We start from the raw sequence: 123,305 nt of genomic DNA on the forward strand, positions 1-123,305 counted from the left end.
AGAGGAGTCAGATTACTCTTACTACACATCAGAAGAAGAAAATCACAATAAATACGAATATCCAGATGAACCTCAAACAAAAAATGTTGAGAAAGCTACTATCAAAGGCAGGCCAAGGAATTCCAACACAGAGAAAGTTAAACTTGACAACAATACATTTGATGACAGCGGACCTAAGCAGGGTGTCTTTGTTCAGGCATCCAACGCGCGCAAGTCGCGAAACAAGCGCCAAAACAACTTCACAAGCACATGGCGCAAGAACCAAGACGTTTTGCTTGAAGAGAGAGGGCATGGATTCCGTGCTACTAAACTCAAGCTCAAGAACGGTGGATACGGAAATAGAATAGACTTTTCTAAAATTTCTTCGAAGAAGTTTGAATAAATGAATGAAATTAAAATCTTAAATTTTTTTGGTAAATTATGTTTAACGGCCACTAAACGGTCGAACAAAAAAAATATAAAAATGGGCGAAAATCCCAACAAAGTCGAAACAATGGAATTCATACAAGCAGTGTCTGAACTAAGGCCGCCAAGTGTTGATCACGATTTTAAGTATCTTGATGAACTTTTCGAATTGTTAGCAACATTACCATCAGACTTATCTGAAATATCAGAGAATGATTATAAAAAGTTAATTAAAATGGCACAGAGTGAAGCTTTGTAGTAAATATATATTTTTAAAATTATAAAAATTGTATTATTTATTTGTTTTTTTAATCCAAATTTGTGTCTTAAAGATGTTATTGTTGTCCAATATCTAAACAGTATACCAATGATCCTGATTAAATCCACATATTATTTTGCTGAAAAAAATATCACATAAAATAACTGATAATCAACTTCATGTAAATTCTAAAATGCTTTACTAACCGTAAGCTTTGGTCAATAGAAAAGAATTATGATGAAATTTTAGTTATTTCCTCAGTTACAACAAGTTTGAAGTGTTGTATTGTTGTAAGATCATATAAATGTAAACTATTCAAAATGCCATTAACTCCGAAGTTGCTGTTTGTTTTTTTCTTTTATCTTGCTCTTCAAGTAAAGCCTTTATATATTCAAATCCCCGAATTTTCTTCAGAGGTTTTTTACGAAAAAACGCAGGAACTTCATTTTATTCAAAATTCTTCATCAATCAAGCCAAATATCAAAATCATTGAATCAACAAATTTATATGATCCTCCATTAGGGATGAAAGAGGTTTGTAAATTTTCATCCCGAATTCCACCTTTTTCAATTTTTAAATCCAAATTTAATTCCAATAATTCAACAGTTTATGTTGATCAATCATTACAAGGGAGTAGCACCATTGCAGTTTCTATTGAAAGAAATGGTTATTCAGTTTCTTTTACAAATCAACAATCAAATTATTTAATTCTTTCAAATACCACAACATCCGTAGAAAACTATGAAATTCAATCTTTAGATAATACGGACTTGATTTTTCTTAATAACATTGAAGGGATATTTCATGTTTTTTCGCAAAAAGAATCATATGTCCCAAAATCAATATGTCCTCGAGACATCAAAATCACATTTCCATTAAAGCCACTTATAGTATTATTTTTCTTTCTCTTCTTTCTTCGATATATCCAAATTTATTTTTCAAATTATTCGTTCAAACCGATTGAAGGCTTTTGGATCTTTGACAATGACTTAAATCGTATTTATGGGGAGCCATTACAACCCGATCCAATTCTCAACAAATACATTGGACATGTTCTTAAGCAAACCAAAATCACTAAAGAGCCATCATCGAATTTTGTTCGACTTCGTCGATTCCAACAATATTATGAATTCCAACGAACTACTGCATTTCCTCTTGGGAATTATATCTTAGCAGTTAAATGGTTTGAAACACTTCCACCATATCCAAATCATGAAGTTCCATTTAGTTGTGAATTTGAATCACAATCGAAACACATTCAAATTATTAACAATCCGAAAATTACATTTGGAGCATTCCGTGAGATTACACCAGTCCATATATCATTTGTCTTACAAGATAATGTTAAATATGTTGTACAATTACCAGCGACAGTATTACCACCATTTCAACCATTAGGAAGAGTTGTTACAGTAATAGAATCTGTGTTATATAACTTGATTAAATTACTTAAGAAAAACCCTTATGTTCATACTAATTTATTTGAAATGGTTGATATTTGTGGAAGATTAACTAACTGTAAAAGAATATTTTTCTTTTTAGGTACAAATCAATTATTATATCAATTTAATAATGAAAATGTCGAACATTTTGATATGAAATTCATTAATAATATCCCATCGAAAGTTGATATTAAAAATGGTTTTGTTTATCATGAAAACTTCTTAGAAGATGGTGATACATGTTTTATTAATGTTATTGAAACGGATGCATTTAAAATTACATCAATCTTCCAATGTGATTATCAAAGAGAACGAAGTGATGATTACTTTGAAACTCATGGTTTCCCTATAGTTAATGCATGTTGTGTATTCTTATATCAATTAGCTACTCGAAAAGAAGCGTGTTTACAATTCTCACGTTTTATTAATATATTTTCGAATAATGAAACATTTCATTCATATTTCGAAATTTTATTACCATCGAATAATATAAATTTGTTTTATTCTAAAGCAATAAAAAGTAAGCCAAATACATTCAAAGAATTATTATCATTATTTAAATCTGTTGATAAACAATTAGCTAAATCTATTAAAGAAATCATTAATGAAAAAACAAAAGTTTCTCGACGTGTTATATCATCACAAAATGAAGTTGGATTTAATCAATATTATTCATTAACAACAACAATTAAAGAAGATTCAAATCAATTAATTATTATATGTTTAATAGAAATTATTACAATATTCATTGAAAAAGAAATTGAATATGAAAACACATTACAAGATTTACAATTAGCTATTGAAACAATGGAAGTTAAGAAGTTCTTTATCTTTAATAAAAAGCCTATTTTAGAAAATGATGAATTATATGACGAATTAAATGTTGAAGCATCATCTTCATTAGAATTAGAACAATTAGTTAATAAAAAAGATTTAGAGAAATTCAAAGAATTAATCGAAAAAGGAGGAAAACAAACAATTCGATTAAATCGTTTTGATGGGGCACAAATTTGGTATTATATTGCATGTGATGATAAACAAGGATATTTATTTAATGTCCATGAAATAGCAGATCCTAAATATCGAATTAATACTATTGATGAAGGATTACAACCTGCAGTATCATCGAACGTAATCTTTTGGGATGTAAATCCTTATACTGAAGCAGTCTCAAGTATATTTAATCAACCAACTATTTGGGATTCTTTATCTGTTGATCAAGATTGGAAGTTTAATCGAATTGTCGACTTTGTACATCAAGATGAACAAGAATTCTTTAATGAGAATTATTATCGATTATTACATGGCGACTTAGATAAATGGAATGGGGAATTACGATTATTACGTTTTAGTGGACAATATGAATGGCATCGAATTTCGATCTCATGGAATAATAACTTGAAAATTTTACATTGTTTAGCAGTGAATATTCATCAACAAAAAGAAGCTGAAAACAAATTAATCGAATCACAAACTTTAAGAGATTTATTGTTCTCGAGTGGTAAATTAGCGTTATGGACATTTAGTAATGATAATAATGATATTGAACCAATGCATAAATTCGATTATAGATCTACAACTGTGGTTAATATGAATTGGAAATTCATCGACTTATATATACATAACGATTATCGAAACTTATTAAAGGAAAGAATTAAAAGAGCTTTTAAGAATGATGAAGCTATCGAAATGGATTTACCTTTAACTCTTGATGATGAAATTTGGGTTTCAATACGTGGGAAAGTTAGAACTAAGTCTCAATTAATTGTTGGTGTATGTATTGATATAACTGAATTAAGAAATGCTTATAATGAATTAGAAATTGAAAAGAAAAGAGCTGAAGAAGCTAATCGCCAGAAAACAGTCTTTTTAGCTAATATGTCGCACGAAATTAGAACTCCAATGAATGGAATTTTTGGTATGTTAGATGTCTTAGCTTTACAAGAATTAACGAATGAGCAACGAATTTTGGTTGATTCTATACGTTCTTCATCATTCCAATTAATGAAATTATTAGATGATACATTAAATATGTCGAAAATTGAACAAGGCCAATTTGAATATAATCCGACTATATTTAACTTAACCAAATTATTTGAGCCTATTTGTATAGCTACATCATCACGTGCTCGTCTAAATCATTTGAAATTTAATTTAATCATTGACAAACATTTTCCAATATTAATATATGGCGATTCACAATTTTTTGTCCAAATTATTAATAACCTTTTATCGAATTCATTAAAGTTTACACGTGAAGGATCAATCACAGTAATTCTTTCATGGGTTGAAGAAGAAGATGGGAAAGAATTATTAGAACTTATTGTCGAAGACACAGGAATAGGAATTGGGAAAGAACAATTACAAGTCATTTTTAAGCGATTTTCACAAGCGAATGAATCAGTCGCACGATTTTTCGGAGGCACAGGATTAGGGTTATCATTAGTACAAGACATCTTACATTACATTGGCGGAAACATTAATTTGGAAAGCGAATTAGGTAAAGGAACAAAGTTCACAGTGCATATGCCATATGAATCTATTTACGTGTATTTCTCGCCAATGTTTACTGATGGGAATCGGCATTTAATATTAACATGTATTTATGACCCGATCATTAAGAAGCAACTTGATGAATGGATTCCATATCATAAATATGAGATAAAATCGTTTGTGGAATCCGATGAAATACTTCAATACTCGAGGTTAGAGAAATGTGTTATAAACGCAATTTTAGTCGAAGGGAATAGTAATAAATGGCCTTCCTTCGCTAAGGCTGCTTCCGAAATCTCCGGATATAAGCCGCCAATTATATCGATGTGTGAAGCAGGCGAAACGTCGTACTTCAACTTGACGATTGCGAAACCTGTGCAAATGATTCATTTGATGAACTTGTTGGACGGATTTAGATATCACTTAAAGAACTCAATGCCTTCGTCAAATAGTGACTCAATGAATGATAACGATGGAATAGCAAACGTTTTGGTGGTGGAAGACAACAAGAATAACCAGTTCGTGATGAAGAAGATTTTGGAATCTTTGAAATGTAAACACAAAATTGCCGAAAACGGTTTGGAGGCTATCAAAAAGTTGGAGACTGACACTTTTGACTTGGTGTTCATGGATTGTCAAATGCCAGTGCTTGATGGAATAGAGGCAACAAAGAGAATTAGAAGATCAAATAAAATTTACGCATCCGTACCAATCATAGCATTGACAGCAAGCGCAATAGAAGGTGATGAACAAACTTGTAGAGAGGCTGGAATGGACGGATACATCGCAAAGCCAGTGAGAATTCAACAAATTCATAATATTGTGAAGCAATTTGCAACACGTGGATAAATTGTTGTTTTTGATAAGTAAAGGGTTATTTTATTAAACAAACAAATATTTTTTTTCTGTGAAATTAAAAAATTTTAATCAAGTATTTTTTCATTTATTTGAAGTCTTTTTTCGATTATTACGTCTGAAAATATGTATATGATAACAATTAAACAATTAAAAATCGAAAAATTTTAAGTAAAATTAATAATATTATTTATAGAAAAATTTGTGGATATTTCAACTTATCATATTTTTTTTAATATTTATTCAAAATTAATTATACGGTAATATTCAAACATTAATTTCTTGCTGATATTTCATATTTACAATCAATTCATTTTGCTGATTATTATAATTTGATTAAAATAATCTTTCTATGATAATAGTAATTATCACTTCAAAAAATCTTAACATTAAAGAATCATAATAAATAATAAAATCATGGAAGATTTTATAGTGAGTGGCTAGGTGGTTATTGGTTGAATTAAAAAATTCCAGGAAAATTTCTGACATAAATTGAATGTTTTATGATACAAATATGCCAGTTGTAAAAAAATAAATCATATAATTTTTCAAAAGACTTCAGTTCACATGAAAAAATACAACTCAGAATCAGGAAAGTTTCTACCTGAAGAGGATGAAATCATTAAAAAAGCAATGTCTAATAAAGATGAAAGTTTTACGCATTGGAATGAAATACAGAAACTTTTACCTAATAGAACCACAAAACAAATATCAGAAAAATGGAGAAAGGTGCTTAATCCAAACATCAATAAAAACCCATGGACAAAAGAAGAAGATGATAAATTACGAAATTTCGTCCATAAAAATGGGGATACAAAATGGAATCTGATTGGGGAAAGTTTAGGTCGCACAGGAAAACAATGTCGTGAAAGATGGGTTTCAAACCTTCGACCAAACATTAAAAATGATCCATGGACACCAGAAGAAGAAAATCTACTGGCGGATTGTGTTAAAGAAATGGGTACAAGTTGGAGTAAGATAGTAAAATTTTTCCCTCATCGTTCAGAAAATAATATTAAAAATAGATGGTACTCTAATTTGAGGAAAAGAAACAAAAAAGTTGAAAAAGTGGGTTTGTCCAGTAATGGTTCTGCAACAAATGACGATGTTACTGAATTTTATTTTTCATGTAATGACCCATTCAACCAGAGTTTTAACATCATGGATGAAAATTTCTGGATTTGACGATATCTGACTGATCTCAAATTTTATATCCAAGTAAATGGCATTTGTCAATTAACGTTCTTTGTGCTCTTTTTAACAGTTACTCACCCAACATACAATAATTAAAATTAAAATCATATATTATTGATATTTTGTCATATTTGAATAGATATTTATCATATAGGAAGTGAAGTTATACCATGTTCATCAAAATGATACCCATCAAGTGAGGACAAATATACACAGCAATAATGATTAGCTATTCTTATTTCATAAGTCATATAATTTTGATTGTTCATATAATTCTGCTAATGATGAAATAGTATAAAATTAATCACATTCATGCAAATAGAAAATTTCACATATAGAGTAATTGAGAAATAAATACTTATATTTAACAAAAATAAATGATATTTGTTATTGGAACTTTTCGAAATTTATGTTTTAATATTGAATAATTTTTTTATCGTTTATTCGACGATAGAGTATTTAAGTCACTTTTCCTAACACTTTAGAACGTTAAAGAGATGTTTCCTCAAGTTCCAACAAGTCCTTATGAATCAGATCCCACCAAACAATCAATTTTAGATTTCATGACTCTTAAAAGTTATGATTTTAAAATGAAAGAAGAAGAAATATCAAAAATTTTCTCATCAAATGAAAACGTTTCAGCAAAAGCTATTTCTTCATTTTTTGGTAGTGTTAATCGAGCTCTTAGACAACATTGCATTCAACAGATTGAACAAATAATTAGTTTAAAACGATTAGGTTTTGTCTTTGCTATTCTATCATGTTGGAAAATATATCTTGATACTCTTTGCGAATTATCTGAACAGATTACCTTGTGTTTCAAAGAAAATGTTAAAAAAACCAAAACTTCTTTAGCACTTGATTCAATTATCGAACATTTACGTTCTAGTGTGATTCGTATAGGTCTTAGAAATTGGAAGCGTTATATATTAGCACAACGAAACATAGGTGCTGAGCTTGATTCCAGTATTTTATTACTTCTTGAAAATCCTGAATTTTATTCGTTTAGTAATGTTAATGTTCCTAATTTTATTCATACATTATTTTCTATGTTTCCAAATACAATTTCACCTGAAGAAGACTGGATGTTTTTTAATACCACCAAATTAATATCCACGTATTTATGGTTTTTTTCCAAGCATAAATACCTATATCCAATTGAGGAGAAGCAACACATTAAAGAATGTTCAATAATCGCCGATTCATTATATACCTACATCAAATATTCACCCAAATGTTACCATCGTTCCAAACAATATTTGAAGTCCTTTTTCAGTGTATTTCACTTAAACGATTTTACAACCATTCAATTTCCATACAATTATTCAGTTTTTGATAACCCCGAATATATTCGTATTATGGAAATGATAAGTATATGTGATCAAGAATATTATTTATCTTCTATCATTCCAGAACAAATCAAATATATGTTAACCTTTAAAACCACATCATTAACAACTAACTTTGATAAAACTATGGAAATATTAGAAACAATATTTTTACCAATGTTTGAAAAAGGAATTAATATTATTGAAAAGAATCCAAAACTTGTACATGCATTTGCAGATTCATTTGCTAATGCAATTTTTAGACTAAGTTTCTTATCAGATCCAACATTATTATTTTTAGAAGATAAACAAGAACATATCCAATGCATATGGAAATTATCATGTCAAATTCCACAATGTGTAACATCATTATCATATGCGTTTATATCATTCCATAAGCCATTATTAGAGAAAGCAGTCAAAGCTAAAGATGAAGAACAATTACAAATGTTAGTCGCGAAAATCAATTGGTTAGTTGATGGAGTATTCCAACATCATCCTACAATGGTATTAGCACGTAGTACATTATTCATTCCACATCAACGAGATACTGAATTAATAAGTCGAGCACGAGTATTAATTGAACAAGCACAAATTCCGGCAAGACAAAGTTATAGTATTGCCGAGTTATTTGATATAGTACCATTTGTTAAAAACAAACAATTGTTATTAGATGAAATATCACATTTTATAAAGAACCAATTATTATCACAAATATCTCCGTCAGTGGAATTGGAAAAGTCATTAATTGATTCATTAGGGCAATATACAGAAGCAGAATTTATTACTCCGTTACAATCAACATTAAAGGAATTCTCTCAAAGATATGATGACTTTAATGTTATTTCTACTGAACATAATTTCGGTAATATTCGGTTCGCCGTTTTATCGAATTTAAAATGGAAACAAATCGTTAAAAGAGGAATTTTGGAATGTTTCGATGATTTCTCTAAAGAAAGAACATATTTCGAAAACGAATATAAAAAACTAAAGCCACGAAATAAGTTAATATGGTGCGATTCTTCATCAGTTGTAGAATGTCGTGCTAAATATGATGGGAAATCACTTTTGTTTTTGTTTAATGGTATCCAATACGCAATAGTTAACTTTATGTCATATAAGAAAAATACGGCGCTTTCCGATTTAATAAAAAATATTCCAGTCGATGAATTAGAAGAACAATTACAAACATTAGTCGAATATAAATTAATCGAAAAAGATCCAAAATCAAGAAAGAAATATCGACTCGCAAAATATTTGCCTTCGAGTTTACATAGGAATTTCGCAAGGAAATATACATCGGCAGAAAATATTGCGCTGAATCAAATGTTGGAAACTGATCGAAGGAAAACAGTGAACTGTATAATAGTAAGAAACATTAAAAAAAGTGGGAAAAATGGTATGTCAATGAATGAAATTATTGATAGTGTGCAAAATGAGGCATTAAATCATTTCTCAGTAACAGCGGAATTTATTAGAGAACAAATGAACGAGTTGGAAGTAACAAAATATATAAAATTAAAGGAAGAAACTGGTAATGGGTTTGTATTTATACCATAAATTAATTTGTTTGAAAAAATTGTGAATAAAAAATCACAGTAAAAAAAATCTGTTTTGAATAAATTTATCTTTTCTTTTTATTTCGATGAAGAAGAAGAAATTGAAATGATTTGTAATTTGGGGTGGTTTGACAGACGGTTTTGGATTAAGGAGGTCTGTTTGGATATTTGAATGTTGGAAACTTTGTGGCTCTTTTTCATCCTTCTGTTAACAACAGGCGCCCTAATCCTCCAGTTGCTAATTTTAAACTCATTGGTTGATTTTGAAATTGATCATGTTAACCCACTTGATTTATGCTCAACACTTGAAAAGAGAATTTCACCCATTCTTATCATCCACGCAGTATCGTCATTCTTCTGTATTCTTTGTATCAAAATTTCATGGCCAGTTCTTTTGATAAATGCTGGAATCGCTGCAGCAATATTTTTCATTAAAAGGAAGAAGTCAAGGATTTTTGAGCCAATGACAATCGTTCGTGACTTGAAGCAAATCAAAGGAAGGCACATCATCTTTGTTGTTGGATGCTGCTTATCATTTATATACTCTTTTGTTCAGATGCTTCTTTCTGCATTTAGCAAGTAAAAATGTGTACCAAATCTTTAATGTTTTTATTTACCAACATTTTTTTCTCTAAAAAAGAATCAAAATTGGAGAACGCCTATCCGATAAATGGTGTGCCCCAAAAGCGGTTATAGCTTTTTCAAAGGAAACTTAAAAAATGAGCATCTCAGAAGAAGAACTTGCGAAGCAAGCAGAACAACTCGAGGAAGCTCTAAAAGAGGCAAGAGCACAAGTTGAAAGCCTTAAAAAAGAGAAACAAAACCAAACAGAAAAAATCCGAAATTTAAAGGAAGTTGTTCGATCCAATGAGAAAACTATAAAAGACATCAAGAAAATGGTGAAGTCCATTCGTGCAAGTTGTAAGAGAGTACAGAAATCCAATTCAAAACTTAAAAAGCAGAATAATGAAGATCAATCAGGAGATGGAAGAATAGATGCATCAAAGTACAATGAAATGCGTCAGACACTTGAAAAATTCAAGTTCGAGCAAGCTAAAGTTAATGATAAGGAAGATAAGCTTGTCCTTGAAGCAATGACCAGATACAAACGCAAGATAAAGCAACTTAAAGCAAACTTCGAAACTCTCGAAGAAAGAAAAGATGACAACGATGAATCCACTGAAAATACTGGAAAACAGGTACGTCATAACAATGAAATGCGGAAACTCTTTGTAGACATTCCAATGTCACCCAGTCTCCAGCTTGTGATCCGAAAGCAAACTCCAGAAGAAAATGACTAAATAAAAAGTTCATATCAATTTTTGAAATTTTCTAATTTCAAGTGTGTTGTTTACTATAAAGAATGAATTTATGTTTATTTAAATAATGTTAAAAAATAATTTTTATTTTGATTTTATACATTATATAAAACCGATGTTAGTTTTGGAAATAGAAATTATACAATTCGATCTATTGTCACTCAGATCCTTATTTGCTAAGAGCACTTTACCTGAATAAATAGTTATTTAGACTTTCTTCTGATGCTTCGTTCATAAAATTACTTCTTGTTTTTGTGTCGTGATAATTAAAAATGAACGAGCTGATGTAGATCACTCTTTTTTATGGCTGCTTCATGTCAAGATGATTTGGCGGTAACTGATTTAGAAGTTTTTCATATGTTATAGGACCAACAAGAATACTCCTGCTGGGAATTTAAGAACAAACATAGTAATAGTAGAATTTAATATGTTAATATTAAAGCATATCTCTTTGGCTAGAGTGGTGTAATACATTGTATGAACCAGAACATATTAAAATGTATATGTTCACAGCTTAAAATTGCAACAATATAAATATATGATGGGAAAACTTTTCCAATATTAAGCCACGTTCCATTGAACTTGGCACATTTGATAATATGATTATTAAAGTTGAATGGGCAACTATTCACCACAATGTTCAGGCAAGAACCTTGATACCAATTAAGAAATCTTGCAACACACTTTGAAATTTGTTAACTTTAAACAAAATCCAGATCCCATAGTGTACGCTTTTTTGAGGGCTGGGCTTTCAGGCAGTCCTCTTTCAGCTAAATACTAAATAAAATACTTTAAATCAAAGGTAATTTTGTTTTATTTAAATCTTAAAGTACAACAGTAAACAAAGCTAACTTTTTATTCATGATGGAAAACTATTAAAAGTTTATATATTCATATCAATTGTGATTTTTTTTTTTTTTGGAATTATTATTTGTTTGTTGAAATATCTAAATATTAATAACCAATAAAATCAATACATATTATATTCAATTATTTTATAGTTTCTTGTTATTTAAAAATTTTGCTCGAATAAAACCATTAAAGGTAATTAAAAATATGATACCATTTAATTATGAATCAAGTCATTTGTGAATCAACATGTCGCTTTTGTCAAAAACATTTAAAATCCATATTTGCATTTATCATTAGTCATTCAGCTCAATGAAACCTATAATATTATTTTGTAAGTTTTCCAATGCTGCTAATTCTTGAGAATGCTAATTAATTATGATAAATATCAAATTTTTTTCATTTGAGATTTAGTTGCAACAGGTCAAAAACAAAAAATTTGACACATCCAAAAGATACGTTAATTTGAAAAAGACGTTTGGATATTTTGAGTGGTTTATTAGAGCCGAACGTTTATTCTCCTTTGATTTGTTTGATTTCTGCTTCGAGTTGAGCGATCTTTGCCTTTTGTTCCTCTATTGTCTTGTTTAATGACATAAGTTGTTGCTTGAGTGCTTCAACATCTTCTTGTGGAGCAGCCTCAACCTTGAAATCGGAAACTACATCTGAGAGCTTAAAGTTCTCGAGATTTACAAGTTTGGGCTTAACCTCAGCACCGTTCTTCCAGTCGTCGAACTCAGCTGATGGTTCTGGGCCGACTGTATCTGGGTAGATATCTTCTTGGAAGCATTCTGCATTACGACGTGGAACAATCATTGGTACATGGAGGAGTGCCTTTGAGTTGGTGATGACATAGAATGGCATGATTTCGCAGATGGATGTGTTGCAGCAATACTTAGGTTGACATGCAACGCAACGAATGGCTTCTTGCATTTGTGTTCCGGAGAGTGGCATGATTGGATGTTTGAGGTCATCATCACGAAGTTCATAGTACTTAGCAGCAGTATCACCACGACCAAATGTGAAGACAACACCATTGTCATAATCAATGAATGGGAAGAGAATACCTGCGTTGTAGTCAACATCTTCTTCTTGGAGTGGTTTCTCTGGGTTACGTTCATCACGAAGAGCGATTTGACGAGCAGCACGTGATGAGAAACCAGTTGTGAAGATATAGTGGAGCTTGTCATAGAAGACAGCATGGGAAGATTTGATGTTTTGGTGTCCTGGAACTGCAACAATTTCGTTACCAGCCCTCATATCGTAGATGTGGATCTTCTTATCTTTGGCTGGGGCAACAAGACGATTACCATCTTGAGACCAGGCGATATCAAGGAAGTTCTGGTTGTTAGTAGCACCTTTAATTGTGGTGACGCATTGGGCCTTGTTGATATCCCAAAGTTTGATGGAGTTTTCCATACCAAAGGAAGCCATAGCTCCATTGACAAGTGGGTTAAATGTGATACGTGCAGCCTTACGACCATGGCCAGTCAAGGTGGCTAATTGTTGGTTGTGATTTGGCTTGACTTTACCATCGCTTTCTTCAATCTTCCAGAGGCGGATGGTGGAATCTTCAGAAGCAGAAGCAACGATGTTGTCAGCAAATGGATTGAAGGCAACATCAATAACTGGTGCCTTGTGACCTTCGAAGAGTGGGCAAGTGTTTCCAATTTTGCCCTTTCCACCTACTTTAAGAATACCAAGTGCGCCGCCACCATTGGTTTGCCATGGGATTGCAATGTAGCGAGCGTTGACAGCAAGCATGTTGGAGTCAACTTGCGCGCTGTGTACAAGGACGTCGCCGTAGCTGTCTACTGGTCTGGATGGCTCACCATAAACATGACGGAAGAGTGATGCTCTGGTCATATAAAAAAATGCTGTAAAATAATTAGCTCAAAAAGTTATTCTCAGAAAAGCAAAAAAGGATGAACATTTCTGTTAAACGAAGTATACAAATTTGAATTGATTAGTTAAAAAAATTGAAAGAAGTGATCACTTCTTGAAAGAACGTTCTTAGTCCTTCATAGTCACTTTTTTAACTTTTAATAATAAATATCGAGCCATTACAGGTATTAAATCTTAAATAACATTTATTAAATTCATATCCAATATTTTTTACATTTGATTTTATTTTTTGAATGAAAAATATTTAAAAAGTAAAACAAAATTTGTATTTTGGTTATGGATGCAAAACCGCCACGTAAGTGTCAAAAAAATTGAATCAATTCAATTTGCTCTCAATTTTTCTGATATCAGAAAACTTGCTAACAAAAAGTGGTCAGGATATAAACACCACTTTTTGTAAATATGATGTGTGTATGGTGTATCAACTTCTCCATTTAAAGAAAATCAAAATAATAATAAAAAAATAACATGTGAATATTTTTAAAAAGAAGGAAGTGATGCCTCATATAAATTTCGAATTTTTTTTTGTGATTTGAAAATTCATTTTTTGGATTCTTTTTTCTTTATGCAAATAATAATTAGAATATAGAGACTTTATAAGTTACAGAATTACTTTTCATTTAATGCTTCTTGGAGGATAGAATCCGGATCCTTAAGTTCAAGAACAGGAATCATTCCGTCAGTTGTTCCAGAAATATCATCAGGTTTCGTGTAGACAGGGTTTTCCTGTTCATCATAATAAGATCCGCACTTAAACATATCATCAACCCAAACTCCTTCAAGTCTCCTTTGAGTTTTTTTGATGTGTAGAACGCCAGGGCCATTACGTTTATCATCCTTGTAGATCCCAGTGAATACATCTCCATTGACTTTTGTCATTTCGCCTTTTCCATTTCTCATGTCATTAAACCATTCACCTGAATATGTATCGTCATTAGCATAAAACATTGTACCTTGTCCCGACTTTTTCCCTTTTACGTATTCTCCCTGATATGTATTTCCATCTTTGTCGTATTGAGTTCCTGATCCCCATTTTTTACCTCTACGCCATTCCCCAGAGTAAAGAAGCCACCTACCTTCAAGCTCACAGTTGGTTTCATTGGACCAAAGGTAATAGTCTCCTTGACCTTCGTATTGGTCATCGACAAATTCCCCTTCATAAATTCCTTCTGCAGTACAATGAGTTCCATGACCATGGCGAAGGTTGTCTTGCCATTCCCCAATATATTCGGTTCCATCATCAAGAACAATTAACTGACGCATGCCATTTTTGTTAGCTAATGTATCTATCCTTTGAGATTTTGTTTGAGGTCTGGCACTAGAATTTCTTGAATTTCCAAATCTTTGTAAAGCATACTTTTTGCTAGATAAATGACATGATGGGTTTGGCTTTCTTTTTTTGATTCGCTCTTGAATAACTTTTGGAGATACACCATCAAATTGATTGATATATGCTTGCATATTTGATGATGTCCCAGAGAGAATTTCTTTTTCATTGTTGGTTGTTGTGCTCATTTATTGTACGTTATTTCATTGAGAAATGTTATATGAAAAATGACAATTTCAGCACTCATTTGCGTTTCATCATTTTTCCAGGCTATTTTCATTAACTTAATTACATTTTTTGTTTGCACTGATAAAAGATAGGAATTTACAAAAAATAACCAATTATGATGTAAAGTAAAATTTTATGAATTTTAAAATTGTATTACTCATGTTATTTAAACAATCAAATTATTTTTTAAATTTACAAAAAACCACATAAAATTTATTAATAAGAATGAAAATTCAACATTTTTGAAGACATTGGAGAATAGCATGAATATCCTTTTGGTAAAGTTGGGCTTTCTAAACAAAAATTAGGAAATGCTTGGGGTAGTGGACGAAGCTTTCCATGGCTATTTTGAAATATTTCAATGTTCTGATCAAATAATTGTTTTTGTTTTGAAAGTTCTCCGTTTTTTTGGAACGTTGGGTCAAGCATTTTTGTGTATCCACCCTCACAGTATTCTTTGTGCTCTTCATAAAATTGTTGATATCCTCCATCAAGAACATAAACAAAAGGGTAAAACAAATTAGGATGTTCATTCATATCACGATCTATTTCCCGAAATATTTGTGCCAAAGAAGGACCGCGGTATGAAGAAAATTCACAATGAAATATAATCACAGAATTTGGAATTATCTCATCAAAAAATAAACTATAAAAATCTAATGGCGAGTTAATGTTAACTGATCCTTTGATGTGACCACCAGCGCATTCATAAGAAAATCTGTTATCAAGGATAAATAATTGTTCATAATATTTGTCATAGACACCATCCAAAAGATCACAAAGAGTATCGCCTGTGATTCGCAGAATTGGTTCTTTAGGAGGAAGAGTTGGAACAAAATGTTGAATCTTTGAACTTGTGTAGCCAAATGAAACATCATCGTCTAAAATCATATCGCATGTTGGATCGATAATTATATCATCTAACTGTGGAAGTGGAAATGAGCTTTGACCAAAAGTATCTCCACTTTCCATTTTTACGTACGTTTATTCCATTTTTAAACGCACAGATTTTTTCATAAAGAGTCTTATGGTCAATTTTCTTAAAAATTAACCAAATTTATGCTTGTCTGAAACAAACTGTGTTAAAGAGAATTTTATGAACATTTAAATGCTTTGGTTATAAATAACTAAAACTTTTTCTTTATTCTTATCAAAGTTTCCATACAACAATATTTTTTTATTTATAAAAAATACATTATAGGCTTTCTTAGAAAAAAGGAATATTCCTTATATTGATATAAAATATTGCAAACATCTCAAAAATCTCAATTTGTTTATTGAAAATAAAAAATTATTTATGACGATTTACTAAAATGAAGCTTCTTAATGATAATTATACATGAAATTAATACATTTACTGAAACAATAATAATTATCGTTATTTGTTATCAATAGATAAATCAAGTGCACTTTATTTATTTTCGAAAAAAAAAAAGGATTTTATATATATATTTAATATATATTATTTAGTTAATATATATATATATATATAGTTAATTTTCGGATAAATCATGTTATGCTACTAACGCAGGAACAAATTCGCAAAAAAAAAATAATTCGAGGTAAACTTAATTTATTAATCATTTAAAACGCTAAAAAATTAACATTTTTTTTTTCTATTTTATTCTATATTTGTTTTCATTAAATTTAATTTATTCTGAAGATTCTGAACTTGATGATTCATATTCTGATTCTGATGAATTAGAATAACTTGATGAAGAACTTGATTTGCTTGAAGAACTTTGTGAATCACTTGATTTGCTTGAAGAACTTTGTGAATCACTTGATTTGCTTGAAGAACTTTGTGAATCACTTGAGTGCTTTAGTGAGTTATATGAGTGACTTTGTGAATCGCTTGAGTGTTTTAGTGAGTTACTTGAATAACTTTGTGAATCGCTTGAATGATCGAGTGAATTATTTGAATGGCTCTGTGAATCGCTTGAATGATCCAGTGAATCATTTGAATAACTCTGTGAATAATTTGAATGGCTATGCGAATACTTTGAATGAATTTGAATGTGGTTTGAATAACTCTGTGAATAGTTTGAATAGCTTTGCGGATGATTTGAATAGCTCTGAGAATAATTTGAATTATTAAGCGAATAGTTCATTGAATAATTTGAATAAGCAGGTGAGTAACTTGGGTAACCCGATGGATAATTTAATACATAATTAGCTTGATTCAATGAAGAATCTGAGTAATAAGAATTTTCATTATATTCGTCATAATCTAAAGTTAATCTTTCATTTTCATTAAATTTCATGGAGTCACTCATTTCATCATTTGATGAATCGAAAAATATGAATCTTTCTTGTGACTTTAGAGGCTCTGGTAATCTTTGTACATCCTTTAAGAATGAACTGCTTAAAAAATCATATGAAGCATTGCTATTACTGTTATTATTTTTAATGATTTTCTTCCTTGGAGTTTTCTTTTTTACACTTTTCACTTGTCTTATAATCTTTGGCTTCTTCTTATTTCTTATTTGCCTTTTAATTATTGGCTTCTTCTTGGTGTTTTGTTTTTGTTTTATTGGTTGACTTAAATCATTTGAATTTTGATTTGTTATTGGCCTTAACATTTCATTTAATCTTTCTCTTTTCTTTAATATCATCAATTCTTGCTCTCGTGATAACGTTACTCTTGACCCAATTGTCTTCATCAAATAATTAAATATTCGCGTTGCATATTTATCTGGTGGTATAGTACTAATTTGATCATCTGTATACATTATGGATTTAAATGTATGTTCCGCTTTCTTTCGTGAGTTAAAAGTTTGTAAAAAATCAACAAAACCTATAAAATATATTTGGGAAAGAGGTTCATTTTTGAGATTAGTTGCACGAAGTCCTCCACAAAATGAAAGTAATTTATTTCTATCTGTGATTGAATTTGTTAATATAGAAAACGATTCATTATCGGTTTCACTTTCATTTTCAATTTCGTTTGGTGTAAATATATTTAATATTTCGATCTTTTCGCCCGGTGATGGATTTAATACAGGTGACCGTGGACTAAATCTATGTATACCTATAAGAAGTGAATAATCAACAAGTCCACATGATGATAGAAAGTTTGTGTCATCTAAAAATTGAGTTCGAAGTAAAGACCAATCATGTGGACCAATTGCAAGATATTGCCTTCCAGAAAATTCTGTGTCTTTCATAGTAACTCCAGGTTTGCCTTTTTTGTCTGGTGGCACTGAGCGGCCTACTGTTGAACCTTTAAGCTCAAATTTGTAATACAAACGATAACTTGTTGGAAAAACATTATTCAGGACAATAAAGTGAACAGTGCCATTTGTTGGAGTTTTGATGCGATAAACTCCATAAAATTGACTGATAAGAGTATCGGGATGTGTTGTAACATATTGAAAATATTTTGGCAAAATATCAAAAAGAACTGTAAGCTCTTCTTCTGTAATGGCAGTGAGGAGATAGCGACCATCCCATGAGGAAAAAACTATAGGATGATTTTGATTAATGGATTCTATTTCTAAGGGCATTTTTTTTATTGTCAGAGATGAAAGAAAATCTTCATTGGTTATACCAAAAAATTTACGGAGGTGTATAAAAACGAATGGGCAATAGGATTTGAATTGGTATTTTCCAGAATTATCTGATGAACAATGTTTCCCTTTACGCGGCATTTCAATTCTCATGAATTCACTGAAATGTGAATCTTGAATTTCGGGAGTAGGTTTTGATGAAATACGATTAATGTGAACTTTAATACTTTGTAACAGTCCATAAACACGATCGTAATTTTTAGATGTTATTTCCATTGTGCGTCCAACGGTAGGAAGTTGATTGTTGCTCTTGGTCATTGTAGATTTTTGGGCTTTTAGTTTGAATTCAAATGACCAACGTTTTTGAGTGTACGTTAATGGTCATTTTAGCACTTTTATTTCTGGGAAAAATGAACATAAATTCATTTTGTGACATTTCTAATGTAATATTTTCCAAAAGATTTATTAATAATGTAAGAATATGATGTGTTCTGAATGTCTTTTTTTAAGTATATTTGAAATTTTACATGATATCATAATTTTTTCTAAAACAAATAGTTCTGGTTCATAAAATATGTGATATCATGTTTTGATTCAAATTTGAATTGCAATCGTTATCATTCCGATTTTATGTATCGTTTTTCTGGTACATTGAAAGCTTTCAATCGATCAGTAAACAATTTGTAAAAACCGGTTTTCGGCTATATCATTTTTTTATCTAAATGTGTTTCAGAAATAGAATCATAAAACAAATATAGCCATTTTCACATATATTCCAATATAATTTGATGTAAGTATTATATGAAATTTGATTAGATAAATAATTTTTTCATGAATTTTGATTGCTCACATTTCGTTAAAAAATTGGGTTAAAGCACCATCATATGGAAGATTAGTCATCACATTTCCCGTACTATAATATTAAAATTAAAGAATTTCATAAGATAGACCTTTATTCAAGAAATAAGAAAATTATTAATTCATATCTCAATAAATAAGATCTGATTCAAAAATCTGTTTTGTGAAAATATTGTAAATTAGTTTAACTAATTAACGAAAAAATTTTGACTCTGGAAAATCCATATTGATTTCTATAGAGAACTAGTCTAGACAAGCTTTAATAATGACTTTTTGTATATTTTACGTACTGTTGTTAAGGTCTTAACAATTTGAATACCAAAGATTTTAGGCCTTTCAATCCAACGGCTATAAACTTTTTCCGTGGAAATCCACTTTTTGTGCTTTGCATAGCGGTTTGAATACGTTATAACCTATCGTAAATGTAAACAGAAGACAGAAATTTATTGTTTCATTTACTTACATTGCAAAACCCAGATTGTTACACCCAATATGCTCAATAGCTTATATTCATTTCAATATAAATTTTTTGAGAAAAATAAATCAAATCTGATGCATCTTCCATTACAATGAGAAATGTGCTTCAGGAAGCATTTACTTCATCAGGGTACTCATTTCTTCAATTTTTGATCAAAAACTAACTTTTTGTTATTTCTATCGCCTATAAAACATTTTACATTTTCAAGAAATCAGAAATTATTAGTGAACCAAAAATCGTAAAATTATTCGATTTCAATTTCACCAAAAAAATTTGTAAACTATCTGTTTTACATAGTGTGCAATATTCAGAAAATAGTTCAGATAAAAAATTAGTGATTTAACAGAAGGTTCCATATAAAAAATATTTTTCGTTCATTGCATTTGTGAAAAGTGACATCTGCCCTCTTTTTTGTAATGTTATGAAAAAATTCAATACCGTTCATTACGGTTTTTACAATAAATTTTTGTCGTGATGTCGATCAAGGGTAAAGTCGTATTCGTTGGAGATTCAGGCGTTGGTAAAACCAGTGTAATCAATAATTTTAGCAAAAACGAGGTGGCACCCGACCCAACAATTGGGTCAAACACTATATCATGTAGTTATGAATTAGATGATACAGTGGTATGTTTTTCTGTATGGGACACTGCTGGACAAGATGATTTTCGTACCCTTGTTCCATTCTATGCTAAAGGAGCTCAAGTTGTTATCCTATGCTATGATGTCACATCAAAAGATTCATTCAATAATCTTCCTGAATGGATCAATTTTCTCAAGGACAAGAGCGGTGTTGATAATATTTTTTTAGTCGAAAACAAAATTGATCTTCAGCGCGAAGTATCATTACAAGAAGCTCAAGAATTCGCCGAAGACAAAGGGATGAAGTTTTTCCAAACATCAGCTAAGACTAGTGAAGGTATAAATTCCCTTTTCCAAGCGATTGCAAGAGAAGTTAACAATGGTAATGACGCACCAGAACAAGAAACAACGCAAACAGTCAAATTCACGCCAGCGCAACCGAAAAAGAAGAAGAAGTTCCAGTGCTGATTAAACTTATTTTGATAATAAATCCGATATATCTTTGGTATAACCAATTTGACAAATTTCGCATAACCAATTCCTAAATTTTTTTTTGGCTACTTGAGGAAATTTTAAAGGAGCTTAAATAATATATCATTTAAATTAAAGATGTTTTTGATGTGCAATATTAAAATTGATTTTTCAAAATTCAAAACCATTAGATAAAAATATTGTATGTAAGTTGGTAGCAAACACCTTGTAAAATTATTCTTGGGTCTTCAATGATTAATATTCCTATACAAAACTAAAATTTATAAACAAGTTATTTTTCATTAAAATTCACAATCCAGAAATCTGGTAAGAAATTCTTTTTACAATTTCTTTGTGTCATTACGTGTTAATAAGAATATAACTTTATTTAAGATTCAGAAGTTTTAACAACAAGACTTCTCTTCAACATCAACTGTTGGCTTAATGGTTACTTCTGCTTTGTTTTCAGCTGTTACAGTTGATTGATGGATTTGTTCGGCAATTGTATAAAACAGTACATCTACGTTTTGACCAGATTTTGCTGAAGTCAAAAAGTACTTTAGTTTACGTTCTTCTGCGTATTCGATAACTTCATCAAGTGGTACTTCATATTGAAGGTCAATTTTGTTTGCAACAAGATACGTTGTGTGTACGCTGCAGTTTTCGGCTAGGAACTCAATCCATTTATCAATATTTGAGAACGATTGTCGATTCGTGATATCAAAAACAATAATAGCAATTTGAGCACCTTTGACAAACATAGGAACAAGACAACGGTAATCTTCTTGCCCAGCAGTATCCCATGCATTAAATGTTACAGGTGTTCCGTTGTAATCAACGGTGCATGATATTGAACTTGATGCAATCGTTGTTTCGATCGGATCGGTTTTGTTTGTGTACTTGTAAATGATGCTTGTTTTGCCTACACTTGCATCACCCACAAAAACAACCTTCCCTTGGACGTAAGACATTTTTGCAGGCGGTTTATTTAACGTTCAACATAAAGGCAAAATCTACAAAAAGCGGTTAAATTCAGGGTGCCACAAAAGCCAACAAAAGTTCTTTTCAACCATCAAAAGTGACAAAACATCTCAAAAAGTGGTATCGGGGGAACGATAATGAACTATGAAATTCACATTTGCCACTTTTGGTGATTAGAAATTTCATTCAGAAAATACTGGTGGTTCGATAGAAATTTAGCATCACATTTCATGGTAATTATTAAATCCAATTTTTTGAAAAATTCTATGTTTATTTTTCGATTACTCCAGTATCTCCATGCGCTTTGCATATATACTATATATTATATAATACAAATATGTTAAAGAAATATGGCTCCTATCATTTTCGAAAAAAACATCTAATTTTTTTTTTTTTTTTTTGCCCAAAATAAAAAACTCTATTTATAAGTTTAAAATAATTTTTTATTAATTTAGAGAAAAAGTGAAATTAATTTTGTTTACACTACTCTGAAATGGATTTAATTCAGATAAATTTCATCTTCTCTTATTTTCATTTACGACAAAAATAAACATTAAAACAATATATGAATCAACATTTTTATTATATTTCATCATTACCTCAATCTAAACGTCGAGAATCTTCTTTTCTCTCCATTTTCTACTCTCAGTAGGAATTGTATTGGGGAATTCCTTTGCGTCAGCAATTGTTCTAGTTCCGATATAATATGTTGATGTCTATTATCGACATTTCTTTTGCATATATTAATTGACGACGTAATTTTAAAGTTCGCGTTATAGAACAAAGTTTCCAAGTTGTTCATGTCCTTATTCGCCTTCGGATATCTGAGGATCATCTTAAACACTTGTATCAACTTCCTCCAATTACGCGAAGGTAAAATATTTGCAACTGCTTTCAACATTTCGACGTCATCGATAATTTGAGCCAAAACTTTTGGATGATATATAATTATATCTCTAATGACTCTAAACACCGAAGTTTGGACTTTTATATCTTCGCTTTTCATTAACTTCAAAAGTTCATTAATAAATGTCTTATAACCTTTCAAGAATAACGCAGACGACTTATGGAACATAATCTTCTTCATACTTCGAATGATTATAATTTTCCCGGAGTTTTCTTTCTCGATAATTAATGCGGAAAATGTAACTGATTCAAGTTGTGAGATTTCACTTTCATAATTGTTAATCGGATGCGTGATTAATATCGTGTGACAAAAGGTAAAAACAGAATAAAATAATCGATATAAACTATCATTGATTGATCCCATGTTAATTAAATTCGAGACAAATAATAATATCCAACTTAAGTCATTAGCGGGTGAGTTAGGACTTACTTTGGTATGCATTAAGTTCTCGAGAAATCGAATGTATTCAGTGTTATCTGCAATGAGATCTAAGAACCCATTAAATTGAGTGAATTGCTCTAAAAATAATACGCGTAATGTTTGGCTTTCAATGATTTTATTTGTGATCTTTAAGAAGATACGTGGTGATCTTTTAGATAAGTTATTTAAATAGACAAAAATTGGAGGTGAAAATGATTGTATTACATCAGACACATGTTTAATACCTGATGATAAAATAGAACATAAAATATCACATGCAAACGCATCATCTTTAATGGAATTAAAGATTTGCGAAATACGTGCATAATGATAACCTAAAAATGACTCTGTTGGCTCAGTCAATAAATGTAAATATTTGGTGAAGAATGCATAGCCTTTCTTATCACCAAATATTGGATCGCCATATAAATCCTTTAAATGTGAACAGATATGAAAACTCATAAATATGTTTTGAATGGTAGATAAAAAGCCGGAATGTTCACCATATGTTAATGAATCAATATTATAATATGGAACAATATCTTTCCGTGAATCAGTGAATTCAGCAATTATTAAATAAGCCCGATATAATAATTGTAAATCACTAATGATCGATTCAACAAAAGAATTCCCTTGGGCGAAAACCGCTCGTAAAGCACAGAAAATAAAATAACGTACTTCAAACGAACTCGTGCTTTCATAAGTGTCAATTAGCATTTGAATGTGCGGTTTTGTCGACGATAGGCTGGAGATTGACTCGGGAATTTCACTGAAGTGGCAAATCGAAAGACCTTTAAATAACTTGTTGTAGGAGAAAGGATCTTCACAGCCAAACTCAATACAGCTAACTGCAATGGAGCGACACGTTTCTTGAAAAGCAGGAAATTCAATTTTTTCATGTGAATCTGGTTGAATAAATTTGGAATAGGATTCCCAGAGCTTGCTAATTGGCTCCTTAAGTTTGGACTCATCAAATGAGAGAGAAACAGGAAATTGTTTTATTTGTACGGGTTCTTTAACAATTTGGATGGGTGTTGGTGGCTCTTCAATGGTCGCGTGGATGTTAAGAATTGGTTCCATATCAATGGAATGAAGAGGTATTGTGATTTGTTTTGATGTAATTTCATACCATTTTCGCATGGCATATGCATACTCTTCATACGTTTTGAAGGACTGGGCCACTGGCTTTTGTAAAATTAATTTGCTGTTCCATGGAACTTCTGGTTGAAAGTGATATTTAATTGGAATCTTTTCATTGCGAGGTCCTCCAGCAGGAAAATATTCTTCTTTTATAGGAATCCCTGATATGATAGAAGAACATAATGAAAGATAATTTGCAGGATAAAGAGGCGTGTTTACAACTGAAAATGTTTTGGCTGCAAGTCTGTTCTGTGGGGTATAAGGTGTTTTTTCTTGAATTGTAGGAACATGACATTCAGCAAGCCTTTGAAATGAAAATCCAACAGGAACTGGAAGAATATATGATGCTTTTAAATCATTAAACTGAAAGTAATAATCCCAAATCGCACGTTTATACTCTTGAATTGTATTGAAGTTAGAAGGATCTGGAATTGGTCGTTTATTTTCTCCCTGGGTTTTTATGTCTTTATCCAAAAGATTATAAAATTTGGAATAGACATCACCATTTGGTGCAACGTACATAGGAACAGAATCTGTGAATTCGGCTGGTGTTTCTTCTGGAATATTCACCTTGTACGTCGTCCCAAAAGCTGTTGGAATCTCCATATTTTTTTATCAACTTTTTTTGGCACGATAGGGTAAACCACACAATTTTATTTTCTGAGTCAACATTGTTTTTGCAAAAATGTTTTAGATTATATTGGTTTATATAAACATTTTATTTGTAGTAACATAACAAAGGCGCTGAATTAAGCCCAGAAAGAACGTGACCTTAAGCCCAAAAGCAAAAATAAATAAAAACTTCTTTGAACTTAATTAAATGAGTTTGTTTGGTTTGCTATATATAAATGGAAAGAAACAAACTCTAATTAAGTAAAAAGCGTTTTTATTTATTTCTGTAGTTTTGTGCCATATTTTGGACTTAATCCGGCGTCTTAAATAATTATAATTAATATTGTTCTTGTTGATCTATAGCTTGCCAATTTTTAGGATATATTGTGACAAATTTCTCTGGAACATTTTGAATATTATCATCTCCAAAATCAAGTGTGTATCCTCTTTCTTCATCTGGTGGTTTCTCGTTGGGCTGTAGTTTTACAGTTGCTTTGTAAAACACTGTTGACCATTGTTCGTCTGTTTTATAAAGTGAAAGAACTAAGCTATTCTTTGCATGCTCCCATCTCTTTATTGGTTTTTGTGGGATCACAGTCGTTAGTGGAGTCCAATCTTCATCTTTTAGTTGGATTGCTTTGATTCCATTATCAATATCTGTTGGATCATAGGCTACACATGTTTCGCCATCATTACTAAGGATAACCATTAAAATGTATGAGTTGTTGTACCGTGCACATATGTATTTTCCTGGATTCTTTTTATTTTTGTAAGCATAACATCCACAATAAGGAGGATTCATAGACATTGTCTTGATTTTCGATTTGAAAAAGTCATTAAGGAGATCTGTAACTTCGTCTTTTGATGGAAGATTTGGTCCTGAAGAATTATCTTCAATTGGATTTTGAGCTAACAAAGTGTTAATATATTTTATAAACTGTGGAACAATGCAAAAAGCTTCATGGTATTCTTGAGTTATGGCGGTGTTTAAACTATGAATATCTTCAATAATGTGTTTTTTTTGGTTAATATCTCTTGTTGATTGAAGTTTCTTTTCTTTAGCTGCGATGGACTTAATAGAGTTATTTAAATTTTCGATACATAGACTAATTTCTTGATTTTTCTTGAGAAAATCAATTCCAACCTTCATTAATCGAGCATTCAATAGTTTATTTTCTTTTTTTCTGTAACAGTAACGTCTTTTTCTAATTAGCACTTTTTGATAAATTATCAAAATATTAAATGTGGATATAGAGAAAAAAGTTCTTTACTTCTTCTCCATAATATTACTAGTTTTTTTTTGATTTTATATGGGTGATAAATCAAATAATTTACTGGAATAAAAACCAATTAGTTTTTTCTAAATTTGTATAACATAACATGATGATCATGAATTCATCACAATCATAATAAACTATTCAAAAGCTGGATTTCTGGAGATCCCCCAAGCTAATCCGTTAGTAACGTAAATATGAGTCATATAAAAGGATATCATATTCATAAAAAATTTATAACATTGTTAAAATTTTAAATTACACATTATGTATAAAATATGCGAAAAAAATCAGAGATTCTATTATTAAGTTTTGAAATCAAATTCGTTCAGAAATCAACAAAGAAACCACCCTAACACACCTTTAGAATAGAAATTCAGAGACCGTTTATCTGGTGAACTCCTCCAAGGCTTGATCGCATATAATGCCTAGAAAAACCCAGAAACAAAAAATCAACAAATCTACAAAAAGGGAAAGTTTAAGTTTTGGTGATCAAGAACTTCTTAAAAAATTCCTTATTCCACTTGAACAAATTGTATTTAATTTATCAGAAGAAAATCTTGAATCATCAGTTCAACAAACAATGGAGTTATTTGATTCAAGCTACCCATATTCATTTAACCTTATTATAAGTAAATTAGTTTATTTTTCGTTTTGTTCAAAACAGGAAGTAAATGATGTTTATTTAAAGTACCTAAAAAATATACAAACACAAGAAGAAAAATTAAAAAAGAACAATTCAAACATCGTTAAATGTTTTGTTGATTATATCTCTAAGATCAAATCACATGAAGCTTATTATTTTATTGAGAAAATGATTGATGAAGATTTAATTGATGAAGAAGTCACAAAAAATATTGAATCAAAATATTTTGCACATCATCAAAATGATAAAGTTTTTTACTCTCCTAAACGACGATATTATTGGAATCATTTCCATGAAAACACAATTGATCAATCATTAAAAAATGCAAGAGATGTTAAAAAGAATGATTGGGAACTTCATAAGAAATTAATTAATGAAGGAATGAATGAAAATGAAATCTCAAAAATAATACGAAATGATGATATCGAAAAACTTCAAGAAATAGTATCACAAAATGATTTCGATTTCAATCAAAGAATAGAGCCATCATTATATGAAAAGAATTCATATATTAATGAGAATAGTGTTACACTTATTGATTATGCAGCATTTTTTGGATCAGTTAAATGTTTTAAATTCTTGTTGTTAAATAATTGTAATATCGAAAGTTCAGGTAAATATGCAATTGCTGGTGGAAACTTAGAGATAATTCATTTGTGTGAACAAAATCATTCATCATTTAAAGATGCATATGTAACTGCAATTGCATTTCATCGAAATGATATCTTTAAATATATATATGAAAATGAAATCGAAAAAATTAATAAACCGAAATCTCAAAATTTCCCAAATCATATTTATTATAGATCATATTCTCCTACATTTTTTGGTATATATTCGTCTGAAAATCATAACTTTGGTGATGATCAAATATTAAAATATTTAATATATTTATGTATTGTCTATTCGAATTATGAAATTTTATCATTTTTCGAAGAAAAAGATAATCTTAAAATTGATGATTTCCTTTTTTCAATATGTGCTTCGACTGGGAATTTATATCTTTTTAAATATTTTCTTCAAATTAATGAAGTTCCTAAAGAAATTTTATCTGGAGCTTTTGAATCGGAAAATATCGAACTTATTAAGTATGTTATTGACTTAGAAGGAATTGATATTAATGCTAAATCTGATATTTTTTTGTTTAGTTTAGAGTATATTCCTATGATTTTGGAATGTATATATATAATATTTGGAGATTATTTTGATCTTTTTCACCTGCAATTGTAAATGCAGCAGAAAAAGGTTATATTGATATTGTCAAAATGCTTCTCGAAAAAGAAGAAGTTAATGTTAATGTTAGAGGCATTTATTTTTATTTTTTGGAAATTGTTTTTATCATTTTGGGAAATTTAAAGTAAATTTTTGGATTTTGTTTAAATAATTTGAAACAGCTCTTATGAAAGCATCTGAAAAAGGAAACACTGAAATAGTTAAATTACTTCTTAAACAAAAAGATATTGAAATTAATGCTTTTAATAATATTTTATTTCATATCAAATTTATTTTAATAATTTCGAGGTGATTCATAATGACATTTGAAACAGCTTTTATTTTAGCATCTAAAAATAGTCATTTAGATATAGTAAAATTATTTATGAAGCAAAATGAAATTGATATTGGAACTCCAAATATTTTTTCCTTTAATTTAATATTCGTTTTAATAATTTTATATTTCGAAATAATATTTGGTAATCATTCATATTATTTAATACAGCACTTATTTTGGAAGCAAGATTTGGACACACAAATATAGTTAAAATGTTACTTAAAGAAAAAGATATAAAAATTAATGCTAAAAATATAATTTTTCTTTATTTAAAGTTTATTTTGCTGATTAAAAGTTCCTAAAAAATATTTGGAAATTATTTCAATTATATAAAACAGCACTTATGTATGCAGCTAAAAAAGGTCATACTGATATAGTTAAAATACTTCTTAAGCAAAAGAAAATTAAAGTTAATATGCAAAATGTTTATTCTTTTTACATAAAGTTCATTTTAATAATCTCGATATGTTTCAGAATAATATTCGGAAATTATTCAAATTATTTGAAACAGCACTTATTTTGGCTGCTAAAAATGGTCATACAGAAATAGTTAAGTTACTTCTTGATCAAGAAAATATCGAAACAACTTTCATAAATATTTTTTCGTTTTGCAAAAAATTTGTTTGAACAATTTAAAATTTATAATTAATATTTGGAAATTATTCAAATTATTTCAAACAGCTCTTATGCTCGCTTCGAAATATGGCTACAAAGAAATTGTAGATTTACTTAGTGAAAAATCTTCAAAAAATTCAACTTAATAACAAAATATTAAAATGGTTAACCAATTTTTTTCAGTATTTATAAAACCTAAAAAACCTTACTCTTTTCATATTTTAAATATTAAAACACCTTTTTCATAGATTATGTAATTGTATATAAAATTGATTATTTCGAGGATAATGTAATACATTTCATTAAGTTTCCTTGACTATAATATAATACTTGTGTAAAATTATATTTATTCTATTTATTGGTAAAAACACTTTTATTTAAAGAATGAAAACCGTTAACGAACACAATTACAATAATTCTATAATTTACTTGAACGTCTTATGGCATTTTATAATCATAAACTACAAAACTGAATGAATGACTTGCTACCAATTATATCATCATTTATAATGTTTATATTGGGCCTTGCAGGGATTCTCATTACAAGACTGATTAAACACATTAATTGGTTTTATTCAATGTCATTTGTATCTGGATCATTTTTTGGATTGACACTACTTCACTTTATTCCAGAAGCAGTGTTTTTTTTCAGAAATCAAAAGTACCCTATTTATTCATTTATTATTATAGGCATTTTTGCGTTTTTTTCACTTCTTGAATCTAAAAAGCCAAAAGAAAAATCATCAATAATATATATGGATATTAGCGAGATGATAAATCAACACTATGAATTAGTACCATCCATTTTGATGCGAGTTTTAATTTCAATTTTTCTTTTTCTTCATTCTATTATCATTGGAATTGGAATCACACTCAATTTTGCAACTAGCACACTTAACGCACAAATAATTATTGCTACAATTCTTGAAAGACTTTGTGATTCTTTTACATTTGCTGCATTTATTGGAAACAACAAAATAAATAAAGTTTTTTATTGGATTTTAATGAGCCTTTATTGTTTGTCGACACCTGCTGCCATTATCGGATTTAATTATTCTAACACACATATAAAAATCAACGATAATCAGGATATAATAGGGGCCTTAGCTTCAGTTTCTGCAGGCGCGTATATTTTTGTTGGTGTTCTCTTCTGGAGGAAATGTTTTCTCGATCCATTTGAATTTAAGAAAAAAGAATACATAGTAATCTCATTAATCTTTGCCTTCGGAATTATCATACATACACTAACATCAATCCCAAGCAAAAGTTAAAAAGATTTATTTTAGCAACAATCAAAAACGATCAAACTAAATTGAATATATGTTCAAAAAGTTTTATCACGACGTTTTTACATTCAAATTATAACCAAATCAATGTTCGTTACAATAAAATACAACCGCAATTATTTTGGAGCCAAGAACCCATTCAAAAATTTAAAAGCAAAACACCAAAAATTGGTCTGGCTAAAAATACAATTATCTCAATAATTTAATAATATAATCAATAAATATTAATATATGATATTTTAAATAATATGAGATACATTATTTATCAGTTCGCTGTGATAATTTTATGAATACATTGATATTTTTCGATTTTGTCAATCTGACAAACAAAGTAATGATTCTTGTTTTCTTTTTAGCTTGTTCAGGCTTTGCTTTAGATATTTCAAGTGTACTTCCTTACCTGAATTTCAACGCCACAATTAGTGACTATATTGAAAACGAGACAATGATTCCAATGGTAATTAATATTATTAAATCTTTAGCAAGTGATTACATAAATATTATACCAAACTTATTTTCAAATGAAACACGAAATATGTTATCACTCATTTCAAATTTATTAACTTACCCACAAATAAATCTTGCAGAAATGATTGGTTTTCCAATACAAGGACTTCTATACGATGCTGTTTCATCAATTACAACAGAAATTTTTACAGGCTACTTTGGCAATTATGTGAATGATCTCTTAAACTATGTTAATAATAATTTTGAATCATTTAATTTTGCCAACTTTGTTGAATTTGCTTTTGGTTGCCCTGTGCCTCTTGAAAATTTGGTCAACTTATTCAATTTATTAACTAAACCAAATTATACATTGAAGCAATTTAATGAATATTTGAATATTTCAACATATTTCGAACAAATTGCCTATAAAATGTCCACCTTTTCTGCTGAATCCCACATAAACATCCATACATTATTAAGCATTTTAACTTCAGGCTATATCCCACAATTAATAACAAAATTTGCAAGTCCATATGTTGAAGCCATTGAACATCGAATTAATCTTTTCCAAGCTGAACTTGAATTCTATCATCTTACAATTGAAAATGTATCAGATATCATTTATTCTGAATTTTTATCGATTCAATCAATGCTTACATTCTACAAAGATATAATTAGCACATTAACCACACGACTCCCAACTAACATCCAATCCATTTTCCAAATTCTTCTTCCGATCCTAACAGACTCGTTCAATTTCACCGAATACTTTACAACAACATATAATATACCAAAACAAATTCTTTATGTTGTTTTAGGGCAAATTGTTAATATAGACACAACGATTGATAGCATTGTTCAAATAGTTTCAATGATTAAAGGGAATTTAACAATATATACCAATTTTCAAGCACTTGTTAATGGATTTACGAATTTAATTAATGGATTAAACAATAAGGACACAGTTGTTTACCAATTAATTCGTGATTTCTTAAACGAAACAAACATTATGAATGCTCAATCATTTGATAAAATATTTAATATGCTTCCATTTATGACTCTAAGTCTTATTGATATGTTTTTTAATTATCTAAAAACAATTGTTAATTATTATAATAATGATTTACCATTCCGTGAATTTTTGGATTATTTAAAGATTAGTGATACTGAATATAAAGAGATAAACATAGAAGCAATTGATTCTTTATTAACAGGCACATTCCAATCAATCATTAGTAATTATATTGATTTAGATAAACTGAATAATATTTTAGATCAAATTTTTTATTTAGCTAATTATTATATCAGTGTAATAAATGAAAACATTGGAGAAGAAACTAATCATAAGATGAAAGACTTTTTGAATTTAATAATTGAAATTATACCAAAACTTAAGACAGATAGTTATAAAATTGTTAATTTGTTTGATGATATTTATCCAGATTCATCACGAATTTTATCAATATATAAAGAAATTGGACTTAAAATTAATGATGGATCAAGTTTAAAACAAATTGCTGAAGTTGTTGATAAAAACTTTTGGGATCTTAGTACATCATTACAAAATTTAGTTACTTCATTCGATGATACAAATGCACAAATAACACTGACTAATTTATATAAATTATTTGAAGTATCTGAAGAAAGTCATTATGAATTTAGTGTATATAAAATTCAACAAACATTAACTTTAATTGGTAATATAATTTCACAATTAATTTCGAATCAAATGATAACTATTAATGAATTTCCATTATTTAATAGTATAACACCACAACTTACATCGTTTTCAACACAATTTGTAACAACAATGAGTTCATCACCAAATGATTTCATTAAAACCATAACTGCTGGAGCAATTAATTTGGAAACTTTATATGAAAAATTAGTAATTTTATATAATAAAATTATAACAAATAATGAAATAGGTATTAATGATATCATTAAATTAATAAATGAAGAAATAATACTACCAGAATATCGACATTACTTTAATATACAAATTGGATTATTACAAGGTAAATTAACATTAAATGATATAATTCGAATGAACACAACAAACTTTACAGCAGAACAATTTGAAAATTTAGTTCATTCATTTGCTAGTGAAGAAGAAAATTTAATACCAGAATTTATCCCGGAAGAAGATAAACAAAATGCATTATATGCATTAGGTAATATGACTGGTGAAATTAATTTAGTTGAAATCTTAGGATTACAATCAATGACAAGTTTTATCGGATCAATATCAACATTAGTTACAGCAATGATTAATGATGATATTACAATGATCTTTAATTTAAACACAACAAATGTTCAATCATTTGTAAGTTATTTCTTAAGTTCATTATCAAACTTTAATATTGGAAGAGCATTTTCATCAATTGGAATTCAAGTTAATTTTAGTAACATTGAATGTTTAATTAAATTATTAACTAATGAAACATATCCAATCATTAAATTTAATAATGATATAGGTGATTTAGAAACATATTATCAACCAATCATACAATTAGCTAAAGAATTTACTGCGGATACACCAATTAATAAAGATTTAATATTACCAATAATATTATCAGGTTATTTGACAGAAGTAATTAATGAATTTATAGATCCTTATGTAATACCTATACAACAAATATTCCAAATAATATCAAATGTATTTAACTTTGATGAAGTTCCAGTTTATTTAAGAATCCAAAAAATCCAAAATAATGTTGTTGAATTATTACGATTTTTAGTTACAATGTTACCACCAGAACTTACAGATACTATAAATTATGTAATTGATTTTCTAGCAGATGATTTAAATGTTTTAACATTATTAGAAAGTTATAATATAACACGTAATATTACACAACCAATATTTTATATATTATGTTCATGTTTTGAAACTACTATCGATGGAATTATTGAAATAGCTTCTAATTATGGATTAGTTAATATGACAATATATCAACAAATTAAACAAGGAATATTATTAGGTATATTAATATTACCAAGTAGTTCATTAACAGATTTGACAAATCTTATATTAACAGAATTTAATGTTACTATTAATTCGAAAGATATATTAGATAATATATTTTCATTTATATTAGAAAATAATCAAATAATATCAATCATTGATAGTTTAACTGGTTTTATTACACAATTAAAACAAATATATGAAACTAATGTACCATTTTCAGAGATATTTTATATAAATATTTCACAATTTTTACCGATTGATATTGATTTATCACAAATAAATATTGAACAATATTTACCAATTTTACAACAAATGATTAAAAGTTTTCCATTCCAAGAAATATTACGATTTATAGGAATTGATACTTCATTTAATTCCTTATTAAAGTTATTATATAATTTAGGTTATATGATATCACCAATAATACCACAAGATAAAATTAATCAATTTTATCATAATATTAACTTATTAAATAATGAAACAACTACAATTAGTAATGTATTAGATTGGATAACTAATGATGGATCACGATTATTAGATATATTAATACAAATAATAGCTGATTATTTAACAAATAAATCATTTAAAGATATAATTACAAATATTGATAAACGATTTTGGAATGCAACAAATACAATTGAAACTATAATATATCATAATCCTACAATACCACAACTTATATCATCATTTAATACAGCTGATAATCCATATGAATTTAATATAAACAAAATCATAAATCCATTTAACTCAATTATCAATTATTTGACTGAATTTTATTCACAAAGTTCTACAAATTATATCATCCAAAACTTACCAAACTCAGAAAACATTGTCCAATTTATATATAATTTACCAAAAGTATTTTCGATGACTATTGATGATGGAATTAATTATATAACTAATAATAAATTAAAAGGTAATATTGAAGCAATACGTATTACGTCATATAAAATTCGAAATAATGAAGGAGTCGGAATTACTGAATTAGCAAACATATTACGTGGCGTAATATTATATCGACCAACTGATAAAATACAAACAATTAAATCAGTATATGAAATACCTAAACTTGAATTAGCGACACCTGATACAACGACTTTACTTACAATATATAATAGTAATAATGATAACAAAGTACCGATTGTTGTTAATGATTTAATAATTCGACCTTCGACAACTATAAATACAATAAATTTACAAATTATTAATACACTTTCAATTGAATCGAATTCATTAATTAGTCCATATGATGTAACTAATGATTATATTAATATTAATAATAATATGATAAATATTACAACTACTTATTCATCAACAATTAATTTGGGTAATTCTAATGTTAATAATATACCAAAAATATTTAAAGTAATTATAAATGTAAATAATTTTAATGATGATCAAATCGTTAATGAATTTAATGGTGGTAAATTATTAGTGAATAGTAATAATAATCAAATTAATGTAAATCAATGGATTAATAACTCAGTTTTGGATATTATAAAACAAAATAATTCAAAGAGTGAATTTAATATTGTGACAAAAGATAATAAAATTTATATAACTTCAAGTTTGACACCGGAAATAATCGATGAAATTGTTGATGAAAGTGAAGGACTAAGTGATGGAGCTATCGCTGGAATTGTAATCGCTGTCGTGGTAGTGGTAATTGTTATCATTGTCGGAATTGTATGCGGCGTAAAGAGAAGTGGAAAGAATAAAGTCGACTCAATGTCTTCGATATCTTCACTAAGCGAAGAAGAAATCAATGGTGAAGACGAAGACGAAATGTGATGTAAAATAGTGTGAAATGGAACTTAATAAAATCGATTTGCAATATATGAAATTTCATATTTATAATGTGCAGAAAATGAATTTAATTTTAATTTAGAGCATTAAATTGCACAAATTTATGCTATAAGTCAAAATGATATCAAGCGCAAAGTTAATTTTGCACAACAAGAATGCACAGCAATAAGAAATTTTTAAATTAAACTCATTGAGATATAGATATAATATTATAAAAAAGATAAGAGTATAATAGAAAAATATCGGGAGTGAGAAAGTTAGTTATTGTGTTAATTTCAAGAAAACGAGTGATCCTACATAGTTTGAAATGCTTTGATCAACATATAGATGATGTTTTAATCCAAAATAAAATAACAACGTAATCCTTTTTTCCTCGGTTTGCTTGGTTTTAGGATCCATATCTCTCAATATTCTAACATTGGCAGAAAATGCTTCAGTGATCCCTATGTTCACGTTTGCTGATGTTTGAATGTGTTACTGCAAATTCTTCACTTCATCTAATTAAAAACATGTTTATTAATAAACATACATTAATTCATAAAACAATCGGAACACTAACTCGTTTTTTGCTTCTGAAATGTCGCAACAACGCATTTGGGTTCCTGCTAAAGTTGAACGATCACTCATTAAAGAATACACAATTATAAAACAATTTCCTTACTTACAAAACATATTATAAAAATGACCAACACATCCAGTGTCAATAATATTAAGTTTTGTAACACCACCGTAAACTGACTTATTATTTGTATTTATAATGGTTTTTTATTGTACAAAATCTTAAAAAATCGATCTTCTACAAGACAAATTATCACCAAGGATTCGCTTCCACCGTTTAATGTGAGCATGGCATGCCATGCATTTTTTGCATTTATGTCTTCTTTTGACTCTGTTCAAATATTAAATAAACAACATACCATATGAAAGTTATAAACATCTAATTATCCAGAATATCGATTTAATAATTTCTCATAAAAATCAAGAATATAATAGTTCATGGCATTTTAAGTTTATAAAAAATAAATTTAGAAAAATGTCAAGCTTTACATGGTTTTTATAAGACACTGTCAACCAACTTTTCCTCTTATAGATTTCTTTTTAATTTTAATTGTATTTAATACATTTCGGATTTTATCATATAAGGATAGTAGACAAATTTTTATGAAGATATAATAATTTTTTTAAAATTTCCTTTTAATTTAGTCACTTTCTATTTAAATTCATGTACGATACAATACACAAACGGTCATCTAAGCAAAGACTGGACGTACCAAATAACATCTAAACCAGTATATACAAGTATTGTTGAAAAAATGTTTATAACATTTTTATCTTCTGTTTAACATTGTGATTCTTTTTTGTGAGTATCGCTCCTCGTGGCGGAACGAATCTTGATGGATTTATAACCGCAAAATGAATTCAAAAAGTTTTTTTTCTTCTTTGGCTAGAGCCTCCAATAATGAATAAATTGTTTCTAGAATTATTATATTTATAGAACAAATAAATTATAGAAAATTGCAAAGACAGATTTTTGAATTTTTGCTCTGCATTTTGAAATTTTGAAGATTGCTCATAAAAAAATAAGATCACAAAATTTGGGTAAGGTAATTCTATTGAATATGATATACTTATTTATATTTCTTTAAATTTAGTTCAGTGAAAAATGAAAAAAATTGGTTTTCTGATTTGAAACGACCGTTTATTTGGTTGACAGCGTCAGAAAATCTTGTTTTTATAAAACCTACTTCTGAAACACTTAAATTCTTGAATCCTTAATAAATATTACCATGTTTCATTCAAAAAAATGATTTTTAAACTTTTTATTATGGAAATATATCTTTATTTTTTAATTCTGTTTTGTGACGTTGTTTTAATCCTTTTTTTCACTGGGACTTTTTTATTAAGTTCGCCTCAATCTGCTCATATTACCACAATTTCCATTCAAAAAGTTGCATCACATGACTCACAAAAATTTCATAATGGTGTCACCATTTATCTCAAAAAGTTGAATGGCTTAAATTCAATTTTTTTTAGGTTTTAGTTAACCAAATGGAAGGGAACATCATCCCGCTGAAGTGTTCATCAATGCAATATGAATGGGGTAAAAAGGGAAGTGAATCACTTGTATTCCAATTGCTGAAAGGTGAAGATAATGCAACTTTATCAGAATCTTTACCATATGCAGAACTTTGGATGGGAAATCATCCAAAAGCCCCTTCAAGGACACAAGAGGGGAAAACAATATCAGAAATTGAAGGGTGTAGTGAACTTCCTTTTCTTTTCAAAGTTCTTAGTATCAAAAAACCATTGTCTATCCAGGTTCATCCAAACAAAGAAACATCTACAAGGCTTCATGATGAAGATCCAGAGAATTATCCTGACGCCAACCACAAACCAGAAATGGGATATTTTGTATCAAAAACAAAGTTATTATATGGCTTTCGCCCATATAATGAGATAGTAGATTTTTTCAATCGTGTTCCAGAATTTCATGACCTTATTGAACCATCTATTCTCCAACAATTCATAGACAATCCTTCACCGAATACATTGAAAGAAGTTTTATTCAGATTCTTCCACAAAAAGAGCGGCAACATGCCAACTATGATACATCACTTTCTTGAAAATCTTGAAAAGTATAATCTTGATCAAGAAATAGTTGATACCATAAAATCAATTTCTTTTCATTTTCCAGTTGATATCGGCATATTTACACCTCTCATTATGAACATTGTCGTTGGCGAACCCGGTACTGCTCTTTTTATTCCCACTGGTGTTATTCATTCATACATCTATGGTGATCTTATTGAAGTAATGTCACTTAGTGACAACGTTATTCGTGCTGCAATGACACCTAAACACATAGACGTTGACGTCCTCCTCAGCGTCCTTAACTTCGAACCTACTCCGATTCATTGGGTGGAACCGTTTTGCACCACCCCAAATTCCCAACTTTTCTTTCCTCCGTTGGAGCCAAGCGACTTCATTCTTGGGTCACATAAACTTGGGGCAGGAGAAGCACAGAACTTACCAGAACTATTAAATGAGTCGATATTGTTGGTTTTAAATGGAACATGTAGAATTAGTGGAAACGAATATGTTGCTGGATCAGTACTTCTTGGACTAAAGAATGCAAAAGTTTGTATTGAAGCACTCACTGATTGTCATGTCCTGATCTGTACACATACGAAGGTGAAATAATTTGTACAATCACAAATTAATAGGACAATATTTGACTTCTGTTTTGATGATAAAATCAAAATTAATAGTAAAACTGTCTCCTAATTTTTCTTATTCGGGAATCACATTATATTCATCATTTTTGTAAAACAAATTGCTTTAAAAAAAAAAAAAAAAACTGGTTCAAATAATTCGGCATTAATAAACTTGTCAATTTTGACATGTCTACAAAAATCCTTCTCAATTTTCAATACTTTATAATGCCGAATTATTTGAACCAGTTTAATAATAAATTGATAATGTTGTTTTTGAAACGAATATATAATTTATGAGTAAACGAAAGCCTTGCAAGGCTACTTCACTGTAACACAAATAATTTTCAGAAATCTATAAGTTCTTTGAATTTGTTCGAAACAGGACATTTGAATGATAGAAATCACTAGTGTTTTGTGTAAAAGTGGAAATGATCGTTTTTTCCACAATTCAAAAGCTTTGAAATGGCATTTTTTGAAAACATCTATTTTTTATCATGACAGCCAAAAATGTTATTGGTATTGACCTTGGAAACTCAAACATTACTGGCTTTGTTCTCCCCAATGAAGAAATCATTCTTAAGCATATTACTGTTACTTCTCAATCTACTATAAAAACAAATGCCTGGGTATCTTTCAATACCCATCCTTTTATTGGTAATGCTGCTTATCTTAATCAAGAAAGTTACCAAAAAACAACTTTTTATAATCTCAATAAATTAATTTCACTAAAATATGCAAGCAAAGAAAGGGAAAAAATTTCACAAGATGTTCCATTTGAACTTGTTGAGGTTGATGGAAAAACAGGTATTAAAATAAATAACGGAATTTATCAACCTCTCATATTTCGTCCAGAACAATGTATTTCATTTTTGATTAATGGTTTTTTATCATTCTGTGAGGACTACAAAGAAATGCAAACACCGGTATTTTGCTTTTCTGTATTGCCATGGTGGGATATTTATCAAAGGCAATCACTTTTTGACATTGCATCAATCTCGAAAATAAGCTTAGTTAGTTTAGTCAACACTACCACATGTGCCGCAATCAAATATGCATATGATAATGAAAAAAATTTAAAAACAAACCCTGGAAAAGTTGTTTTCATTGACATTGGTGATACATCTATGAATGTTGGTGTAATAGAATATACGAATTCATCAGGAAAGTTATTAATACGTGTTTTAAGTTCTGTTTGTGATTTACGGTTTGGCGGATCCGTGTTGACAGAACTTATCCAAAAAGAATTTAAGAATAAGATTCAAGAGATGTCAGTTCTTAAACATGAAAATATTAAATTCACACCTTATTCTGATATACGCATCTACAAGGCAGCTTTAGAATCCAAAAGGAATTACTTTTCATCACCACAGTTTAAAGTTGATTTTTATTGTTTTCAAAATACATATGAATTAAATGAAAGTGGTAGTGATTTTGATAAAGTTGTTAAACCCATTGCAAATAAAATTACTGAACCAATTAAAATAGCACTTCAAAAAGCGAACACTAATGAAAATGATGTTGATAATTTTGTTATGATAGGTTCAGGAATTCGTGTTAAAGAATTTACAAACAAAATCAAAAGTTATTTAGCAGCTACTAATAACTCTGATAAATTAAAAGGTAATTATTCTCAATGTGATGATTATATTGCAAAAGGTACAACTTATGCAGCAGAAATTCTTTCTTCAAATATTCGGTTAAGTAAACGATTTGAAATCAAAGAAAAATATCAAAGATTTCGATCTGATATTGAAAATAATGAAGATATTACAATTATAGCTAAATATAATGGTAAAGAGGAAATATTATTTAAAGAAGGAGATGAAATTCCTTCAAAGAAAGAAATTATATATGAAGGAAAATCTGTTTTTGTGGAACTTATGATGAATAAAAAATGCATTGGAGTCATTCAAGCAGAAGGTGATTCGAAGAAAATCGAAATAAAACTTAATATATCACAAATGATTGAAGTCAATCAAACAAATGGAATTAATTATACACCTTATTATGGATTTAGTAAGGCAAAAATTCATGAATTCATTTCAATGGAAGACAAAATGGAAAAATATTATGAATGCATAAATAATTGTGAAGAAATTGCAAAAAAGCTTTCAACACAAGAGAAAATTAATATTATAAATAATGAAAAGTTTATGACTAATTATGAAAGAATGTTAATCCAAAAAAATAAAAATTATATTAAAAAATTTGAAGAATCCGAAAATAAAGTTAAAATTTTGGGTAAAATAAATGATTATTATTCATGCATATTGAATATAGAGAAAGAAATTGATCATATACATCAAAGAATAGAAGAAAGGAAAAATGTATTTGAATATTTAGAACAAAATGTAAATGATTTTATTGGAAATATAAATGAAATTGAATGTTTATTATGTGAAAAAATTACACCCGAAATGTCCAAAAAGTATAATGAATTTTCTGCAAAATATAAACCTTTACTGAAATGGTATTATAAAAAGAGTAATAGAGGAGAACCATTTTCAGATGAAAAAGAAAATTTATCAGATGATATAAAAAGTATTTTGATTGAAGCTAAGGAGCTTCTGGGAAAATTGAAAAAAGAAACACAAAGAATTAAAAGTGATGAAGAAAAGAAAGAGAAAAGAAAAGAAATCGAAATAGAAGAAAAAATAAGTAAAGCGGAAGATGAAATAAAAAAGAATGTAAAACTAATGGGAATAGAATTAGGGAAAACAATGGAAGAAATGAAAACGGAAATAGATCAAACAAATGTAAAATTGTTTAAAACAAAAGGAGAAATTAAAACAGAGTTAGATAAAGCAACAGCAAAAATAGGTCAAACGAAAGGAGAAATGGATAAAGCAACAGGAGAAATGAAATCAGAATTAGTTAAAGTAACAACAAAAATAAATCAAATGAAAGCAGAAATGGATAAAGCAACAGGAGAAATAAATAAAGTGAAGAGAGAAATAGAACAAACGAAAGGAGAAATGAAATCAGAGTTAGATAAAGCAACAGCAAAAATAAATCAAGCAAAAGGAGAAATGGACAAAGCAACAGGAGAAATTAACAAAGTGAAAAGAGAAATAACCAAAGAAACAAATTTAATGAAAGAAACAATAACCAAACTCCAAAATGATGTGAAAACAGACATAAATAATGAAAAGAAATCAATGAAAGAAACAATAACCAAACTCCAAAACGATGTGAAAACAGACATAAATAATGAAAAAATAGCAATGAAAAAGGCCGTCGAACAAGCAATGAAAGAAGTTAATGCATACAGAGGAAATGGAGCAACAACTGAAGAATTAAACAACATGAAAGAAAAATTGGTTCATTTAGAAGAAGAAACGGCTCATTTAAAAAAAGAATTGGATAAAACAAAAAGGAAACTGAATGAAAATATTAATAACACTGGAGTCTTGACAATTATACTGTTTTCGATAACACTATGCTCAAATATTTTCTTATTGTATCTATTAAAACCAAATTTCCTTCAAAAAAAATAAATAGCAACACTTCGAACCATAATAAACACTAAAAAATGTTTAAATTTTTTTAGGAATATTTATCTTAACTCAATCTTTTGATATTTCAGATTTTATTTATAAAATTATTTCGCAATGAAATTTACCTCATTTTAATTGTCTGTATCTGTACAATCAAATGCTCTTTTTCATTCTCTAGTTCCTGATCAGGATTGTTCTGCACCAATTCGTGGATATATTCGATTAACTTATCTGCATTTGCACGAAGTATCTTCAAAACTGTTTCCGGTTTATGTTCATATACAACAAATAGCTTAAACACATGAAAAGCTTCCAACGAAATGTTGTGGTATGATGACGACATCAGTTTCATGATTTTGATGAGATTTTGCTCATTTGATAAATATGCATTTCTGAAGCTTTCATACTCAGAAATGATCTCCCCAATGAGCTTAAGGCTTTGGCGGCACGCTGCGTAATTTGTCTCATCAAGAGAGTTGTGAAGTCGATCAATTATATTTTGTGAATTGTTCTGTAAAAAATCTTTGGCTTGCGGCGCTTTTAATATAAGTTCCCGGAAAGTTGCAAATGAATCAGCTGAAACATCAAAATGTGAAACTGAAAAAAATGAAAATAATGTATCTAAGCTTTCCTTAGTTAGAAGTTGGGATGCAAGGACTTTATGCTTAACACATAAGCGAAGCATTTCGCCTGCACAAACAGCAAGTTCTGGATGTCGATAAAAGTCAATTAAAATTTGCAATGTTTTCGGATTTTTTTGAATCCAGTCAACAAGAGGATATTCAGATCCTGTTTGTTGCGTGATTGACCCAGTAAATATGATTGTGAATTGTTTTCTTTCTTCAACAGGTAATAATATCATACATTTTAATCCCAACGTTATAAATTTTGTGTGTGTAATTTCAACCACAAGCTGTAATGCGCGTGCGCTGGCTTCATCACCTTCCATCTTTTTATAGAGTATTTCAGTCATTCTTGAAAAATTTTTGTTGATAATTTTCAAAAGCTCAGTATTTCTTACTTCTGTTTGCTGCTGAGTTCGAAATTCTTTTAATGCTGTAATTGCTTTCGAGACAATCACAGAAGGACGCATTTTCCTGAACAAATTCATGATTTAAGGTTAAAGACCGTTAATCAAGACACTTTTTGTAATCAATGAACAAATCTTTACCAAACACGAAGCTATGAAATGATTGTGAAAAGGAACATTGCTTTAGCAATCATGCATAATCATGTTTTTGTTGTAGTTCTGATATTGATTGAAATATCATGAAAAAATTTTGGAATTTTATAATCTCAAAAAACAATCAGGAAATTAGCCCAGTGTTTGTAAGTAACTAAGGATGGGCATTTTTATGATTGAAATGTGTAATGATTAATTTGGCAATAGATATTTGATTTTTCATTTAATATAATGAAACAAACATTATCAAAATGGTAGAAATTGGTTATGGTAGGGAAAGCAAAAGTTAAGAAAGTGTTAGCTGGAATAAAATAATTTTTTGCCAAGTCGAGGTTGTTTATTGTAAAAAATGCCACATTGTGTCAGATTGGAGAACAAGTTGAGCAGCACAAGCCGTCGTCGTAGGGCGATAGTGCAAAATGTTCCAGGATGGTGAGTACAATTTAAAGGGGTTCTAAAGAAGAGATCGAAGGCCTTCTACGTAACCCCTTTGTTATTTTCGCGCATTGAAGGTCTATTCCTGAGATGATAAAATAGCACACTTTGCACATCGTATCGGTTTTTTGTATGCACTCTCGATTTAAGACGATCAGTTTCAACAGAAATTGTTGTTTTAAAAAATACGATAAGTGTTCAACTTTCTTTTTAGCTTTTTTCATTATATGCGCGAACGTTGTCTTACGTTAACACTCAATGATAAAAACCGGTAAATATTTGTGAATTCTTATTGATTGCTCTAAACCGCAAATGCATTGGTTGTACTTCTTTATCACTTTCTTGACTAGGATTTCATGTATTGACTGATGATCCTGAAATATTTGTATATATAATGAAGTTTTTATTTGATATTTTTAAAGCCATTACTTCAAAATGTTGAATCAAATCAGTATGATGAATTGAGGAACACCATCCAGTTAGCTTATCATGTCTGGAACATCTTCGTTCAATTTTGAGAGGATTACATTTGTTTCAATTGTCCACTATCACAATCTTTTTTTTTGTAATGATATTTGGTCGCAATCAATTCAAAAATTTATGCATAAATTTTGGGGCGGCTTTCGTTGTTTTGTTTAAATGACCGTTTAAAAATTCAGAAAAAATTTCATTTGCTTCAAATTATATTGAAAAAGTTTGTCAAAGGAAACATTAACAAAAGTAGTCATCCACTATGCAACAAGAATGTGTATGCATTACAAAACTTAAATCTTCAACTATTACCTATAACGTGGATGCAATTACAGACAAAACAGTTGAAGAACTAAATAAAATGTTAATTAGTTCGGGTCAAAAAACAGAATCAGAGATCTTGTCGATTTCAACTCCAGAGTATCGAATGGGTCTTCCGATGAGTGCCAAACCTCTTGAATTATTCCCACAACTTGTGAAAGATAAGAAGCCTAAGAAGTACGAACATCCTGATTACTTTATTGCAATAGCAGACAAAACGGAAAAAGATAAAGTCTTCTATTATGTGGACGCAATTGTTCAAGAAGGGAGCGAAGTGCCTTATTGGGAACTCCAAATAATTCCACAAGATTTTGCAAATAAAACTGTTTCGGATTTACTCGAATACATGAGTCAAAACTTCCCATATGATCATGATCAAGGAAGTGAATCATTATTATGTGATGGGAAAACAATTACCAATGGTTCTGCTCAAGATATTCTTGAAGATATGAAAAAGCATAGATATGCATTTAAATGCACTTTATCAGATTCAGCCATTAAGAAGTTGGGTCTGCGCAGCCAAATTGTTCAAGAAGTCATTTCAACAGAAAAAACATACATTGAAGGATTAAATGAACTGATTACATTTTGGAAGCCCAACTTAATTTCAGAGAAGATTTTAAACGAGGAAGAAGCCCTCTTTGTTTTCCGTGACTTTTCCAACATTGTTCCATGCCATGCAAATTTCCTAGCAGAAATAGAAAAAAGAGGCGATTCCATTACTGCAACTCTTTCTGATGTATTTTTAGACTTCAGTGCTTTCTTCAAAGTCTCCAATCTTTACATTTCCAATTATGCAAATATCATTCAAATTATCCAACAAAAATGCAAAGATAACTCTGTCAATGAGAAACTTAAAAAGCTTCAATTTTCAACGCCAAGTAATTCCAATCGTGATATTTTTTCATATCTTATCACGCCAGTTCAAAGGATGCCTCGTTACATCCTTTTCATTCGTGAGCTTATCAAGCACACGCCAGATGGTCATCCAGACAAGCGTATGCTAGAATATGCAGCAGATCAAGTTCAACAAGTTACTCAACAAATTGATGAGTCCACCCAAAAATCCGAAAGTATGGCAAAGTTAGTATCCATACGTAATAACCTTACCAACAAATACGATCTCATTATTCCAACTCGAATTTATATTCGAGAAGCCAAAGTTAACGTTCTCAAGCCCGTTAACGGTCCCGGAATTTTTTATATGTTCAATGATATTCTTTTCTTAACAACAATTGAACGTAAAGGTGAAACATATATCTTTGATAAGAAAATCGAAGAGTTTCGATATTGGGATGGGATGCCAACTAATGATTGTATTACATTTATCTCTAAGCCAGTCTCTAAATCATTCTTTTCATCATCTAAGAAACAAGAAATTACAATATCATTTACAGATATGGGTGAGAAATCAGTGTTCTTAAGTAATGTTGAACAATATCAAATTAAAACACTAGAAAACAAAAATGCTAATGAAATATTCTTATTCCAAAATAATGCAATTAAGAATCCATTCCCTTCTGTATATCTAAATGATTTTGTGATATGTAATCAAGTTGCTTATTCTTATGGTGGTAAAGTTAACGGTGCTCCTTCTTCCATTACAAGTATTTATAAGATATCAATGGGTACTTCTGCTAATATTAATAATGGGGCACCCGGAGAACGTTTCGGTCATACGTTAACGGTCGTGGATAACAAAATTTATTTGTTCGGTGGATCAAATGGCAGTGAATATTTCAATGATTTATGGTCGTTCGATACAACAACGAATAATAACCGTTGGGAAAAGGAAAACTGTGAAGACCCTCCTGAAGCTAGAGTAGGTCATACAGCTGTTTATTATGATGGGAAACTATTTGTATTTGGTGGACGTAATAAGAAAAAAGGAGTACTTAATGATGTAGCTGTATATACATTTTCAAATGAAAGATGGACTACACTTACGTTACCACAGACACCTAAAGGCAGATATTATCATTCTGCATCAGTATTTAGTTCAATAATGATTATCTTTGGTGGCAAAGAAAGAGGTCTTTTAAATGATATTGCATTATTTGATCTATCAAAGCTTATGTGGCTTCCATCGCCAAAAGTTAACTTCGTTGACAAGAGCAAGACTGAGCTTACACCAAGATATGGCCATCGAGCGATATTTGTAGGTGGCTGGGTAATAATATTAGGCGGGCAAACCAACAAATCATCCACTCCAGTGCATCCAATAGCATTAAATGTATGTAACTATTGGAAATCCAAGTTTTCCGAACCAATTGATGTATATCATTTCATCACAGGTGGTAACGATCCATCATCGTTGTTCCACTTCGGATATGCACATGAGTCAGGTTCGCATTTCCTTGTGTACGGCGGCCGTGACATAGAGACAAAGATTGGCACATGCTCATTATTCATTGTCGTGCCACCAGAGATCATCACATCTCAAATCAGCGAAGAGTTTGAGAAGACAACGTCGCGCAAGGCAAAGACTGAAGCGCTCTCCACAATGATAAAGGAAATGCCAACAGTGTCAACGCAAGAAGCTCCGAACAAACCAGTCGCGCCCGCGCTCGCTAAGGCCATGGGCAAGAACTTGCGAAACACAAAGACAATGGGCTCGATCGGACCTGCACGAAAAGAACCAATGCAACAAGCGAAGCCCAGTGAACAAGAGCAAGAGAAGGAAAAGGAGAAGGAGCAGCCGCAGACAATGCAACTCAAGCCAGCAGCTGCTACTACTACTACTACTACTACTTCTCCGCCTGCATCGAATCAGCCAAAGGTAATCGCGCCACCTCCAAAGCCTGTCTTCTCACGAGCTTCGCCAGCGACGCAGGGACTGCCAAAGGCTGTGCTGGCAAAGACACAGCTACCGCAAAAGACAGAGCCAGCGCAGGCACCACAGCTAAAGAAGACAACACCAGCACCAGTAGTGCAAGCAAAGACAACAGCGCCACCTGCAAAGCCAACACCAGCGCCAGCAGTACAGCCAAAGCCAGTGCCAGCAGCACAGCTACAGAAGACAACAGCGCCAGCTGCAAAGCCAGCACCAGTAGTGCAAGCAAAAACAACAGCGCCAGCTGCAAAGCCAGCGCCAGCAGTACAGCCAAAGCCAGTGCCAACAATGCAAGCAAAGACACCAGCGCCAGCAGCACAGCCAAAGCCTGCTCCAGCACCAGCGCCAGCGGCATCAGCGCAGCCAGCAGAGTACGACGAGGACGCTTTCATCAAGGAGCTCAATCTTGACGTCTCGCGCGTGCTTGCTTTCCAGAAGAAGATACTCTCGCGCAACCTCAAGAAGCTGTACGACTTGGTACTTGCGAACGCAGATCTTGAGCGCCGTGTTAGCGAGTCCAAGGCGGCGAGCGACGGCGCTGATGTTGCGCTCCCCGACGTTTTTATTAAGGTGAAGGACAAGCGCACGAACAAGTGCCTGATATACAGCACAGCGGAGGTGAAAACGTTTGCAGAACTCGAGGGTCAGGTGACGAAAGCACTCAGAAGGAAGCCGCGGCTGGCAGCGGGAAGTACGACAGTGACTGCGAGTAACTACAACACAATTGTCGGCGGTAACACAGAATTCCATATCACATTTAATGCATTCTAAACAGTAATTTTTGATTCTGATAACTCGTGAAATGTCTTAAGATTTAAGTGCGAATCGTTTGCATTTTTGTGGTTCACAAGCCAAAGGCAGATTGCGGTGGCTGTGACGGGATTTGCTGAAGGATGTGTTGCTTGTGTCCATCAAAGGCGTGTGCTGCTGCTTGGTGATTAATTCAGCTTTGTATAGAACCCATTTGGCATATTATAATATTTTTTATATCATTAATCCTTCATCTATAGCACAAGAAAGTAATAACAACTAAACTATTATAATTTCAGGTTGTGTATCTATTGCCATCATTATTGTCATAACACTTGTTATTCTCAACCATATCAACCATATCAAATATTGAAGTTGATCCATTTGCAAATGGTTTTAAAGAAGAAAATTTTAAAACAAATATGGCAAAAGAAACATTTACTCAATAAAAACTATTTTATAATTTTTTTTCATTTCAAAAATATATAAATCCACAAATTGAAAAACATTTACTTAAGACAGCTCATCAAAAACTCAATGTTCTTTGTTGGTCTTGACACAAACTTAACGTACTCTGTCAGGTGGGGGTCCGATACATAAAAAGTGACAAATTCTTTCTCTCCTTTGTCGTTTTCTGTGATTATCCACAAATAATCATCTTCTGTGGTACAAACGACACCTTCTTTGTCTTCTACTAACACTCCATCACCTTGTAAGAATGGGGTTTCATTCATTGATGAAATTAATGGATTTGATATTATTTCAAGTTGACTCGTTACAAATTTCAACCCATCACATCTAATGTCATAGCTCCTTCTTAAAAGGTGCATCTTTTCTTTTTGGAATGGAACAATTTCACCATTAATTTCGGCAAATGCTTCGCCATCAATAAATCCGATAATGGTTGCATATCCATCCTGAGAAACGCACAAGTCGCCTGGCAAACAATCAGCTGCCTTTGAGCAAGAGATACTTACATCATAACTTTTCTCTTTAACGGTTCTCTTTACTCCAGGCATAACCGTTGTCAAAACCGTCAACTCATTTAACGGCGCCAAAACGGGCTCGCTATCGAACTCCTCCGATAAGAAAACCGCCGAATCGCCCACAAACGATAGGACGACACCTTTTTTATCGTTATATAAAACAGTGTCATAACAATACACATTATTTTTTGAGATAATTTCCAATATATCTTTTTGACTAAAGAATTGGTAACCATTAAAAAGTGTTTTTCCGATTAAAAGAGGTCCGAATTTAGCCATTATTTCGACAGGCATATTTAAGTTGGCATAAAAAGGAGCATCGATTAGTTGCGCTGGATAAAGAACGTTTTGTATTTCGATCATTTTCACGTTTCTCTTTGTTTTAGTTAGTTTATACTTTGTAAATATTTCGAATATATTTAATTCATCTGATAAAACATGATTCGGGTCATCCCTTAAAGCTAATGAATTATTAGCAACACCGAGTACTTCGTATTCTTTACCTGCTTTATCGACAACGACTTCGCCCGTATCTAATCCGAATGCTTGAAGCGCGTCGCCGCCATCGGGCATAACTTTGCTTTCGCATTTGACTCCAATGTAATTTTTCCGTGTCAAAAATGTCAAACTTGTTTCTCGTATTTGTTTTATTGTTTTGTCTTTTTCAAACAAAACAATACATTTAGAAGAGTCCTTTCCGATATATATACATTCATCTTTTTTCTCATATAATAATAAATCACCAGGTAAATGATTAGAGACAAATGAAAATAATGGAGATCGAGTAAGCTTGATGTTGCCCCATGTAATCTCGCGTTCATTTGTCGTAGTTTGGATTATACCCATCGCTAACATTCCTGGATGTAATAATGGCGGAGAATTCACTAAGACTATGGAATGAAAACATCCACAGCGAACAAAAACTGCTTTCCCTTCAATAAGATTCGATTTCGTAGGTATTAACTTGTCACTAGTCTCATCACAAAGTAAGCGGCCATCTTCATCAGAAGCACCACATGAATAAACTGAGCCATCAGATGATATAAAGATGGTGTGCGCATCCCCCATGTCGATTTCTGTGATCTTAACATTACGTAAAGCTTCAACTACTTTGAATTCGTTAAGTTTCTGAATAGTTCCATGACCTGTACGACCTGATCCACCTGCGCCATACGTCATTGTTAACCCATCAGTCGTTATAATCGCTGCGTGGTCATTGTATGCAAAGACACGGAGAACATGGACGCCGTTTAAACTTTTGATGGGTGTAAATTCATCATCAGTTTTGACAATACTACCAATTCCATATGCTACGCCATCAACAGTGACTGCAAGTGCAAAGCCTGAGCCACCCGCGACGTCATAGGCTGGTGACGGTAATACATATTTGGTGGTCTCTCCATCATCTCGGATTTTATAAACAATGCCTTTGTTGTCGATGGCATAACTACATGAAACACTAGATGAAACATAGATCCCGGGATTATCTAATATGATTTTTCGTGGTTTACCATTGATACATCGGGAATTAGTAATGTAAACATCTCCATTTTGAGCTAAAAAAGTGGTGCACTTGTCCCCACAATGTGCCCAAGAAAGTGGTATATCTGCAAAGTTATCAATTATAGTTGGATGAATATCATCTTTCCTTTTTGATAAGCCGAATTGAAAATCACTGTTGTCACCCCATCCAATGGCTGTTCCATTATTATATATTACGACATTATGCCTCCATCCAACAGCTAGACATTTAATGTCATTAAAATTCATATCTACGGGTGGTAATGGTTTTTTAGAATTATCATTTCTCCCGAGCCTATAAGAAGAATTTGCACCTGCTGATAGAAGCATAAAAAAATGGCAAAACCGCGATATGGGGTGGCCTGTATAAATGTTCGGACAAAGTTTATCAGTTTTCATTCCCCAAAAAATAAAGTAATCGAATTTAGAAAAAAACGTTAAATTATCAGCACTTTTCGATAATCACATGGATCAATATGAAAATGAATCAGAATCAGAAATTGAATTTGAAGATGATTTTATTGATGACTCTTATTCAGATAGCTTCCAATTTGGTAGCTTAGAAGAGAATGACTTAGAAGATAATGCTTATGACAAAACAATACCAAAGAAAAAAATTATAGGGCCCCCTCTGAACTTAACAAATCAGCCAAAGACAGAAACAAATCAACTATACTCAGTGTTATTTCACATTTTAAATGATTGTCAGATGTTAATTTCAAGAAATAGGTCCTCTCTTCCATTTTCAATTTCTGCTGAAATTGAAAACTTAAAAGATTCAAATATTTATTTCAGCGATGGTAAGATTAAGCATAAAAAGTTTAATGATGATATGGATTGTAGCAATCTCAAAAAAGCATCTGATGTTCAATCACTTCTTAAGTACATCAATTTCGTTTATGATATAGTTCAAAAATCACTTCCTCCTATTGTTCAATCAGCCAGCAAACTTCTTAAAGATCCATTAGTACGTCAACATAAAACACTTGCTAAAATCAAGCAACGAATCAATGAACTCCAAAAAGAAAACAAAGAACTATCTGTTCAAACACGACATACAGCAAATCGTCTTGTTCAAATGTCATCTCCCGATTCACCCAAAACCACTAGTTATAGCACAGGTAAATCTGATGTTATGGTACAACAACAACGCCTTAAACACGCATTAGCGCGCGTCGACAGCCTAAAAGAACAAAACGAATCAACCGCCGCATCAAATTCAGAACTAAAGGATCAACTTTTGATAGAAACCGAAAGAAAACGTTCGGGAAATTCATCGCCAAAAATCCCTCAAAATATTGCACTTTTGCAAAAGAAAATTGCTGAAATTACAGCAAATTTGGATCAAGGCGAAGAAGAAAATGAAACAGCAATGGCACAAAGAAGAGTTTCCCTTTCAAGGATGAATAAATCAACAAAAAAATTAATGGAAGAAATTAACATATTGGAAGAAAAGTTGGCAGAAACTGAAAATAAAATTAGAATAATGACACAAGGAAAAGCTGTAAAGGAGAAAAAAGTAGTTCAGCAACAGCAACAAATAAAACAAACAAAAGGATCAAAGATTCCCGTTCAAAGGCATTCACCAATTAAATAAATTTATTTTATTTTAAAAAATAAAAATTGTATTTGTTTTAATCGTTTTAGTAGTCAAATATCCGTATCGTCCAAAAAATGAGTTTGCAAAGGTTAGTCATTGCATTTGTAAATTGATGATTTCATCAAAGATGACACCAAAGAGGAGCTATTGGAATTCGTGGGCTTGGAAGGCTTTTTAGAATTGCTGATGATAATAATGGCGATAAATCAATCGATCTTCACAACGAAAAACTAAAATTACTGAGCGGAATTGGTGCTTGATATAACTGAAATTAACGAACTTTCATTTATACTGATTCGTTGGTAGAAATGGAAAATTTCGTCTGACGAACTTCTTTATTATTTTGTTCCAATGGTGCTACTCGAATCGGGTGGGTAAAGGAAGCTTTTAGCTCTCTTGATAAGAATGGAAATTGTTGAAAATCTCAAACTTCTCCATCTCGATCAACAACTAAAATCACGTCAAGAGGCTGGGAGTTCTCATGCAGAAGTTATTTTCGACAATCTTGTTAAACGTTTGATAAATATGGTAATAAGGAAATAATGTTGCAAGAATTCCTTGATTACTATCATGAAATCATTCCAAACATTGACCACGATAAAACATTTGTTATGTTAATCAAAAATGGGGGCTTGACTAAAAAAAAATTAATACTAATTATAGATAATTTATTCCGGATATTTTTCTCCTCTTTTTTCAAGAGCTGTTTTCATGTATTCACGCAATGCATATATTGTTGGAAGATTAATTTTTGTTACGTCAAGTGATATTTCAGTTGTGCCAGGATCTATCTCTGGTTGCATTTCATCAATTATTTTGAGCATTTCAGTTTGATCATCAAGAGTCATCATCTCTGATGCAGCAATGAATAGCTGAATTTCTTTGTCTGTTAACACTGGCATGTTCTGTCTCATTGTATGAGCTGCTCCAAGTGAAGATGCATATTGTTTAACTTTGGCTGGTGGTTGTCCCATTAAATCATAAACACGTGAACGGAGACGATATACTTCGCTGCGCCATGTAGGAAGTGATAAAACGTCAATTTCCCTTCGGAATTTTGAGAATAAGTGTCTGCATTCACTTGCAATTGTTACAGTATATTGCTGTTGTTCATAATATTCAGCATTTTCCCACACTGCCTCGATGTCGTCTGTCCATTCACGAACTGTTTTGTATTGATTTTTTTTAAGTTTTGATATAACATCTGGTAAAATAGGGAGATTTATATATGGATCATCAAGCTGCAACCTCTCCTTAAATATTTGTGTCATTGGGTGCTTCATTAATCTATTCATAATATCCAACGCAATTTTTCTTGCTTTTTCATCCATTGATAAAATTAAACGGTTTCTTCATGTTTGCGAGAAAATTTCATTTCTATCTCAACTTGGAGAATTCTCCAATTAAACTAATCTGGCATATTAAACATTCATGACTTCACAAGGCATTTGTTAATCAGGCAAATTTGAACCTTTAAAATTGATATCAATTTATTTTAGAGATAAAAAATAACTAAATAAATACAGCGAATGCGACACGCTTGTATACTGTAATCAAAACTATGTAATGTGTTTGAGAAAAATATATATAAAATTAAATTTCAAGAAATAAAATTTCATTTATTTAATGTAAATTTAGCGAAGACGACGAGCTTCACGTTCGGTTTCAAGGAGAGAAAGAATATCGCCTTTCCTAACTGGTCCTTTGACATTACGAATAAGTGAACGTTGGGTATCATCAAGGAACTCAACTTTAACTTGTGTAACACCACCACGGCTACCTGTACGGCCAATAATTTCCTTGACAACAGCTAATTTGACTTGGACTTCTTCCATTTGGAGAAAAGGAAGACCAAGCACAACCGTAATCCATTGAATTTTTCTGTCGGCAAAACTCACTCAAAATATTTTTCACCAATATACAATAATGTATTTTTTTCATGTTCTATTTCGAGATTAAAGATTACGTTAAGAATGTTGTTAATTATATGAATACATTAGGTGTGAGAAAATATTGATTTGAAATTTAAAAAATTGAAAATTGTTGTTGAAACATCCACAGCTTATTTACATATTATTATACGAAATATTCTTGAAGGAAAAATTCGATTTAAACTTCAAATCTCTCGTAGTAGCATTCGAAAACAAATTGAAGAAAATCATAAATCGCCGATTCTACTTGTTATTTTCAAAAATAATGATTTTTGAAATTTCATTCGCAATTTCTATAAACATGAATTTTTTCATAAAAAATTGGTAGTTTAGAAAACTTTTAAACAAAATATGTTTATATTTTAACTTTTGAAAATATTTACAACATCTCAAGATAACAGCAAAAGAAAATGATTTTTGACCATGTTCTATTGACTGTCATTTTCATTTCTACTTTCACGTTTCAATCTATTTTAATGGTAGTATATAATCAAAACAAAAAATAAAAGCAATTTTGATGTTTACCAAGTAAAAACTTTTTAGATCATGTGGAAACAACCTAATTCTTGTAAATGAAGATTCGATATTAGGATTCTTTATATATTCATTTCAAAAAATCATTGAAATCAGTTTCATACAATAATAACAATACCAACAGTCACACCAACTCCAATATAAATTTGTGTTTTGTCGTGATTTTTTGATATGCTGTTTTCAGGATGATAAAAATAAGATGCATAATATTCTGAATATATATTATACGATATATAATCATAAAATAGAATTGATGTTTGGATATGTGTATATATTGATTTAATTTTTGTAAGAATAAATGAATTTAAATAAGAACTATAAATAATTAATGATTATGTAAATAAACCCAATAATAAAATATCCGCAAAAAATAAAAATATTGATATTAAAAACAAATCTTATTGTTTAGTTTTAAATAATAAAATATCATTATTTTGTATTTCTTTAAATTTTTTCTTTCTACCATATTATTTCTCAAAAATTTCATTAAATTATATAATTAACACAACATGCAGTTAAAAATCGACAATTTTTAATAGATAAAATATTATTCTTAATTTTTACGAGATTGTAGCTCGATACCAAATTCACTATATAGTTTTGTAGTACTAAAATCATATCCACTTCTTATATTGAAAGTTATGTATCTATATAATAATCATCAAATGTTCCCAATGTACTTGTTTCTGACTTTTTATCTCTAAGTTTTTTATTTAAATTATATAAAGCAATAGAAAATATAAATTGAAATATTGATAAAAATCCGAAGAAAATTGGAATTGCAAATTCATGAAATGAGTTTACATAAATTTTATACAAGAAAGCAAAAATGAACCCAATCAAAGTACCAATTTGTGCAATTCCAAATATAGTTCCATATGAATTACACCCAAAAAAATCAAAAATTATTGCAGGAAGCTGACTTGCTCCTACACCATATGAAACACTTACTAAAATCATTTCTGTATATACCACATTTTCCCCCATCCCAGAACGGAAAAAAGTTGTCCCGAGTGATGGAAATATACCTAATATGCACCATATAATACAAAATACTTTTATTCTATTGAAACCATAAGCTTTTAGGATGTCGATAAAAATTGAGAATATTAGCGAAGATATAAAAGAAGTTATAAAAAAATGTAAACTCCATCGAAAAATTTTTATAATTGCACCATATCCCAAAAACATGATCACAACTATATCAAGGTATATATAAGAAATAAATGCTTGAGATGAACAAATAAACATTCCGAATGTAAAGATATAAAAACTTCCTTTTTTTAATAAGGAAAAAATGGATTTATATTCATATTGAGAAGATTCTGTTTGATGAGATTCATCTAAATTTTTATAGGCAAGCCATGATAAAAACGGTAATATCAAGGTTACCAAGCAAACTGTTGACCCAATAACTTTAAGACTAAAATTACAACACCCATATTGTAAATAAACACAACTATCATATTTCGAAGCAGCATAATAAATATTATAAAAAATAATATATGAAAGTGGAAGTGAACCAGAAATAAAAGATATACTAGTTCTTTGGATTTGCATAGGAGATTTTGAAAGAATTATTTTATTACACGCAGTTAGAATAGCTGAACAACCAAAAGCCATTGTAAGTGATGATATAATCAACATTATTATGGACGTTCTTATGAAATAAATAAATATGCTTGGAATAATTATTAAAAAAATTGAAATAAAAATTGTTGTTGTTGAACCAAATTTATCAATGAATATACCTTGAGGTAATACAAAAAATAATAAAGAAAATATTCCAAAATATGTTAAGAAAGCAGTTCTTGAAGAAGAATAAAGATATATATAGTCATAAATAAAATTGGAGTGTGCAGCTATACCCCATGATACAATTGAAATTAATGTTAGAGATATTATTACAAATATCCATTTAGATATTAATGTTATGGTAAACATCATTAAATATGATGATAAGATTTTTTTAATTGAATATATCGTACACATTTACAATGCAATACAGAAAATCATCATTTGTTTTTATATTTAATTTTGTGATTTTTTTTTTCGTTTTTCTATTGAAACAATATTTATTTAATCAATAAAAAAGTTTTTATAATCAAGAATAGTTATTATTTTTCCTTAGAAAAAAAACATGAAACTTTATCAAAAACTTTAACTAATATTTTTATTATACATCATTAAAACATAAGAAATCTAAAAAATATTTTAAAGATGGTTTCCTCCTAAAAATTAAATGTTTTTGAAAAGTTTGCCTTATCATTTCAAACATTTAAATGAAGATGTTTTATCCAAGAAGCTTCCATTCATTTTCATTTCCTTTTTTTTTAATGTTAACCGTCATGCCATCCAATTTTGAATGCAATTTTCAGAGGCACACGGTCATGAAATATATTTAAATATCTTGAAAAAAGTGCCGATATTTAACAGAAGTCAGAAGCAATGAGTCTTTCAATCGATGAAGCGATTGAAAAGATGAGAAAAATATATAATGAATTAAAAATTCATTCCATTTTAAATTCATCTAGTATTCTTCCAAACGTAGAAAAACAAATCCATGAATGTCAAGTTCAAATTCTATACCTTTCGAGAATAGCCACTGTTCTTCCATTCGCATGTTCCAGGAAAGCACAGAGGTTTTGCACATTTCGAAGAAATGAAATATTACAGGCTATAGGTCAACCTTTAGACGAAATATTTTTTCATTTCAATACAACTGATTCCCAAGCAATTTCCAGTCATATATCTTATGTATTTAATCATCCCGAAGGTTTTGCAAACAAGCTAAAGGAATATTTGCAAACCAAGAAGCATAACATATATGCTTTTTCGTCAGTAACATTTCCATCCTTCTTTTGTAACTTTTCATCCTTTGAGTTTTGTTGCAATGCAGGGTCTATGCTTCTAGAATTTATGCGAATTTGCAATAATAGTTCATATATATATCAATTAGTAGAACCATTTCTTCTTTCCCAATATTCTTATTTCGATGCCTTTTGGTATGATTTTAGCAAGCGTGTCACTGATTTAATCACCTTAACACAAATTCAAGTATTTAAATTTCTAGCCGAAACTGTTCAGAGCACATTAGGACTCATTGGCCTTCCATTCCGAAGTGTTATTCTTTCCATATCACAACTTAAACCCATATCCACATCTACCACATTTTTATTTCGAGTATTAATCTATAAGCCATCTAAATTATTTCTACGTCATTCACCATTTTTCACCAATTTCCGACCCAAAGATACTGTCATTAACATTATAAAACGGTTTAGTCGTGAGCCATTAACTGAGACTATTCATATTATTAATTCTTTTAATGGCGCACGTGAAACTCCTATTGATACCATACCAAATCTAATTGATGATGCACATATGGTACATTTGCCATTACTTGTTTCCGATTATGATGCCATTGAATATTCCAAAATTGTTTTCTCTCCGAATTCATTAAAAAAGATGTTTGTAGATTATACGAAAGATGATAACGAACGTAAGAAAACGATTTTCTCACCGTTTCAAATCGAATTCTTTGCTAATCGATCATATTTAGCTAAATCACCGGATAATAACACAATACCCAAAATCTCTGTAGACTTTGTGTTAAGTCTCTTTAAAGAAGATCAAATCAAAGCACTTGAATCTGAATGGCAAGCATCATCATATCATTTCCCATATTCCAATTACAAATCCAAAGAATCCGAACTTTATTCATTATATAAATCATGTGTTGAAATGAACCAAAAAATTGACGACTTAAATCAAGCTATAGGTTTAACATGTCAATTAAAGTTAATGAAGAGTTATAAGTCATCACTTGAGCGACATAACTTTTTAATAATTTCATACTTCTTAAAGAAGTTCGAGACAAGTCAAAACAACATCATTAAAGGTGCTAAATATGTACGAGATGAACTTCGAAATTTATTAACGATTAAAGGTAATAATTCATATCTAATGATTCCTTATATGATACATGTCTTAAACCAATTTAATTGTAACTTATCCATTTGGATAAAGCCCGAAATTACAGATCGTTACTATGAATTAATCGAAAATAAAATGTCGACAAAATACGTCGAATCTTTATCGTTCGTGATGAACGCAAATTACGTTCCATTGTTGTCGAATTTGGTGTTCGACGCTGACTTAAGACTTGGAGATAGAATGACATTACTTTTGGAGTACTTGAGAATGAGTAAGCTGTTCTTGGAAAACGTGAATTGGGAAAAAACAGCTTCGAATCGTTTCGAGTTCCATAGCTTCTTGTTGGTGGCGTCGCAAAATGGTCTGTTGCTGGAAACAATTTTGATGTTGGAAAATTTGGTATTCCAAAATTTGTTGTTCACAAAGAACTTCGATTGTCAAATTAGAGAAATGTGGTGCGTGTTGGTGCAGTCTTTATGGCATACAATTGAGGATGACGCTGAGTTGATGAAAATGTGCGGATCAATTCGAGTGAGATGAGAAAAAATTCTCAAACATTTGTTTGATAAAATTCATTTATTATGTTCGAAATTTAGTTTTACGTTTTGCGTGAAACTTTCGATAATTCTGTGATTTGTACGTTAGTCATCATTCAAAATTCTTATCGTAAATGTTAAAAAATTCGTTTTTTCGAGTAATTTGTTATTACTTTAGAATAAAGTATGAGCAATAAATTAATGGTTGTTAACGCATTAATTTAATAATATAAGTATAAAATATTCTTTTGAAATCTTTAAATATATTTTCTTTTTTTTTTGAAGAAGATTAAAATTGTTCAAGAAATTTCTTTACTAAAAAAAAATAAAAATTGTATGTTTCCTTGTACATTGAATTTAAAAGGATCTCAATAATCTAAATACTAATCATCGATGTTTGATAAAAAACTATTGATCTTTAATGGATTTTTGTAAAAACCTAAATCTTAATGTTTTTATTCTGAATAAGTGTTTTTAGTTTCATAAACTTCACGCTGTTAATTGAAGTTTTTCTTCCTTCATTTTGTGAACGTTTAAATTAATGGAGCTTCTCGTTGGAGCAAAGTATCGCTTAAAAAAGAGAATTGGTTTTGGAAGTTTTGGCGAGATATATTCTGGTGAAAACATTACAACACACGAAGAAGTTGCCATTAAACTCGAATCTAAAAATACTAAACCACAACAATTAGGAATTGAAGCCAAGATATATACAATTCTTGCAGGTGGTGTAGGCATTCCATCCATAAAGTGGTATGGAACCGAAGGTGACTACAATGTATTAGTTATGGAGTTACTTGGTACATCACTTGAAGATTTATTTATACAATGTCGAAGAAAGTTTTCACTTAAAACAGTTCTTATGATTGCTGACCAAATGCTAGCTCGTATTCAATACTTTCATCAAAAGGGTCTTATTCATCGTGACATCAAACCAGATAATTTTATGATTGGTCTTAATAACAAATCAAACGAAATTTTTATTATCGATTATGGCCTTTCAAAAAAGTTTAGAGACCCAAGAACACACCAACATATTCCATATAAAGAAGGTAAATCATTAACAGGAACGGCCAGATACTCATCCATCAACACACATATGGGAATTGAACAAAGTAGACGCGATGATCTTGAGTCCGTTGCATATGTATTGATTTATCTTTTAAAAGGTATTCTTCCGTGGCAAGGAATTCGGCCCGAAGACAAAAAGCAGCGATTTGAAATGATAATGGAAAAGAAGTTATCAGTTCCAATCGATGTATTATGTTCTGATCTTCCATCGGAATTTGTAGTCTTTCTATCTGAGGTTAAGAAACTTGATTTTCAAGAAGAGCCTAATTATAATTCATATCGACAAATGTTTCGTTTGTTATTTATTAGAGAAGGATTTACTTATGATTACCAATATGATTGGGAAATTAGAAGAAGAGTTTTAGCAAATGTTCCAAGTAATTTCGGAAGTAATAATATAAAAAAAGATGTTGATAACAAAATTGATCAAGGTTCGAATAATCAAATACAAGCATTGCCACCAATAAAAAAATCTCCAAAGAAAAAGAAAAAAATTCAACAAGGATTAGGAATACAAGCTCACGTACCAATCGTAAATGGACCAAAAAAATTATCTAGAATAAATCCTCAAATGAGAACATTTGATAGATTATATACAAAAAGATATGAAAGGTTATCAGGGAACATAACAAGATGGAAGTCTTCAAAATAAGAAATTCATTTAATTGTAAAGTTTTCAATATTATAAACGGTCATGAAAAGTGAAACAGTCAATAATTTAACATAACAGTCAAATTGCAATGGGCGGGTTCCTGAGTTCCAACAACGAAACTTCAGATCAAAAAGAATCAAGCGTACAAACAAGTGCGCCTTTGCCTACATCTAGTACACCAATAGCTCTTTTATATTCTTATATTGGAACGGGTTTTCATGGATTACAATATTGCGAAGATCATCTTGCAATTGAAAATTTCCTTTTTGACGCATTAATTCGTGCACACCTTTTGCCAGCTGATGCAGCTACCAATAGAGGTTCCTCTCATTGGAATGAAGCATCTAGAACCGATTCTGGTGTTCATGCCGCTGCTCAAGTTGTGTCTTTTAATGTTTTCAATCCAAAAGGAAATAAGATTAAAAACCTTCCTAACTTGATTAATTCAAATATGGCCCAAAATTCGCCAATACATGTATGGGCAGTAATATCATGTAATAGAACATTTAATGCACAAAAGTTTGCCGATGCTCGAAATTACCTTTACTTAATGCCATTCAGCGCTCTTCATGAACAAACTGATGAACATTTAGAAATGCTCAGAAAAGATTGCTTACCTCTTTTCGAAGGAACTAAGAACTTCCACAATTATACAAAGCGAGTTACACCACAGTCAAGGACTGCTCTCAGAACCATATTAGAATTTTCAGTTTCAGATCCATTTCCAATCAATGGGGAAATGTTTATACTTTGGAAAATATATGGGAAGAGTTTTATGATGAACCAAATTCGCAAGATGCTTGCAACAGTTTTATCATATTCACATCAATTAATCACACTTGATCAACTTAAGATTACATTTACAGAAGAAAGATGGGCACTCCCAAAAATACCTGGTGATGGCTTGCTTCTTGATAAGGTTGAATACACGGCAATCAGGGACAAGCTCGGGAGCATGAGGGACCACGAGATGAAGGATCCGGAATTCAATACGTATCGTCCGGTAATTGAAAAGTGGAAAACGACCGTTTTGTATCCGCACATCGCAGAACAAATGACATCAAACGAAATATTCGACAAATGGGTCAAATATGTTCTTTTCCAATTCCCACCTTTGCCTCAATCTGATCCAAGGGCTCAGCATCATAGATAAATTAAAATATTTTGTTTATATCAATTTTACAATTTAAAGAAAAAATTATCATAAATTGTGCAAACACTTAATTTATTGTTTAAAGATTCATAATATTTCTCTTAATTGAAATGACATTATTTCAGTAATTAATAAATTACACAAGCTTGTGTTACACAAATTCGTATCGTTAGATTCGGTTAGTTAGTTATCCGAATGGTAAAAAGTAAAACATTTATTATTCCAAATTCAGTCACTTTAATTATGGATAATTCATTTGCTTGTCTTAATAATTTAATTACAATTTTAATTGGAGGAAATGTTAATTATTCTTCCACCAACACTAATATTCACACAAAGTAATACATATACCAAAATAAAAAGCTAAAACAAAAAGAACAAAATATAGATGCTTATGAAGAAAATATAATTAGTACTATCACTAGCATTAGTGAAATAGATAATACTTTTTCAGTAGGAATCAATAAATCAAATATTTAAGAAAGTCCATTTGCAGAAGGTTTCAAATATGGAAAATTCATAAATCACATATATAATAAATATTTTCGTCAATCCAATAATTTTTTCATTTATAAATTTATAAGAATTAAAAATGACGTACAATGTATAAGATTTAAACAAAAACATGATTAAAACACTCCCATTCATAAAACCAAAGCACTTTAGCAAAATTACATTTGAAATAACTTTTTGTGAGTACGATAGAAACTATCGGAGAGTTTTCGACGGTTATAAATGATGCTGAAAAGTGGCAGTCCACACTATGCTCAGTCCTGTTACACCATCACTTCCAAACACATCATATATAGATAAGTTTCTTTCTGCTGTCAAGTCACATCTTAGTTCCGTCAAAAAAGCGAAAAATGATATAAAGAAAATGTTTTCATCAGTTCTTCTAGTTTATTCAAAAGATGCTCCTGAATTTCTCCAACCCCTTTATCAAAAACTTAAAGAGTTCGGTAATACTATTGTTCAAGCATTTCAAGAATTTGATTCAAGTGTCTCACCACTAATTCAAGCTACAAATGAAATTATCCAACAAAGAGAAGAGCTAGAAAAAGCACTAAGCGCATACAGAAAGGAAATTATAAATGTAAGAGCAGAGGAAACACCAGAAAACATTAAAAAAGAAGGAGATGCACTCCAGAATTTCATACAAAAATTGGTTAAATTTAACACTGATTCCAATGCTCTTGTGCCCTGTTTTAAGAGCTTCTATATTGCAGCCTGTGCACAACTCGAAAGCAATTTATCGAGATTAAAATTCTTTTTCCAGAACGAAGCAGAGAAACGCTATGAGAGTTCTGCTGAAGAAAAAGAAATCGGGAAACTAATTGAAGAGTTAAATGACGAAATAACGAGCAAAGTTACCGAAAATCAGCAAAATGAGCCTGCTGAAAATGATAAAAAAAATGAAAGTATTGAAAAGACCGAAAATATTGAAGAAGAGGATCATAAAGAAGATGAAAAAAATGTGGAACAAAAAGAGTAGAACAACTTAATGATAAAATTTATATGGAATAATTCCGTTTTTTTGTGACATTTTTTCCATTGAATTTTGCGCGGCTTTTTAACGTGCGATTGTAAACGGTTTTTCTGTTAGTTTCCATGAGTCAGAAAGAAGACAACGATTCCACAAAGATTAAAGATGATATTTTATCTGACTTCGAATCTTCTAGTTCTTCAGATGGAAAAAAGAAAAAAACAGCTGAAAAGGAAAAAAATGATTCAAATCTGAATGAAAAAAAAGAAAATAAAAATGAAGAAATAGCTAAAACAAAGAATAACAGCTCTGACTCTAGTGATAACAACCAAGCTGAATTAGAAAATTCAATATTTAGTGATAATGAAGATCACAAACCTAAAGAGAAAGAAGACACTAGCAAAGAAGAAACAAAAATCGAAAAGCCTGAAGAAAAAGAACCAGATAAAATAGAAATTCAACCTTTAATTATAAACAAAACAGATTCAATTAACAAAGAAAAAACAACTAATTCAAGTAGGAAAAAAGGGTCAGAGCCCGCCACGCCTAAAGAAAAAGAACCTTCCAAAAGCAGTAGCTCAAGCCCAAGTTCTAAATCATCAAACAAATCCAATGGAAACAAAGACTATACAATAGAGAAATCGAAAAACGACAAAATTGAATTAATACGAATACCCAAACAAGACAACAGTTCTGATTCACGTCAACTTAATCGCATCAAATCTCCATCAAGCAACAAAACCAGTCCAATTCACAAGAACAGACAAAAAGAATCTCCAAGCAAATCATCACCTCGCAACATAAGAACGTCAAATTCCAAGCGAAAAGAGCTAACTCCTCCATTATCGCCATCATCGACTTCATCATCTGCGTCATATTCCTCATCCGAAAGTATCTACGAATACACTAAGAAAGAACTTGAAGATGCACTTTCGTTAATGCTTAAGCGGAAGAGTCTTCCACCATATGAAATGCGTCCGTCACTAATAAACTATGCGCGTAAGCTTAGTACGCAAAAACTTTTAGAAGAAGAATATGACGAAGCGTCTGAACTTGATATGGCCATTGACATCCTTTATTCGAGTATCCAACATGACAACAATGAAAGCGACATGCAAAATGCATCAAACATATTACAGCAACGCCTTGATAATGCTAAATCACGCGAGAAGCAATTACGCGAAAAATGGGACGAAGTCATACAACAGAACATGGAAGAAGCCGACGAAAAAATCGACGAGTTAAAAAAGCGTCACAAAGAAGAAATCGAAGAGTTCGAGAAAGAATGGTCTAAGCCAGAAGTAATGAATCGATTTAACAAGCCATCATCGGAACTTTTGCAAATTCGAAAGCAACAAAAGTCTTTAGCTTTGATTCATGATTTTACTCGTGCTAAACAAATGAAAATCGAAGCTGAAGCTTTAGAAAGAAAAGAAACTTCGATTGCAACAAAAAAATTTAGGGAGTCAATGAAAAGTTCATTTGAACAATTACTTGAAACACAAAAGAATGAACTTTCTTGTTTGATGATGAGCATTGAAAACCAAAGAGCGATTTTGGAGACATATAAAAATAGCGAATTGGAAACGGCAGCTGCAACTGTGAAACAAATCGAGGCGAAATTGAATCAGTCGAAATCAGCTAAAAAACCTGTCGTGTTCGTCCCAAGAGTGCAACAAAGATCGCAAGTATCACAATCACAGAATGCGGCTGTGACTGGTGTCATATCACAGAGAACGAGATCGAGATTGGCGAAATATAGAAAGTCTTCGGATAAGGTAAGACTAACATTGCCTAATCAGGACATAAAGGCAATTATGAATTCGGTGTCATCTTCGAGAAAAAGAAAGAATTAAGTGAAAAAAATAGTAAAATGTAAAATAAAGTTTTAGTTTTATGTTTTATTTAAAAAATGTTTTGTTTCATAAATCAAGGGAAGAAATAGTAAATAAAGATAAATGATGATCCAAACACTAAAAATATCAATGAAGAAACAACAATTTGAAGTATTACAATTTCCTTTACATAAAAATGAAAGAAAAAAATATGCAAAACATATAAAGACGTCGTGAAAAACTATCTACTTTGATAAGAATGTCATTCATAGAAGCTTTTTTTCAACCTATAAAAAAGTATATATACATACTAAGTTTAATGAATAAATGCTAAATAATATCATTGTATTACACTCTAATTGCTTGGTACATCAGTAAAAAATAAATATTCTGTATTTTTGGTAATAAAATCTCATGGTACAAAATTATAACATATTATTTTCCAAGCAGTTCTTCTTAGTTGTATTAAAGTATCCATTTTTCACTTTATTTCATAATTTTTTCTGGAATTTAAAAAATAACAAAAAATACTTCAATTAGTTACATTCTTATTGTTTATTTTCTTCTACGGTAGAAAAAGATTCCTGCAGCTAAAGCAGCTGCTCCAATTAATGCACCAGCGATCAACATGTCAGTCAACGTTTCTTTTGTTTCTTTAGTCTCTTGTTTTGTTTCTTTGATATTATTTGGATTTTCTTTTTCTTTTTCTGCTTCTTTTTCCTTTTCCATATTTTCTCTTTCTTTTATTTGATTTATGAAGTTAGTTGGATCTATTCCTATTGATTCCAATATTTGCGCACCTTTATCGATATCTCTTTCTACTCCAATTCCCATTAAATAACAATGTCCAAGTGATTCAATTGATTTCACATTATGATATTCCAAAGCTGACTTTTCAAAGTATTTAAATGCTAATTTTGGATCAGCATTAAAACCTTTTTGATCAGCTAAATGTAACATTCCTAAGTAATGATAAGCAATTGTTATTCCATGTTGTGCAAGAAATAGTAATAAATTCTCAGAAACTTTATAAGCTGTGCCATCCTCAAACTCAGTTAATAAAACAGAAACAACAAGCATAGACTCTAAGTCAGAATGTTCAAGTATTAATCGACAACGCCAATAAAAATGTGCATCGCGATCATGCGCCAAATGTTGAGCAAGAAGAATTTGGGAAGGACGATGTGAACGCCACGCAGAATATAATAAAAACCTTTCATATATTTCGGGCTTTTCTGGTGCAGAAAGAGCAAGTAAAAAAGATGAATTTAGATCCATATCACCACCTATTATCAATATTGGCCATTTGCTTTTCACATGTAATTGAATTGTGACTTTCTTTCCACTTACTTGGATATCATATTCTTGTGGAGTTTCATAGAATGTTCCTGAGATCCAATTCGATTCAGATGATATTTTATCTCCTTCAATTTTTACCTCATCTGGAATACGCCCTATTTCATCGTCTTTGGGTGATATGGAGAATTCATATTCTGATTCATATTTTATGGTAATTAAATCATCATCTTGTGTCCATGTATATCCATTATATCCTAAAGTCGTGTGGAATATAGAAGGAGAAACGACTTCTGGATTTTCATTTTCATGGAATTTTTTGTAAATATATTGAAAATATTCATCAGGAATTGGTGTCTTTTGGAAAACTTCAAATTTCTTCTCTTGTGATACATAACATTGGGAATGTGAAAGATATGCTATTATTTCACGATAGTCCATTGGCTCTTGAGCAACATTTAGCAAAGACTTTTTCATTAAATAAACGTACAATAAAAATATGAAAAGATATGAAAACGAAAGAAAAACACAAAATAACAAGTTTAATCCTGATACAGAGCTTCAAAATCTGAAAAGAATCATCCAGAATGAAAAAAAGTTTTATCAAAAATCAAAATTAATGGAAGAAGAAAGACATCAAAAAGCAATGTCTTCCATTAAAGTAGAACATATGAAACGAATGCTTGAATCAAAAGAACTAGAAGCAACTTATATTCAAAAACTTAATGAAATTAGAACTGATTTTTCAAGAAAGAAACTAAATATTAAAAGAAAACAAAAACAAGAAGAACTAATTTACAAGACATTTCAAGAATTTTCATACAATAAAAACTATTCAGAAATAGAAATCAAATCATACATTGAAGAAGTCACCAAAGAGCTCTTCAAACTGATGAATTACGATTAAGAATTCAAACGAAAACGGTTTGACCCAAAAAATCTGTCAGCGGTTGTTCTGTTAACAGCTACAGTCAATAATTTTTTGAATAACTGTTCAACAATCGGTTCAAAACCCGATCGAACTGAATGAAAACTGCCATAGCCAATAAAAACCACCATTTTTCATTCAATTATCCATTTTCAATGACAAAAATTTTTGCGTTGGTTCAATTTTTGAGAGGACTGCCTTCCCTTTTTTTTTGGATTTTCATTAATAAAACCGCCAATTATTTTCCAAATGCTTGCTGTGGTTTTGCTGCTTACACACACATTTTCTCTCCCAGGCACGATTACAATAACAGCAACAGTTAATAAGTCTTTTGCTGCCGGTAAAGGAGGAACATATCTTGAATGGACAAATCTTTCAGGTACAAATACTTATTATAAACTTTTTCAAAAAAGTCAGGATGAAAATGGAGAATGGACAGAATGGAAGCAAATTAGTACTTATCAAGAAGGTACTGAAGTAAGAGTATTGAATGTTTATCCAAGTCAAGTTGATGGTTTTAATGGCGATAAATCTTCAAATTGTGGATCATACAATACATACAATGTTAATTTCAAATTTGATATCGATGGTACCACAAAAACATTACCAAAATCAGCTTCATTAAAAGTTTGGATGGAAGGTGGTAATATCAATGGTGGTTCTCACATTGAAGCTGCTGGGAGAGATCAAAAGACAGGCAAGCAATTAATTTACGTAACACTTATGTCAATTAATGATTTTGAGTACAATGCTGCACATAATCCTAACTTTATATACGATTATGATGTGACATTCTTTGGTACATGGGATGCTAATGCAGGTTACAACATTAAGAAAGAAACCGCAAAAGGTCTTCTTCTTGATTACATCAAAAAAGGATATGGTGTTATTGCAGGCCATGATTCCATTTGTTATATTTTCCGTGTTAATGGGGAAAGTCGTAGTCTTAATACGATCCGTGAGTACTTTGGCATTAAAGCAAGTACGGAAGATGTTTATGGCTCTGATGGAAAGAAGATTAGTTATGGATGGATATATTCCACCACTGTATCTATTCAACGAAAAGGTTTACTTACCAACTATCCATATGAAATTGGAGACATTGGAACGACACTTACAATTCCACAAGCACACACCACTGATAATGCATGTACTGGTGATGTTTGGCTTTCATTTAATACAAATGGTCTCTCAGAAGATCGGTATGGAAACAAGCATAACTTTTATTTAACTACAAAGAACAACACAGCCTTTTTGCAAACAGGTCATAGTAATTGTGAGTCATCATCAGATGAACGAAAGATCATTGCCAACACAATTTATTATTTGAAGCAACGCACGTTCGATAACTTTGCATCAGATCATTCATCACAAGATTTCGCAGCACCAACAATTCGACTTGTTTATCTTCAAGATGAATATTGTGTACAATTAGAACCATTAGATAAAGGATCAAAGTATAAATTCATGGTACAAGCAATTCGCCGAACAGATGAATCACTTTATGCACAATCAGATGAAGCACAAGTTACAGTCACCACAGATATCAAAGAGATTCGTTATGCTGTAATGAAGAAAACTGATGAACCGACAATTGCTGATTTAGTTAATACCACAACAGAATCCAAAGTATATTTAACACATGATGAAATTATGGGCAATAACTATTTCTACGCCGCTGCTATAGATGGCGCTGGTAACATAGGAACAATAGAAGGCGTCGAAATTAAAATTCCAACAGAATCACCTTCAAAGTCACCATCACCTTCGATGTCACCAACTGAAACACCTTCTCGATCACCACTCCCAACACCAACACCATTACCTCCAACAACACCTCCTCCAACACCAGAGGCAACGCCAATGGCATCGCCAACGCGTTCGCCGTCAAGATCATTCCCTCCTTATTTGTCTTCTGATCAATACTCGGAATGGTTAAGGCAACAACAAGAAGATGAAGATCGTAAGAGAATGACATATTACATCGCTGGCGGTGTGGCTATAGGTGTTGTAGCAATTGTCATCGCTGCAGTGGCTGTATTCTTGAAGTTCGGGTCACATCCGAAAATCGCTGAAATCGGAGAAGGATATAACGCACACGTCGAAAAGGATTCGACTGTTAACTATGATAACCCGCTCTATAATGAGGCTGCTGATGACCCATTCGCAGATGACTTCACGGTACAACGTGAATAAACCCTTCGTGCTCGCTACATCGATATTAAAATGGTTTATTTGAAACAGTTTTTGATTTAATTTCATTATGAAAATTTGTGGAAATTCACATTTACACTTTTGAGTATTTGGAAGGCAACAAATAAAAAAATATTAAATTTTCATCCAAAATCTGTAAATAATTGTTTTTATTTTTATACTTTCTTCAATTACATAAATTATAATCTTCTAAATTGTTAAATATCATTCGAAAATTAGCTTTTTTTGGTGAAAAGACATTAAAATTGCACTTTTTTTGACATAATTTTTCAAAAATTTACATTATTCTCAGTTTTGACAAAGTCTGTTTGATATTTTATAAAAGAAATTTGTATTGTAAATTTTTATTCTATATATAAAATATTTTAATACCCTCATATTTAAATTAAAGACATCTTAATTTCACTTCCATTATCGCTATCAGTGCTTTCTATTGTTCTTCTTCTAAAAATTCTTTTAAGGCAATTGTTCCTATTTTCTTTCTTAATTTGTTTATGATTTCTTATCATTTCATCGAAATTTATACCATTAAAAGCATTTTCCAAAACATTTGATCTTACATCGAAAGGCACTGCAGACCAAACATTGTTAAACGATTTACACAATAAACCCTTTAGTTCCTTTTCCTTCAAATTAAACATCACATTATTTTCTTCTTTTTTTATATATTTTTGGATTTTTTGTATAATGAAATCAATTGTTTCATTTTCTTTTTCATTTTTTTCATAAATTTTTGATCCATCTTTAATGATATTATCAAAAATTGCCGAAATTCTTTTCGACGTTGTATAAATATTATCGAACCATTCCTTAATGAATGAAGAAATCATTCCTAAAATTCCACTTCCTGCGATTATAGTTATTAAAGAAATGATGACTTCTAATGCAGTATTAAGTTCACAACTTTCTGCTACATTTGAATTACTTTGTTGAATCGAATTAAATTCAGTTGAATCATAACATCTATTTTCAGATGTATTACCTTGGCAAGTTTTAGGTACATTTGATAAACATTTTATAGCTAAATTACCAAACGCTTTATCGCCAATTATTATTGATTCATTTTTAGATGTTTCTTTATCAAAATAAATTTTTGTGAATCCTTTACATTGTAAAAATGCATTTCTTCCAATGTATGAAATGTTTTTAGGTAATTCTAATATTTGCGTAAAGCCAATACAATAAGCAAATGCTGAATCGCCAATATATGTTAAAGAATCGGGTAAAGTTAATTTATTATTTAAACATTTACAATCGAAAAATGCAAAATCGCCAATATAAGTTAAAGTGTTTGGTAAGTTTAATGTGCCTTTTAATGATGTACAACTAAAGAACGCATTATTACCAATTTCTTTAAGTATTTTAGTATGGATTTCAAGTTGGCCATTAAATCCATTACATTCAGAGAATGCAAATGCTCCAATATATTCAACATTACTTCCGATAATTAATGAACCACTTCATTTGCATTATGCATATTGATTAATAATTTTAACATTATTAGGTATAACTAAAGGACCTGCAAATTTACAATTAGAAAATGCATATGCGCCAATTTCAATAAGTGAATTAGGTAATACTAATGATCCACTTAATGAAGAACAACCTAAAAATGCATATGATGAAATTATTTGTAATTTTGTATTATTACTAAAATCTAAAATCCCATTTAACCCATTACAATTAGCAAATGCATTTGATCCAATTGAAACAAGTTGTTTTGGTATAAATAATGATCCTGTAATCTTATTACATCCTGAAAATGATTCTCTTCCAATACTAATAATTCTTTCAGGTAATCGTGAAGATAATTCAAATGTATCCATTTTCCAAAATGCTTCATCATCAATTATTAAATTTTTTCCATTAATTCCAGGATCTAAAAATTCTAATGACATAAAATTAGGACATTGTTCAATAAAATGTGAACTAATTCTCGTTACTGTTGAAGCTATTTTAATATATTTTAATGATGAAGACCTTTTAATTGAATATGATGGAATTGTCGAGACATAAAATGTGAAACTTTGATCACATGAATCTTGAAATGCACGTGATGCCATTGATAATACATTCGAACAATCGAATTCTAATGAAGGACATTTATAAAATGCTAAAGATTTGATATTTAATATAAATGAATATTGATCAATTACAATATTATATAATAATGGACAATTATTAAATGAATATTGTTGAAAAGTAATATTTGAATTATAAAAATAAATTGTTTCAAGTGAACTAAAATCTATAAAAGAATTTTCGAAATTAAATGTTGAATTAGAAAATGTAATTGTAGAAAGTTTCGGACAATTACTTATTAAGAAATCAATATCATTGTTTTTGGTTCCAAAAATAGTTAATGTTTCTAAACTTTTACAATTGTTAATGAAATTTTTTTGATAATATAAAGAACATCCAATATAAATTGTTTTAAGATTATCGCAACTAGAAAACACATCGCTATAAATTTCCCTATTTGCATTTGAAGAAATTGTAACACTTTCTAATGATTGACATTGATAAAATGCAAATGAATTAATAGTTTTTGTTTCATATAAATATAAATTTTTTATATTTATGCAACCGGAAAATGCTTCAAGACCTATATATGTAGCTGTGATTTCAGCATTAGAAAAAATCAAACTTTTACATTGATAAAAGCATTTATCAGAGAATTTCACTTTAGTTTTTATATTAAAATTAACATCAATGATATTTGTATTTGCGAAACATTCAGGTCCAATATACAAAGAATCAGATTCAAAAGTAATATTACAATTTAAAGCAGAATTTTCAAATGCATTATTATCGATAATATTAATATTCTTTCCAAAATAAACAAAAGAAATATTTAATCCTCTAAAACAATAAATACCAATATGTGTGAGGCTATCAGGAAAACATATATCATACATTAAATTTGTTTGAACAAAAGCTGCAGTATCAATAACTTTTAATTTTGAATTATCTAAAAATTCAAGTGTTGTTATTAAAGATCCTCTAAATGCATATGATCCAATAGTTTCGACTGATGAAGGAATTATTAAGTTACCAGAAATAGCAGTATATTGAAAAGAGAATGAATCAAATGTTTGAATTTTCGAATCTTCAGGAAATATAATTGCTGAAATTTGTAAACTTTCAAAAGAATGATAACCTATAGATAGTAATGATGAAGGGAAAACAATCTCATTGATTAATTTAGTATTTAAAAATGCACATGATTCAATTCAAGAATCTTTAGGAAATGTTATTGATGAAATATTTGTGTTAGCAAATGAATAACTTCCAATTGAAATTAATGAAGAAGGAAAATTAATTTCAAATTCACTTGTAAAAATAGAATTATGAAATGCATAAAGATTAATATATTCTAATTGTGAATTTGGTTGAAATTTGATTGATGGAATTCTTGTTTCTTGAAATGCGCCTGATTCAATCTCAAATAATTTATTAGGAAAAACAATTGGATTAGTAAAATTAACATTCTCAAAAGCATAACTTCCAATTATTAAAGATACTGAATCTGAATCAGAAAATGTATTTGAATTAATTAATGTATTACGAAAGCAAGAACTTCCAATTATCCTTAAATTTGAAGGGAAATTAATTTCTCCAGTTAATAATGTGTCAACAAATGCATCATCCCCTAATTTCAAATCTAAATATTTATTTGTTGAATTCTTAAATAAAATAGATGTAATTGATTTATTACAAAAACAATAATCACCAACAGTTTGTAATGAAGAAGGAAATTTAATTTCATTACATAATTTAGTATTATAAAATGCATATTTCCCTATTTTTAAAGTCGAATCATTTGTTTCATTTTCAAATGAAATTGATGTAATGCTTGTACTATAAAAACTATAATCACCAATATTTATTGATGAAGGAAATATAATTTCATCACATAATAATGTATTAACAAACGCATGATCATTTATTTGAATATTATTGTTGTTTGTTGAAGTTTCGAATGAAACTGATGTAATTGTTGTATTATAAAATGAATAACTTCCGATAATTATTGGAGAAGAAAATGCGATTTTATCAGTTAATAATGTATTAGAAAATGCATATTCTTGAATTTCTAAAGTTGTATTATTCAGTGAATTTTTAAATGTAATTGTCTTTAATGAAAAAATAACTAAAACTATAACTTCCAATAGTTTGTAATGTTAAAGGAAATATAATTTGTTCGCCAATTTGTGCATATCTAAATGCATTTTTTCCAATGATTTTTAAATGAGAATTATCTGGAAATGTTATTGATGGAATTTGAGAATACATAAAACACATTTCTCCAATTTCTTCTAACGATGTTGGAAATATAATTGGTTTAGAAAATTGGATTGATGAAAATGATGTACCAATTGTTTTAAGTTTAGAATCTATTGGAAATGTAATTGATGTAATTTTTGTATTAATAAAACATTGAGAATCAAAATCTTCTAATGAAGAAGGAATTGTTAGATCACCTGTAAGTAATTTACAATCATAAAAACAACCCTCAGCAAGAATATTTACATTACTCCCCAATTTAAGAGAAGAAATTCCTTGGCCTTGAAAATACCAATGACCAATAAAAGTAACAGTGTCTGGAATAGTAAGAGAACCTGTCAGATAACCAGAATGATTTCCATGTAGAACTAGAAGCTCAACAGGATATTCTTTGTTTTCATGTTGTATTGTTGACGGAATAACCAAATTTTCCAAATCTTTTAAAATATTTGTAAGAATTAGTTCATTTGTTTCTAAATTGAAACTATATTCATAAAGGCCATCCTTTGTAACGAAAATTCCCGTTGTGTTTTCTTCTACTTCAAGAGAAAACAAGAAAAGGATTAAGAGACACCGCATGAGAGGACACCTCCCACTTTTTGATATCATCGATTTTGTAAACCATTCTAAAAGTACAAAATCCAACACAAAATTGGAACATTCAAAAAGACAATCAAATGATGTAATACATACAAACAAAACGCAAATTAGTGATAAGTAACTTATTGTTTACTCATTCCTTGAATACTTGTTGTATTTGCTCGAATATCGTCTTGCCCATCTCGTTGTTACTTGCCTTAATTTCCAGCACGAATCCTTCCTGTTCTCTTCTCAACAAAGCTATCACTTGGTACTCAGCTTTCTCTGTTGTAGAGAACAAAGCGATCACTTTCTTACCATCGATTTCCTTCTTAATTAACGTTCCCTTTACGACGTATTGAATCTTTGTTATCGTACCTCTAATTTCAATGTTATCGTCGAACTTATATTCATTTATTTTCTGACATTTATCCAACGCTTCATCTAAGTCACTTTCCTTCGCTTGCATCAAGAAGAACGAAGGCATTAACTTGATTCTTCCATGTAACATTTCTCCAGCACCACCAGTTGGTAATATACTTAATTTGACAACTTTCGGCGCTTGAATTACATCACATTTATAAAATAGAACTTGTTTTCCGACAGAGTTTGGATTAATTTCAGATCGTGAACATTGTGGTGCTGAATCATCCAAAACGAATTCTAATGCAGAAATTGGTATTGGCGAAGAATTTGTTGTGATTATAGTTATTTCTAATCCGCCTTTATGAGGTTTAATGTCACTAATAGCTATCGATAAACCTTGTGACATACCGAGTTGTCTAAAGTATGAAGTATAATCAACGCCAGTAGCTAATAATGCGCCAGTTGATGTATTTGCAGCTAAGTTTCGAGGTGATTGTCGTTGTAATAATTCTTCTTGTTGATAAGGCTTAAGTTCTGGTAATCTTTCATTAGGTCGTAATGGATCAGTAATACTAATCTTTGATAATGCTGATTGTTGAACATTAGTTGAAGTAGTTGAAGAAGTTTTATTAGTTTCTCCTTCAACTGGTAATAATTCAACAGAACTACTATCAACTTTCGGTATAAGTCTTCTCTTCTTTGATGATGATAATTCTACTTCTCCTTTACCATCTAGAACAACGACATTTGGTTTGTTTTGTTGTGAACGTTTCGGATCAACTTTACGTAACATAAACATCGTTGGATCAGGGGCATTTAGACCTTGATTCATGTCACTTAATTCATCAATGAAATCAAATGTTGTTGAGTTATTTGCTTCTAATGTTACTATTGGTGTTGTTAAATCTAATGAATTAGGAATTGGTACTTTAGTTTGTGCTGTTGGTGCTACTGCTTTAAGTGGTATTGAATACAATGATTTAATTGCTTCTTGATCTGGATTAACTTGGAAGATACTAACTAATGCTAAAAGCATTGATGCTCTTTCTTGTACTTCAGTGTAACGTGATGCTGCATATAACGGAAGTTTTTCTTTTAATAATTCACCATTAGCTTCAAACATTTGTTTATCTTCTGTCTTTGTATAGAGTTTAAATGCATTTTGAATACATGCGGCTTGTGCTGATGCTGAAAGATTAATAATCTTTGGGCCTAATAATAACTCAAATGCTTCTTGTAATTGTTCTTCAGTAGAACTATATTCGCCTAATATAAATGCAGCTGTTTCTATGAAGTCAGCATCACTTGAATTAGGTTCACGTAATACATCAAGCATTTCTTCAACAAGTAAATTACGTACTGATTCAACTCTAAGTCCCATTGTTAATATTTGTTGCGCTAATTCTTTGGACATGATTCCCATCCCATGGATTTCTAATAAGATATTAACATACCATTCAAAGTCTGGAACACGTTCATAATCATTATATGAACACATAGAGATAATTCGTGAGACTAATGTGTCTCGAACATATCCGGGTGGTCGATTTTCGATTTGTTCGAGTAATTTTAATACATAATCACCAATGTTCTTACGATTACAAATAGAATGTAATAAATCAACTGTTAAAAAGACACATGTCGAATCTTCGCTTTCTAAACAACTCGTGATAATTTCGCCATTAGCAGCAATGACCTTTTGATCAATCTTCATTAAACTTGTCATAGATTTAAGACCTAAATAACGTAAGTTCGGATCTGTGTTTTGGATAAATTCTTCGGCACGTGTTGCTGCAACACGGATTAAATGTGGACTCTTAAGTGGACCATCGCAAATAAGTCGAATAACTTCCAATATGACTGATGCTGATGCTGCGGTTTCTAAGATTTCAGCTACTGGTTGAACTAAACGTTGGGCTAATTTAATGGCTGTTTCGGGTTCAAGTGATGCTAAAATCATTGTGAATATGCTTAATGTGCGAATTAATATCCATGGTGAGCCGGCATTTGTTAATAATTTATATAAGGTTGGGACAAAATTAACAAAGTTCTTGGGGTTGTGGATACATAATTCAGTCATTAATGCTAAAACTGCCTGTTGAAGACCAACATCACCTTCTTCAAGTTTGGATTTGACATTTAACGTGGCAAATCCGGCTCGAAGTGCATCAGGATACTTAAGACAGATTTGATAAAAGCTGGTTATGGCCATTTGAGCAATCTCTGGACGTGTATGATTAAAACATGCTGCAATATCAGATACAACAGTGGCTGCAAGCTCTGGCGTGGTGATTTGTGGAATAAGTGTAAGAGCAAGAATCTTGTTAAGGGGTTCAGATGAACTAAGATCATTTTTGATGTTATTGATGGACATCATAATTGCTGGTGTTTCTGGTTCCCAAAGTGAAGAAGCTGCAGTGTAAGCCATGGTTTTAATTGAGATGTCGTCATTAGGCATGAGATTTGAAATATGGAAATCAAGCCATGACATATCTACACCTTGCATTTGAAGGAATAACATTTCTTGAAGCATATCAGCCTTCTGCATTGGTGTACCTGATTGGAAGACTTCACGTGCGTTGCTAAGACAATTTGATACGAATTCATTATAAGTATTATCGTGTTTGCTTTGGTTAAAGTCATCAAGGAATGCTTGAAGTGAGCCGCCGCCAGTTATTCTTTTAACAACATGCTTTGTTGAGTTAACAACTGCCTGCATAAGGAATGTGTCAAATGACAGCCCCAAGTTATCACATCACCATTATAAACAATTCAAAAATTGGAGTTGTCCAACACAGTTCCCAAAAACGATAAGTCAATTCTGTAGAATTCCCATCGTTTTTACCTGAAAATTTATCATCGTTATATTGAAATAGTGCACTATTGAATTGAATGTTTTTTTATAAGAAATAAACGTCTTCAGCAACTTTTTATGCTATTTACATTGCCAACTTTTTGATAAGTTTATGCCATCAACTTTTTGTATTTCATATCAGGCGCTTTTTCTCTTGCAACAATTTGATGTGTTTCTTATGAGTGAATATCACATTTATAATTTGATAATTATCTTCAAGAACTAATGGCAGCTTCATAATTTTTACTCAGTTAACCCAAAGCACATCATTCACAATTTAGCAAATCTGTTCAAAATCTATTATAGAGGTTTCCCCATTCTCCAAACATATTGTTAACATTCTTCCATTTGGTGACCATGAAACATTTACAATCTGTGATAATGCTTCATACATGATTGCCTTATTTTCATCGTCAAATTTCCATACCTCCAAACTCATTCCAGTTGCGCATGCAAAATATTTTCCGATTGAATCTGCAGCTAATGTATATATTGGTGATCCTTGATCTTCTAATGAAGAAATATGTTTATTCTTTATGTTCGTCATCTTTAACATTCCTTCTGTTCCACTTGTTATTATAACCTCAGGTATTTTAGTTAATGATATTGAACATATAGCACCATTATGTAATGTATCATTAAAAACAATACTTCCTGCATTATCAAAACATATAACTAATCCACTTGAATCTCCCACGAAACATGAAGCATTACGTTGGTCAACTACAAGTTCAGTAATTTTTCCTTGTGATGAAAACTTAGTAATTGGATCATCAGTTTCTGACAAAAATAGAACATTATTTCCTGCGCCAACGAGAGCTGTTTCATTTGTAAGCCATAAGCAACGAATAAGAGAATTACCGAGACTCCATTTGTGAGAAATCGCTCCGTTCTGAAAAATGAAAACAGTACCTGTGGAGATTCCGACTAATAGCTTAGTGCCATCTGGTGAGAAATGAAGAGACACAATTGGGCCTGTTCCTTCTTCAAGTAAAAATGTTGATGTGGCCCTATCGGCGGGAGTGAAGTAGATGAGTGTTCCACAAAAAGTGCCGATCGCAAGGGTGGAATCGTCTGGCGCCCATTCGACCGATGTAATATCAATTGGGACTTCTGGTTGGCCTTGTTCGTTTTCAATTGTCGTGAAGTAATTAATGGCGCATGTTTGATTGTCAAGTGTCTCAACTTCCCATACTACAACAGTTCCATCAGATGATCCAGTGGCAAGATATCTAGAATCTTTGGACCATGATGAGCATAAGATAGAACTGGAATGCCCATCAAGAACAAGAGATGATTGTGAATTGAGATAAAATACATTGGGATCAGATTGATCATTTGACAAAACTTTCATTCTACGTGATGAAGAACAAATTTCATCAACTAATTCAGCACTTTGGCGAAGACTGGCGCGAAGAAGATTTAACTGATGTGCAAATTGAGTGTTTGGTTCTGATAAAGCTGCATCAGCTGCCGCCTCCATTTGAGAATACATAATCCCTTTTTGAATAAGATAAACAAGAGATCCTGGTTGAACTTTTCTTTGTGATATGGGATTGAGTGAAATTTTGGATTCGCAACCAAAAGCAAAAGCAGAGTGGTCAAATCCTAATTCTTGGAGATAATGTTGAATAAGTAAATTAATTTCGTCGCTGCAAATTGACATAATTTTCTTTTGACTTTTGTTCCAAACGGACCCTCTGAAATCTGTGAACTCAAAAAGAGTACGTTTAATATTTGGATGTCAATTTTTTCACAGTACAGTGAATTCAAGATTTTGTTAATTTTTGTAATAACAATATATTTTTATTAAAAATCATGGTATTATTGTTCTTCAAGTTTGAACTCATCACTTTCTTCAAGTATAATTTCTTTGATTTTAACTATAAGATCATTTGAATTGAGAGATTTTTCTTGAGTATTTATGTATTTTAAAATTTGATTGAAAGTATTTATGTACGCATTGCGTATTTTATAAGAAGATATCAATTGGATTTTTAGTAATTTTTCGACTTCAATTGATTCATTATACTTTTCTACCAAAGACTTTACTTGATATTCGTGGTTAAGCTCTTCTAGTGTGTTGGTTTTTATGGTACTTACCTTTATAAAATGCTGGGCTCTCTCCCAATCTTCTGTGCTCATTTTCCTTGTTTTTTATATCACATTTCATAGTAAAATGGATTCATTAACAATTAGTAAATGCTCATTAATTTTAAACCAAATGGAATCTAAGCCACTGTTCAAATGTATCTCATCAACAGAAAAAAATTCAGAAGAATTTCAAAGGATTTATAGTAACTTCATTAATAATCACTATCAATGTATGGAAACTTGGTCTAATGAGATATGCAATTTTTTTCAAACTATTATCGATGATAAAAACTCAGATATTTTTTTAAAAAATTCTGCGATTTATATCAAAGATTGGTTCATTCGAAAAACTCAATCTCATGCCCTCCTATCGCCTGAAGAGTGGTCATCAAGATTTAATAAATTGCATGGAACTTTATCTGATTTAATCCAAAAGGCTCCTGCTGGAATCAATATTGGAAAACCGCCAGAAGATATTGAAACTATTACAACTTTTTCAGATACACGCATTGAAAAAATGAAGAATCTTATTGAAAACAAACTTGAAGATAAAGACAGAACATGTTTAATTAAACTCATAGCGACTCTCGAACCTAATACAGATATCAATGGTGACACAGTATCGTTTGATGTTAATTCGTTTAAGCCAAATACTCTACTAGCAATCAATGAATTTCTAAAGAAATTCGAAGATATAAAGTTATTTTAATGTTTTTGTTAATAAATCATATATTCTTTGGAATTTTCTTATTTTGGATTTGTTTCTTTATAAAAACAAACGAGAAATAACGGTTTTCTCTTTAATATCATTCCAGGACGCACATAAATTATTTTAATAAACATGTTCAATATCCATTCATTCAATAGATTAATTAATTAAAATCTTTTCAAAAATATATGTGAAGATGAGAATTCTCTTTCTTGAAAAAAAAGCAATATAAACAATTTTTTACTTACAAATTTCTAATTTGATTATAAACAGTATTATGAAAATGTATTTGATCATTCAATATTTCATAATTATCAGCTGTTTCTCTCACCACAAATGATCTTGCGAATCCCACAAACACATTTCTTATATCATTAAACACACCAGTCAAAACTATGCTAAACAAAGAATCCACAATTTTCTGTTTTGAAAAAGAAAGTGGAATTACATTATTCCATTGTATTATATAACTTGAAGCCTCGACAATTCCAGCCGAAAAAACAACGTTTTGTGCATGAATAATATTTGATGGCGAAGACCAATATCTATTTTCGAATCTTAAGTTCATTAAATCAGAAGCAAATTGTTGGTAATATGAAAGAGGATCATCAATGCTCATTGCTATATCGCTAGTAATAGCAAAAATTGAGTTATCTGAATACATTCCCTTTAAACTGTCAATGGACGTTTGAGATCTTTGTAAAAATTCAACCATAAATGGATCGTCGATTGCTATGGGATTAAATTGTTGCTGAATTTGTGCTAATTGTGGTGATTGCTCAACTTCTTGTGGTTGCTCTGGTTCAGTTCCTTGATTTGGTTGGGGTGGTGCAAAACCAGTAAAAGTGACAACGATATGTTGTTCTGCTTCGAGAACTTTTGTGTCCTGATTTGGTTTTAACACAGAGCCTTTGATGCTTAGATGATCAATGCTAGGGAAGTATCTACGAAGTTGATCAAAGGCTTCGAGTGTTGTAATATCATTATTATCAAGATTGATCGAGCGTATAACATAATGATTTTGGATACAATAAAGTGAAAAGTTGAAAAGAAGAAATTGCAGAACAGTACTGTTGTCATAATCGAGAATCATACCAACCTCTTGTGATACAAGTTTGGTGAAGACATCTAAATTTGGTTTGGACAAATCAAGGTTAAAGGAATGCAAACCATTCCGAAGAACAACGTGATCAACAAAAAGAGATTCATAGTTAGATTCAATAAAATTGTCAAAATTATTTGCAATGTAAGAATAACTTCGTTCATCGGCACGAGAAAAAATCATTTCAGTTGAAAAATACTGGAATGGACCATAAGAAAAAATCTGTAGAATATCATCTTCTTCTAAACGATGAAGTGCAAAATGAAATTGGTTAGAATTTAAATTATCGCCTTTTTCATCTTTTTTATTTAATGTACTTTTGTCACCTTCGAAAACTCTGTTAAAAACAAATTTGATACAGTCATTTTTAGACTTTGGATCAGTCCTTTTAAGTGGACCGATAGCAACTAATGAATGAATTACCTTTGTTCCCTGTTTTTGTTTTGGCTTTTTTTGTTTGTTCAATTGGTTTGGATTGGTTTGCCCGATATAAAAAGGATTTTGGTACATTCGTTAGTGGAAGTCTTGGTATTCTTTGACCGTTAATTTTCGAAATTACAATCCTTTTTGACGGTTTACAAGGTTTTCAGCTAACACTTTTTAATAAGAAAATAAACGGTTTCTGTGTTCCTCCATTTTTTGTGTTTAAATTATTAAAGTTATAATTTGTTGTTTTTATTACATTTACAAAAGAAATGCAATCGAAAAGGTATCCTCGAAATTCTAGCTTTTTACATTAATATTTTCATTTTAGTTATATAAATGAAAAATTGAAACATATTATAGAATGAAATAATCAAACAGAAATATCAAAAATAATACGAAATGATAAAACAGAATTCAGAAGAATCACATCTGAAGTCAATGAACAATTTGATGTTTAGAATTAGAAGAACTTTTCAAGCAGGGGTAATAAAATTAATGATATGGTATAAAATGAACCGCAATAAGATAATATAAAAATCGAATCAAAGTTTTAAAATTAATGTTAAAAATAGACGTTGCTGTATTTTGATTTCACTAAATCACGAATTCATGTTACTCATATAAAAATGTATTGTTCAACGAAAAATTTTAAATAAATCAACAAGTTTTCGAGTGATAAAATTTTTCCTAAATCTTTATTTTCGCTCATAATTTATTAGCAATAATGATATTTATGTATTTCATATTATTATACAAGTAATATTTTTATAGATAACTAAAGACAAAATTAAATTTTTTTAATTATCGGAGCGATAATACATACTGAATATCTGTCATTTGACAGTAGTTAGGTACTCAATTATTCATCAGAAATTTGAACAGTTGTGTCAAAAAATTTTAATGTTGTTTCTTTTTGCAGTTTGTGCCTTCTCAGCAATAGAACAAACTCGTAAAGAGGAGGTAAAAAAAATTCTTGACAACTATTGTCAAAAGTATCGAAATTTTGAACACAAAAAGTCCTGTCAAAATTCATTATCTAATTTTGTGATGAATGAACAAGAAGAGGCTGAATGCAGTTGTTCACTGGTGTCATGTGTAGAAGCATGTAATTACCTTGGTAAACTCTGGACTCAAGAACCTTGGTAAATAAGAGCAAATGAAATAAACAATTCTTTGCAAAATTTTTTTTATGGTAAAAAAATATTAATGGCATTTAAGAATACATTTCTTTGATTTTGCCATGAAAGTTTCCGTAAAATTTCCGTTCTCATATGAAAATTAAATGTGAAACACTGAATTTTTATTTTGTTAAGTAAATTTCTCAATATCATTCACAAAGATACACTCATTCAAAAGTTTTTTGTTCATTATATTGATCAACTTATTTATATTAAAATTAATATTAAGCTTCTTCTTTATTTATAAATTTATTCACGCCTAAACTCAATTCTTCATATTTGAAGAAAATTGTTTTTATTTTTATATTATAACCATTTGATTTTAGAATCTTTAGTTGCTCTACATAGCTTCGGAAATCTTAAATCAGGGAAATAATAATGAACAGTATTATCATTCACCGCAAAAGTCTTTTGGGACCTTTCTATTAATTTGTCTACATCCATACCATAGTGTTGATGCAAGAAATAAACTCTATCAAGTGGACCATGAAATGATCCACAAAGCTCTATATCTTGTGGATACTTTTCTTCAGGACATGCAGGCAAATTAGTGAAATCACCATTATATATTCTCCGCAAATCTTCATCGCCGAATGAATGCCCCAAAAAGTTAAATGATGTTGCTTCAACAATACTAATGTTTAATCTATGTAAGAATTCATTATGACAAACATCTTCGGCTACTTTACAATGAAATATAACATCTTCATAAAGCGGAAGCATTAATTCGACAGCTTTCCTAGAATAAAGATATCCAGCACCACCTTGAAGAAACCCTTTGGTTGAAGGCCTCTTAACACAAGAGCCTAAAATCACTGGTTCTGTAAGTGGATCATATTTCATCTCGAGTGATTCATAGTATGATTCTATATGTTTTACATTAATAGCATTATCATCAGCACCTCTATGAAGCCATCTATAATCTGTTTCGTATAAAAAATATGAAAGCGCAAAGTACGTCTTACGAAAAATATCAATGCTTTTAAAATCATATTCTCCATATTTCCTAATTCTAGATGTTATGTCACCATAATATTGGGGAACTTTAAGATTTAATATATCTTCTTGGCTTTCTTGTGTTGTTTTATTGACATCTCTCCAATCAATATATATCGCTTTATAACCAGACAATTGATTTAAATCATTTCCAAAGAATTTTGACATAGCTAAAGGTCTATTACTCTTTGCCATTGATACAATTATAAACAACATCTTATTTGTTTCATTACTGTGGATTTTAGATAATATTTTTATACCATTGATATTGATTCCTTCAAATAAATGATCTGCCCTCGATGGAAAAACGAAATAGAATACAGAAAACAAAATTAATAACACGAAATAAATCATATTTGGTGATAAATTTTTTTCTGTTTTTGTTGAAGCGGGCCTCGGAGTGGCAATAATTTTCACTTTTTCAAAGGGGTTGAAGGTGGTAATCAAAATTTCAAAGGGGTTTGAACTGATGGCACTTTTGTCCGTATTTTGAAGCAATCGTTTTCGCTATGATCAAAAAGTGAAAATTGAGATAAAAAACAATTATGCTGGAAAAATGGGTTTTAACGGTTAATAATTGCGTGTTGATTCCTTAAGCTATTAATGTTAAAAAATTGATTTGTTAAGTTTTATTAAATATTTGATTTATTAGGTGGAATGTGTGGATGGATTGTTCCAAACAAAACTAATGCGCTTTTGATACTATTCTTTTATTGCTCTTTTTGTTTTTAATATGTTCTGCTATTTCATTCAGTCCATCTGTTTCATCACTTTGGTCGTCATCATTGAACATTTTTTGGTTTTTCTTCAGCACTTCATTCAATACATGTTACATTTTTCGTCGAATTCGACGAATTCGTCATCTAAATTCTGTTTTTGTTCATTATTTGCTGTACAATTTCACGTGGATCATTTAAATCATGTACACCTTCATCATATCTATTATCCAATTTGATATCACTATCATCGAAAGTTTGCGTTTCATCTGTTTTATTATTTCCATATCTTAAGTTCTCATCTGGGAGGCAAAAGGGCGCCAAATCAACTTTTTGTGAGAAAAAATTCAAATTTAAAATAACGGTTTCATAGCGAAACGATTATCTCAAATTTTTGCCAAAACCCATCAAATCGGTTAAACATCTGAAATTTCAATACAACAAAATCATGTTGTTTCTTTTCGCTATTTGTATCAACTCAGCAGCTAATAACCGTGAACGCATTGAAGAGGTTATGAATGATCTTAGAGGTTTTTGCAATCATTTCATAGATGGAAGAAGAGAATGTGTTGAATCAATACAAAGTTTTAAGATAAACGATCTTAACGAGCCCGAATGTGGATGCTCTAAGAAGCACTCCTGTGTAGAGGCATGCAAATACCTTGCTAAGCTCTGGGCTGAAGAACCTTGGTAAAAAATAATAATTAATCGAATTAAACAATTCGTCGCTCAATTCTTCCTTGTGTTTCAAAAAAACATGCAAAGTTGTCAATGTAATAGATACCAAATAAAAAACGCCACCATCATTTCTTCATGCAAAAGCATAAGAAAGTATTGAAAAACGGTTTGAAGAAAATCATAAACGTTATACCCTGTAGATAATCGATAAAATTCATTTTTTATTGAAAAATGAGTTAACTCATACTTCATGAAGTATTTACTTATCCCTAGGCTATATTAATGTATTTTATATATAAAAATTTGATTAATTTATTTCAAATAAAATTAAATTAGAATGAATATCTAAGCAATTGAGAATATTGTATATAATAACATGGGTCTTGTAAATGAAGGAAACAAGACATTTGATGAAAGGGTAAAATGGCGGGAAAAAATGTATTTTTCTTCGATTTACATGCACGATAGGTGTCAAATATATAACGTCTTCCGAATGTAAAGCATTCAAATAACGGTCATTACAACTTTTTCAGTGAAAATCGACTTTTTAATAATATTTAGGACGAATTTGAATAGTTCGGGTAAAAGAACGGTCGAAAATTATACGTTAAAATCATAAAAAATCATTGAAGCTTTGGGAGACTGGGGTGCCCCATTACATAACAATAATGAAGCGAAAATCAGCACCAAAATGCACAAGCGTTTGGCGCATCATATTATTTACGCTAAGTCTCTTAATCTTTTTGTGTATTTTTTCTTTCTTACATCCAGATGTTGCTTGTATTTCTATTCTAAATATAATCGATTTGCTAAAACGAAAGTATACTTTCCAAATTTATGGTGTAGGTAGTGCCAACTATAAATTAGGAATGTTGGTACAAAGTTTTCTTGTTGTTCTTATTGGTGTTTTTGGTGCAATTCATGAAATCATAGAAATTTTCAAAAGAAGCACAATGATTTATATTACGAACAACATGGGACGCTCTATTGTCCACTTTCTGACAGCACTTTTGATTCCTGGATTCAAAGGTATCTTAGGAATTATTTCGTGCTTGATTGAAATATTATTTTCTCTTGTTTGTTATATAGCTGCAACAGTTGAATCATGGAACCCAATTGATGAAGAATCTGAGTAGAATAATTTCAAATTTATTTTTTGAAATTTCTTTACTCTATTTAATGAATTTATGGATTCTTCACGTGAACCTAAGACAGATGCTTTAAGTGTCCAATTTATACATTTTTTGCGGCTTCAAAGTTTTTTCATTTTAATTAAAAATTTAATTTATAACAAATTAAAATGATGAAAATAATTTTGGTTTTTCTTATTGAAGTAAGGCACAAGAAAAATATTTCTCGATTTAATAAATAGTTTTATTGGATGAACATCATTATTATACATGACCGTTTATTTGACGATAGATCCCCCTCAAAATTTCAGTGATTTACATTCTAAACTGAATGAAGAACCTTGTTCTTCTTTCTGCCTTATCAAGTATATCCAATCTTACAATTATGGGCAAAATGTCACATCCATTTTCGCCTCATCCTGTTTTTGTTGGGATGCAAAATGGAATCAGAAATACTTTAACATTTCGGAATTTCCATTTATATAATAATTATGCTCCTCTTGTTAAGGGTTACTTTTCTTCTCTTATTCTAAAGGATTCAGTGTTTCAAAATTCTCCTCAACCACTTTCTGGTATTACAACATCAAAAACGCTAACAATCGACAAAAAAAAGATAAACGAAACAACGGCAGAATTTTCTAATGAAACACTTATCATTACCAATTGTCTTTTTGAAGACTGCCGATGTGAAGATTCAAATGGTGGAGCCATCAATGGCCAAAAAAGCATTGTTCAAATTGCCAATACCACATTTCAATATTGTACATCTGAAAAAGGTGGCGCAATTTATCTTACTGGTTCTAAAGTTACGTTCGATAATGTCAATTTTACAACCAACTTAGCTATGGCTACATGTGGTGCAGCTTACTTCCATGACTGTGACGTCGACATTACTCGCGGCTTTTCCGTTTCCAATAGTGCCATCGAAGGCAACGGCTGTTTTTCATTTGAGTCATCCACGGTTAACATCAAAATGCATCACTTCATCCGCAACAACGCCAACGCGGCATGCGGCTGTGTCTTTTCACAAAACAGTAATATGATGATTAACGATAGTTACTTCATACATAATCATGGCGCAAGTCGTTCTGGTGCGATCGAAATATTTTATACGCAAAACGTAATAATCCATAACTGTACATTCATTAGTAACGAAATCACTAACGGCGATTCAACAAACGTCGTAATCGAAGGTGATTCAAATGTTACATTTAGTAATTGTACATTTGACGCACAGTTCCAAACTGTGGTCGAATATTATTCATTCGGAACGCAGACTGTTCAGAAAAAGGATATAATCATCGATTTGAACCCACCAAACCCTTTTTATATGATTGTGGATGTGATCGATGACGTATTATTCCAAGAAGTAATACTAAGTCACAAAAAATCAGACGCTTTCACAATACTAATGCTGGTTTCGGTTCCAATTTTTGTTGTGGCCGCGTTCGCACTTCTTCATTTTACAAAGTGAATATTATTTGACTTAAGGATGTTGAAATTTATTTGCAGAAATTCTAAGTAAAATAAATTTAAAAAAATATTTAAATGTTTTTGATTTAAAATTTCTTAATTACATTTTGATATGTTTGGCATAACTCATTTTATATTTAACAATTTTTTTTTTGTGCACATTCATTTAATAAGTTAATGTTAGCTGATTCAATTAGGCTCGTTAACTGGTTTATGAATTTTGGCTCAAATTACTTCCTTTCACTTCTTTACAGTAAAGCTATGATTTTTAAAATAACCTCATGAGAAATGTTATGTGAAAATAAGACATGTTATGTGAAAGGAAATGCTCTTTTTGGTTTTTTTCAGACACATCTTCGGAACGTTTGTTTCCGAACAAGAAGAAGCTAGCTTCAAAGAATGGATGAAAGAAAACTCCTACTGTTTTACTGGCGAAGATTATATGAAAAGGCTTGGAATCTTCATCACAAATAAACGCGTAGTCAATGATTTCAATCAAAACCATCCATTTAAACTTTCACTTAATAAGTTTGCTGCTTTCACAAATTCAGAGTACCAAAGTCTTCTCCAAACTACATATCCTACTAAAATTCCACAACAAACAGAAACAGAAAAGCGCAATGCCTATGTTCCTGATTCTCTTGATTGGCGTGATTTTAATATCATTAATTCAATCAAAGATTTAGGAGCTGAGTGTGGAGCATCATGGGCATTTACCGCAGTGACAGCACAGGAGTCTGCCTGGGCCAAGAAGCATGGGGAACTTTATAATCTCTCTGCCTCCAATCTCATTGATTGTTGTATTTATGCCTCTGGTTGTAATGGCGGTAATCCATATGATGCATTTCAATATACCAACGACTATCAAAACGGCCAATTTATGTCAGAAGAAGATTATCCGTACACTGGTAGCCAAGGCGCGTGTCGTTATGATTCAACAAAAGCGATCACATCTTCACGAAGTTACATCATTGTCAACTTGAACGACGAACAAGACATGGTTTCGAAGTGTGCAGAGTACGGCGTAATGTGCGCATCCATTGACGCGTCTTCGTTTTCTTTCCAGCTTTACAAGGGCGGAATCTTCGAAGACAGCAGATGTTCCACGTGGAAAACGAATCTCGCCGTGTGCGTCGTTGGATACGGCGTTGAAGGCGATGTGCCGTATTGGATAATAAGGAACTCGTGGGGAATGTCGTGGGGCGAGGACGGATATATGAAACTAAAAAGGAATGAAAAATCGATGTGCGGCATTGCGTCAATGACTTTTGTTCCTATTGCTGAATAATAATAATAGTAAACAGTTTTAGTGTATGAAATTAGATGTTTAAAATATATTTTTGTTTAGAATATTGATATAAGCAGTATAAGTAAATATAAATATAAAATATAAGAAGTGCTTCTTTTTATTAAAGAAAAAAATATTTTGTTATATGATTATGGAAAGAGTATAAAAAATGTTATAAAAATCTTGTTTTTTCGAGTTATTATAAAAATCTCTTATCTTAATAATATTTATTTGATTAATTTGTTGTTTCAAAATATTATCTGGATATTATTTAAATTATATGATGCAGAACTTATATTTTTGCATCTAAATATGGAATAGTCAAAAATTACTACGTTATGTTTTCGTACATTATTCTTTATGTACATTTAAAATTTCGATGTTTTGCTTCAATATATTCCATTGTCATAATTGGGGATACTGCGCAGTTATTTGATATTGTGGTAAAATGTATTTCGTGGCAAAAATAAACAATATTTTATACATTATATCTCAAAAGAAGAAATAGAAAATGAGAATTTTTTCGAGTATTTCAAGCATAACATTAAAGAACTCCAAAGAAATAATTTCGAACTTCATAAAAAATTAATTAAAGAAGGAGTTAATCATAATAAAATTACCGAAATAATTCGAAGTGATAATATAGAAAATATCATCGCAAACAAATTTTGATTATAATCAATGTTACATTAATCAATGATTATGCAGCATTTTTTAATTCAGTTAAATGTTTTAAATATTTACTTCTGAATGGTTCTACATTATATAATACAGGAAAATATGCAATTGCAAGTGGAAATCTTGAAATTATTCATTTATGTGAACAAAATCATTCAACATTTGGTCCAATGGAGATGTATATGAAACTGCAATTGATATCCATCGAAATGATTTTTTTAAATCTCTTTATGAAAATAAAATTGTTGAAGTCAATAATTTAGAATTGCACTTGATTATTCTTCTAGTAATGGTCATACTGAAATAGTCAAATTTCTTAATCAATACACATAAGCTAATAAAAAGAAACGAAAAATTTATTTCTAAAAATTGATATTTCTTATCAAATTTTGAAAATATTCAAATGGACACATTCCCTTATATAAAATTCTAAAATAAAATGAAATGTAAATAAAAATAATAATATACGGAACGATTTTTTATTAAAATATTTTAATTTTATTTAATGAATTCTTGAATTGTTGTATTCAAGTCTTCTTGAATAACAATTGAGCGATTTTCAATTCGATAGAAAAACTGTGGATCATTTTGATTAATTCTGATTAGTTTCCAATTAGGAATCTTATAAACAAATTCTTCGAATGGTATTCTTAGAGCGCCAGGAGAATTAAATCCAACACCAAGTTCCAACAAAACGAGTTTTTTGTTTTCATTTTCTCTTAAAAATTTCATATAATTTGGATAATTAACAAAGTTTGGCTTTTCGACAAAGAGTTCATCTTTTCGAAGATTTGGAACTAAGAAGTTTCCACAATGTGGACAAAGCGGAACATCGTTTTCTTGTATTGACATAGTTTTATGGTTCATATTCTTTAACATTCTTTGTACCATTTCATAGTTATTAAATACTTCTTGACAACAAGGAACAGAACATTGGAAATTCATATAATCTCCTTGCATTGCAAATATTTTTGTAGCATCAAATCCCGATTTGTAAAATTGCCCATCTGTGTTTGTAGTAGCTACAAAGTAATTTTTGTTCTTTACTAAATCATAAAGATTTTTATAGATTTGTAATCCTTCAGTTTGATATCGAATATTATTAATGTGTGTGGCCCAAAATGCATAATATTGTAAATAATTTTTGTTATTAACTTCCCAAAAATGACCAACACATTCCCATAAATTTTTGGCTCCACATTTAGAAAATCCTGGATAATGTGTTTGGAAATAAATTGGATCAATATAATTAAGTCCTCCTGCTGCTGAAAGTCCAGACCCTGCACCAATTAAAACAGCATCGCTTTCTTGGATCAATCTCTTAGCTTCTTGAATTGATTTATTACTTGACATTCCTTGACGAATAAAAAAATGAAGAAAACAGAACATGAATTTAAAGAAAAATTTCATTATATTCAAAATTGTTCGCCGGCCAATCGTTTTCAATGATATTCAAAAAATGGAACCCGGGTATACCCTTAAAAGGACGTTTAAAAATAATCACCTTTTGAATTAATTTTGATCGTAAAAAACTAATTAACTTTCCTTTTTGAAATGCCATTTTCTGAATTTCAATGAACAGCCAAGACGGAGATGGCGAAGAAATAACAATAAGTGATGATTCTGCATGTGATTTTGTTTACGAGGAAGATGATAATGACAAAAATATCTATGGAAGAATTGAAGAATACATTAATTCAGCCTCAATTTACATACCATCATTTGAGTATAAATATATTAAGAATGGGTTATTTTACATTTCTGTACCAACTTCTGTTTTACCATTATCAATACGAAAAGTAAATTTTGATCAAATACAAAACTTAGTTACAATACATATTACTCTTAGCAAGGGCGACAACCCATTACGCCAAGAACCTATTTCTATAACCTTAGATTCTGAAGGGCAGAAAAATTTTCTTGGTAAAACACTTCTTCAATCACATCTTAAAACATTTTTTAGTGAGGATTACAATCCGCGTACACGTAAATTGCGCTCCAAATCACTTCTATTAAATCCCAGCATTTTCCTTTATGAGCATAGACCTGACTCATCAAAATTAGACGAACTCATTTCAATGGGATTTGATCGTACTTTATCTGAATTTGCGTTACTTCAAACTCGCAATGATTTAGAATCCTCTATCGAATTATTATTATCTGATTCAGTTTTTCCTTTATTTGATATCACATATATATCATATGAAGAATCTCCACTTGTATATTTATCGATTGAGATCATTGATTCATTTTTAGATCTTGTTGACCATTGTTGTATTTGCGGAAAAGAATTGGAATTTAATGGTATTAAACCAGTGGTATGTAGTAGTCCATTGTGTTATTTCAGTTTTGTCAACATTGGAGTTGGCGCGAATTTAATTCAAGAAATCCGTCGAGATCCAACAGCAACTGATTTAATAGTATCAATAGCATCATATGCTGCAGGGACAAGCTATATGATGCCACATCCAGATGCAAATGAAATTGAACTTCAAAATTTTTTTAATGACCTTCCAACAATACAACGAATTCTTCAAACAAAAAATGACCAAGAGCTATATTCCCTTCTTGGGAAAACCAATTTTGAGATCTTACGATTTATCATGTTAGCGAATCGATCACATTTGATCACATTAAAAGGCCACAATCGACTAAGCGAGCTCAATTCCGTCGATTACCAGTTCCTAATTACGTCTGCTCCACCCGAAAAAGAAGTTGAATTGAATCGACTTAAGACCAAATACGGACAAATATGGCTATGGCATGGAAGTCCCACAGACAGATGGTACAGTATATTCCATAATGGCCTCAAAGATTATGCTAATACGAAATGGCAATCACATGACGGACATTGGAAAGGCATTCCAGGCGTTTATGAGTCGGACGAATTTTCGTATTCGTATAGCTATAGTCTGGGCAATAGTATGTCGTTGGGTAACAAATATAAAAATTCGATGCTTCCGAAAAACTTTATAATCGTTGCATTGGTGGAAAACGCAAAAATGCCCGACTTAAGGTTCGTGATGAACAACGAATACGCGCAAAAAAACGAAAAGGCACTGATCCCAAGAGTGCTGATGCTGGTGAGCACTATGGATACGGCGCGCAATTTAAATGCAAAATGGAACACAATGAAAAAACCTCCGAAACATGTACCGGATTTGGAGGAAATTATCGGTGTTCCAAAAATGATAATTGACGAAAATGTTTTATGCTAAAAATTTGTAGAAAGAATTTCTAATTAAAAATGTGTAAATGTATATGCGTCTTAAAGAAGAATTTGTGAATTAGAAATTAAATATTTCAAAAAGTTATTTGTGAAAATCCGCTGAATGATGACGTTGAATGACTGAGAATTATGTTATTCTTTCCATTGATGAAAGTTTAAGTTGGCAAAAAAACATTTGTCGTAATTGCTTTTATACAATTAAAAGTTAAAGAGCATTTATATTTATTAAATATAAATCAATTGCAGAATTAAGAAATGTGTACCATTCGATTTATAAATAACTAAATGAATTTGGAATGAAAAATATTTTTTTTGATAAATTTCCATTTGGATATTTAATTAATTTTGGAACACTTATATCATATGATAATGAAAACAAAAATTTTCTTTAGTATAAAAGTAATAGAACTTGGAATGTTGACACATGATAAATATTCTAAAAATGATTTAATAAATTTATTGTTTACTTAAAAAATAAAGAATGGTAAAATAATGTAGATTAAAAAATTTGGCAATATTTATAAAAAAGATTTAATTTTATGATTTCATATTTCAAATATTCAATTTAAATCTCTTCAGTTAACTTAATAAAGAAATAAAAAATAATTAATTTAAATTGAATTGTTTAATTAATTTTTAAAACCATAGTTTTTTGTATGAATTTTAAAAAGTATAAATTTAAATAATTTTTTAACCCAAATTAATTTTTATACTTATCAAATCCGAAAATAATGGAAGGACTCAGCAAAATGAAGATTAGTTGGTTGAAAGGATGGAAAGAATGCTATCTTAAAATTAGTTTTAATAAACTTGAAATATTTGAACCAAATCAAACTAAACTTCTTTTAACACTTGATTTAGTAAAAGCTAAAAGAATTGAATCTTTAAATAATCCTCATAAATTATATTCTTTTCTAATTGAAACTGATAAAGTGCATCAATTTCAAGTAGATTCAGAAGAAAATTGCCAAAAATGGATTATTGAATTAAAGAAACATTCCCAGACAGATATACCACATAATAATAAAGTTAATATTGATGATTTTAAAATTCTTAAAGTTATTGGACGTGGAGGATATGGAAAAGTTCAACTTGTAAGGCATATTCCTACAAATAAATTATATGCCATGAAATCTATGTCAAAAAAATTATTAGCTGATAGTAATTTAATTAAAAAGATTATAAATGAAAGAAATGTTTTAATTTCTTCAAATCATCCATTTATTGTTAGTGCAAAATATACATTTCAAACCGAAACGAAATTATTTTTAGTTACAGAATATATTCCTGGAGGAGAATTATTTCAAAGGATAACTGAAGAACGTGTATTTTCACCAGAAAGAGTTCGATTATATGCAGCACAAATTGTATTAGCAATTGGTTATTTACATGGCAAGGGAATTATTCATCGTGATTTAAAACCAGAAAATATATTAATTAATCAAAACGGATATTTAAAAATTACTGATTTTGGTCTTGTTAAAAAAATAACAGAATTTGATGAAAAAGCAAATACTTTTTGTGGAACACCTGGTTATATTGCTCCTGAAATAATAATGGGAGATAGTTACGACAAAAGTGTAGATTGGTGGGCTTTAGGTTGTATAATATATGAATTATCGTTTGGATTGCCTCCTTTTTTTAGTGAAAATATTAATGAAATGTATATTTCAGTAATACGAGAAACAATTGAATTTCCACCAAAAGCAGATATGCTTTTAACAGATTTATTAGCAAGATTATTAGAAAAAAATCCAACAAAAAGATTAGGATCAAGCGAAAAAGATTATTTGGATATCATTTCACATCCATATTTTATGAATATTAATATCAATAGTTTATTACATGAAAAAATACCAATGGAATGGAAACCTCATATTAAAAATGAAATGGATGTTTCACAGTTTAGTGTAGAATTCACATCTATGAAACCAACAATTTCTCTTGAAGATCCATCAGTAATTTCCTATTCTATTCAAGATCAATTTACAGGTTTCTCATACATGGATGACAACCAAATATCATAATAATTTTTAAACATTCATTAAATAGTGTTAATAAAAATAAATTTATAATTTTTTTTTAATTAAAAGATACTGAAAATCATTGGGAAGAACGATAAAACTTTTTGTAAGACGATTCACTTGAAACTGATCGTTTTTACTTCCAACTCGACTTGCGATTTCCACCCATCGTATATAGCGATCATCCTACGATCTTGACATTATAAATATATAATATATATACATTATTACATCTATGATTAATATAAATCTAAGAATAATATCATAATTAGCACGAGATAAATCTATTCTTTCATTCCAAAAAGTGACGAAGATCGACTTTTGGATGATTTATATCAAACGATAGCAGCAATGATAAATGACGATAGGAGCAAATTTGAATGAAGGTAAATATTATCAAAATTTTTGATATTAATATCAAACTCATTCAATCGTCTAGAATAAGTTATTCTTCAATGGCGTTTGCTCAAGTGGCTTTAGATTCATAAGAAATCCTATTAATATTCAATATTGATTTGATATTTTCCTCAAAATTTTTATTAACAAAGTTTAAAAATTATTACAATTTTTTTAATTATAAAAAATATTTTATTCATTTAAGCACTTGCAGTTTGCGGTGTATCACAACATGGACATCTTCCAGTCTTCGACACGAACAATCCCCAATCAGTTCTATTTGCCACTGCTCCACATGCAGTGCATTTCACTGGCTTCAACACAGGTGCTCCTGTTATACAGCAGCAATCGAACTTCATACCGCAGAAGTTACATTTCAAATTTCCCATAAAAATTTCCTTTTTACATTTCGGGCATTGCATTAATGGAAGTTTTGGTTCCACGTCTTCGTTTATCGTCATTTCGAGTACCCAATCGTTAATTTTTGCGATAACATCACTTGATATTGCATGCTGCTTCCGTAGACATAATTCACGTGGTATATCAGTTCCTTCGAATTTCTTATAATCGATTTGAGATGTTTGTTGTAAGTCACCGTTAGATATAACTTCCGATATTTCCAAAAATCGCGTGAAGAATATAATTGCGAATTCGATTTTCTTATTATTTTTCATTATATCACCAGCTTTATAAAACAAATAATCGGAAGGTAATATGTTCGAATAACGTAACAAAGAAATTGCGATTTTTTCCAATAATTGATTTAATCCTAAGTTATAACATGTATGTTGTTGACATAACAAATGTATACCAATCGTAAAATGTTGTAATACATTAAAATCTTTTGTATTATTATTCATGTTTCTAATGATTTTATATAACATTTGACGCATAGCAAACACTGATGGACTTAAATTATCATAATTAATTATCGAATAAATTGTTTCTTTGCATAATGATATATATGAAGGGATATTCGATATGTTTGAACTTGGAGAATATTTAGCTAAGACAGAAATAGCTTCATCATATTTCTTTTGATTAATAAGTTCTTGTGAATATAACATTGTATATTTCTCTAAGTATTGTGCACCTAATTCTTTAGCTTTAGTTAAACATTCATTCCATTGACCTTTTTGTGCATATACTTCTAAGGCAGCATCTAATTTTCCGATATTAATCAAACCTTTCGTATCAGAATTCGTTGCTAAATATTCTTGATATTCTTGTTGGAATTTCTCTTGTTCTTCTGGTTCTAAATAATTAATTAATGGTAACGCATCATCCCACATATTAGCCATTTTATATATTTCTATTGCATCTGCATAAGCTTCAATTGATTCTAATATTTTGCCTAATGATTTATGACGATTTAAACTAATTAATAATTGTGCTACTGATGTAACTACATCGGGTAATTTGTTCTGACAAAAGTTCGCTGATAATTTTACCGCTCGTTCTAAGACTTGATCATATCTTTCTTCACTACCACAATCTTTAACTGTTAATGATAAATATGTAGAAATAGCATCTTCATATTGATGTTGTTCTTCATAATACATAGCTTTCTTAAGTAAACTTGTATTACTAGTTGAAGAATTAGTTGTTTTAGTTTTGGAAGATGTCGGATTTAATGGTATATCAGTAATACCATATTTATTAGCTACGCGTTGTGCTTCATTCCACATCTTTTGATGTACATACATTTCAACTGCTTCACGTGGTTGATCAGCAGCTATATAATGTAATTCTGCTTGTTCGAATTTATTTTGTGCTTCATATGATGTACCTATTTTAGTATGTGCAAGTTTTAATATGTTTTTGTTTAATGTTTTACATGTCTTCATGATTTGTAATGCTAAATCATAAATACCTTGTTCACTACAATATAATAATGACTTCTCTATAAGATTAAGTTGTTGTAACTTTTTAACACCTGCTTCTCCTCCTATAGATAATGCCCAATATACAGCTACTTGAATTTCTAAATCTTTCTTTCCATATTGTTTGGCTATACGTAATGCATCTGAGAATTTCTTTTCTTGTCGATACATAAAAATAGCTTTTTCATATTCGCCTGAACGTATATAACAATTTTCAGCTAATTCTAAATTACCTTCACGTTCAGCTTGTATTGCCATATTAATTAATTGTTCTTTATTACCACCGAATTGACTTGTAAGTCGTAAAACATTTTCTGAATCATTTACAGAGTTATACATTTCGATAGCTAATTCAGGCTTCTTAATTGCTAAATAAATATTCTCGGCTATTTTACGTGTTGATTCTTTCTTTTCATTCTTTTTAGCAATTTGTATAAACAATTTTTCATATTCACTTTGTTTCATATGTCTTTTAGCATGTCTTAAAGCGTCATCGATTTTATTACAATTCAAATACATTTCAATTAATTCTTTATGTGCATCTACTGTTAAAAACAAATCTTCCGCAGTATTAATATCTTTAATTGATGCGAAGTATCGTCCAACTCGTAAATATTGTAATTTTAATTCATCTTTTAATGTCGGTGATGATGAACAATTCCTTAAGATTTCGGCTGCTTGATTCCATTGTTGAGCTCTTAAACTACAATTTAATGCTAATGAATAATCACCACTTTCAATATAATGGAATGTCGCTGCATCATTTTGTCCTTGTGATACTAAATAATCACCCCATTCATGTTCGATTTCTATAACTAATTCTGGCGCAGAAACTTTTGCTAAATCTAAAGCCTTATAATATGAATGACCTTTTCTATAATTAGTTAAAGCTTCATTAATATTTCCAAGTTTTTCATATATTTGTCCTGCTAAATCAAATCGATTATTCTTAATTAATGATTCTGCTACATGTGTAAGAATTTGTGGATTAGCTTTATCATTATTATTTAATAATATTTCAGCTGCTAATTGTGGTTTATTACCTTGTAAACATAAATCTATAGCTTCATTAATTTCACCTTTTTTAGCTTTAAGATTTGCTAATGTTTGATATTGATTTGTTTCTAATAAATGTGCATAATATTCATCACGAAATTGCTTAGAACGATTTGGACATCTTAGATCAGTTAAATCTAATAACTCATTCCACATATGCATTGATTTATACATATTAATAGCTTCATCTAATTGATCATGTTCAATTAAACAATATTCAGCTTGTTTGAAATTGGATTGTAACATTGATATTTGTGCTTGAACTAAACAATGATTAATTCCATATTTCTCGATGTTCTTATTAATCTTATGTAAAAATCTTGCTTTAGATAAATCACCGATATTAGAATAACTAATTTCAGCAATTAAAAAGTCATGTTCGCGAAATGATATCTCTGCTAATTCTGTCCATAATGCTTTTAAGTTTATAGACATTTTCATTTGTAATAAAATCTTTGCTGCTTCTTTAAGTTTCTTGGATTCAATTGCAGCTGAAAATGATATAAATGATCCATCTAAAGGAAAATTAATGTTTTTCCCATTTGATGATATAATTACTGAAGTTTTTGTACCTTTTCGAATAGTATCTATTACGTCACCTTCAATTTCATTAATTTGTACTTCATCAGGTGATGTAGGTGAATACCATACATATAATGATTTCTTACTTTGTGCTACAACTACATTAGCATCTGGTACCCATTGAGCATAATTACAAGAGTTTAATATTCCATTTAAATTCTTTGATTCAATATTATATAAATAAAGTTGTCTTTTAGCATCTCTAAATAATAACATTGTACCTGAAACATTTAATTCAAGCCAATCGATTTTAAATGGTATTTGTACAGTATCAATTGTCATTAAAGTTTCAATATTAATTATACGAATAGTTTTCGAATCAATTAAATACGCTAAAATTTTCGAATTATTATTTCGTCCAATTTGTACATTAAATCGTAATGATAATAAATAATTATTTGCATATTGTGTAGTAATTGAAGCTAATGGATTTTGTTTTCCGAATTCAATAATAGTTAATTCACCTAAGTTCCATACAAGTATAGCTATATCATCAATAAAGATAAACTTTTCAGTGATTTTTTGTTCTCGATCACATAATGAAGTTTGTAATTCACTTGTCTTCAAACTAAAAATATCACCAAATAGAAATGAATTTGTTGTTCGTGATACTATATAACGATTTTGATAAAAGTTAGTGGATAAAATTCGATAATCACTTTTAAGGAATAATTCTTTTTTAGAATTTTTTAAATCGATAACTTTAATTTGTGATCCAGTAATATGGATAACTTCAAATAAATCTTTGTATTTAAATGAGCCAATAGATGCTGTTAATAAAAAGACTGAACCTGTGGATGATGCAACAGCAATTTTACTGCCGTCAGGTGACCATGATAATGATGGAACTGAATAAAGGCCGTCGAATTCAATTTTTGATTGTTCAGTCCATGATTGTAATCGTGTTGAATAATTAAATGTATATAATGAGTTACGTCCAGCAACAATTGCTGTTGTTCCACTTGGATCAAATGATGCAGATGTAAAAGATCGTAAATTTGTTTGATTGGAATAATCAACATGTGATGAACTAGTACCATTTGGATCAGAAAAGTTAATTTGTAAGTCAGAACCAGCTGCTAAGACTTGTGATCCCCATGCTAATGCTTGTGGTGGTGATGAGGTTTGTAATGCTATTGTACGAGAACGTGTATCTAAGTTAACCATGAAAACATTACCATCTACATGACCTACTATGACTGCATTCATTCTTGATGATGATGCAATTGATAATGGAGCAGTTGTATGCTTATATAATTCTTCTGTTTTCTTCATCTTGGTTAATCCACACATAATTGAACCATCACTAAGTCCATATACAAAATCATTAATACTACTTATTGGCCATGTAACGCAAAGTATAGATGACTTATGTGAAAAACGAAGTGTAATCTTCTTGCGACTATCTGGTGATGAGGCTGGCCCTATATCATATACTGCTACTGCCATATCAGATTGAGAAATTGCTAAACGACAACTATCAGGTGCCCATGATAATCCTGTAATTGTAAAGTTACGGTTGGAAGATTCGTCACGAGCTTTAACAGGAAAACGTGTAGCATCACCTCCATTTGATCTAAAAATGTTGACTAAACGTCCTGTAGTAGCAACAGCAAGACGTTCGCCATCAGGTGACCATTGGAGACAAACAATTCGTTTATCTGGTGAATTTGTTCCTTCAATTAAAGGCGATTGGATATCGAATTTCATTTGGAATTGATAACGGATATTGGGAACGTTATCATAAAAGAACGTTTACCATAATTTTATGAGACCGTTTATTAAACCATTTCCATTTTTAAATGGAATTATCCGAACAACCCAAAAAAGATACTTCAAAGGTTGATCGGTATATTTCAAATCTTAAAGAGTTCAAAGATGTTCAAACAAATATTTTACAATTACGTGAATTTGTAAAAGATTTTTCAAATTACATTTGCCATGAAGGATTAACAGCAATTTTTACTGTTTGTATTCAATACCGTCTTGACGATCAATTAATTTCTGATATATTTAAAATTTTAACTGATTTAATCACAGATCAACAATATGCACAAGAAAATGCGGAATTAATAATTCGAAACGAATTTGCAATACCTCTCTTAATAGATTCTTTAAACACAGATAATCCTAAGAAAAAAGTTGCAGTTATACAAATCATATCAAAACTTGCACTTCTTCAATCTAGCTCAATGCAAAATGTTTTACTTTTAAATCAGGATCGACTTATTCAATTTTTAACCATTATTGATGATGATTCACCAGTCATCCGATATAATTTCTTATCATTAATTCCAATTTTAGTTGATAACAATCCTGATTTTCAACTTTTATTTGCATTTAACATCATGACAAAGCTTATTGAAATCATTCGTAATAAAACACCACTTTCAATTTCAGCATTAAATTCACTTTTGTATAAAAATGTCAAAACTCAAAAACTGTTTTTTAATGTTCATAACCTTAAAATCATCGAAGAACTATTAATTTGTAATGACATTGAATCCGTTACCTTTATTACAGAGTTATTTAGTAGTGAAGAAGCTAAACAATTTAAATATTTACTTAAAGAAACGAATATTATTCAAATTGCAATCGAGAAATCGTTAAATGGAAGTGAGCAATTTATAAAATTACTTGGATATTGTATTGAAGACAATGAAGAATATATACAAATAGTTTTAGCTGATGGAAATGTTCTTAAAAGTATTTTTTATTATTATATCACAAATATCAATGAGAAATTAATTTGTTTTTCGATATTTTTTAAATGTTTATTAAATGGGAAATATTTAGACGTTGTAAATAATCTTTCATTATTAATAACTAAATGTGAAGATCGTAGTAATGAAAGAGTTATTGATTTAGCGACATTCTGTTTAATATCAAATAATGAATGTCAACAAATATATTATAATGATTCAACGTTTCTTATCTCAATGATTGGTTATTTTATATCGCAAATTAACACTGAAAATGTTTTAAACTTTTTAATTGTATTACTTTATGTATCGAAAGAATCACGTGATATATTTCTAAATGAAGAATCAAATCCTTTATCATTTTTAATTGATTTTGCAAATAAGAAAGAAATGGAACCAATTATTTATTTGAAATGTATTTTACTTCTTCAAATAATTTGTACAATGAATGAATTATCACCTCAAAACGTCGATCTAATTGAAATCAGATTAAATTTAACAAACATTTTAAGTTATTTAAAAAATCAACAACAAAATGAAATTAATAATTTCCTACAAAAAATCACAAATAAATTACTTTATTTCGAAGAAGAAGAAGAAATGAAAGAAGAAGAAAATGAAAAAGAAAATAATATAAAAGAAGAAGAAGATTTCGATAACAATGAAATTCGGAAATTAAGAAACCAAATTCAATTTCTCGAAGCTAAAATTGATTCAATAAAAACAAAGTCACAAAATGAAGTTAATGAAATAAAACAAAAAATGTCTCAATCAAACATAATGTATCAATCTGAAATAAGTCGTTTACAGAATGAAAAACATGAAAAATTTTATAAAATCGCAGAAGAACTTAAAAACAAATGTAATAACATAAAAATCGAATTCGATTTACTTCAATTACATCATAAAACACTTTTCGATCAACAACTTCAAGAGTTTCGAGAAGAGCGAACGAAAATAAATAAAATAATTGAAGAAAACAAAGAACTTAAGTTTAAAGTTTCGCAAATTACTAAAGAAAAAGAAGTTTTACTTGAAGAAAACAATCATTTAAAAGAATATAAACAAATAAAACAAAATGAAACACAAAATCAAAATGATCAAATCGAAATTGAAAATTATAAATTACAAATTAAAGAACTTGAACAAGAAATATTTAATAATGACAAAAATAAAAATGAAGAAATTGTTATAAATCAAAATCTGAAAGAACAAAATATGAAATTGAAAACACAAAATTTGGAATTAAATAATTTGATACAAACAAAAATTATCGAATTAAAAAACATCGAAAGTAATAACTTAGAATTAAAAGATAAAATATTTGAACTTGAGCAAAAACTTCGAAAAACAAATTTAAGTAAATGTGAATCAGAAACAATAAAAAATGAAAACAATTCATTAAAAGATAAAATTGTTTCACTAAAATCGAAACTTCAAAACCAAAATAATATTAATAACGAATTGGAACTAATTAAAGAAGAAAATTTAAAATTAAACACAAAAATTACGCATCTCGAGAAAATTAATAATTTGTTAAAAGAAATTTCAAATCCGAAATCGAAACGAAAACGAAAAACTTCAAAAGAAAAATCACTTGAATTAAACATACAACAATTACAAAAGGAATTAATCAAAATAAAAGAAGAAAATGAATCATATAAAAAACAATGTAAGTCATTAATCGATCAAAACAATAAATTAATTTCGCAAATCGCTCAACTCAACAAATGTATAAACGAAAACACTTCGCACGATCAATTTAAAGTTTTGAGCGACGAAATCGAAAAACTGACAAAAATGAACTCAATTTTGAACGATAAGTGCATAAAACTGCACTCTGAAAAAGTCGAACTGTCGCATCAAAATTCGGTTTTAAATAGCCAAATAAAAAAATCGAATTCATACTTTAGGTCAATTAATTTAAACAAATTTAATACAATTAAAGATTCCTTTTCGGAATATGATGATGGATCTAATACACAGTTTTCTTCAATGGAATTCTCTTTTGATTCATCTCATTCATATTTTCCTGTAAGTAAAGATGTAAATGATTCGGATTACGCATTGATAAGTTAAAACTCTTCATGAACTTTTTATTTATATGTAAAAATTAATTGTATTTCTTTTTTATTTTTTAAAATAGAATTGAGTAAATACTACAAGAGTAACTCCCAAAAACGCATAAAAATCAATTCCTATTATTTCATTATTGTTATTCAAGGGATTTATTCTGATTTCCTGGTATCATTGGGGAACGTTAGATGCATGTAAAGCAAACAAAAGTGAATGTTCACTTTTTCTGTTAAAAACTCCCTCGATAGACATTTTTCTGAATACTTTTTGGTTGTGTTTAGACAATTGTTAAAGATTTTATTACAAAATCAAAAAAAAAAAAAATGTTTAAAACACCATTATATAACACACAATTTATTCTTTATTTATTAAAACAAATCACCAATACTTAAGCTTCCGTCATCCATTCCGATGAACAATTTCCTGACACTTTTTTCATAAAACAGAGATGTCACTTTTTTATCGACCTTAAACTCCACATCACATTTCTTCATTTCGCATACGTAATAAATCCGTATGATGCCATTAGTATCAGCTATTACTATTAAGTCATTACCATCTTCCTTATTTATCACGCACCAATTTATCATTTTAAATTCCAATTTTACTTTGTTTATAAAATCTCCATTAATATTATAAAAATAGACAAAAGTTTTTGATTCTTTTTTATGTTGATTTATAATTCCCACAACAATTCTTGCTGATATATCAGTTACCAAAATAAACGTTGGCACATACGACGGTTTCAGATCAATTTCCATTGAATACAAATACGTGAAATCGTTGACCAAACTGATGACAATTAAACCATCGATTGAACAACTTATTACAATACCAAATGTTTCCGATGCGAAAACGCATGATATAATATTCGAATGTACCATTAAAGAAGAGATGTTTATCAATTTTGATGAATCGATTAATTTCCATTTCACTAAAATCGAATCTCGACCACCAGTGATAACATCATCTTTATAGAAACAGATACAAGTTATAGCGTCGATATGGAACGACGATTTTCCTTTAAATATTTTATTATTATTAGTTACGTAATATAAATCAGAAGAATTATTTAACACAAATGAGAAATTACTATTTTTTCCATATAACGAATTACAATGTATTGGAATTATGTCGAAGTTTTCATTATTAATTTGCATAATATTATTTGTGTTTAAGTTTAATATTTTCATTTGTCCTTTTTTGTTTAGTATTAATATTAATATTTCGTCGATAATTTTTATTTCGATAATTCCATTATTTGTTATATTATAATTATTAAATTTTATTTCGTTTTTAATGTTTTTCCGAATAATTTCTTCACGTGATGGATGTGGCGAATTAAAAAGTTTTTGTGGTATAATACCAATCGTATTTAACATGTCTTCGATAATCGGAACTTGATTTTCATCAATGTTTTTGATCCATATGTCTGGATATAAACGCGGATCATATGTATTATCTGCTTTTATTGATTCTTCACCTGTTTGTTTATATCCCCAAATCAAATCGATCCATTTATTTATGTTTTTCGATACATATTCTGATTCTAAAGCTTTCCGATGTTTATATATGAATTCATTTGAATCTTTTGCCCATTTCGGTAATATTACGTTATTAATTTTAATACCATTTGGTAATTGTCCTAAATTAAAATGATTTTTGTTCTCTAAAAAATCAGTCGAAAAATAAAACTCCGGAATTAATTCTCGAAAATTTAAATTGGAATTATAAACACGTTCGAAATTATCTTTAATACTATGAAATATTCGTGATGGAGAATCGAATTTATTATCTTGGAATTTAATATGTAATGAAGTAAATGGTTCTTGTCGAACTAATAAATGTAATATCATCATTGGTGATGAATACATACTATGATATAAAAATGATTGTTTCTCCATTGATGAATCACGTAATTGTTTAAGTTTTTCAAGTTTCGTAGGATTAATAGCTCCAATTGGTTTAGATAAATCTCGATAAATTTTCTCATCATTATAATCGATTTCATCAATATCATAATCCACTAATATCCATGGGAAAATAGGATATGAATGAATATTATTAAATGATCTTCCACTAAAATAATTTAACCACATCAAGTATTCAAAAGTGGAAATCTGACGTTTACGCCACTTTTCTGTGAGTCCTAATCGTTCTATCTCAAATTCAGAGGTGTACGTTTGAATGAATCTTGCATTTGGATAATTTAAAGCTCTAAAATAAGAAGAAAATTTATGTGAACTTTCATCTGGGAAATTTAATAAATAAGATTTATGATTTATTGTAAATATTTCGATAGCAGTAGGTTTTTGTATTATATATTGTAAGAATATTAAATCAACATCTTCATTTGATATATTAAATTTAATTTCTTCATCGAAAGAAACAAAAGAAAAATTATTTGATTTAATAGTAAATGTACCATCGATTGTTTTATCTGTTTTAATTAAACTACATTGAGCTTTCCATATATATCTCGTTTGAGGGTAATCTATAGTATTTATATCGATTGAAGGGAATGAAATATCTCTATTAAATCCAAATCGTGATAAAGAATCATTGTTTGTATTATTTAATTGTAAATTGTTATTATTCGTTGTATTATTTGATGCATCTAAATGTAAATTAAAACAAAAATTTCGTTTCCGTAAAATTGGTCGGAAATATTTATCAAATAAATTACCACGTTTAAAATGTAAATTATTATTATTTTGTTTAAATGGTTTTATATAAAAAGGAGAAGATTTATATGATAATTGATACCAAAGATAATACCAATTTCGTTCAGTTAATAAATATTGTTCATTTTGTATCATGTTAATATTAGATATAATTTCATTAATTTTGTTCTTGACTTCAATCGAAAATGGTTTTGGAGTTTTAGGAAATGTTTCTTGTATTGACTTAAAGACAAATATTAATTCTTTAGTGATAATTGGCATTGATGCAGGTGGTTGATCACAATAATTATTTAATGCATAAAATCCAGTTGGTTGATAATTAATAAAATCATTTGATATTTTAGAAATAAGTGAATCGAATATTGAATTATTATTTTTTAATTTCTTTATAGTGTTGATTAATAAATATATAAATTCCATATTACCAAAATAATTAGTAAAGATAACTTTATCTAATATTGGTATTAATTCTTCATATTTAGAGGGATAATAATTTAATGCTATAAATAATAATATAGAAAATGGTTGAATAATATTATCGGAATATTCATCAAATAATTTATAAAATAATTTAATAACGCCAATTGTTAAATCCATTTCAATATATTCATTATTGATTATAATTGGTGGTGAAAATACTTGTAAACTATATTCGATTTGATCTATTCTTGATGCATATTCGAAACTAATTGTTTCAATATTAATTTCTTCATTTCGTAAATTTTCGTCATTTTTAGTATTATTTTCTTCTTCATAAAATGGAGATTCTTTATATAAGTTTTCTAAGTGATCATTTTGATATACTTTATGTTTAAATAATATTGTTAATGCTAAGTTTTCAATAAATGTTATTAATTCGATGGATGGTTGCATTTCATTTAATATATTTAATACATTTGTTATAAGTTTTATTCGATAAGTTGAATAATCTTTTTTTAAGTTTTTCGATAAACTATCAATGATATCTATTGAAGATTGGAACAAATTTATTTTCTTTGTTATAATTAAAGAAATAGATTTTATTAATTCATCATTTTCTTCATGTAAAATTGACCAATATATTAATATCGACATTAAATATATTGATAAGTTTTCAATAATTTTATTAATATTTGTATCATTTTTACATAACATATTAAATATTTTTATGAATAATTCATTTAATTCTTTAGATGTAACTATAGCACTTGATATAGCAAATATTAAAAACACAAAATTTTGTAAAACTAATGTTTGATTATCATTAATTATATCTTTAAGACTAATACTTTCTTGATTAATACCTAACATTAATCGACAAGAATTTACTAAAATAGAATCATTTGAATTATCATTAGTATTATCATATTCTTGATTTCGTGTCATTATTAAATAACTACAATAAATGTTCGTAAAGTTTATAGTTTGATAATTAGTTAATGAATAAATTGTCAAAAATAATGAACATACTTTGTTAGATGAATGTAAAAATACAGATGACCAATTTTCTTGAAATGATATTAATGTTTGTTGAGGTTTCCATAATAAGTTACTAACTTTTGATTGAGTTTGTTGTTTTTCAAATGAAATTAAATTATTTTCAATCAACTTTTTTATCATATTTTCTAATTGTAATGAAGCAAATTCATTTTTACATTCGATTAATGAATATAATAAAAAATTCATATCCGATTCTTCTAATTTAATATTAGTTATATTAATTATTAAATTACAAATTATTTCTCGATTTTCATCTAAAATTTTATCATAATTTTCAGTTGATGGAATACTTTTATTAAATAAATTTAATAAATTAATAAATTTTAAATAGATTTGTGATTGTTCTTTATATTTTTCATATATAATATTCCAATCTTTTAATATTTTGTTTTGTACATTAGGTAAAGTTTTACAAATTATATTATAATTAAAGATTATATAATGAAATAAATTATCAAGTAAATTATTATTTGTAATAATATTTAAATTATTAAAGATTATATCCCATACATTTAATGTTAAATGTGAATTTTTCGATTCTAATATAAAATATGATAATATAGAAAAAGAATTACAATTTAATATTGTTAATTCATTTTCTGGTGATTTAGATATTAATAAAAATATTAATGATAATAATGATTCTAATAAATTCGATTCATTTATAAAATCGATTTGTGCAAATAATGATATTAAAAATGGTATTGAATGCGAAGCAACAAAAACTTTTATAAAATTTGCATAAAATTTAATGATAGAACCATTAAATTTAATATTTTTATTATATTCGATTTCATCTATATTAAACTCAAAGATTTTAGTCCAATTTAATAATGATTTTTTATCATTATGTAATACAGGTATTGGTACCCAAGTAAAAGGTTTAATAGATATAATTACATCTTGTATTAAAATAGGATAATTTTCTTTTTTATTATTATTTATATGAAACATAAAACATTTCTTAAAATCATGAAAAGTATTTTGTATTAAGTCAAATGATTCAATTAAATCATTATCTATAAAAATATCACATTTTAATGGTTTAAAACATATTGTTAAATTAAACCATTTCCTTAAAGGTAATATTATATTCGAATTATAAACTTTATCAAAATAATTTAAAACTAATGATTTCTCATGAAAATAAACCGAAATATTTTGTGTCTCATTAGAAAACTCAAAAAAATATCTTCCACAATCATAAAAATCTAAAAATATTTTCGACGATATAAAAAATCCATTTTGTAAATCTTTGGAATTTAATTGTGGTAAAATTATATATGAAAATTCTTTAAGGAATTGTATTAATGAAAATGATGTTGGAGGTTCCGAAAATTTTATAATTTCTTCAAGTGATTTAATACAAGAAATTGTATAAGAATTTAATGTATTATTTTCAAAACTTGAAAATAATCTAAAAAATGAAAATAATGAATTTCGATCACAAATTGATTTACATATAGATACAAATATTTTTAAGGTTAATTCGAAATTATTTTCATTAATGTTTTCAAATAACATTGAGGGTACATTCCCTAAAATTAATGAATATCGATTACATATAGAATAATTACTTAATTCTAATAATTTTTCTAATGTTATTTCATAATATTTCGTATTTCGTACTGATAAAATTAATAATGGTAAAGTTTTAGGTGTTGCAATTATATTAAATTCTTTTGATCCTCCAGAAACAATTGATATTAATATATTATATATTGATTCTGTTAAACCAATTCTTTCAATTGACGTCGCAATTTCAGAAAATGGTATTGCATCGAAATTAAAATTTGGACAAAATTGTAATGAACGTAAAGAAATTAACTCATTTTCTAAAATAGAATTTGATAATTCAGACATTGGCATTTTGGTTAATATTATTATTAAATCTTTAATAGTTTTATCCGGGAAATTATTAAATAAAATTTTATTTGGTGATTCATAACATATAACTTTATTAAATAATTGCATAATTTTTAATAATATTAAATTCGAATTTTGAACATTTATATTCGAATTAGATATCATATAAGTAAAAGCTAAATGAAATGAATGATTTAAATATGTTAAATTTAAATTGAAATTTTCCGATTTTATTATATATTTAACTAACTCTTCAAATATTCGTATTATTATTGGATGAATGTTGATTTCAAACATAAATGATAATAACGTATTACAAAAGATTTGTGATGTAATTAAATTCGGAAATAAATTTTCGTTTTCTAATATAATTAATGATAATTGTATTAATGTTTTAATTCGATATTTTTCAATTTCTTTATTACCATTTATATGAACTTCTTGTTGGAAAGTTGTTTCTTTAGCTATTATATCGAATAAATCATCTTTTATATCAATTATATATATTGTTTTTAATTGTGGATAAGACATTTGAAATATTTCCGTAAACATTTTCGGATAATTTAAAATCGATTCAAGAAAATTCTTAAAATGTAATCTAATGACTATCGAACATTTATCATTTTTCGATAGAATATTTAAACAATTAAATAATGATTTCCTTAAATATATAATTTCTTTGTTATCAACTTTCGGATTAAATAATTTTGGACTAAATATTATTTCCCAAAGATTTTTCTCATTCCAAAAATTAATTATTTCTTCATAATATTTATCAAGTTTTTCGATAGTTAAAAACAATAAAGACAAATAATTAAAATATATTTCATTAATTCGCGATAATAATGATGAAAATATTTCATAAAATAGTTGAAATGGATGAAAACGAAGTTGTTCACCAAACGTTAAACCAATATATATCATTGGTTCTTTTATTGTAGCAATTTTTGTTAAATCATCAAATTTGTCCAAAATTGTTTCATCATATGAAACCAAACTTTCAAATGTTTCAACAGGCGGAAAACACATTGATGGTTCTGGTACTACAATTGTTCGAAATATTGTACCAAATTGTATATTGTTGAAAATTTTGGTTTGATCTGATACTTGAAATAATAATTCAGATAACTTAGAAACATCAAATGATATAAAACTTAACGAAATAAACAATTCTATGGTGGAACTAACGATTGGTGAAAATGTGTTTCGTGATTTAATGTTTTCAATTAACAATAAAACAAATCGTAATAACATCTCTGACTCACTTTGATCAGGCGACGGATTCAAATTAATTGATTTGGCTATGATTGACAGTTGTTTGGAGAAAATTGTATCATCAGATAATTCATCATTTGAAAAAAGTAAAGATCCCATCTTTTTACATACAGGATAGTGTGAATGAATACACTTTACAGTATATTCAGGATGAGCATATGTAAAAACTTGTATCGATTCTAATAATTTATGAATGTCTTTAAAAACATCTGATGTCAAAATACGATCATAAATCAGTGAGAATAAGTCCTCTATTGTTCGTTGATGTTTTGTAAGATGTTCAACTGATAGTTTTAAACATTCCATAAATAATGAGATGTTATCATATGCAATTGTTTCTAATTGAACAAACAGTAAAGAGCATAGTGACCGTAAAGAAGTCAACGCAAAAAAAAATTCTTGTGAAATAGATGGAGCTGTTGATCTAAAAAAAGGAAGAATAGTCGATAATATCTTAATTTGAGTTTCTATGTCTAAACATAAATATTTTTGAAATTGCAACGGGTTGTTTTTTGATTTTACAGCATTTTGAAAATCCACTGATGGAATTAAATTAAGTATTTCTTGCTTAATTGGTGGTTCTGCTTCTTCATATGGAATTTTATATATTTCGAGTGTTATTGCAATAGATGGATCCGTTTTTGGAAAAGAGGACGTGAAAAAACGGAGAACACTCATTTTTCTTTTGAGCGGATTTGGAAAATTTGATTTGACAAGATTGAATGTTTATCAAAAAGTGAAATTTGTGAACAAACACAAAAATTGACAATGAATAGGTAATTGACCAAACTATTCCCCTCGTATTTGATAAAACAATGACTAATTTAATTTAATGTTTATAATAGTTTTCATGTTATACTCAAATGTGCAAAATTTTGAAATTGAAAGTATTCACATATGGATGAAAGTATTCACATAACTTACAGAACATTTTTCATAAAGTGATGGTTTAATAGGACATGCTCGGATTTTTCTTATAATTTTTAATTAAATAAGAAATTATAATATACATAAATTAAATATCTTCGGCATCAAAATCAATTCCTTCTTGTTCAATGAGTAATTTAACTATTTTTGTATGACCATTTTCAGACGCTAATGTAAGTGCTGTATTAAATAATTTAAATAATTTCCAAATATTATTTTGAAATATAAAATTATTAAAATAAATATTAAATAAATCAAATAAATATCTTTAGCATCAATATCAATTCCTTTTTGTTCAAGAAGTAATTTAACTATTTCTGTATGACCTTTTGAAGATGCTTTTATAAATGCTGTTTCAAATAACTTAAATAATTTCCATATATTATTTTGAAATAGAAAATTATTAAAATAAATCCAAAATAAAACAAATAAATATCTTTATCATTAATATTAATTCCTTCTTGCTCAAGCAGTAATTTAACTATTTCTGTATAACCATTAAAAGATGCCAACAGAAGTGCTGACCTAAGTAATTTGAATAAATTCCAAATATTATTTTAAAATATTTAATAATTCAAATAAACACTAAATTTAACAAACAAATCGTTTTTATATTGATATTAATTCCATTATGTTTAAGAAGTAATTTAACTGTTTCTATTTTATTATTTCTAGTTGCCCACATAAGTGCTGTATAAGATAATTTAAAAAATCACCAAATATTATTTTGAAGTATCAAATCATTGAAATAATCTTTAATTAATAAATATAATCTGTAGCATTAATATCGATTCCTTCTTGTTTAAGAAGTAATTGAACTATTTCAATATAACCATTAGAAGATGCCAACAAAAGTGGTGTCCAAAGTAATTTAGATAATTTCCAAATATTATTTTGAAATTCTAAATTATTAAAATAAATATTAAATAAATCAAATAAATATCTTTAGCATCAATATCAATTCCTTTTTGTTCAAGAAGTAATTTAACTATTTCTGTATGACCTTTTGAAGATGCTTTTATAAATGCTGTTTCAAATAACTTAAATAATTTCCATATATTATTTTGAAATAGAAAATTATTAAAATAAATCCAAAATAAAAACAAATAAATATCTTTATCATTAATATTAATTCCTTCTTGCTCAAGCAGTAATTTAACTATTTCTGTATAACCATTAAAAGATGCCAACAGAAGTGCTGACCTAAGTAATTTGAATAAATTCCAAATATTATTTTAAAATATTTAATAATTCAAATAAACACTAAATTTAACAAACAAATCGTTTTTTATATTGATATTAATTCCATTATGTTTAAGAAGTAATTTAACTGTTTCTATTTTATTATTTCTAGTTGCCCACATAAGTGCTGTATAAGATAATTTAAAAAATCACCAAATATTATTTTGAAGTATCAAATCATTGAAATAATCTTTAATTAATAAATATAATCTGTAGCATTAATATCGATTCCTTCTTGTTTAAGAAGTAATTGAACTATTTCAATATAACCATTAGAAGATGCCAACAAAAGTGGTGTCCAAAGTAATTTAGATAATTTCCAAATATTATTTTGAAATTCTAAATTATTAAAATAAATATAATCTTTAGCATTAATATCAATTCCTTCTTGTTTAAGAAGTAATTGAACTATTTCAATATAACCATTAGAAGATGCTTGCATAAGTGATGTTTCAAATAATTTAAATAATTTCCAAATATTATTTTGAAATATAAAATTATTAAAATAAATTTCATATAAAACAATCAAATACCTTTAGTATTTATATCAATTCCTTCTTGTAAAAGAAGTAATTTAACTATTCCTGCATGGCCATTTGAAGATGCATAAACAAGTGCAGTATTAAATAATTTGTAGAATTTCCGTATATTATATTGAAATTGAAAATTATTAAAATAAATATCAAATATAACAAAAAAATATTATCAAAATTAATAACTTTTTGTTCAAGTAAAAAGTTAAATAACTTAACATTTATAAATTTATTATCTAAAAGCAATTTAATAATTTCATTAGTTTTTATATTTTGTTCTATTTTATTTTCATAAATATATTTAAAGATATCATTTCGATGAAATATAATTGCTGCCTCATACGCACTTTCAAATGTTGAATGATTTTGTTCACACAAATGAATGATTTCAATATTTCCACCTGCAACTGCATATTTACCTGTATTTTTTACATTAGAACCATTCATAAGTAAATATTTAAAACATTTAACTGATCCAAAAAATGCTGCATAATCAATTAATGTAACTTTTTTTTTATCATCACTTGAATAGCTAGCATAAGGTGAACTTGGAATTAATCTAATACCATAATCATAAATAAATGAATGTCCTTCATAAAGTGATTTAATTCTTTGTTTAAATTTAAAGTTTGATTGTGATGAAATTTCTTGAAGTTTTTCTACATCATCATTCCGAATTATTTTTGCAAGTTCATTTGGATTATGTCCTTCTTTAATATATTGACCATATAACCCACAATCCTTCGAAATCATATTATGTACAAAAGAAAAAGCACTATTAACATCAAATGTTTTGATTGAAAACAAATTCATTTCAATCATTTTTTCTCGAATAAGATATGATTCTTGTGAGTTAATGTTAAGAAGTAAATCTTTAAACCTATTAATCAATTCATATTTCCTTTTATTTAGATTTTTTTCATTGTTTTCAATTTGTTTCATGAAATTAATATATCTGTTTAATTTGAAATCTTTTATTTGCGAAACAATTGATGAATATATTAATTGACTCAAAATCAAACTTGAGCAAAATGATATATCGTCGTTTTTTATTATATTCATGGTTGCACTAATGGATTCAAAAAGATTATCTTCACTCAAATTGTAAATAATTTCTTCAAGACGTTCTAAATCTTGCATAAATTTTGGGATTATACAAGCATTTGACTTAATAATATTTTCCTTTGCTTTATTTTTACTAAAACTATTTCCCATCCTCCAGATTTGACGTGCCACTTTTTACTCATGTGAATTGTGCAAATTCAAAATTTTGTAAATCGCTAAAATCGATAAAGTTTGTTCGAATGCAGCATGTGAATTCATATTTCACAAAATATGCAAATCTCACAAAATTCCGCAATATATCTTATTTGATGCTTAATGCATTATTCGATCAATATTTGATCAATATTGATCTAATCGCAAAGATCATTTTTGATAAAAAGGCAAAAGGAATGATTTCAATGACGATACATGTAAACTAAATAAATTTGAATACCTTACTTTCATAAAGTGGAAATGCCTTTCAATTATGCATTTATGCATCAACCACGTAATTTTTTAAATAGCATTGAAAAATCTACACCCAGAATATTCATGTAAAAAAATATTACTTCTCAAATTATAGTAACATGAAAAAATAGGTAACGGCGTGAAAAAATGGGTAACATGATATAATAATATTTATATGATTATTTCATTTTTCAAATGAACATGTAGTATAATGGATAGTAATAATATCGTCAGAAGCTAAGGTATGCAGGTTCATAATATTGATAGACTAATTTTTTTACTTTTAACATCATAAAGTGTTTTTTGCTTTCATACTAATTTTATACATATAATAATTATAAAAACTATTTTTTTTTTAATTTTTATTGAAATATCTTTTCTCTCCCCCCATCATTGTCGATAAATAGTGGCATTTCTTGATTGTATTGGAATGTCCTTAGTTTTTGATTTTTTTTGATATCAACATTTCAATAAATCATATTATTTTGCTTGTACTGAGTCATCCCCAATGCCATAAATGCACTAATCACCAGATGAGGGGCAGATGCTTGGTACCAGGCTCCTAATATCTTGACGATTTGGTTTGATTGCTTGATTTCATATCGTTTAAAAGTCATTTTCGAATAATTCTTTTTCAATATGCCAAACGTAACTAAATCAAGACGCTGACAGCGATCTGAGCTATGTGGAACAAAGAACAAAGTATAAATATTTCTGTCTTGGCATTCAACCAATTTTTCGCTACAATGACACTTCAATCCATCAAGTAACAATAAAGCAAGTCCTTGATAATTGTACTGAACCCTCTTTCTTTCGATTTCTTCAAAGGAAATATTCTCGGTCCAAAATTTTGAATAGCAAACAGAACATTGCTTTCGTTGTATCCAGAAAGAAATATATCTTCTTCGATTGTTTTTCTGGAAAGAAGAATCATTGGTTTCATCACTGTTCCATCTGCTGAAATACAGCCGATCAAAGTTGCTCTTTTGCTGTTTCTGTCAACAGGAATTTTGATCGTGTCCTCTGAATAGAAACTTGGAACGAGGACTTTAACGTCATGAGCGTCGACCCAGTCACAACAGCCGGTTTCATCAACATTAAAAATAAAAGCACCCGAAATATCGAAACATAGTGCTTCTAATTCGATATACCAATTCCGAATATCTTCATCTGAGACATTAACACGATTTTGATCCATTGGCTCACCAGTGATTACTTTAACATTTGGCTATGAATAAACAATATGCCTTAAAGTATCCAACTTTAATGTGATTCCAAACTTATATTCAATCACATCAAGAAGTTGATCGTACGTAACGGGTTTTTTCTGCTGAAATTGGAATTCAATGAATTTTTGAACAAAATCGAGCGCTTCAGGAGAAAGTAGTGACGGTCACTTCCAGGAGATGAAATTTTTGCCGGGCCTATTTTTTTGCTTTTTGATATTGCTTCCAAATTGAAGTTTTTGTAGAATAGAAAAATTTGGCAATCAATTCAAATGAAACTTTTTCACTGTATTCCCGGAGTTGCTGGCAAACGATAAAAATTTGTTTTCGAAGAGATTTCGCATTCAGAATAGAATCATTTGAAAAAAAATCATTTGGATATACCTAATGATAGAATTCAAATTATTAAAAAATCTTTTATGAATTTATTAATGCGACTTAACTCTAATCAAATTAAATTATTACTTCATTTTTCCTTAATTTCCAACCATCACAAAATAATCTAAAAATGTTTAACGATAGTTTTGTATCATTAATTATTATGCGTTTAACCAATTCGATTCAAGATCATCAAAATGAAGCTGATATTATTGAAGCGTTACCTTTATTCATCGTAACAATATTTCTATATATGTGTCATATAATATGTTCGAAATTTGCTGATTCATTAATTTTTAAATAAAATTTTTAATGGAAATAAATTAAATTCTTTAAATCATCTAAATACTATGAATCATTAGAACTGTATCTTTCACAACATTTAAAAATTTGTACAAAAAATTATAAAATGTAAGGAGAATTATTAAAAAAAACTAAAAATCTTAAGGGTAGACTGAACTATACCCCCGAGAAAAATACGTTATTTACGATAAAGCACGATAGACATTTTATGGTAAAAATGATCGTTCGAAAAAATTTCAAAGAAATGATTTTTGCCAATTGTTGTAAATTATGTTTTGTATATAAACCGTTGATATCTTGTTTATAACAATATAAACTTTCAAAAATTTTTTGTTTTTCTATATTATACAAAATTTGTAATAAAAATTTTTCTGGAATAATACCTTGGCAAAAATTGAAACAAAGTAATGAAATGATTGTAATTTTTGTGTTGACGATGCTTAAAGACAAACCGGTACATCATAATATGAGTATTTTTGTTTTTAGCATTAAATCGAAGATGTCATTTCGATATCAATATACATACTTATAATAATACTCATTTTTTGATGATTCTTAATCCAGATAAAAATATCCATATTTATCTCCTATTAAATTGGTGGTCGAAAATATTGTTAAATATGAATATTTCACATATAATTTATAATAGAGTTGTTGAATAAATAAATAAATAAATAAATAAATAAATAAATAAATAAATAAATAAATAAATAAATAAATAAATAAATAAATAAATAAATAAATAAATAAATAAATAAATAAATAAATAAATAAATAAATAAATAAATAAATAAATAAATAAATAAATAAATAAATAAATAAATAAATAAATAAATAAATAAATAAATAAATAAATAAATAAATAAATAAATAAATAAATAAATAAATAAATAAATAAATAAATAAATAAATAAATAAATAAATAAATATAAATAAATAAATAAATAAATAAATAAATAAATAAATAAATAAATAAATAAATAAAGAAATAAATAAATAAATAAATAAATAAATAAATAAATAAATAAATAAATAAATAAATAAATAAATAAATAAATAAATAAATAAATAAATAAATAAATAAATAAATAAATAAATAAATAAATAAATAAATAAATAAATAAATAAATAAATAAATAAATAAATAAATAAATAAATAAATAAATAAATAAATAAATAAATAAATAAATAAATAAATAAATAAATAAATAAATAAATAAATAAATAAATAAATAAATAAATAAATAAATAAATAAATAAATAAATAAATAAATAAATAAATAAATAAATAAATAAATAAATAAATAAATAAATAAATAAATAAATAAATAAATAAATAAATAAATAAATAAATAAATAAATAAATTTATAGTTTGTTTACAAAGGTCAAAATCGCTTTTCAGCATTTTTCATATATATATCCGATGTTTCTTTCGAAACACCACTCATGAACATAACTCTCGATCCACCATATAATGTTTTGACTTTTCAAGAATGTTTTTAATGCACCCCAATTACCTTCAATTTTATTAGTATTTGCACCTGTTAATGGATCAACATAATTAACCTTATGGTTAACATATGAGTGGGTGTACCTATATGTATCTAACTCAAAATATGCTCGCCATTGATCACTCCATATCAATGATTCAGGAGCGCACATACTTTGTATCATCGGAATTAGTACTTCGCTTGATTTTGAATAACATTTTTCTATTGCCACTCGATTACTTTGATAATCAATTGCTTCAAAAAACCATATTTGAGGATATTGTAGTGCTTTCCCTTTATTGTACTTTGCCTTGAAAAAATGGCTTTCATCAATTTGTACTATGCCTCCGATGCTTCCAAGGGGATTTTGTGAAATATCATTTCTATAAATACCCTCTGCGATCTTTCTGAATTGTTGGAAATAATGAGTGACTGTATGAGCGGAAATATCACAATCCTTTGCTGTTGTTGCGTCATTCCTTTCGTCACACTAGCATCCAACAAGGTGTGCAAGTTGTCTTAATGAAAGTCTTGAATTATAAGTCCACGTATCGACTCTAATTGATAATGTATTTGAACATTCAGAATTATTGCAACGCCAAACAACACTATCTAAGCTTCTAGAATAAAAGATAAACGTCTTTATTTTACAAATTTTTAATAATATAGATAAATTAAAAAATTTTGAAAAACAAGATATCAGCGGTTTATATACAACACATAATTTACAACAATTGGCGAAAATCATTTCTTCGAAATTTTTTCGAACGATCATTTTTACCATAAAATGTCTATCGTGCTTTATCGTAAATAACGTATTTTCCTCGGGGGTAATGTACAGTTTATACAATCTTAAATATATTATTTTTACGAATTTTTTATTAAACTTTAATGGAATCTAAATTACAATTCGTGTTATCCCTATTAAGCATTTGAATCATTTCTAATAATGTTTTGATGCATAACGAAGTACTGTATCAAATATTTTATATATTTCTTGAAAAATATTTTGAAATATGAAATTATCAAGATAAATAATATATGTGACATTAATATCAATTTTTTATTAGCTAATAAAGCATATACATATAATTTTCATACTTTAAATAGAATAATGGGTTCTCATTTATTATTATATATATAAAAAACTTTATTGAATTATTAAGTTTTTATCAATATTCATTTGAATGTTGCACCATATTATTTCCTTTATACTCCAATATATGGCTGTAACTTGATTCGACGATGTCACTTGAAAAGCTTTAATCTATGAACACAAAATGGGTATAATGAATGGTGCTCCCGGATTTGAAAGGAATTGAATATATCGGATTTTCCAATGTCGTAGACCATGCAAATAAAACATGTTTTTCAATGCCTATTCAATTATTTTCATGTTTGTGAGAAAATATTTGCACATTCAATTGTGTTTCAATAAAAATAATTTCGTCTAAAATATTCTATGGAAATAAAAATGACATATACAATACAACAAAAATTTGATGGATTTTGGATATTCTTGATATTGAATGAGCATTGAAAAACATGTGTTATTTGCATGGTTCACAAAATTGAAAAATCCGATATATTCAATTCCTTTCAAATCCAGGAGCACCATTCATTATACCCATAAATATTTATCTAATTTATTAAAAAATGTGAGATGAAATATTTTAGGTATATAAATGATATATATAAAATGATATATATAAATTAATCTGATTAATAAAAAATATTAATAAATATAGGCAGTAAAACAAAAATTGATCCCCTTCAATCTTAACCAATGAGAGTAATTTTATTTTGACTTTCATTCACATAGTAAAAAGTAAAGTAATCAAGTCTCAAAATTTATTTGAATGTTGTACAATTTCATTTCTTCTAACAACCGTTAATTTATATCGAAGCAGCTTTGGAACATATTCTATATAGTGCTAAGCATATTTGAAAACTTTTAATAATATTTAATGTATTACATAATATTTCAATAATATGTTTTTGGTACTTGCATATAAATATTTTAAGAAAATATATGTGAATTACTCAATTAAGTTACTGTCGTACATTTTATTAGTATAGTGGAATAAGTATAATAAATTCACTTTTCTGCATTTTTTAGAGATCATCTTTGTTGTTCTTATGCATATATAATTTTCTCTAACTAGATTCTTTAATACTCTATATATTATAACTTTTAATCTTACTCAATGAGGATGTAATATTTAATTATAAAGTTTCACATAAATTCAACCATGATTCATTTGAACTTTTTCAATTAAATTTCGATTATCACCGGAATTTCAAACAAATTTTTTTCATTATCAAAATAAAGTTTAAAAACTTTACTTATAGTTTATTAATACACACATTCTATATAATAAAATAATATTATTAAAAATATTTTTTATTTAGTTGATGTAGAGATAAATGGGTAAATAAAAATTGATTTACATATATTTTTTGTAATATTTTAAAATACATTTATTCTTAACCAAATTTAAAAAAAAATGTATAATTATATGATTTATAATTTTTCAAAATAATCAATGCTCAAAATAATCTCTATATCATCATAGATATGTTTTATAAATTTAAAATGTTTTTGCTAAAATATATGGAGAAAAAATATAAATATAATTTGGTGCTCATCGCACCTGTACCCCTATAGGACAAAAAAATAATGTAGGCACAAATAATTCAAATAAAGTGTTGTGTCAAATTTATTTTTATTCAATTTTTGAATATTTACTTTTGTAAAGCAAGACACTCTTATTTACAAGCGTCACTTTTTTGCCAATTACTTTTGTAAAACAAGAGGATCTATTTGATAGGATAGACAAATTTTTTGTAAGGCATTTGTAAACTTCTCAATTTCAGACATTTACTTTTCCAAAGCAAGACAATATTTTTGTTATTCAGGTGATTTATTTTGTGAATGTGTCACTTTTCGAATATTTACTATTGTAAAGCAAGCCAAACAAAAAGCAAACAGCTGTATACACTTTTATTTATCATTCATATTAATTCTAATTCAATATTTTATTATTAAACGTTTAATATTTATTTGTTATTATGAATTACAATCAGCCTCAACAATTATCTTTCCCATTTATCGATAATACTTTTCTTTATTTTTGGCTTTTTACAAATGAAGATGCAGCTATTCAATTCGCATTACAGAATGGAGTTATTTATAATCAAATGATGTGTGAAGAATGTAATTTCAATATGCAGATTTAGAGAGATTCTTCGAAAGGATTTGAACACAAAGTATTTTTTATTCAGCAAAAATACCACTTCCTAAAATTTTTTATTTATTATATTGTTGGGCATATAAATATCCATGTAAAGATACTGAAAGAGAAGTAGGAGTGAGTAGAAACACAGTAACATATTATTTTACTTTATTAAGAAATGCCTGTGATGTATATGTTTTATCTTTTGAAGGTTTTATTGTTGGTGGTCCTAATAAAACTGTTCAAATAGATGTAACTTTAATGTGCAGAAGAAAATATAATGTTGGACAAGGTTTACACAATCAGAATCAAATGTTTAGAGTCACATTTCAATTAATTGCAAATACAAAGTTTACATAAGTAATTGATTGCGATGAAGAAGAAGAAGAGTTGGGATAAGTAAAAATTTATTTCTTTGATTGTAATAATTTTTTTTCATTTCAAAATAATTGACAAAAGAAATATAAATAATATATTATTATATTATTTGAATATTGATTTGTGTGAATTTTTTTGTTACAAATTTCGTAATTTTAAAAATTTGATTATAAAATTTGATGT

The 123,305-nt window shown here is 29.0% G+C and overlaps 30 protein-coding genes across 30 annotated transcripts; 15 read left to right on the forward strand and 15 right to left on the reverse strand.

Moving 5' to 3' along the window:
• Positions 1-2,913: 2,913 nt before the first annotated feature.
• On the forward strand, positions 2,914-5,448 carry GO595_009985 (putative ATPase; the record flags this gene model as incomplete). Its single annotated transcript, XM_067923730.1, has 1 exon — positions 2,914-5,448. The coding sequence occupies one exon, from the start codon at positions 2,914-2,916 to the stop codon at positions 5,446-5,448; it is 2,535 nt and encodes an 844-aa protein (XP_067769934.1).
• Positions 5,449-10,254: 4,806 nt separating this feature from the next.
• Positions 10,255-10,836, forward strand: GO595_009986 (uncharacterized protein; the record flags this gene model as incomplete). The annotated part of the gene is made up of 1 exon (XM_067923731.1): positions 10,255-10,836. One exon carries the CDS (start codon positions 10,255-10,257, stop codon positions 10,834-10,836), a length of 582 nt encoding a protein of 193 aa, XP_067769935.1.
• A 1,380-nt stretch (positions 10,837-12,216) lies between these two features.
• Positions 12,217-13,569, reverse strand: GO595_009987 (putative coronin; the record flags this gene model as incomplete). The annotated part of the gene is made up of 1 exon (XM_067912617.1): positions 12,217-13,569. One exon carries the CDS (start codon positions 13,567-13,569, stop codon positions 12,217-12,219), a length of 1,353 nt encoding a protein of 450 aa, XP_067769936.1.
• Positions 13,570-14,217: 648 nt separating this feature from the next.
• GO595_009988 (MORN repeat-containing protein 3) lies at positions 14,218-15,123 on the reverse strand (the record flags this gene model as incomplete). The annotated part of the gene is made up of 1 exon (XM_067912618.1): positions 14,218-15,123. One exon carries the CDS (start codon positions 15,121-15,123, stop codon positions 14,218-14,220), a length of 906 nt encoding a protein of 301 aa, XP_067769937.1.
• Positions 15,124-20,482: 5,359 nt separating this feature from the next.
• On the forward strand, positions 20,483-21,055 carry GO595_009989 (Ras family protein; the record flags this gene model as incomplete). Its single annotated transcript, XM_067912619.1, has 1 exon — positions 20,483-21,055. One exon carries the CDS (start codon positions 20,483-20,485, stop codon positions 21,053-21,055), a length of 573 nt encoding a protein of 190 aa, XP_067769938.1.
• A 407-nt stretch (positions 21,056-21,462) lies between these two features.
• GO595_009990 (small GTP-binding protein) lies at positions 21,463-22,029 on the reverse strand (the record flags this gene model as incomplete). Its single annotated transcript, XM_067912620.1, has 1 exon — positions 21,463-22,029. One exon carries the CDS (start codon positions 22,027-22,029, stop codon positions 21,463-21,465), a length of 567 nt encoding a protein of 188 aa, XP_067769939.1.
• A 605-nt stretch (positions 22,030-22,634) lies between these two features.
• On the reverse strand, positions 22,635-25,112 carry GO595_009991 (uncharacterized protein; the record flags this gene model as incomplete). Its single annotated transcript, XM_067912621.1, has 1 exon — positions 22,635-25,112. The coding sequence occupies one exon, from the start codon at positions 25,110-25,112 to the stop codon at positions 22,635-22,637; it is 2,478 nt and encodes an 825-aa protein (XP_067769940.1).
• A 343-nt stretch (positions 25,113-25,455) lies between these two features.
• On the reverse strand, positions 25,456-26,268 carry GO595_009992 (uncharacterized protein; the record flags this gene model as incomplete). The annotated part of the gene is made up of 1 exon (XM_067912622.1): positions 25,456-26,268. The coding sequence occupies one exon, from the start codon at positions 26,266-26,268 to the stop codon at positions 25,456-25,458; it is 813 nt and encodes a 270-aa protein (XP_067769941.1).
• An 11,493-nt stretch (positions 26,269-37,761) lies between these two features.
• On the forward strand, positions 37,762-38,913 carry GO595_009993 (mannose-6-phosphate isomerase; the record flags this gene model as incomplete). The annotated part of the gene is made up of 1 exon (XM_067912623.1): positions 37,762-38,913. One exon carries the CDS (start codon positions 37,762-37,764, stop codon positions 38,911-38,913), a length of 1,152 nt encoding a protein of 383 aa, XP_067769942.1.
• A 3,632-nt stretch (positions 38,914-42,545) lies between these two features.
• GO595_009994 (calcium-binding protein 39-like) lies at positions 42,546-43,373 on the reverse strand (the record flags this gene model as incomplete). Its single annotated transcript, XM_067912624.1, has 1 exon — positions 42,546-43,373. The coding sequence occupies one exon, from the start codon at positions 43,371-43,373 to the stop codon at positions 42,546-42,548; it is 828 nt and encodes a 275-aa protein (XP_067769943.1).
• A 1,501-nt stretch (positions 43,374-44,874) lies between these two features.
• Positions 44,875-48,438, forward strand: GO595_009995 (Kelch motif family protein; the record flags this gene model as incomplete). Its single annotated transcript, XM_067912625.1, has 1 exon — positions 44,875-48,438. One exon carries the CDS (start codon positions 44,875-44,877, stop codon positions 48,436-48,438), a length of 3,564 nt encoding a protein of 1,187 aa, XP_067769944.1.
• A 488-nt stretch (positions 48,439-48,926) lies between these two features.
• On the reverse strand, positions 48,927-51,254 carry GO595_009996 (uncharacterized protein; the record flags this gene model as incomplete). The annotated part of the gene is made up of 1 exon (XM_067912626.1): positions 48,927-51,254. One exon carries the CDS (start codon positions 51,252-51,254, stop codon positions 48,927-48,929), a length of 2,328 nt encoding a protein of 775 aa, XP_067769945.1.
• A 136-nt stretch (positions 51,255-51,390) lies between these two features.
• Positions 51,391-52,521, forward strand: GO595_009997 (uncharacterized protein; the record flags this gene model as incomplete). Its single annotated transcript, XM_067912628.1, has 1 exon — positions 51,391-52,521. One exon carries the CDS (start codon positions 51,391-51,393, stop codon positions 52,519-52,521), a length of 1,131 nt encoding a protein of 376 aa, XP_067769946.1.
• A 671-nt stretch (positions 52,522-53,192) lies between these two features.
• GO595_009998 (Bromodomain containing protein) lies at positions 53,193-53,807 on the reverse strand (the record flags this gene model as incomplete). The annotated part of the gene is made up of 1 exon (XM_067912629.1): positions 53,193-53,807. One exon carries the CDS (start codon positions 53,805-53,807, stop codon positions 53,193-53,195), a length of 615 nt encoding a protein of 204 aa, XP_067769947.1.
• A 351-nt stretch (positions 53,808-54,158) lies between these two features.
• On the reverse strand, positions 54,159-54,359 carry GO595_009999 (40S ribosomal protein S28; the record flags this gene model as incomplete). The annotated part of the gene is made up of 1 exon (XM_067912630.1): positions 54,159-54,359. The coding sequence occupies one exon, from the start codon at positions 54,357-54,359 to the stop codon at positions 54,159-54,161; it is 201 nt and encodes a 66-aa protein (XP_067769948.1).
• Positions 54,360-57,893: 3,534 nt separating this feature from the next.
• On the forward strand, positions 57,894-59,465 carry GO595_010000 (uncharacterized protein; the record flags this gene model as incomplete). Its single annotated transcript, XM_067912631.1, has 1 exon — positions 57,894-59,465. The coding sequence occupies one exon, from the start codon at positions 57,894-57,896 to the stop codon at positions 59,463-59,465; it is 1,572 nt and encodes a 523-aa protein (XP_067769949.1).
• Positions 59,466-60,002: 537 nt separating this feature from the next.
• Positions 60,003-61,181, forward strand: GO595_010001 (casein kinase I; the record flags this gene model as incomplete). Its single annotated transcript, XM_067912632.1, has 1 exon — positions 60,003-61,181. One exon carries the CDS (start codon positions 60,003-60,005, stop codon positions 61,179-61,181), a length of 1,179 nt encoding a protein of 392 aa, XP_067769950.1.
• An 88-nt stretch (positions 61,182-61,269) lies between these two features.
• On the forward strand, positions 61,270-62,334 carry GO595_010002 (tRNA pseudouridine synthase A, mitochondrial; the record flags this gene model as incomplete). Its single annotated transcript, XM_067912633.1, has 1 exon — positions 61,270-62,334. The coding sequence occupies one exon, from the start codon at positions 61,270-61,272 to the stop codon at positions 62,332-62,334; it is 1,065 nt and encodes a 354-aa protein (XP_067769951.1).
• A 763-nt stretch (positions 62,335-63,097) lies between these two features.
• Positions 63,098-63,826, forward strand: GO595_010003 (uncharacterized protein; the record flags this gene model as incomplete). The annotated part of the gene is made up of 1 exon (XM_067912634.1): positions 63,098-63,826. The coding sequence occupies one exon, from the start codon at positions 63,098-63,100 to the stop codon at positions 63,824-63,826; it is 729 nt and encodes a 242-aa protein (XP_067769952.1).
• A 116-nt stretch (positions 63,827-63,942) lies between these two features.
• Positions 63,943-65,673, forward strand: GO595_010004 (uncharacterized protein; the record flags this gene model as incomplete). Its single annotated transcript, XM_067912635.1, has 1 exon — positions 63,943-65,673. One exon carries the CDS (start codon positions 63,943-63,945, stop codon positions 65,671-65,673), a length of 1,731 nt encoding a protein of 576 aa, XP_067769953.1.
• A 534-nt stretch (positions 65,674-66,207) lies between these two features.
• Positions 66,208-67,389, reverse strand: GO595_010005 (erythrocyte binding protein; the record flags this gene model as incomplete). Its single annotated transcript, XM_067912636.1, has 1 exon — positions 66,208-67,389. The coding sequence occupies one exon, from the start codon at positions 67,387-67,389 to the stop codon at positions 66,208-66,210; it is 1,182 nt and encodes a 393-aa protein (XP_067769954.1).
• Positions 67,390-68,125: 736 nt separating this feature from the next.
• On the forward strand, positions 68,126-70,072 carry GO595_010006 (TPR-repeat-containing protein; the record flags this gene model as incomplete). The annotated part of the gene is made up of 1 exon (XM_067912637.1): positions 68,126-70,072. The coding sequence occupies one exon, from the start codon at positions 68,126-68,128 to the stop codon at positions 70,070-70,072; it is 1,947 nt and encodes a 648-aa protein (XP_067769955.1).
• A 5,038-nt stretch (positions 70,073-75,110) lies between these two features.
• GO595_010007 (Adaptin N terminal region family protein) lies at positions 75,111-79,842 on the reverse strand (the record flags this gene model as incomplete). Its single annotated transcript, XM_067912639.1, has 2 exons — positions 75,111-78,035; positions 78,547-79,842. 2 exons carry the CDS (start codon positions 79,840-79,842, stop codon positions 75,111-75,113), a joined length of 4,221 nt encoding a protein of 1,406 aa, XP_067769956.1.
• Positions 79,843-81,223: 1,381 nt separating this feature from the next.
• GO595_010008 (uncharacterized protein) lies at positions 81,224-82,591 on the reverse strand (the record flags this gene model as incomplete). The annotated part of the gene is made up of 1 exon (XM_067912640.1): positions 81,224-82,591. The coding sequence occupies one exon, from the start codon at positions 82,589-82,591 to the stop codon at positions 81,224-81,226; it is 1,368 nt and encodes a 455-aa protein (XP_067769957.1).
• Positions 82,592-83,991: 1,400 nt separating this feature from the next.
• On the reverse strand, positions 83,992-84,849 carry GO595_010009 (uncharacterized protein; the record flags this gene model as incomplete). The annotated part of the gene is made up of 1 exon (XM_067912641.1): positions 83,992-84,849. The coding sequence occupies one exon, from the start codon at positions 84,847-84,849 to the stop codon at positions 83,992-83,994; it is 858 nt and encodes a 285-aa protein (XP_067769958.1).
• A 2,687-nt stretch (positions 84,850-87,536) lies between these two features.
• Positions 87,537-88,679, forward strand: GO595_010010 (putative outer membrane protein pmp20 precursor; the record flags this gene model as incomplete). Its single annotated transcript, XM_067912642.1, has 1 exon — positions 87,537-88,679. One exon carries the CDS (start codon positions 87,537-87,539, stop codon positions 88,677-88,679), a length of 1,143 nt encoding a protein of 380 aa, XP_067769959.1.
• A 324-nt stretch (positions 88,680-89,003) lies between these two features.
• On the forward strand, positions 89,004-89,966 carry GO595_010011 (Clan CA, family C1, cathepsin L-like cysteine peptidase; the record flags this gene model as incomplete). Its single annotated transcript, XM_067912643.1, has 1 exon — positions 89,004-89,966. One exon carries the CDS (start codon positions 89,004-89,006, stop codon positions 89,964-89,966), a length of 963 nt encoding a protein of 320 aa, XP_067769960.1.
• A 1,176-nt stretch (positions 89,967-91,142) lies between these two features.
• On the reverse strand, positions 91,143-91,997 carry GO595_010012 (NAD-dependent protein deacetylase, SIR2 family; the record flags this gene model as incomplete). The annotated part of the gene is made up of 1 exon (XM_067912644.1): positions 91,143-91,997. The coding sequence occupies one exon, from the start codon at positions 91,995-91,997 to the stop codon at positions 91,143-91,145; it is 855 nt and encodes a 284-aa protein (XP_067769961.1).
• A 221-nt stretch (positions 91,998-92,218) lies between these two features.
• GO595_010013 (UBA/TS-N domain containing protein) lies at positions 92,219-93,862 on the forward strand (the record flags this gene model as incomplete). Its single annotated transcript, XM_067912645.1, has 1 exon — positions 92,219-93,862. One exon carries the CDS (start codon positions 92,219-92,221, stop codon positions 93,860-93,862), a length of 1,644 nt encoding a protein of 547 aa, XP_067769962.1.
• A 2,631-nt stretch (positions 93,863-96,493) lies between these two features.
• On the reverse strand, positions 96,494-101,524 carry GO595_010014 (selective LIM binding factor; the record flags this gene model as incomplete). Its single annotated transcript, XM_067912646.1, has 1 exon — positions 96,494-101,524. One exon carries the CDS (start codon positions 101,522-101,524, stop codon positions 96,494-96,496), a length of 5,031 nt encoding a protein of 1,676 aa, XP_067769963.1.
• Between the last annotated feature and the right edge of the window lie 21,781 nt (positions 101,525-123,305).

The sequence above is a fragment of the Histomonas meleagridis genome, assembly GCF_020186115.1.
Source record: "Histomonas meleagridis strain 2922-C6/04-10x chromosome Unknown scaffold_143, whole genome shotgun sequence".
NCBI classification, from domain to species: Eukaryota; Parabasalia; order Tritrichomonadida; family Dientamoebidae; genus Histomonas; species Histomonas meleagridis.